The 141,950-nt window shown below is 38.9% G+C and overlaps 2 protein-coding genes across 3 annotated transcripts; both read left to right on the plus strand.

Moving 5' to 3' along the window:
• Nucleotides 1–5,251: 5,251 nt before the first annotated feature.
• Nucleotides 5,252–74,241, plus strand: Dcx (doublecortin). 2 transcript variants are annotated; one of them, XM_051177961.1, is made up of 7 exons: nucleotides 5,252–5,385; nucleotides 7,120–7,505; nucleotides 15,219–15,559; nucleotides 56,372–56,474; nucleotides 57,613–57,750; nucleotides 66,106–66,200; nucleotides 74,105–74,241. In XM_051177961.1, the coding sequence occupies exons 2-7, from the start codon at nucleotides 7,142–7,144 to the stop codon at nucleotides 74,159–74,161; spliced, it is 1,098 nt and encodes a 365-aa protein (XP_051033918.1). In that variant the 5' UTR covers nucleotides 5,252–5,385; nucleotides 7,120–7,141; the 3' UTR covers nucleotides 74,162–74,241. The 2 variants fall into 2 exon arrangements, with proteins under 2 accessions (XP_051033918.1, XP_051033919.1); XM_051177962.1 differs by having other exon boundaries at nucleotides 57,613–57,735.
• Nucleotides 74,242–106,475: 32,234 nt separating this feature from the next.
• On the plus strand, nucleotides 106,476–130,459 carry Capn6 (calpain 6). Its single transcript, XM_051177963.1, has 13 exons — nucleotides 106,476–106,572; nucleotides 112,941–113,114; nucleotides 121,956–122,087; nucleotides 123,360–123,568; nucleotides 124,074–124,266; nucleotides 124,841–125,034; nucleotides 125,270–125,347; nucleotides 125,457–125,643; nucleotides 126,943–127,065; nucleotides 127,234–127,436; nucleotides 127,982–128,103; nucleotides 128,462–128,598; nucleotides 128,895–130,459. Exons 2-13 carry the CDS (start codon nucleotides 112,950–112,952, stop codon nucleotides 129,075–129,077), a joined length of 1,926 nt encoding a protein of 641 aa, XP_051033920.1. The 5' UTR covers nucleotides 106,476–106,572; nucleotides 112,941–112,949; the 3' UTR covers nucleotides 129,078–130,459.
• Nucleotides 130,460–141,950: the final 11,491 nt, after the last annotated feature.

Raw genomic sequence — 141,950 nt, forward strand, 5'->3', positions numbered from 1 at the left:
CCCTCCATCCTCCCTCATTCTCCTTCCTCGCTTTCCCTTTCCTTACCCTCCTGCAATCTCACCCCCTCCTTTCTTTCCTTCCCCTTCCTCTTCTACCAATTTCCTGCCATTCACCCATTCCCTAACCCCTTCCTCTCTCACCCTCCTTTTTATCTTCTATACCCCTCTGCTAGCCATTATCTTCCCTGTTCCCTTCCTCTACTCCCTTCCATTCTTCTCCAATTCTCTCCTCTCCTCTCTTCTTCCCTTTCTCCTTTCCTGCCACCTTTCCCTTCCCTCTTCCCTTCCCTCCATCTCCATTACTCTTTCCCCCTCTTCCTTTACGCTCCCCTCCTTTACTACTCACTTTATCCCCTTCTCACATCCCCTTCTTTTCTTCCATTTCCCTTTTCCTACAGTTTCTTTTCCTCTGCTGCCTTCCCAAGCTTCCTCCTCCTCTCCCTCACGACACCTCCTCCCCTTCCTTTTCCCTCTTCAAATTTCTTTCTCTTCTCCTTCCCTCTTCCTGCCTATACCTCCCCTCCTTTCCTTTCTTCCTTACCCCCTTTTCACCTCTACTACCTTTCTTCTACACTCATCTCTTTGTTTTATCCCTTCCCCTCTTCCATTCCTGATACCCCTTTCTGCCACCTATTGGGACTTGCTGTCAACTGTATCACACCCTGGGTTGCTATGGTTACAGTGGCCACCACTGTTTTGTTGAGTCATAAAGACCTAGTGGCAAAAACAGGCTGGATCAGCCAGATCCTGTCAGTACTGTGTATGCTGTGGAGATGTTCATATAAAGATAGAGACAACACCAACAGATTGTAGCTATATGTAAGGTTCTAAGGATTATGCTTATTTGTTGAAACAACATTTGAAGACTTGCTCATTGAGTAATACTGAGATCTCACCCTTGTTATAGTTCCAGAAGCATTATTAGGCTAGTAAAGGTTGAGATGAAAACAAACTAGTATCTAGGTATACAACACCTAGTTGGACAAACTTATTACCTGATGTCATATCAAGGCAAGAGCAACTTTATTAGATGTGAGAAACATATTCTTATAGAAAGAGGACACAGCTTACACACTAAAGCAAAGTCAGTATCTGGGTAGAAAATGGAAGAGACTGAAATCCAAGTTTTATCATGGATAAGTAAGAATCTGGGAAAATGAATAGGTTGATGGATGTTTATTTGGGGAGAAATCATGTATACTAGAAACAGATGACCGCCAGCACGTTCCTGTCACAAGGGTGCTTCCAGACGCTCTCTGTCTCTGACCAGGAAGCAACAGGGTTCCTTCAGGTCACACCCGCACCTGTCCCCTTACCCCAATGGGTGTGTTCAGTGCAACAGGGGCAGGTGGCGCATATATCTCACTCTTATTCCCCTTTTAGTCTAAAGAAAAGATTTAAGCTAATAGAAAAATGTATACAAAGTTAGTAAATATCAAGTGTGCTCTAAGAAAATGAAAGTTAAAAACATACAAACTTAAGGCCTATGAAGTTAGGCTGTAACTCAGTCACTTTCAGCTCTGAGTCTCACTTTAAGCTACAAATTTTATGACTCAAATCTTATAAGATTATTTTAGACTAATCATAAAACTATGCAGAGAGCTGAGAATTTGAAACCTTGCCCTAAGCATATTAACTCCCTTAGAAACATTATCCTAGCTTAAAACTATGTTGAGACAACCAAATTTCATGTCAAAAGTTCACCTTCAAGCACAAGTAGTCAGATACCACATCCAAGAGATCCATCTTTAGTAATCTGTTGCTAAAGATCATTTCTGTCATAATCACCTTATGAGGTCAGGGTTGGAGTATCAGTTCATGACCAGCCTATTATATATAGTCGTATTAGTGGAGGGGAGAGAGATAGAGGAAGAAGAAGGAGGAGGAGGAGGAGAAGAAGAAGGAAGAGGAAGGAAGAAGAAAAGAAGATGAGGAAGAAGGATTTAATTCAGGAAATCAGATATTTATAAAACTGAGGAAGCATATGCTAAGGATTTGTGACCTTTATTACATTAAGGAAAGAATGAGGTAAGAGGCCACCACTGGAGCAAACAAGAGCAGTGACATACTTCCTGGGATCAGACCTCTACTGCTGTTATAACCATGCCCTTTGATTCTCAGAAAGTTGCTAATTGGACATTGTAAGGCTGTTGTAGCAATGTCCTGGCCATCTATGACTTTCTTTGCTAGGGTGAATAATCAGATCATTAGGAAGGAGAATAGCATCAATTTTTCTTCCCCATTCTACATCTCATGCAAATGTGCATAATGGGAGGAACCTATTGCTTTTCTTTTTTCTGGTTGCTTTATTATAGGGCTTAAAAATTATTTTTTAGTCTATTTTAAAAGAATCTTCTCTTATTTTACATACCAATCCCAGGAACCTAAGTTTCTTAATAGTTTTCATCTTTTAAACGTCTGCAATTTGAGGGTTCAATTTAAAGGAAGTTGAATGGATGCTGAGAAGAAACTTTGTCATTCTACAACTTTGGTGTAGCTCATCTGTAGTCTATTTATTGTCTGTGAAATCTCATATTTGAAAAGGTCATCAGATTAGTGTACTAACAATAGATATTTGGGTTGTTTCAATTACTTCAACATTTTAAAGAATACTTTAATGGATGTAGTTGTAGCTGTTTTCTTTAACTTGTGTATGAGCTTTTCTTGGATAGTTGCTTAGTCTGTCACTACTACAATAACAAACTACAGCAGAATGGGTAAGCTAAAAATCATAGAAATTCATTCAATGGTTCCAATGAGAAGGAAGCCCAAGATCAATGAACCTATGGACTTGGTGGAAGGCTAAAAAAATTTCCTATGTTGCTCTCTTCAATAGATTTTGTAAAAACATTAATTCCAGGTAGGAGTGGTGATTCAGAATAATCACATTTTTTTTTGTGGCCAGCCTACACTATTATAGTGAGTTCCAGGTCTGCCAGGGCCTCAGAATAAAATCCTATTTCCAAAAAGTGGAAAAAAAAAGGATTAATCTCATTCAGGAGGGAGATAGGGAGATACTCAATACCTTACCACGTCACCAAAGGACTCACCTCTTCGTAGTCTCACCCAAAATCACCACCTAAACATTAGAAGAAACAGAATTTGAACCCAGGTAGTCTGGCTCAAAGTTCATACTCTCACCATTATGCTTTCCAATACTAAGATCCTATTGATGCTGATTTCTGTTTTGTCCCAAAGATCTGTCTTCCAAGCCAATGCTATGGCAAGATATGTTCATTTCCACAGCTTTATAACAAATCTTGGCAGATTAAATCTTTATTCATAATCATTCTCTCTCTGTCATCTTCACTATATTTAAAGCTTATATTCTATCATGACAATTTTAACATCTTTTTGGTATTTCAAAAAAATTCTTTTTTCTTCCATGACAGGGTTTCTCTGGATTGATTTGGAGCCTGCCCTGGAACTAGCTCTGTAGACCAGTCTGGCCTCGAACTCACAGAGATCCTCTTGCCTCTGCCTCCTGAGTGCTGGGATTAAAGACATGCACCACCAATGCTCTGCTTTAGAAAAAATTCTTAGTCGACTTTTTCTTGAAATGTATAGATGACTTTGGGGAAGGATCCTATGGGATATCTTTGTGTCTTACTATGAGCATGGTCCGAGTCCTTTTCTCCCAGCAGCCATTAACTGCCCATAATTCCTCGGGGAACAGTAAGTAGATCCTCCTAAGTTCCTGCCCCTTCCATAATGGAATGCTGAGGTCCTGATCTTGTACTGGTCTTCTTCAAGTAACAATAGCTATTGTGAGTTCATAAGTGCCATATCCGGGAGAAACTCCTCAGCTTACCACCTCTTATGCTCTTACAGCCCTCTCTTCAATGATGCTTCCTGAACCCTGGAGGGGTGGTAGAAATGTCACAGTTAGGGCTGAGCATTCAAAAGTTACTTGTTCTCAGCACATGGACCAATTATGAATCTCCACATTAGCTGTTGACAACTGCAAACAGAAATTGCTCTGACCATGACTGACAGCAGCCATATCTTTAATTAATCTTTAATCTTTAGGTGGAGACATAAACACTTAGAAGGTTGTTTGACATGTGTCCACTAAGCAAAATAACAGTAATTGGTTTCTTTATAGGGCTTATGACTGCCACAGACACCGACTTTTGGCCAGTTTTATAGAACCAGATGAATTCCATTCTGTGGAGTAGACCTCAGTCTTAAAAATCATTTCCCTTCTTGTAGGCTCCTTTGTAGTTTCATGGCCTCTATCTATACTCATTCCCTTCCACCCCAAGACGTTATAAGCCTGGAGTTACACAAGCGAAAACAATTGCTTGTGTCTCTCTCATCCTAGGACACCTCACTCAGTATAGTATTTTCAACTCCACTCAATTTGAAAATCACATAATTTCTATTTTTACCTATGAATGGTTAAAATTGTACAAATACCTTGTAGTTTCGTTATCTACTCATCTGTTAATGGACATCTAGGCTGTTTCCATTTTCTGACTTTTATGAATAGAAGAGCAGTAAACACAGATGTGTAAGTGTCTCTGTGGTAGGCTATTGTCTCCTGGGTATATTCCCAGGAGTGGGAAGGTGAACCATTAACCAATATTTTACATCAGCCTAAAATGTTTTTGGAGAGATGCTGGGCATTGTGGCCCAAATACTGACAAATACTAGTGCAGAACAGGGGAAGAAAATTTTCAGCAAGTCAGAGGTCAGCCTGGGATACATGGTGAGTTCCAGGTCAACTAGGACTACAAAGATGGAACCCATCTCAATAAGACAACTGAATGAAAACTTGGAGGAATGTCACTTTTCATAATTTCTGTAAAGATTTCTCCATATATTGCTCATTTGCTATCCCTGATTACTTTGTTTCCCATAGAATCAGTGTTGTATACACTAGCTCAATGTCAAAACATTTACAGGTTTTTATTTTCTCTGAAGAAGGTAAAAGAAAGAAAGCTGGGATTTCTAAGAAACTTGGTTTGGCTTGCTGCATCTAGCCATTAGGCAGATTAGGCCAAGGTTTTAGCCTTGCCAATTTTCTAAAAGAAAGGGCTAGCACATTGCTCATTAGAGCATTCTGAGCTTGCCTGTGCAATCTTTTTTTTTTTTTTTTTTTTTTTTTTTTTTGCTACCCTGCAATTTCCTGTGGGTTATAAATGAAACCTTTCTAGCTGTTAATGCAGGCTGTGAATTGAAGAAAAAAGCATGTAATTAATCATAGGAGGTTGGGGGTGCTCGCTAAGCTTGAGTTACAGGGGAAAAGCTGGACAAGGCACTAGGACCTAGAAGGCAACTATCCACCCTGGCAGGAATTTCTTGCTTGGAGCTCAGACAACAAAGGCATAGAGAGATTGGTTTTCTTTCTCTCAGCATCTCCACCCAACCAGCAGAAAACCGGTGAGTGGGGCTTTCGAGTGATTTTCAAGCAGAATGAAACAGATGTCAAACGGGAAAAGCACAAGGCACACAGCTCTCTTTCTGTGTGTGTCTGTCTCTGTCTTCTTTTCTTTTCTTTGTCTTATTCTATAGGATTTTGGTTCTCTAAGAATTACCTGGGATTTTTTTCCTTTGGAAAAGTGAGTTTGTTGTTCCTTTGTTTTCACTATGATGCTAATTTAGAATAGTAGCACTTCTGATTCTAAAGCATAAGCTTTATTTGCACAGCGCGCCTGGGGGAAATGCTTGATACTTGTCTTGAGGAGGTGGGGTCTTACTACTGCAGGTTGTCTGACAGAGACAATGCTGAGCTCAGCATAGGTCATGGTGACACTGGAAAAAGGAACTGAGTCTGGCAAATACACCAGCTACCAGTCCCCCTTTTCCTCCTGTCTCCCTGGTCCCTTGTAAATCTTGATGTGGCAGTTATGTAGCAGCTGAGCCCTCTTGCTTTGTGAGTCTTCTCTCCATCCATCTGTGAGGTGAATGCTAATAGTTTGATTCCTTGTATGACACATTACCTTTGTGAGCGTTCCGGGCTTTGATTGTATTATTTGGTTGCATGTTTCCATTGTTTTGGTGCTTTTTATCTAGTGGGGAGGGGTTCAGCCATGTGTGTGTCTGTGGGGGGTGGGGAGATCAAAGCATGACAAATGACCATTTTTTTTTGCCTCTATCAATGTACCTAGGCAATAGACAAGTTTGAAACGAATTGCCTGCTGCAGGGGCAAAATGTTCCTCCGGTCGGTAGAAAACCAGAACAATGAGAGGTGCACTTGCTTGTAAAGGTCCCATATGCTAATCTTTCCACAATTAAATTATTCCATTAAAAGGTGCCACTGCATTGGTGGGGAGGGGATGCAACACCTGAAAAGACAAAAAGGGATTCTGTGACCAAATAGAAGCAAGAAGAAGAAAGCAGGGCTAATAGCTTGTTAAATAACTGGTTTTTCGACATCCTCCTCCCCCTTTTCAAACCCCAGCTTATTTCTTATGAATGCTGTATAGCAGCACCAGCTTGATGGGAGAGCGTTTGATGAATAGCACAAAGACACTGGGTTTTCCCTCGAGGCTGTCCCTTTAAAAGAGAATCCTAGTTTATTCTGGGGGAGGGGAATACACATATTAGAGTAGGAAAAAAAGGATTTGGAATAAAATTAAAATATTCCTCTTCCTAGTCATTGTATTGCGCTGCAAAGCCTGCTTCCTAACCTTCCTTGGCTAGTTCCCTATTTCTCTTCAAGGGGAATTTTGTCAGGCTAGGAATTTATTTACAACTGTTAGTCATGTGGCCATGTGTGAAGTAGCAGATGCCAGTTTTAATGTATTTTGCCCCAAGTTACAATTTGATAGGAGTCACTGTCAGTAAGTTCCAGGGTTTTTAAGCCATTTCAACACCTCCTCCCAAATTTGGAACAGTGCCAAAAGTGCCACCCTTTATATCTCTTGCTCCTGTCCCCCTCCCCAGCATTCATTCCAACTGCCCAGCCCCCTCCTTTTTCTCTATTAAGATCAATATTCCTGTAGGTCAGGGACCAGCAGCAGATGGGTCACAGGCTTTTTTCAACCAGTTCTTTTCACAGGCAGCAGATTGCAGCTCTGGATCTGGCTAATATTTGAATTCCTTTTTTTTTCTCTCTTACCCTTCCTTATTCTTTGCCTCTCCTTATCCCCACCCCTTTCTCTAACAATCAGGTTGCCGTGGTTCCATAAAAATATGGAACTTGATTTTGGACATTTTGACGAAAGAGACAAGGCATCTAGGAATATGAGAGGGACACGGATGAATGGCCTTCCAAGTCCCACTCACAGTGCCCACTGTAGCTTCTATAGAACCAGAACCTTGCAGGCACTAAGTAATGAGAAGAAGGCCAAGAAGGTACGTTTCTACCGCAATGGGGATCGATACTTCAAGGGGATTGTGTACGCTGTTTCTTCTGACCGTTTCCGTAGTTTTGACGCATTGCTGGCTGACCTGACTCGATCCTTGTCGGACAACATCAACCTGCCTCAGGGAGTGCGCTATATTTACACCATCGATGGATCCAGGAAAATCGGAAGCATGGATGAATTGGAAGAAGGTAATTTAAGTAGTGGGTGGCAGCCCTTGGAGGAAAAGGATGTTCTTGTTTATGATTACACTTTTAGTCTTCCTTGAAAGAAACTAAGCTATTTGTCTGCCAAAACACTAGGCTGACTGATGGTTCAGGTTTCTGATTTCAAAGTCACCAACAGGACCATTAGCTGTCACTCTTCATGGGGTTCCATCTCTATTGAGGTTGAAATGTACATGGAGTTGCTAATGCTAAATATGCTTGTCTGCCTGAGTAAACAAAGGAAAAATATGAATTGTGGCATTCACTTAGATCTTGTTCATATTTAACTGTGTGGCAGTATCAAAGCATGCCATGAAATCATTAGAGGAAGGAAGAATATTTGGTTGGTTTAACAGATAAAACATTTGTGCCCATATTTCCTATGAACTGCTGAGATATTGTTTGGGGATTGCTGCTCATTAGAAATACACGCCCCAATGCAGGACTTCCTGGATATGTTCACAGAGGATTAGACTTTTAGGTAAGTGGTGGCTGCTCAGCTGTTGCTTCTAAAAAATTCACTTCAGGGTGTGTCTGAGAGGCTGAGATCACTAGGAGAAATACAGAAGGAAAGCTGTAGGTATGTCTGGTATTTTAATGAATGCCATTTCTATTAGAGTAGGAATGAGTCACTCTACCTAAATCCTTTCAGATCTTCTCTATAGTTTGGGATTGCAACTGAAATTTCTGAGTTGGCTGCTGAAAACCTTGACAACTTGTGGACCCCCGTGATAATAGAGATAAAATCCCACCTCTCCACAAAACTTGTTCAACCATATTTTCTTTTTTATAGATATTTAGAAAATTGATCTTGTGTCATATTGTTAATATTTTATATTGTCATATAAATTATTGTGATCAATTTAACTCATAGCTACTTTAAAGGATAGCCTCAAGGAATAGAGACAATGAAAAGGTTCTTCCAATCTCTCCTACATTATTCAGACCCTCCATCCCTCCCCCATTGCTCCCAATCTCTGAGCAGAGGTGAGTCAGTGCAAACAGATCTCTAGGGAATCTAGATTATAAATATCCAACAAGGAAAAAGAAACTGTGCATATGTTGTGCATATGGTGACTTAGTAGGAGTATCCCAGCTCTTCCTCATTGTGTTAAGTTTTCCTATGTTCTTAGACAAAGGGACATGAAGGTTTCCCTTATGCAAGGTCCTATTCATGTAGCTGTTGTTTTCAAAGTAGTAATGTAAAGTGATTTGGGTAAGTAACTTATAAGAGACAATATCCACATAATGGTTCCATCTGACTCTCAGGACTCAAATCTAAGGGTTTTCTACATAGCTGACCTTGAAAATCCACTTGGAGGAGGATGTTTAGATCATACTCAGGGAGGGTAGGCAAACATTGATACTAGACTGTCGTGATCATCAAAGGGTTAATTGTTCTAGGGCATATCTGAAAATAAAAGGAGGCCAGTTGGGGTCTATTCCAAATTTGGATGCTCTGTCGAGGGAGCTGTCCAACAGAGTAATCAATAAGATGTGTGTCTTCAGTTGCTGTGAAATCTATATTTCAGTCCAAGTTGAGGGATTTCGCTGTAATACCTGTTATAAAGCACACCGATTTTCCCAGTTTGTCTTAATATCTACTATCTTATGAACATTTGAAGACCATACTACATGCTAGGCCAGAATCTGAGCTAGACATAGTATTCTGAGTAAGAGTGAAAATGTTATATTTAATATCAATGTTTTGCACAGGTTTCCCTCCATATTATACAAATTTGCCCCCACCCGTGTGTGTGTGTGTGTGTGTGTGTGTGTGTGTGTGTATTGAGAAAAAGTGATGATAAACCATCTCAATTTAATCTGCATAGGTGATCGGTATGAACTTTAAAAACAGATTATAGCTTTATTCCCACCTGTGTTCTCCTGGTCCCTGCTAAATTGGAACCATATACCACTTCTGGATGCAATGGTATTTCCTGATGTATTCCCAATTAGTATAGAATATGTATAGGGATCAATTAAATTTACTCATCTTGTCTTCTTTTTTATTTAATTTAATTTAATTTTTAATTTTATATAACAAAGTCCAATTAAATGAAAACAAATATTTATACACAATATTTGGGAATTTGGGCGTCGTTCTTTCCAAGCTAATTCCTGCTGGTAAGGGGCGCTGTCTTGGGGCTCATCTTGTCTTCTTACAAGCCCAAGCAACAGTGGATGCCAATGCTTCTTCAGTCATATGTTGAGAAAACCAGAGGTATTTATGGGGGAGTGTTGGTAATGTGACAATTTTTCCAAACTAACATATAGCTAAGTGGAAAAGCACTGGGGTGAGGAAGACATGAAAGGGCTTTCTTTGTTCTCATTTTGTCAGAGTCTCTTTTCTAGGATAAAAGATTAGAAATCCCTTAATTTTGTCTACTTTTAGAAGAATGTAAATGGAAGAGCAAAAATTATTAATGCACACTGTTTCCAGTTAAGATTTAAACTGAGGATGTTTGGAAGGATTCCAGGTGAAGAATCAGGAATATCGGGTTCCCATCTTAGAACAGGTTACTATGGAAAGTGAAATACTGGGAATGAGATTTGTTTCGAATTCCGATCTGTTAGCATCTGGCCTGTAGAAACTTGCGGAAATCAGTTTAGGTGTATGAAGTGAAATCAGTTGCTCTGAAAATCAATTAAGAACTATGAGATGCTTTCTATTTTTCTTCAATACGCAGTGATATTCAATAAATGATAGCTCTTACTGCCTGTGTCATCCTAATCTGTACCTGGTTAGCTACATGATTACAGGACTGTCTCTATCATCAATGATACTAACGTTTTCTCTTTAAAAATAATTGCTTTAGTCTGGTCCAGTGGTTCACATCTTTCAAGCCAAGTATTAAGAGTCTGAGGCAGGAGGATAGTGGGTTTGAGGCCAGCCTGGGCTACAGTGGTCCTGGAATACATTGCAAATCAACTGAGACAGAACCTCAAGGTTTAGAGCCTCTGAATTCATGTTGACACTCTTTCTTGAAAAATTCTTTTTAGCATTAAAACTTGGAGTGTTAAATGAAGTGATTTTGATGAGTCCTTTCCATTAACAACTGTGATACAGAGTTCCTAGCTGTACAAATCCTCACTTCTGTTCCTTTTTTGTTTTGTAGATAACACAATATATGTTTCCAAAATGATCAGAATATTAAATGTTTAGCCTAAAATTAGGTAAAATAAAAATCAAATGTGAATCGCTCTGACCTTATGACACCTCTGTTGCTCCTTTTGTTTGGTGACTCTAGTCAACTGTCTGCTGCTAGATGTGGAAAGCATCAAGGGAAACATTTTGAGTCTAAACCCCATTTTTCATGTCAGCCTTTCCACAGCTTCTTGCATACAACAAGGGTCTTGGCAAAACCACAGAGGATGTGGCCCTCATTAACTGTGTCCCCAGCTGGTCAATGAAGGAGATCTGTCAGTGGTATTTCCTTTTGTTTGTCTTTTATTTATATCTCATTAGAGAATCAATGTCTATTTCCATCATATCTAATCTTTTATTCACGTCCATGTTTATATACACTCATTGATTTAAGGCTTATACTTATGACCAGCCCAGTTTTTGTGTATTAAGACAAGTTTGAACACTATTAATTATGCAGAACATTGGAGGAATACTTCAAAGTGTCTGGGATAATTTGAGCTATATAGTGACACTGTGAGACCCAGCTTCTTTACCATAGTGCACTTGTTCCAATGAGATGAAACCGCCTTTTTACTAAGTCTCTTGATACTAAAGCAAGTGCATCACCCAAAGCAGGGATTTTAGGATACTCAGGAGTGATGTGTTAGCATGATAATATAAGAAGCCATCTTTTAATATTTCGATGTAATAATGCAATGAAGTATCATTCAATATTTTCTTTCTTGAGTTAGGAATCCCCAGGAAAGAATAGAAAGCACAGGGAAAAGTGTTTTTGCATTAAGAGATTATAAATGCATATGACTCCTTGGAAAATGGAGCCTTCCTAAAGGTGAAGAAGCGTACTCATTGGATCATTTTGAACCTCACATCTGCCCCCTTTATGTCTTTGTAGCTGTGTTTCCACCATTTCACTTCCCTTACCCTTCATCCTGATGCAGGTGAATTCCAATTTGCTTGGCTGAGAAACAGCTTTCTTCATAGGTTCCCAGAGGGTGGAAACTAGCCACTGGAGGCTGTGGCAGGGTGGAGACTCAGTTGCGGAAAGGTGCAATATGCCTCACCCAGCTCCAAGTGCTAGGTAACCATGTAGGAAATGCCAGGCTCTGAAAAATAGACCTGGGAAAATTTTGCAAGATCAGAACCAGGAAATCTTGTCCTTAACCAAGCAACACATCTAGGCCTTTCCAATAATAGGACTAGAAGGTCCTTGGGGATTGGCATCTGTGTTTTTGCATTTGATTACTGCAATAACTCTTTCGTCAAGCCTGTTTGAGATTGAAAAGAGAAAAGAAATTCCCTCTTATACATCTTTAGGCCCACAAGGGACTGCTATCATGCAGTGAAATGCCTTCAGTTTGTAGACAAAGAAGTCAAGACTTATGGCGATTAAGTGGCATGCCTGAGGTCATATGGCTCCTAAGTGCCTGGTTAGGATTTGAATTAAGGTCTGTCTTCCTTCTCCATACTGCTGAGATTTACAAGCAGGGGCCACCGTGCTCTGCTATAAGGCACTAGTGCTTTTGTTGTTTCTTTCAGTCTCCTGTAGTTCAAGCCTGCTATGTAGCTGAGGGTGACCTTGAACAACTTCCCCTCCTACCTCTTGAAAGTGCTGGGATTATAGATTTGTATGACCTTGCCTGGCTAAATCACTATTCTTAATCATCATAAATGTCTGGCCCTAAGTGGGCATCAGCAATTGCAGCAGGCAGCAATGGTTTTGCTGTGTGTGAGCTATAAAGCCCGTGCATTGATAATTTACAACTCTACGAGGCTTCTTTTCTAGGAACATAATTAATTAATTAATTAGTTAATTGACAAGGTCTCATTAGGTAGGCCTTCTTTGGCCAGGAACTCACTGTGAAGCAGACTGCCTTCAGCTCACAGAGACCCTCACTTTCCTGTTTCCTGAGGTTGGGGATTACAGGAATGTACCTCCATGTCCCGCCTATAGAAGGCAATCTTATCTTTGAGGCACAGGACTCCAGAAATACTCACAGCACACAGTCAGCACAGCTCAAGTCAGAGACAGCTGACCCTGATGCATTTTTGTTCTTCTTTAGCTTTGGTCCCTCCTCACCCTACACCCCCTTCTCTCAGCTCATACTTCTTCCTTTTCCTCTTTCCATTTTCCTCCTTGTTATCTGCCCTTTAGACGAGGGGCTTAATGATAATGAGGAGAGTTTACAAAGTGCTTACTATGCATCAGTCTCTTGTCTCAGCATTTGTCATCTTTCACTGGACTTGTGCCCCACAGCTACCCTATAAGGTAGGGCTTATTATTAGCACCCCCCACCTCGCAGACAAGAGACTGCTGCCAAGGAAGTCAGGTAATTTGCCAAAGGTCATCCAGCTAGAAAGTGTTAGGGATCGCAATCTGACTGACATCATACCAGCTGTTCTTTTTCCACTGCTATGTATTCAGGCCAAAAGTAGTGGAGTGATTAAAATGTACCCTCAGAAGGTGCTCAACATAGATTTGGCTGAGGGCTGAGCCCTGTGGAAAGTTCTCGGGTGCCATATGATACTCTAATTATTTGCCATCATATTCATTTTCATCTGGGGGTAGTTAATCATTCTTGTAGTTCAGAGGCTTAGAGGTTTAATAGGGCGACACAGCTGACTCTTCAGAAGAGCCTGTGGATGAGTGAAATCATAAATATAAAGCCCTGGATGTTTCCACTCCACCAGTTGTCTGACAGAGTTTGAAAGTGTATGGCAAGTAATGGAAAATATCTGACTCAAAGGCAGTGATCCCCTGGAAGATGCCCACGGATATGATGAAGCAGAGAGGCAAGAGGCCATTTCTAGTGTATGTGGTGGGACGGATGTTGGATATGAGTATACAAAAGAAATGAATGGCCTTTATCCTTGTGTCACACTTTATAGGTCCCAGCCTCTGAACACTGGGGTTGCGCTGGATTTGCATGTCACGAGGCTAAGAAAATCAGAGTCTTTTAGCTTGCAATTTCAATTCCTATCCTGACTAAACACCTGTGTACCAAGTAGGGCCAGTACCTATGATGGCCTGTAATCCATGTCTTGGTTTCCCTACTGTAACAGACCATAAGTGAGATTAAGCATCATGCCCTCAAAGTACCCTAGAGATTGCCACTGAATCTTTGAACTGAATCTTTGAACTAACTGAGAAATTTATTAATTCTCATGACTTAAAGGATTTGGTGCAATCACTATTTGCAAAGGGGACAAACTGTCAGCCTGGTATTTCTGAATGTCTTTGTGTAGTTTTCCTATTGAGACCAAAGGAAGTAGAAGAGCCATCTGACTTTAATTGTGTTTAATCTTTTTTTTTTTGTACTGGCTAAGGATTATATATTTGTCTACATATTAATTTTATTACTGATAACTTAAAGCCTGATAAAAATCACTGTTTCTACAGTTCAACCTCTGGATGAACTTCTGTATACCTCAAGGCTAATGTGCTTTACTCAGCAATTTCAGCTTTTTTTTTTTTTTGTCAATATACTTCTCCTTCAGGCTAAGCCTAACTCTTTCCTAATTTTTTTTTTTTAGTTTCTAGTTCCATGTGTCTAATGCCCTCCTCTTGCCTCTGGCCACTGCATTTCTTCCATTGCATTAGTCATTTCCACCAGCCTACGGTGAATGTAAAACTCATACTAGACCTTTTTCAGTTTAGTCAGGCTGCATAATGCACTCTCCCACTCATTACTGTAGCAACCCAAAGCAACTGATGGAGATGGCATCAAATACACAGATGTAATGGGCAATATTTAGAAAGATGGAGAAAGATGCAAAGGAGTAGTGGAAATAGAAAAACATATTTTCTAAGGAAGAGCCAGACTTACAGACACTAAAAATGCTCTCTCTGTCTCTCTCTCTGTGTGTAGTTCATTTAGATACTTTCTTCATTTGGAGAAGGATAAGCAGTAGATAACACACTTATACATACATTTAGACATTAAACTCATGTACAAACACATACACATACACACAAACATACCCTTTACATTTCAACAATTCTGCCATTTAGCCCAATAGTCTGTGCAAAGGATCGTTTTGCTTTGCTTTTGATCAAGTTTGTACTGAATGTCTGGTATATAAGGTAGTTTGGTTTACTTCAATTTGAAATAAAGATAAATTAGCATCAGCAAAAGGATGAGACTATGAGTGCAAAACTAACACAGGGCCATCAGGACATAGAAACAAGTTAGACATGCTCCAGTGCTACATGGGAGTTAATGAACGCCATAGAAGGTGAAAGATATTTACAGCCCAGTAGCATAATGTCGATTGTGGGAATTCCACTTATTAAATCTTACATAGAGGTGCTAGCTGGTTTAATAACCCTTAGATTTACAAGGTTCTTTAGCAATGTCATTCTACTGAAAAAATGATTAGCTGATTACTTTTGAATTTGAGTAAGTCAAGTTTAGGAACTGGACATAAGGTTGGTTATTTTCTCAACATTTCACTAAAAGCCTTATTGCAGTGTGAGCATATAGTAGCTTGATTTGCATCTGCATATATACTGTGGGACTTATCAACTAACCTTTTCTTTCTTCCCTTAGGGGAAAGCTATGTCTGTTCTTCAGACAACTTCTTTAAAAAGGTTGAGTACACCAAGAATGTCAATCCCAATTGGTCCGTCAACGTAAAAACATCTGCCAATATGAAAGCTCCCCAGTCCTTGGCTAGCAGCAACAGTGCTCAAGCCAGAGAGAACAAGGACTTTGTGCGCCCCAAACTTGTGACCATCATCCGCAGCGGCGTGAAACCCCGGAAGGCAGTGCGTGTGCTTCTCAACAAGAAAACAGCCCACTCGTTCGAGCAGGTTCTCACTGATATCACAGAAGCAATCAAGCTTGAAACCGGAGTCGTCAAAAAACTGTACACCCTTGATGGAAAGCAGGTCAGTGCATGTACAAAGTATTTTTTCATTTTCTCAACTCTTTAGATCAGTGTTTCTCAACCTGTGGGGTCATGACCCTTTCACAGGGGTCCTAAGATCATTGGAAAACACAGATATTTACATTACTATTCATAACAGTAGCAAAACACTGTAAAATAAATGAAAATAATTTTATAATTGGGGGTCACCACAACAAGAGGAACTGTATTAAAACATCATTAGGAAAGTTGAGAACCACTGTTTTAGATGCTCATTTTATACCTAAACCATTATTCATGGTTGAGGGTTTTTCTCTCCATAGCTTTTCATCCTTAATTGATACTTTGTCTCATTTGGGAGAAAGATTTTCTCAACAGACAAAGCAGTGAACTGGAAATAGGCATGCCTGCTTTGAAATTCATTTTACTTTTGATTTATCAGGCATAGTAGCCAGTTAGCCTACAGATGTTTATTCACTAAAAAAAGTTTGCAAAACTTGGTTTTCCATGTATGTATGTATGTATGTATGTATGTATGTATGTATGTATGTATGTATATAATCATGGGTCAACCTTGATCATTTTATTATATATGACTAAAAGTATGGTTTGTCCCACTCATTTTAAAAAATACTCCCATGCTGGTGTTTTGCATCCATTTGGATGGAAGGAAATTGAAGTGACCTTTATATTTATATGAGGCAAGCAAGAGGAAAGCACTGAAACTTGTGCTGCATTGTCTTTTCCTTGCACTGAGATATATATTTCTCTCCCCTTCCCATGTGACATAGCTTTTTAAATTTGGTTTCATGGATAGCTTGTGAGAGAAAGGAACTATTTCAGGATTCTAAACTTAGCCCAAGAAAGATGCTACCATCTGTTCCCTTCCAAATCAGGTTCTTCATGTCATTGGTTACACTACTGAAGTGCCACCTATATTAGTATCTGGAAAAGAATGCAGCCAGACGTCTCCTTACAACAGATGCATGGTTCTCTTGAATATAGAAATCTGTAAATATGTAACATAAATGTTCCAAGAGAGTTGTAACAGTGGCTAGTTCTATTAGTTCAAAAGGTCATTTTGCTTACCCATCTAGAAGACAAGTGTGGATTATCAGTCCATATCTCTTAAAATATCTTTCATAACTGAACAATTACAGAGTTTCTAAAATGTAGAGTTAGATTTAGATTTCTGTACATCAAAATGACTGATGGATATTTAAGCACAGAAGTATGCTTTTCCCCATAATTATCGATATGTATTGCATGCTACAGGATTTTAAGTTTCAGGAAAAATCACTTATATGCTCTACATTTTGCAATTTTGATAAATTTGTGTCTTCTTTCTTCTCATCTTTTTGTGCTTCATGATGTCTAGAACCATAGGTTATAGTCCAGGTTCACTGAGATACTGACTCAAGTGAATAGGCAGAGAGTGGTAGAGCATGATTCTTATTGTCTTCTTCTGTCCTTTGCACAAACATGGGTACATGTGCCACACACACACAACACCCCATGAGCATCATCTCTCTCTCTCTCTCACATCACAAGCATATACACACAAACACCACAAGAATTCACATACACCACAGCATTCACACACATGCACACAGCAGAAGCATTTGTACAAACACATACTACAAGAATTCACAATATGCCACGAGGATTCCCACACAACAAATGTTCCCATTTGCATCACAAGCATTCACACACACCATGAGCATTTTCACAGTGTGCACACACACACACTCCCCAAACCATTCACATGAACACAAGTGCACTCACCATAAGCATTCACTCATCAACCAAACATACTATAAGCATACACACACATGCACACACACCAAACATTCATACATATACACATACCCCAACAAGCCTTCACACACACACACACACCACAAGCATACACAAACATTCACACACACACACCACAAATATTCATAGACACACACCCAAACACTATTTTAAAAAAGCTTAGCCCTCTATATTAATATGCAGTTCATTATCAAATAAATTTGTTGGTATTCACATATCACTTAATAAGCATTAGTGCTCTTCGTCTACTTTACCTCTGTGATTTTTAGTATGGGTTTCCAGTATTATGTGAAGATGGATCATTCCTTGGTATTCTTGACTGCTCCTGATAACGTGTAAAAGGTAACGTATAAATCTTAAGTGAGCAAGCCTATGTCCAATGAATAGAAAATACTCTCCAGTGTCTTCAAGCATCAGTTACAATTTCTTAAAGGGAAAATGCTACAAAATATGCTACAATACCATACCAGGATATGATAATGGTGTTTAAGTACAGAAACAAAAGTGATGCTGAATGGACAGCAATAGAAACAGTAATTGACTAATTCAATCAGAAGATTGGGACTGGTATTCTAATCTCCCATAGTGACAGTCATTTTCTGACATTCATCAACTGGAAAGAAACCTAGACTGCAATTCAAGCTTTTCAGTTTTTAGGCACTAGCTAAGTGATGTGCGGCCAATCATGTCAATTTTATGAGCCTCATATTTTCATTTTGGCGTGTGTGTGTGTGTGTGTGTGTGTGTGTGTGTGTGTTTGAGACTGTCTCTCTATGTAGTCCTGGAGGTTGAAATGGCCTTGAACTCTCAGAAAACCTCCTGCCTCTGCTTCCTGATTCTACCACCTTAATCTGCTATTCTACAAGATGGTCTCTAAAAGGTATTTGCATCAATCTTATATTAAGGTCATTCTTGCTACCTAAAGTGCCATAATAAAAGGAGATTTTTCTGACTTGTAAGTTTTGACTTCACGTTCTTTCCAAATGGGGATGGTGTAAGGGATAGAAAGTAGAAGATTCACGAAGGAAAGCAAGAAAATGGGCAGACTATTAGAAGTGTGGCAGCACCACAGTACCACAGGGCTAAATAAGGATGATTGTTTTGTGTGGGTGGTGAGAATCCCATATGCCATCACTATTTGTTACATTTTAAAACATTTACTGGTGTTATTATTTGTTGTGCAAGAAATGTGTTTCATTATGACAATTTTGTGCCTGTATGACTTTGCAATTTGATCACATTCATTCCCCATTACCTCTCCCTCTTCTTTTCATAAATATCTAATTTTTCCAGTATCACTTGTTGAGAAGAAAAAGGAGAATTTTTACAGCTATCTTCACCAAGCAGATTAGCTTACGTTTTTCTTGGTGGTTGTTTCTTTATCTGGTTTTGGTATAAGGGTAACACTGGCTTTATAAAAAGAGCTGCACTAGTCATTCCTTTTCTAATGTATGTAATAGTTTCGGAAGCCTTTGTGTTCTTTTTTAAAGGTCTGGTGTACTAAGATGTGGGTCTGGACTTTTTTTTTTTAACTTTATTGCTCCTTATAGATCTGTTTAAATTGCTTATTTCATCTCGGTTCAATTTTGGAAGTTGATATGCAGATAGAAAACCATCCATTTCTGTTACTTTCCTTAAAAGGTATGACCTAATGGTTTTCTACATTTCATTGTTATCTGTTGTAATGTATTCACATTTTTTTCATGATTTTATTAATCTGGTTCTTCCCTCTTTTTCTTTTTTGTTACTTTGCCTAATGGTTTGTACACTATTTTGTTTCACTGACTTAATATTTATATTTCATTCATTCTTCCCCAATGTTTCCCCTTTGATTAATGCAATGTCAATTAATTAGTAGCCTTAATAACACTGTAAAATGTTTTGCCATGCAACACAAAATGATGACATTTCACTATAATGATAATTGGAAGAAATGAAATTATGCAAAGATAAGCACCATTGAAGTGATCATTCTTAGAATTATATTTATCAAAGGTGCAGAAAGAATCCAAGTGATTCTGAGGTTTATGTATAAGATGTGACTGGATAGTGGGGCCATTCAAGGAGACTGAGGAGATCAGTTGCAATAAACTGAGTTTTGGGGCTTTGCCATGTCAAAGCAAAAACTCCAGAAGAGCTACAAATGGACCTGGGTTGGCTGAAATACCATTTCATATAGCTGTACACCTCACTCTATGTATTCACTTTAACATGCAAAGCTAGCTCTTAGCCTCCACAGTGTTCTTGTTCTATATTATCAATTGATGCCCTACCCCTGGATGGACCACACTCATTTTTTGTCTGACTTTCTCAGGACATTGATTTCAGTACACAGATTTCGTTGATAAAGCTCTAATAATTTAATTTCAGCACAAGATCAGCACTGATCAATTGAGGGCACATGTCCTAAATTATGTCATATGCAACACATAGAATATTCTCTAGCCAAATAAATAGCATTGCACAGTATATTGTTTTATTATATCAAGATTAAAAGAAGGCATCTTCAAAGAAACCTGCTTGATTTTGTTTAAGCCAGTATTCCCCAAACTATTTTTGAACAACAAAGCCTAAAATAATAGGTGACCATATGGTGAAATGCACATGGGGAATCACTGGCCTCTGCTGTAGGTATTTATTTGCATTTTAATTAGAGCATCTTGGAAAAGAAAAACCTTAAAGACACAGAGAAATAATTACAAGGAAAGGACACAGGCACCACTGCATCTTGACAGGGCTTAAAATGTGGAAGAGGAAGGCTGTTTTAGATAGAACATTGCTAGTCACAGGGGGAACACCCACCCTTCCCCAGGACAGACAAAGCTTGAGAGCACCCATCTCTGACTCAGTCTCTAGAATCATAAAGATTGAAAAAAATGGGGTGGGTTTTTTTTTAAGATAATATATTTAAAACCCTCTAAAGTCAAAAGACATTAGGTAAATCCTTTGGTCTTGGGCCTCAAACTTTAGCTTCTCTAAGCACCATGCTAAAGAGATGACAACATCAATTTGCTACTAGATGTAGTCCTGTACAGACCAGCACCCCTTCCATGAGGCCATGCTGTGGAGTCAGTGGGGGAAGTCAAACAGGGTTATTAGTCAGTGCTAACTTCTGTAGGAGGTACTAATTAACTACACTGTACAGTTATACAAGGTTTGGAGCCAGAGATCAGTACTTTCTGAAGTCAATCTGCATCTATGTACACACATGCATGCCCCTGTTTCTTTTGAGTATCGGCTACCTTGTTCCATTGAATGCAAATATAAGCTTTTGTATGTCTGGACAGTTCTGAATAAGCCTTGCTAGAAAGCTAAAATATTTACTTCCACAGTTTATGTACTATGGCAGTTGGTAGGGGAGCTTCCTCTCACTGTTCTCAAATAGGATGTATCCTTGCTTTGCTTCATGTTTTGTATTTGACTTGTTACCTACTGAGAACTGATGTTTGTATTTTCCCAGATTTTTCTCTAGTGGGCAATATACCCTTAAGATTTTGGATCTTCTAGAATAGTTGATATACTTTGCAATGCATTGCAATTTTTCCTGGCTCTAAGCACTTTTGTTTTTTATGAATTCTCTCTGCATTAAAAAAAAAAACTTACCAATGTGTTTGGTATAGAGGGGAATATACAAATATTATGTGTCTCAACATTTTCTCCAATCTAAGTTCACTTATGTTTCTTTTATGTTTTGTTTTTGAAATGCATAGCCCATATCTCATGTAGGCTAGAAAAGCACTGAACTCATTAGATACAGGAGGATGACCTTGAACTTTGAACCTTCTGCCTCTTCTTTCCAAGTGCTAAGATTATTGGCATGTGCCACTGTATTCATGTTTTGTATGGAGCTAGGAACCAAACTCAAGGCTTCATATTTGCTAGATAGGCACTCTATCAACTAAGCTATATCTTCAACCCTCATGTGTTTATGTCCTGAAAAGAAATCAGATACATGTTATTGGCCCATAAAAGTATTGTGCACCCAAGCCAGGCACCATGACTATTGTTCCTAGTAGATAACGAGCTCTGGGCAAGCTGATGTCTAGATTCACATTGTGAGCTCACTTGCACTAAGTAGTGAATGTGACTTCTGGCCTGAAAAATCAATCCAAAATTGCAGTAGCTTCTTGGTTCTACAAGTCGATGATTGAGAATTGCCAAGAAAGAGCTTTCTTTCTCTCTAGTTCTAATATATTTTATGTCATTACCATTAGGGACTTTCTATGGCTTGATAGTCTCAAGGTAGGAAATAGAGATCTGCTTCCTAGCATCTTTCACAAAAGATTCCTAGGACTGATGGATGGTACATATCCATTTCCTGGATGGAATTGCTTCTGTCATTTAGCCTGCCAATCTGGAGAAGACATCTCTGAAGGTGGAATTAAAGTTGATTAGCAATAAGATGGATTATTGCTATTTATCAGAGAGAAGAGGATGTCTTCATCCTGTGTCTGTATTTAGTGGCAACTAATATAAATACTTTTATCTCAACTCCAACCATAAAATTTCATAGCAGCAGCCACCCAGTCTGACATAAGTTTCTGAATGCTACACAAATGTTATATTGGCTGATAGTGTTTGTTGGCTAAAAGATTACCAATAAACCCCATCTGGAAGCTGGTGGAAGTTGAGATTGGGGATGAGCTAATATGGATAAGAAGTTATGGGATTCTCTCATGGGAATTTACTTTACATAGCTATACTTGATTTAAAATTTTCTTAAACAAGACTCTAGAGGCAATTGCTATAACCTAACAGGAAAAAATTCACACACCCGTCGTCAACCAGTTTAACAGCCCTGGCTCTGATTCAGTTCAATAAGGAGTATCGATTTAGGTTAGTCTAAAGGGACCTTGCTGGAGACCTAGAGGTCAGGTAGCAATCATCTTCCTCCCTTCTTGCAGAGTAAAAAAATCTGTTTAAATCAATAGGCTCCTATTTCCCCAGCTGAATGTGGCTTTCAAGAATGACAGCATCTGTTCCATATTGCCCTTGCCCTTGTCAAACCCCAGCATGAAATAGAACAGAATGGTATGGAGTAGCTGGGTTTGTGTATGTAATACATACAGCATAAGTGTAAAGGATATGGGCCCTGGAAGTCTTCATACAAAAGGCAGAGCTAGTGGGAATATGAAATGAGAGTAATCAGACTGAATACAATTACAAAGAATTAAAGTTGATCAGAGTTTGCAGTCTCTAGGAATATATAGAAGAACTTGATTTTCTGTTATTCAAAATAAAGTAGATTGATTAGAGGTCATTAAATGCTAGGTTTTAAAAGAGAGTGATAAAAATCATGTGACAGAGACCATGCACCACCACACATCTGATTTTTTTTGTTGACACATTATTGTCTATATTTACGGTGTAAAACTCAGTTTGATATATGTGTATATTTTTGCAATGATCAACACATTTTTATACATGTGTACATGATATATGTGTGCATTGTACCACAATGAAATTGTGAGTAATTAGTATTCCTATCCCCTGAAACATTTCTTGTTTCTTTGTGCTGATTTACTAAAAGTTTTCTATAGCAGTTTGGGAGCTGTCACAATGCATTATTTTTAGTTATAGAGCCATAGAACTTAATCTTCTTCTCCAATGTGTTTATTATATTAATTATGTGTTATCAGAATTCTATAGAGGAATAGAACTCATAGGGTATAGATCAATACACAGAGATTTTATTTTTTGAAAGTGGATAATGTGATTAGGGAGACCAATAAAGTTGAAACATAGAACAAGCAAGCAGGCTAAAAACCCAGAGAAGAGTCTTCAATTTGGAGTCTAAAGTACTTGGCAGATAACATGAGAAAAGCCTTGAAGTTCAACAAGAAATAGTGCAAAGGGCCTTAAATAAGGAAACCATGGATAGTTGCTCTGCTACTAAAGAGCTGGACTAATGTAGACTAAGCTTCTGCTTAGTCTTCATCTTAGTCTTCCCTTAGTATTCATCTGTTTCTGTCCATAAAATAGACTTTCCCAAACTTCCTTCCACAATGAAACAATTCTGCACATTCAATTCCCTGTACAATTAAAGTTCTGTGGTTCCAAAACTCAGATTTGGAAGAATTGAAATAGTTCAGCTTAATGCACCTTCTGGCAACGTCTAGAAGTAGTTCTAGACTCATAACAGTTCTGACAATCAATCAATTTTAATTATCATTAACGAAAGAATAAGCAAAATGCCTTGTTTTTCCAATTTGCTCACGTCATTTTCAATAGTAGATTTCATTAATGAGAACTATGTCTGGCAGCTCTTTGTGATTGCTAAGTACAGCACTATTCTACTCTATATAGGCAGCAGAAGGAAAAGTAGTAAGCCTTGAAGTGTTCATAATTTGGTAAATGGAGACAATGGAAAGGCTATAAAAAGTATTTAATATTTCAGGTGAACATACAATTGTAGACATAGGTATTGGCCTTGAGCATGAATGTTTCCTCAAAAGCTCGGGCACTGTTTAAAAGCTATGATAGGTTCAATGTGTAGATAGGATGAAGGAATGACCTGAGGAAGAGTTGTGAGTAGTATGGACTGAAGGAATGTCAGGACCATAAAGACCAATTTTAGATCATAACATTTTAGACATACAATGTACCTTCTATATGAAAATACCCATAAAAGTGGTCTGAGTAGCATGGCATTCATTTGTAAGAGATCATCATAGCACCAAAATATTAATTATCAATTAAAGTGTTCCTCAGTCACTAAATGAAATTAAAGTACTATGGGCAAAATCTTATTATTCACCCCACTTTCCTGTTTTCTCTAAGCAATAAATGTTCTATTTTAAATGCCAGAATATGAATCATTGGGAACCATTGGATCGAATTCCTATTAAATAAGGATGATACACATTGTCCTAAAAATTCACATTTTTCCCCCAGGGGGAAAACATATAATGACACAGATACATAGCAGGGGATGTTATTTAGCCAGCTTTAGCAAATTTGTAATAAAATTGTCTGTCTGGGGCATAAACGTTATTGGAAGTAGAATTAGCCTAGTATGAGACATGGTTTTCTGAGTGAGAGGGAACTTCCATTTGCTCCTGGTTCATGTCAGCTTGCTCAAGTTAGCTTTTAGGTACCACATCCCAAATCCTGGAAATCCAAGGTAGTTACTACAGAAGATGCTTCCCAATTTCCACCTATTATGTACTTAATTAAATCCACTCTGTCTCTCATACTTCTGTACCAAAATGAGAAATTCAATGTTAAGTGGATTTTCTGATTTCCTTATTTAGTTTCGTGTTGCTGAGCTATATTTGTCACTGTCTGAGCGATCATTTTTGTTGTATAATTTTCTAAGGGCAAAATGACAGAGTGCAAGATGAGGCTTGATGCATTCTTACTTCATTTAGTGAAATTTCTTGATCTACAAGACTTGTTTTGGTGTCAATTATACTGAGGATATCAGAGAGCTTATCATACCCTTGTTATGTTATTTTTCTGAGTATTTTTGAACTCATCTTCCCAGCATATCTATCACTTTCTCTTGCCTTTGGTTTCCCATCTGTAAAATGCAGAGGAAATAGTACATACCAATTTAACAAACATGTATTCTGCCTGACATTTCACTGTGTGCTAGGAATATATTAAAACATGTGAGCTGCATTTTCATTTTCTGCCTTTGAGGAAGCCACTGCTGCCCTACCAAATGAAGAAGGGTTCTTATATAAGATTATGTATGTAAAAATGCTCTGTGAGGTGAAATGCATGTTGATTATGATGTGAATTAAGCAGCTTGTTCCCTCTTCTGACATCAGCTGTGTACAGTGGTTCCCTGTAGTGCCTGAGTCTTGGCAAACATTCCCTTCATAACAGCTGGAAGAAGGGGGTTGAATAGTGATGCCAGGTTTCTGCTTGTCTTGTACTTCATTTTTTATTTCTTATCAATTGTCACAGCAACACAAATGGGGTTGACTAAACATAATTCTCTCCACTTGCCAGACACAGAATCTGATGATCTTCCATGACATGACCTCACCCAGTATCACAGAACTGATCCATAACAGAGTCAGTTCTAGAATTCAGATCTCTTGACCCCCTAGGTCAGTGTTCTTTTCCCATAGCAAGCTTACTGATCAAGCAAAATCCTTGCCCAAAGTTCACTGCATGCTAATTACGTTCCTGCAAACACAGATGTGAAGCAAGCTGTAATCTTTTTGAAACATCTTAAACCTATGCAGCTTTTCTTCGTCTGCACACAGCGTTTGTCAGAGAGGCACAGCTCAATTTCTCTGTTTTGAATTTCGATGTATCTGAAACCTTATCAACTACTGGCAGGCAGTTGGATTACACGTACATTTCAAGAATCAAAGGTTTGCATTTGATAGCTACATTAGGAAATTGGAATAATATTTTTGTATTGTCCAAAGCTCTTTAGAGTGGATTAGAAATAAGAACCTACATCTTTCAATGCAGGCTGAAACTGGAGGCCTTGTTGGATTTTGTTTTTCAGAGCACGTAGGTGCTGAGGAATTTCAAATTTGGACAAGCACAGTTACTAGGACTTACAGTTTATTATAGACATTTCCTATTTGCAAATAAACACCAGAGAATGAACATACAAAATACATTGTTTTTCAAAAACGAGGACTTCCTTTTTAAAAAATACATTCTGAATGGAGCCATCTTCTTCATAAAATAGATGAAATAACTAGATACCTGCTTGAGTCTTGAGGGCAATGTTCTTTCATTCCATGCCAGTTTCTCCACTCGCTCCTACAAAAACCTTCCATTAATACTGTTACACACAGGGAAAATTCTATGACCCCAAATTCAAAGTTCTTCCTGAAGATACATGTGCCTCTGGGGGTTTCTATGCTACGAACTATTCACCAGTACTGCCATTTGACGTTATACCCTGTCCAAGTCTTTGTATTACATTTTATGTTCTCCATAAACACTTTGACCCGGGAAACAAATGCTACACAAATTTTTGAACCATGACAACTTTAGCCAAAATAAATATAGTGCTAAAAATATCAGGACACCAAATAGGCTCAGTCAATAGGAATATAGGAAAGACGTTAAAAAAAAAAAAGAATTATATTCCAAGCACAAACTGACATCTTTTTCATAAAAATCTTTATTTTAGCAGTGCATTGTGGTGCATTTCTGTAATTTCAACACTGGTTAGCTGAAGGCCATGTAATAATGAGTTTGAGGCCTGCCTGAGCCCTGTAGTAAGCACCTAGCAAGGCCCTGTCTCAAAACTCAAACCTAAATGAAAGCAAGCCAATACACATAACAAAACACCTATTATTCAGGAACAAAGAATGGGTGAGCTGTGGAAAAGACCTTGACTGTGAGTGAGAAAGCAAGGGCTTAAATTGCAGTTCAATTAATATGTTGCTGTTCAACCAATTAGGCAGTCATTTAGTCTCTTATAATGTGAGTTTCCACATCAATGGCAAGAGATAAGCAAGCTAGCTTTAACTAAGCCACAAATAAAAGTCTTTTTCAAAAAGGATAAAATCATAACTCACACACACACACACACACACTAGCTGAAAATCAAGGATAAAAACTAAAGAGGCATTAAAAGAAGCTCCAATGTGAATCTACAATATTGCTAAGATGGTAACGATCTAAGTCAAAATACTAACTGGTTTCTTTGCAGAAACTGGTAAGCTAATCTTAAAACTCAAAATAGAATAACAAAGCAAGACACAGCGTGGGCATGATATGGAATGCGAAATTAGATCTTTTGGAGTTATCTGGTGATGCGAAGAATATTATTTGGCTGTATTAAGAAAATCTGTTAAGAAAAATTATAAGCTAATGTTTTGCTCTGTTGCACACAGGCCATAGATATCAGGATCCATATGGCAATTTTATTGAAAATGTTAGTTAAAAATGAACTCTAGACCTGGTATGGTGGCACATGTTGTCTTTAATCCCAGCACTTGGGAAGCAGAGGAAGTCAGAGCTCTGTGAGCTCAAGGCTAGCCTGGTATATGTAGAACATTCCAGGCCAATCTAGAAAAAAAAAAAAAAAGATTTTATCCCAGACCTGCTAAATAAGATTTGTTTGCGTAGTACTGCATCCTCACATGGCTTGAGTCCTAGAACCCTAACTAGAGGTGACAAGGAAATGAAGAAATGTCAGACCCACATATTGAAAAGCTGGGGTCAGATGATCTGAGTTCTTAGATGGAGAAGCCATAGCAGAGTGAGATTTCAAGTTGTTCAGAGTAAGTCAAGTACTCTTAGGTCTTTTGGTGTTGGTTTCTACAGTTCTTTTCTGCATAAAAGTGGAAGAGTAGGACAGGATAAAGGGGCATGAAGAGGCAAGGAAAAAGAGGCAGAGGCAGAGGAGAGAAGAGAGGAAGGAAGAGGCGAAAGGGAGAGGCGGAGATGGGTTCAATCATCAAATATGGAAGATGTGCATCATTGGTGTAGAATAAAAGCAATGTGCAACACAGTATTTGCTATTACTGGGAAACATCTGCACTTCCACCCACCTTCCCTTAACTCTCTCATTTTCACACCTAGAGGCGATTGCTAGAGCAGGTGGAGGTGACAGAAAGCTTAACCCAAGCAGGCTGCTTTGGCATTGGTTCACAACAGGAGGGGGCTTTAGTTCCTGCTTATCTTCTCCCACTCTAGCATAGTATTAGACCCCCAAGACAAAGCTCAGATTGATGCAGGCCCCACCCCACCCTTCTTCTCCTGGCTTTCTTTCTCGAAGTCATGCTTTCAGTGTTTGCAGTCTGGCAGCTGCGAGGCCTCGTTGCTAGGAAACAATTTCTCAGCACAAAGAACCCTCAGCTGGGAAGGTCAGGGCTGTCAGTATGAAACAGCTGTACAGAATTTTTATTTGTCTTCCTCTTGTTTTGGTTAATCACAGGGCATAAAACCAGAATCAAACTTTTCATAGAAATGAAAACTGCTGGAGAGTATCAGTTCAGCTGCTGCTGCTTTGATTTTTTTTTTCTTTTTCATTTTGCTGATATCCAAATCACAGCCTTTCTACTCTGGTTCTACACAGCCCCAACAAGCTGAGCAGGCTAGAAGTGAAGGCTGGAGGTGGAGGTCAGGTGTTCTTTAGCTTTTGACTGCCTTCCCGAGGCAGCACAAACACTGCTGAATGCTGAACTATGAGCTGAGTTAACCCATTGACCTTTTTTTTTTTTTTTTTTTTTTTTTTTTTTTTTTTTTTTTGGATGTGAGCTGCAAAATTAAATAATATATAATGCCTTTAGATTTTTGGACTCAAGCTGGGTATGCTAGTATTCACCTACAATTCAGGTCTTGTGACTATGAGGCAAAGATGTTACTGAGTTGGAGGGCAGTATCTGCCTGTTAGTGAGATCCTGTCCCAGAAATTAGCTGTATAAAAACGAGGGACATGCAAGATAAATGGCAGCTTGCATTTTTATTTGATAAATATATTAGCCCTAATCAGCATGAAATAAATTTGGTATGAAGTTTGTATGTAATTGATACAAAAATAATATAAGCAAAGAAACGGATGACTATGGGGTCTGGTAGAAATATAAGTCAAGGACTGTAGCTATAGCTCACTGGTAGGTTGTTTGCATAGCATGTGAGAGTCCCTGAGTTTGGTGTCTAGTACTGCTGAACACAGTAGGCTGAAACCAGAGGGATTTTCAGAGAGCCACATAAAGAAAAGGCAAAAATCTTCTTTTAGTACTTTGTTTTCTTTCTAGTTATTCATCATATATTAGTGTGATGATTAAACTTAAATGTGGCACACTGTGAGAAACAAAAGACTGCAAATCAGGGAGTATGAATTATAGAACTGGATGGATGGGCTCAATCAGCTGAGTGACACTGGGAAGATATTGTTCTTTTACGACTGCCAAATCATAAAATACTGGTTTTGCAAATGTGTTTCTTCTTCTATCAACAGCATGAGCAAATCTGGGGTTTTGTTATAAAAGTGGAATATCAGGCTACAAGTTAGATATTTGGAATGAGAAAGTGGGTATTTTGGCACACAACCTATTTTTCCCAACCATTCTGGTGATTTAAAGCAAACACATTTGAAACCCACTGAGTGAGAGGACTGTGGAGACCACTTCACCTTCATTGGTTCTGGTTAGTAATGTCAAGCTCCAGTGTTTGGTGGCTTATTTAAAAGTGCCTTTGTCATTTTATTCTCATTCTCAGGGATTTGCTCTAAATTAGTTTGTGGGTGGGATTTATGTCTAGCATAGAAATTTTCTTTATAACTTCATTTGTCCTTGTAGTTTCTCTTATTTTCTGACATACCCTGTTCTCCTTAGGCAGTTTTGGCCAGGTATTCTAAGATCCATGAAGGTTTCTGTAAGGTTCAGTAAGTTCTCTGACTGCTAGTGCATGTTTCATATTGCCTCTAGACAAAATTTGGCATTTAACGAGGGTGTTGGCATGTAGAAGAAATGACTAAGGACACATCTGCTTCAGTTGATATGATCTATAGCTGACTTTGATTCTGTTTTTCTTTAAAGACTTAATGTTTCCCAAAGTACTTTCCTTTTCTCATTCATGATTCTTCCTACAAGGTTATAAAAATCGCATCCTGCTGTGTTTATAAGTATTTTATTTTTAAAGGAAGGGACGCTGATTCAAGAGGGCAACTCATGGAGCTAATGACCACCCCCAGCCTGCTTACCATGATAGCTGGCACCCAGTGTGTTGTCCATGGTGCTGAATGTGGTTGTTTATGTTAAACAAAGGACTCTGAGAAATACAGATAAGCAAAGGAAGAGATGCTGGATTCTTGTAGTGGTCTGTCCTTTTCCTGCTTCATTTCCCAAAGGAGACAACCTAATGAATTTGACAATCAAATTATTCCACTTAGCCAAGATGACCAGAGTCATTATGCATTTTATAGATTACTGCCTTCCTTTGGAGCTTTTCTGTTGGAGTAGCAGGGAAATAGTACTCATATCTTGAGTAATTGTACTTTATTCTAACAAAGAAGATTTGATGTAGAGTGTGTATTTACACAAGGACAAAGGATTGTACAGTTCACATGTCCTATTCAGATACGATCAAGCTTATATACATTCATTTGTATTTGAATGTGTAAATACAGACTTTTTAAAAGATAAAGTCTTTCTATCTCTCCCAGAATGACATGGAACTTACTATATAATCTTGTATGACCTCATAATCATGGCAATCCGCTTCTTTCTCGGCCTCCCAAGTGCTGGCATTTTAAGCACACACAACCATGGTTGGCTTAAATAAATGTGAAATTAGGAGAAACAAAAAGTGTCACCAGATCTCAGGGCCAAAGTAATTCAATAGAAATAGACTCATTAGCAGCTTTTCTGTAGGAACTGGTCTTCTGTAAGAACTATGGCCACCAGAGGGGATGCTATCTAAAATGGCAGCATAGGAGGTCTCTGGTTAATAGATCCCTTGGTGTCTTCCTCTTGCCATCAATTTTACATCTGTATTTTTCCATTCAGTGAGCACAATTGAAAATGAAGTACCATAGGCACCCAAATATGTAGTCAGCAACAGTTCATTTCTTTAAAAATAGAGCATGTTTTTGATTAATGAGTAAATTTGAGAGTATTTAGGTTCAAAATCTACAAAACAGCATTTTCAAATGTACAATTTTATAAAATGACACATTGTTTACAAGGAAATTGTATTCATATATAACAATATAAGCAATGTAAAAGAATCCATGGGTCCATACATTCTCCAATGCCTGGATTCTCTGTGAATATGTTAACACATCATTTTTAAAAACTACTCTTGGCTTATGTTCAAATGGGCGGCTTATGTTCAAATGGGCAGATGAATTCAGAGTGATGGTAGGGAATAGCCCAACCTTAACATGTTCTCTAGTGCTGACCTGCTTCTTTTCACCTATTTTAAGATTCTCAACATGGCATTGACACTATTTTAATAACACCTGGAGTAAAGTTTTATATGTTTATAGTACACTGTGTTATGACACACATGGGCACATACTCAGATTTTGATATAATTTTACAGTCTTTAAATTTGCTGTGTACTAGGTAAAGGACAAACTGAGGATACCCATACCTAGTCTTCTAAAGGACTTGGCTTGAGTATGACAAAACAAGGTAGAAGGAATCCACCACCAAATCAGCTTCGAGTATTATATGTAAACATGTGTTGTGACCCTAAATAAGTTACTAAGTCTTTCAGAACCCAGTGTTATTTTCTGTAAAATGGGTAGAGTAATAATGAATGGGTACTGTTTATTTAGTAGGTATTATTTGCCAGCAATAATTCCTAATTCACAGGGCTATTGTAATAATTATATAGCATTACTATACGATACCTACTACCCAGCAGTTTTATTGGCAAATTTCACTTCTAAGGAAACCTGAATTCATCTGGGCCTTGCATGGTGAATCAGGATCTTTTTCTTGGCTAGAAGATGATTCTATCTAATGTTAGTTCTTAGCATGTCTAGCAAATATGTTCCAGAAACACGCCATTATTCCAAGAGAAAAGAGTAACACAACTAGTCCAATCCTTGGATCAGCAGGCATGAAGACCAGAGCCATCCTCCAAATACGTGATTGCATAGCTTGAAACACAAAGTATACATACAGGTAAAATGTCATAGAAGTATAGGATGTTCATTTTGATAAATATTTATGTAAATATAATTTACCTCTTCTGTGGAATCATGAACCAGGAGAGGGCTTTATTGTGGCTTAACCTTGATCCCTCTCTTGCCCAACTTTATGTTGGACCAACTCCTATACTAGAAGGATAATGATGGAAAGGGCAGATTTTAAGTCTGTGGGTTCTGTGATAATGAAATATTAACTTTCCTAAGAGAACTACTTTACATTGCATTGGGTGGTAGCTTTCCTCTATTGGAAAGCATCATTTGATTGCTGATTCCATAAAAACTCAGACACTCAGTTTGTTAAACTGTCGTCCATTTACTTTCCTGGATACAAGAATATGCAATAGTCCTTTACAAAAGTAAAAGAAGCCTGAAAATCCAGAGGAGCTGCTGAGCTCAAAGGCTTGGAACTCCTATTTATTCTTGTCCCTCTTTTGTTGCTTGCTTACTGATGTGAATATCCAAAGCTTTGAAATGGATTTAGTAGCCACTGGTAGGTGCCTGATGGTGACAAAAGACATTCTAGCTGTCATCATGCTTCCTTTTTATGGCTCAGCTATAGAGTGTTCTACTAGATACTCACTCACTGCTCTTCCCAGAGCATGTCCTTCTCTTCCCCATGCCAAACCAAGTAACATAATTCAATCCATGAGGGCAGACTGAATGAGCCATTAGGGGACATTGAGTGATAAGATGCTTCCAAGGGAAGCTGCCTTTCTTAGCAAGAAATGGCCCCCAATGTGCATAAACAGCCACCTCAAACAAATATGGATAATTGTCGGACTTAATGGGGTATTCATTAAGTGGACCGGTAGCATAATGTAGCCTGAGTGAATCCAAACCCTGCTCATTCTCTGGCTCTGTGGAGATGTTAATCACGCTGCTCCTGGCACGTCTGCCAGCACTGAAGCTGATGATGTAACCGAGTTTGCAGCAAGCCCTTTGTCTGAGGGAGTGCAGCACAGCTGCGGAACAGAGCATGGGGAGCTGAATGTGTTAATGGGGAGAGGTGCTTTTTCCACTTCTTCCTTCCAGGATGCTGTTGTCACTGAGTGCTTTGTGTGTTGGTCGGCACAACCATATTGGTGAATGTGTCGGTAGATAGTTTGATTGTGTTGTTTCTCAAAGTGGTGATGGGATGGACATCAGTGGGAATACAATAGTTCTAAAAGCTCAGATGGTACACTTAGAATTTTTGCACTTCTCAGTCTGTAAAACTTACCTAGTAAAAGGAATTCCGAACAAATACTGAATTCTCATTAATGATCTACCCTCAGAAGTTTTAAAGATGAAGTGTCCTTTTTAGGGCAATATCAAAAATAAGACAGATTAATAAAGGGGTAGCTAAATCAACTATACCAAATGTTAACTGTAGAAATGAGCTAATCATATTTCACTATGTATTTAAGATTTTTCATAAAGTGTTCAAAGAAGAAATTAAGGATCACCTGGAAAAGGTTTTGGTTTTCCGTTTTGTTTTGTTTTAACATTGGTGCCTGGGGGTCCCTCCAAATTTTAGAGTATGACACAGCTATAAGGTGTCTATTTTTCCTTTGCTTGTTTTTTGTTTTTGTTTTTGAAGCTCCCCAGGTGACTCAATACATATTGAAGGTTGAAAACAATTGTTAAGTTACAGTTTGGTGTGTAGTATAATGAATTTAGGACTTCTTAGTAAATGTCAGGCAAGCCAGCTCCTAATAAGTACCTCTGGGTTCCAAACAGGAAACTGTCAGAAAGGGTCCTGACAGACCCAATAGTTTCATAACTCCAGTGAGTAATATGCATATGGAGGCCCCGTTCTATAATGTAAAGAATTGTCCATCCTAAAATGTTAGTAGCCAGAACTGAGAAACACTATTATAGACCTGTGTCTTTCAAACCGAAAAGTATATGAGAGTCACAGAGAAATTGTTTAAAATGTTAAAAGTGTTAAAACAGGTATTTAATTCAGGAAATGTGAGGTGAGGTCTAAGAGTTTGCCTTTTCCTGACAAGCCACGAAGTGATGCCCAGGTTGTCAGTGTAAAGATCTACACATTGAAGATCCAGGACCTATATCTTATCATCTTTATATTTCTAACAAACTGTGCCTATTTGAAATTCCCATCCTCTCTTGGATATACTGTAGGACTGACTACTTTGAGAAGCAAGGGGGTTAGTAAATGGATGGATACAGATTAATTTGTTTATTGTCATTGGTGGGTCCATTAATGTCTGAAACCAAAAGCTAATGTCAACACAAATTTCAGGAATTGAGCTTATTTAAATAGATATTTTGTTCTAGGGCAGGCTTTTAAAGCAGAGTTTTCCACAAAGGCTAGATGTGTCCAGCAGTCTTATGTAGTTTCATATCCATGGTTCCCAGAACAATGTCTGGCTCATAATAGATGCTTGAACCACTGTTGAACCAGTTATAAAGAGGATGCTACAAGAGTAAACACGGGCATCCAAGAAAGCAAGACACTGTTATGGATGTTGGAAATCAAGAAAAGAATGCACTTCAGTAACTCCCCACTTGAAACAATAGCTATCAAATGGCTGCATCCTTGGGAATTCAGCTCTTTCCTCAATCCTTAGATGGGAGCAATTAAAATAGTTGTGTGTTTTTCTTCTTTCATGTTGTAAGTTAAGAGAAATACACAGCAGGGTGACTTGAGGGTGAGGGGCACTTTGCTTGTTCTCTTTCTTTTGGGAATGGGACAGAAGACCAAGACTTTGGGAGAAGGAACTGAGCTAGTGAAGAAAGGTGTCATGTAGTAGTGCTGGCTTTTTTTCGTGTTGTCAGGGCCTTTTGACGCCATACTTGGAAGTGTATGCTAATAGATATGATTTGCTGTTTCATAACTGGAGGAACATCTTTGCTTCACATTAGCCATGTAAAGGTCTGCCATAGTACCTTAAAGTAGCCCCTTTGGTGCCGTCTTCCTGAATAATGTGGTTTTCTAATGGTTTCTACTAAAATAGATAAGTTCAAGGCTGAAGTTGTGTTGTAAAGACAGAGCAAATACTTACCTGGGAGGCTGTGTTTAATACCCTGAAATAGAATTAGCTCATTACTTAAATATATAAATTACCATGGGAAGAGAAAGTTAATTGATTGTCTTCTATTGGGTTGAGAGGGGAAAAGGACAAAAGGATTTTGTTTTGAGCAATAAGCTCATCCGAAAATTGATTTTTTTGGTTAGTTGCACAAATCTATGAGCATGTCAGAGCCGACTGAGTTGTGCAGGGTAAGTTAACTGTGCAGTAAATAAAACATATTCAATAAAACTATTGTATATGAATGTGTGGGTTAAACTCGAGGATACAGATTAACTGAATGGATACCTGAAGGAAATCTGGAGTTCTACATGGTAGGGGAGAAGAGGTGATTCTACAAACAGGAAGGTAAACATGGACACAGGTGAGGGATACATATTTACCATTTGAACATTCCATTAACCCACTTCTATTACTTCAAATCTAATTGACAATAATCCCAACTGTCATAAAAGTATTCAACATTGTGCTTGGAAACATAGCCAGGAAATGCTTGAATACAGTGAACATAGAAAGCCAGATATCCTACAATAAAAAAAATAACATTGTTACTAGAAATTAGAATTGGACACCATCATAGACTCTGGAAGCTCTTTAAATAAGGTCAGAACACTGAAATCGCTATTGTTTTCTAAAGACCCACAGTATCTGAATTGTCTCCTGTCACTTTAGTTTCATATCCACAGCCATAGTGAGACCCTCTGTCCACATGTAGTTTCCCATGAAGCTGCAACTTAGCATAGTTAGCATGACACAACGGGAGCAGAGACAGCAGGTTCGATTCAATAAGGTATTTAAGATATGGAAATGGCAGAATACAGGACCCAGAACTCCCATTTCTAGTTCTGGCTAATGCTAGTTGGACATAGAAGTAGTATGATTTTTAACCATGGTAGACAGTATTTCTTTACTCCATGTTGTAACTTGTAATGCCTTGAAAAGTAAATAGTAACATATGAAGCTACCATCAGCATTTATATTTTGTTAATGATCATTTGGCTAACCTGAATTAAAAAAAAAAAAAAGGCGTGTAACTAAGGGAAATCAATGTAAAAAAAAAAAAAAAGTAAGACATTAGGAAACTAAGACAATAAACACATTGTAGTTGCTTTTGCTCCAGACTTTCTTTATGTGCATGGCCAGTGATTTCTGGATGGATAAAACACAAACTGAGATAGGGATTTCACGGAGATTCACAATGGTGACATTGACCACCAAAGAACTATTATACAGCACATTGCCCAGAATTTGTCACTTCTTTAGATTTTTCCCTAATGCCAGAGACATGCAGGACAAAGGAAGATTACAGAAGACAAAGGGAATGGGCACATGGCAGAGTTACTACATACTGTGCTTCAAGCAAATCATTATCTCCACTGAATGCCAACTGGAAATAGTGCAGCATTTGGCCAGAGCCTGACCCTAGGTACAATAAAGTCCCCAAATTCAAGATAGCATTGTGGAAGTATTGTTCACTGCCTGAACTGGTCTTGCTTTTCAGAGGAGCTGGCTTATTTACAAGGCATATTGATATCTTGCAAAACTACCTTTTCTCCTAGGAAGAGATTTTATCACATTTCTAGATTGTCACACCAGGGTCATTCTCATTTGGCTCAAGTTCATTATGGCTGTAGACTTCAAATAACCAGGGAACATCTTGTCAGGGAAAAGCCAGATGGGCAGACAGGGAAGTGATCCAGCCCCTGATGAAATTAAGTGTTCAACCTGGCCTTGCTCTCCCACGGTGCTGGCACATTACCCAGACAGAAAGACAGACAGACAGACATTCAACCTACCTCAGAGCTGGAGAATCCAGGGCAGGGGCACACTGGGGGAGTGTGGGGAGCCAGAAATTCAAATTCCCATGTTGTAAGCTCACACAGTGAAATCTGATACCATCCCTGTGCTCTCAAAATGAACTCAGCTCCCTCCTTGAACCCCTGGAAGTCTGAGCCACAGAATCTCACAGAACAATTAGCCCTCTACACTTTCTGGTGGTGAGAGGCAAAATGAAACACTGAGGACAGATTCACAACAGATAAGGGGTGCATGGTCTATTTCAGTGTTCTAAATAAGGGATGTTGTCACTGCTTTTACAGTTTGTTTCTGAATATCTCTGGATATTGTGCCTTAAGTAGATTTTAGACTATAAAATTCCAGAGTCACATTTGCTTCCCCAGCACCTAGGACAGAATTTGATATGTGGTAGCATTGAACATTTCCTTAATGAACGTATCTCACACATGGTTGTATGCTCCCAAGCCCTTATTGGATTTCTTGATTACTAGCCTTACTCTTCGACCCTGGAGCAAATCATTAGCCTACAGCCATCAAGAAAAGATACTTGGGGTTTACTGTTTAATTGTTTTGGTAGTGAGGAGTCACCATGCACTACTAGATGATAAAATCCCAAACCAACTGATTTAGAAAGGATAAGGAAGAATTTGTTAAATTTAGGCTGAATATATTTATTTAGATGAGCATCTGATGGTATTATGTTTGAAAACATGGGCTACATTGTAAAGATTCATACCATGACATTATACTAATTATACTTTGATCAATAATTCTTGATCAGGAATTATTTTGTTCAACTAATGAAATTTAACAATGTCTTCAGACATTATTGATTATATTGACTGTGGCTGTACTACTGGCATGTAGCAGATAGAGGCCTGGGATGCTGGTCAACATCCTACAGTGGTTTGAACAGCTGCACACAGCACAAAATTAGCTGACCCACAATGTTCATAGTGCTATGGTTGAGAAGACTTGCAGTAAGTAAAGAAGCAAGATTCAGATTACAGATAGCAATTATAAAATTTACAGAGATGAAAACAAGACTCGAACAATAATACACCATACCAGCTTCAGTGGATATTTCTAGATGACAGAATTATGAATCTTTTTTACCTTTTCTTTGACAGAGTTTCTAATAAAACTAGGTTGCCTTTAAATTGAAAACAGTCACATAAGTAATATGTGAATGTATATCCTGCTTATTAAGTGTCACACTTGAGATTGAAGGTATTTTTCCACTTGTGTGCCCTTCCCACAGTATGAGAATTGTGGTTTTGGCCTCTAGGAGCTTAATCCACATGTTTACACATATATTATGTGCAGCTATATAGAAAATATGTAGAATTTTTGCCAATCTTTAACAGCTGCATTGTACGTGCCTCATTGAATGTACTTGCAAAGGCATCCTAAAGTGGGCATGGAGATATAAAGTTGCTGGGCCACAGAAACAGCATATTTAAGATTTTTGTCAGCTAATTGCCTTCCAAATCACCCACAGATTTAATTTCTCCACATCTTCAACAACAGTAGATGCATATCTACCTTGTACACAATTTGCCAATCAGTTAGATAAAAATAGTATCTTGTTTTGGAGTTAGTTTGCATTTTTCTTGTCACTGACAGACCTGAGATCCTCCTCTTGCATTTATTGAACCTGTCACATAGTCTCTACTACGAATAGTGGTATTCACACATTTTGCTTGCAGTTCTATTGTAGTCCCTTTCTTAATCTTTACGAAATAAAGAAAGAAGGAGCAGGTTTGCAAAGAAAACACAGAAGTCAGCTTATCCAGTGTCTTTCCTAATCTCGCTAGTTAGATCCTAAGTCTGTCTCATACCAAAGTCACTTTTTCTTGCCATTAATAAGAGCCCCAAACAAAGCAGCTATATTATGAACCAAAACACCCAAGTCTATTCCCGCCAGTTTTTCTTACTTCTCTGGACTGAACCAGTATCTGGACACTGAGCAGCCAGCAGTTACTGCCAGTCAGATTCGCTCCAGCCACATACAAATGTGTTATGTGGTAAAGCATAAAGACCATGAAAAGCAGCGTGTGAACTGGATGGTATCTGTGCCCCGTGCAAATGGCAATTAGGACCATTAAATTTCACTTAATCTTCATTAAGAACATCTGTTGTCTAGCATGCATGAGAAAGCCAAAGATGGGGTTGGGTGACCATGACCTCTACAAATAGTTTTATACACTAGTTTTTCACCATGTTAGACATTAAGCTGAAGGAGATGTGGTACATAAAGTATGTAATATATAACAAATAGCAGACCTTCTTCACGGTGCTAGCATGGGCCAGTTGGGCATTCCTGCAATCCCAGCACTTGAGAGATAAAAGTAGGAGTATCATGAATGCAAATTCATCTTTGGCTACATAATAAGTACTAGGCAAACTGGGCCATATGAGATGCTGACTCTATAGAGAGATAGACAAATAGATATATAGATAGGTAGGTAGGCAGGCAGGCAGGTAGACAGACGTATTATTAGGTAGATAGATATTATGCTACTATCTGTCTTGTAAGGCTTGAAGGTGCTCCTGAATGGGAAAGCTCCAAAGGGTCGACCAAATCTTGTCTTCGAGATTGAGTATGCCTGAATTAGGCTATCAGATCTAGCTTTTCTGTTCACCCCCATCCTTTTGGTTTATCCTGTCCCACACATCCTCCTAGTGAGTACCCTTGGAGCTGTGTTGTCTGCTACAGAACTGTGGATTTTTATGGACTTTAGATCTCTTCAAACTTGCTAGCTATCTGATTCTCCCTTGTTTCTATCTGGCTACACCCCTTATCTTGCTTTTATTCAGTTGTAGACGTCAGAAATGTTCATACTAGGTCCAGAAGTGATGCTGGAGAAGGCCAGTGCTTCCTTACTCTAGCTGGAGCATACACAGGTTAGGCTTTTCCTGACCATCCACACATACACACATGTTGATGCTTGGCTTTTCTAATGTAGCAACGAAGGGTTTTGTTGGGGGTGGACACATGAGTAGGCAAATGATTCTTTTGTTATATGTTGCAAACACCTCACCTTCATAACCGTACTGGTTTTAGCTTTACATTTATTTGAGTGACTATTTGGTCACAATCAGTTTTCACCATCAGTCTGTAAACAACAAAGGATCAGGGACCACATTAGTTTTTGTTTCTCAGTAAATCTTCATCACTTATCCCAAACGTCTGTCACATGTTAATGGCTGACTAGCATTTGGTCAATAAATAATTTAAGTAAATGTCTGTGTCGCTGAAGTTCTGAGGACAAAGGAAAGTAAGAGACACTCAGGCAAGGGAATTGGGGAAATGGATTTGTGAGGGGAAAAGTGGCTCACTAACTCTCTACTCTCACCACAAAGAACACATCTCATTCTGTGGCTTCCCAGTCCAGCTGTGAGTAAGGCTGTCTCCAGGCACAATTGTCCTTCAACTTTGACAACAGCACTATTGCCTAGGATGTTTGGGAATGGATGAAGTGAAGGCTTCCTTCAACAGTTTACTATGTCCCTACTATTTCAAATCCACTGTCTTCCCGAGGACAGGTATCTATTAGCAGGCACAAATCCATCTTGCTCCTTGGAGCCCAAGGAAACTGTACAATCAAGTTGTGAAGCTGGAATAGTAGGGGAACTGAGTGATTTGGGGAATACATTTCTCTTACGTTTGAAACTTAGACATATTGGTACATTTATTGGGTCATAATTTCCCTGAGAATCATCCAAGACACCATTCCCATGATTCTCAGAGAAAATGACATAGAAGGCAGGGAATAGTAAGGGCTCTGTAGAGAAGCTGAAAATAGAGCCGGCTAGTGTTCAGAAGAAACTTGACTGAAACATTGATTTAAGAAAACAGAAGCTGACATGATGATGTTTTCAACTCTTTCAAGCCATCCTTTTTTTGCTTATTTTGCAAACCTCTATTTCTACCCCCACTACAGTTCTTCTAACTATTTGTGTAGCCTTTCACACGTGGCTCATGTTATGATGTACAGGAACAAGGGCTGAAACCTTGAATTATTTAACCATATCAGCTCCACAGTTGCCACTCATCAGAATAGTGCTTGTTCCCAGAGCCAACAATTTCCAGTGAGACCATGCTAATCTCATAAACTCAGAAGCTGGATAAAGCAGTTGGCTTGAGTATCACTAATTTCATTTTCATGCTTATGTTTGCCATCATTCACTGAATGACAAGAACAAGTCAGCTACGATAAGAGCAAACTCTGCCTTAGCATTGTGCATTATGGCAGTAAATTTTACCATAAATGAAATGCATCTATGATTTAAAGCCAGTTATAGAGGAAACAAAAAGCCTGTGATGGAAGATAACTTGATTATTTGCTTAGTTGTGTATTTGGATTGGTTTATTTTTCACAGTTTACAAGGAGATAGGTCCCCACAGGCCTGCATATTGGATTTATTATACCAGTTGAGGAGTTTGATGCAGTTTGATTTCATCAACCTTAAAACGTACTGAAGGAGAGTGGTTTTTTTTTTTCTAGAAGCATGAAATACTTTATGGTGCAAGAGTAAATTTTATGGGCCCATCTAGTCTCATCTACCATGTAAAACAAAAACTTCATAAATTGTGCCCATCTCTAAGAACAGGAAGCTATTATTCATTATTATCTTTAAAACACACACACACACACACACACACACACACACACAAAGTAATATTAAGTTTGGGAAACTCTAATTTACACATAAAGAAATCATAACTATATATCTTCTTAAATAGAGTCATGTACCCCTTTATTATGTGAAGTTAACATGAAATCTGCACTGAAAATTTTCTCTCCAGGGTTCAAACGAGTAATGAGAATCCTCTTTCATGGGATGACCCTTCAGATATTTTGGGTATTCTTATGATGGCTATTTTCTAAGCCCCATCTTATTTTCCAGAACAAGCAATCTTAAATATATGGTATAAATATTCCCACATTATTTTTCACTGTATTCATCTTTCCCTAAACACACTCAATTCTGTGAATGTTTCTCCCAACACATAGTGTTGAGTAGAAGAAAACTCAGGTATTGTCTATCCATTGGGAATTCATAGGAATTGGTTTTATTAATCAGCCCATAGTGTACCTACAAGTCCAAGATTTCAGTGTTAGACTAAAATGCTTCAAATGATTATCGCTTGCAATAGAGTACTTTAGAAATGAGATCTTAGCCAGAATCCCAGTTCTTAAAGTAACTAAGAGTAGGATTTCCCTCATTGAAATGAAAAGAGGATGAACAATTCTAGAATCTTCATTTTAGCTTCCTTCTTGTCTCACAAAGTGGCCTGAAAGGGATCTTAAGGATGTGGAGAACATAGCTTGTAGACCACTAATGAACTTCAACTTCTTCCATGTTTTCCCCCAAGAGGCAAAATAGCATCCCCAGACCATCCTCTTACTTATCAGGATAGATGGAACTAAAGTTTGGGTTCCTTCTTTCCATCTCAGAGTCCCTTTTAATGTGTTACTTACGTATGTCCCCCCATTACTGTTAACCTCTCATTTTGAAGATTCCTATTAACCTGAAGATAGGCTAGCTCCCAAGAGCTTCTATTTTAGTTCATCTTGTGCAACTGAATTTTCAAAACGCAAATGTCAAAATTTGTATCTATTAAATGTATCCAGTATAATGCCTCCAGAATTTAGAGATGGTAAACATCTTTTACTTTGTTCCATCTGTCCTGCCCTTGTAAAACTTCCTAAATTTTGATTTTTCATCTAACATCAGTCATTTGATTTATTTTGTTTCTTTTGACAAGACTGTTAAATTGTAGTTAACTCATTGTACTTAAATTAATTGCTTTGCCAACAAATATATAATCAAGATATGATTATTTTCAGAAATTTCAGTCTCATATTTCTGGCGAATGCTCCCTACACCATTGAAACCTATTTCCAATGTCCCTTAGTTTGTGAAGTATATATAAGCTACTAGTTTCTATTTTTCAAAGAGAGCACACGGGCCCTGTTTCTATACTAGAACAGGAGAATAACACCTAAAAAAATTCCTCTACTATACTAAAAATTCTTTAAGTGTCTCTTATATTCATTATACTTCCAAGCCCAGGGCTGGCGAAGCAAACAGTATTCAGAAAAACTGTGACATAGTGTAGGAACTTATTGGGAAAGGATGAACTTAGGAGGAGATATTTTGCTAGAGCACGATCAGTAATTAAAAATACTGTATTTTTCAATGGACTTTCCCCTCACAACCAGATGTCATTTTATCAAAAGAAGAGTTTGCTAGGTATGCCTTGCTTCAATCATTGTATCCACTGACATAAAAAATCTAAGGAGTGCTAAAAATTTATACTCTAATGATAATTTTCTATTTTTTCTGGGTATTAACATCAAGTTAATAATTTATATTTTCTAAGATATGCTTCTTCTATTTTGCGAAAATTAGGACAATATTTTCTTGTGTTTAGCCTTTTGGCTTCTCTTCCATTTTCCAAGAACTTTCCAGGTGGTGGTGACTCATTTGGAGAAAATGGCCTCTTTCACTTGAACCTTTCAACAGCATTGTTTGTAATGGTCAGGGGCCATGACTAGGAGAGCTGTTTCTTGGAAAAAGTGTATTTGAATTGGGCAAATCAGAGGCTGAAAGTCAGGATGGCCAATAAATGTGTTATTGACAGAGGCCTGGCTTAAAAAGAGAGCCAAGTCTAGGAAGGCAGTTTTCTCTGAACCGTGGTCCAACAAGCATTTCTGATGGGCCTCTCATCTTTCTTCTTTCCCATTATTTTGGCTGTACATTCTCCTCATTGCTGTACTTTGATTCCTCTGAGCTGAACTTGGATGGTTAGAGCATCAACACAAAAGGGACCAGAAAAATGCACATCTGCACTAGCATTTCCAATTAGGTTCTAGGTCAGGATATGTTCATGACATAGATAATAAGCAAAACAGGAAATGATTTCAAGAAATTAATAAAGTATACTAATAATTGACATACTTTATAACACATATACATATGCTCAATATATATTTATATTTTCTATTTTACTACATATATGTAGTTACACTCACACACACACACACATATATATATATATATATACATACATATATATATATATTTTAAAGAAGTGGCATCCACTAAGTGGACAAAAAAACCTCAAAGTACTAAGTCACTGCAATCCTAAATATAACATATTTTGCTGAGAACCTACTATGCATCCTGTTCTGTATTAGATATTGAGTACACAGAGACATAATATTAAATATGTTGCAACACTTTAAACATTTTCTACCTTAGTAAAAGAATGACAGATTATTTTTAAAGCATTTTCTTTTACATTTGAAACTAAAATCCAAGTGAATATTTTAAAAGGTTAGCCTCCAGTGACTGGAAAATAAAATCCATCCAAAGTCTGTTGCAAATATGTGTTAGTTAAATGACCCTTGATCTACTGTAAATGTGAAGAAAATGAACTTGAACAGCCTGCAGTTTGTCTCCTAATCCAATGTAATAGGCCTGATTGTTATAGAGACTTCGAAATCAAATTATACGTATTCAGTCTAGTTAAAGTTCTTGGCCCTTCACCATGGAACTTACCACTTATTTAGGTAAGTCCTGCAGTGAGAAGCAGGCTGTGGTTCTCTAAGGGTTTGATCTGCTGCTCTAAGCCTGAAAGCTGGACTCTTGATCCCAGCAGCCCATTCAAAGGGGCAAATGCAAACAACACTCCTTTGCTCAAAGTGGAAAGGTTTGAGTTGAGTGCTTTCCAGGCGATCACACTGGTGGCCATTTTATGAAGTCTATTTCTGTCTTGTACACATCCCTCAATTTGCATTCCTGCTGGAACTTGCCACTAGGTCTGCTTCTCTGTGTGGGAGGTAGAATGGATTTAGAGGGTGGAAAAGAAAGGGCCCTTTGTGAGGGGGGAGAATACAGAACTTTAACTTAGCATCACTCTGATGTATCTTCAGCCAAACATTTTGTCCCCTTGCATTTTTGAAAATTGGTGGAGAAACTCTTTTACTACAGACGTTAGCCTTAGTTCCTCAAACATTTGATGTTTTTTCTCAGCTTAAATGAATTTGGCTCATTAGATTGAAAAATCATGGAGATCATCTAACAGAAGTGGAACTAGTTCTAAAGATGGTCTACATGCAAAGGGTGTGTTAACGTAAAATCATTGCTCCGTGACGCCTTTTTCCAAATTTTAGGGACATGGGATTCTGCTATTATAATTTTATGACATCAAGTTCAGTTCTGGTCCTCTCTGGGGTCTGTATCCTGTCCAGGGTTGTGAGGGTTTCTAGAGAGAACTAAGAAAGAGTACTCCAGCACGAATGAGCTTAGAATTCTACAGCCAACTGACCCTTTCTCAGCAATCAGTCCTTGGTCATTGCCAAAGCATTGGACCTAGACCCCATGCCACATGAGGATGACTTTAATTCTGTATGCCACAATCTTAAAAGGCTCAAAAAGCAACTGGTGTGAGATGAAAGTTGGAATACCCAAGCAATTTGGATGATTGTATAAACAGTGTCCAAATTTTAAGTTTTGGAAGATTAAATGTAGACTGTACACAAGAAGAGAATTAAATTGTACAAGGAGCAAGTCAAATGAAAACAATGTCCAGAAAATGTGCTCCTTGGGGGACAGGAAGCATGTCTTTATTCTCTCCTAATAGTCACTATAGTGTGAGCACTAAATGAAGCTTGAAAATAAATTTTTGACTAAAGGATTAATTCTGAAGTGTGTTAGTAATCAGCTAGATCATTATCTGCAGATGCTTCAAAGAATAATAATTTTTTAAAAGCACTACTAAGCAAGGAAGTCAGGCACCCCATGGGGACAAGAAGTAAAGTAGATCTCCATTGCTCGTGTCTTCTTCTTTGCATCTTTCATTCCTCACTCCCTGCCTTTCCCCTTCCTCTAAAATAGGATTCACTTCACCTCCTTCAGTTGATGGCTATGATTCCTTGCAAGTTTGCAAGTTTTTTTTTTTTTTTTTTGTGAGGTAGCTCTAATAATTTGTCACGAAGTACTGATGATTTTCAAGGTACAGAAACAAAGAATGTTTATGTTCTAATCTGAAAAAAAATACCTCATAGGTAGTCCCAGTGCATTTACATCACTTATTAGGTAAAGACCTGAGATGTCTCGTTTAAGTAACTTGTCCCTGATCACACTGTTCTGTGGGACCAAACCTCCCATGTTTCACAATTCTGGAAGAAAGGTTTGATAGGGAAATAGCAGCTAGTTCTAGTGTCTTCATAGTAATTCTTCTGGGAATTGTTTGAAATTCCTCCAGTATTCTACGTTTTAGGCACATGAGACTGACACATGAAATGGCCAAACTAGAAATTGTCTCAACATCTACTCCCAGCTTTCTTCAAATGTAATATTGCTGTTAACTGGCCGTATAGTGCCATTGTGTAAAAACATCCTGTCTCTGCTTATGTCAACTGACATGGAAGCCCTTTGAAATGTGATGTTTCAGGATGTCTCCCCCATCCCAGTTCATGTGTCTGTCTTGTACTAGTGATAGGTTATTGACTTTTTTTCCCTAGAATTGTCATTTTCTTCACAGAGATTTCAGATGAACCAGCTTCATTGTAATTGCCAACCCAAAGTCCTACTGGTCTATCAGAATAGAATGAGTAAATCAGGGCTGCAGTGAAATCATGAACTTTAGAAGCATGTCTAAGCTAGAAGAACTTCCAAAAACCAGAGGTCTAGGCAGGCTGAGTGGTTAACCAGTAAAGCAGTTGGAAACTAGGAAATACGCTTTTATTAGAGGTTTAAGTAAGGCCAAGGGTCAAAAAGCACCTAGCAACAGACAATAGGAACAGCTACAAGGAGATGCCCTGTGAAGTGTGGTGCATTTAGTGGCATGCACAGCTTGTACATACTAAATGTCAGATAGCACACCCCCAAGTTATTACAAACGAAATAGTGTCCAAATATTACACAATGTAACTGCTCTACTCTACGATTGGCCTGGAAGCTTTTAGGATTTACCATTTTCTAAATCGTCCTGCAAGCAGCAGGCATAGAATAATTGGTGTAGATAACTTGTTCTTCCTAAATGTTCTCCCACATTTGGCTTATCTCTTTCTTTAGTGGAACTGCCAGAATTTCCTCGTGTGTCACTTAAGTACACTCAAGTCCCTGCTCCTGGTTTCAGTTTTGAACACTATATTGTTTATATTTAGGTTGAAGACAATTGTGAACACCCTTTTACTTTTGATAACTGTGTTCTAAAACATATAAGGACACTCTATATTCTTGAGCTTAGCTGTCGTTTCTTCATTTCCCTTTCTTTCCTTGATTTCATTCAACCACATCCTTTGTGCTACAAAGGTCAGGGAAAGGATTTTGGCTAGGAGAGTTTCGTGACTGCATGAACTGTGCCTGAAAGAAGAAAGGAAGAAACTGTCATAGCCTGAGATATAGAAGAAGCGAGAATAGCATGGGTAAAACACTATTAGTATTGCTTAAGTGGGACTCCCACCCCTTCTCTGTTTCAGGGTACAAAAGTTCTTCCTCTTTTCTACAATTGTACATGCATGCATCCAAGTTTTCCCCTCCAGGCACATTCTATACTCTATCATATTCTTCACTGCTCTATTACCTTGTCAGTGAGCCTAATGAGTAGGCTCCCTTGTCTTTTTTATTACAGTGGTGCTTGGCCAGCTGAGCATAGGCAGGGAGGAAAAAAGCGAGTGAAATTCGGCTGTCTATTCCCTGGCACCCTGCCTGAGAAATCACTGGCTATCTATACTAAAGGTCATGACTCCTCTCAGGGAGTCCTCTTCATATAACTCTCACTCTCTCCTCTCTGGGTTCTGGCAGCTGCTCCTTTTCCTTTAGGCCTAAGGCTGGTAACGGACACCCCTGTTGATGTACCTGTGATACTACAATATCTCCTCTGATTTCTCTGTATTCTTGCTCTACCTCTCCAATCTACCCGCTTTGTTAAACTCTGTGTATCCCCCCTCTGTTTCCTATGTTTTCTACAGAAACCTTGATGGAAAATCCTATCGAACTGCTTGATTGGTTTCTCCCTTGACATTTTAGGGCAGGGACAGTAAAACGCAAAGAAGAAGGTAATGTGTGAGGAAATGTTGAAGTTTTTTGGCCGTCGCTGTGCTGTCTGGTCATGTTGAGACCAAAAGTTCCTAAGAAAAATCTCAGAACAGTTATCACAGTGCTGTCTGCCCTTTACCAATTGAACAGTCATTCTTTTTGTCCTATCCTCAATCAGCCATGAGAAACATTAGAGGCCATGACTCGACTGCCTACTGACTCAAGCAAAGTCAGTATCCTTGTTAAACTCCAGCAAGCTGGGAGGCGATGGCCTGAGGCACATTTGGGTCTTTGCTTTGCTGTAAATCAGTTTGCACTCCTTTGCTTCCCTTGGACTTAGTTTGCAGAGAATGAGTTTATATCCTTTGGCTTCCTTTGGAATAGTCTCAGGAAGCCTGGGAAGGGGGGTACAGTTAAGCCTCTGGGATTCCACAACAGCTGCCAGCATTCTGGCTACAGTGTATCTGCTCATTAACTGTGTCCAACCTGGAATGTTTCATACTGTCAGAGCTTGAAGCATCCTCGGAAATCAACCAGTCCAGAGACTCTTATAGTCTCTAGATGGCCTTCAGGGAAATTCCTAGCAACCCTCCCCCATCTCCACTTCCATTGACACTTAACTGTCTAGGTACACTTCCCCCCCACCCCGGGGAGAAGACATAACTTTTGTCAAATTCTCCAGTCCACTCTTGACATAAAGACAACATAACCCTTGAAGGACCTGCATCATTATTTCACAACAGAGGAAGCTACGCCTGGAGAGAAGGCAGTGAGTGACCCAGTGGCAGATTGTAACTTTCAATGTAGACTGTCGCTTTCTTAATTTAAGTGTAGATTTTTTTTTCTTTTACTCTATTAGAATCTCCAACTATGCTTTTACCCCGATTTGAACTTAGCAGGCACCAGATAACTATTCCATGCAATAGATAACTGTAATAGGTCCTACAAATGCACTCTCACATTTGTAACTCACCTTACTAAACTGAACCTGGGATTGTGTGGGGCCCAGGGCCAATCTTTGAGTTTAATGGTGCCAAGGGATCAGGCAGGATTTTTCCACCCCAGTTCTCTCTGATGAATGGAGTTCTGTCTCTTCCCTGTTTCTCTGAGCCAACTTGTCCCCAGGGCCCCGTGTAAAGGCAGGTGTCAGTCCTGGGCATGGACTCAGCAGCCTAACTCCAGCACCTCCGCAGCTGCTCTCATGCCTGAAAGGTCTACAGTGGGAGCTGATATAGGCTGTTGGGAAAATGGCAAAAAGAAAACGAAGGAAAGAACTCCTCTCAGTATTCAGGGGTTGCAAGGCTTCCAAGGGGCTGGCATCACCTGAGGTCAGGTTATTAAATCATAAACCAGCTCCTGGCAAAATACAGTAGAATGTCTTGTTTCTTCCTGTCTCTTCTTTTGCTTCCTCCTTCTTAAAGCAGTGCTGTCCTGAATCCCCTACTGTATTTCCCTGCCGGCTGTATAAAGAGCCTTTGCTCTATGCCGTAGGTACTGTGCGTCAGAGTGGAATAAATTATATCAAGATCTGGTGTAAGCTGTGTTGCTAACTAGAAATGGGACCTGTAAGAGTCACTTAACCCTGATGGCCCCTTTTGCTTTATTTGTTAAAAAGGAGGCTAATGAGCCAGATGAGGTAATGGAGTGAAAGAACTTGACAAATGTAAATCAGCAAAAGCTACGCAGAGTGGTTGTGGTCTTTCATCATGCAAAGACAACTACTGTAAAGGCTGGGCATAGGAGAAATTCAAGTGTCAATATCTCAACTGAATTCTGACTTGATACATTTCAGTCTTGAGGAAATTCAAGAATGGAGTAAACAGAGTCACCATTGGATTTTGGGCTAAGAAGGCCAAGGGAAAGATCAGTTGATGATAAACACAACATATTTCTCAAGTTTCTTATGGTATTTTACTTCTTATTTACCTACGAAAAGGGTTTGTCTTTTGAGAACTAGTCACTCTTTAACAGTGGAATATTGAGTGAGATCTAATATGTTTAGTGTTGGAGGACCACAGTGAGTTGGCTCAGTATTACTTGCCATAGGAATAAGTAAGTCTATGACAGAAGAGTTGGGAATTCCAAGAGAATGGGAAAGGTTTATCAATTTCTACATCCACAGTCAGCCATCAAGATTGTTTCCTGGGGCCATGCAATGGGTCAAAGTAAAAGCTACCACCACCATGAGGGAAAATAAAGTAAATGAGAGACATGGGCAAGATTCTCAAGACATAGTTGAAAGATGGGGAAACGAAAACAATCCATGGAAGGCGTGAGGTTGAGAAAAGGATCATATTGTTTTTAAGCAAATGGTTGGAAAACTGACCCAGAAGTTGACTTTAAAAATTCAAATCTTTGTGTCATGCAACTTTCTCCAAACTAGCTCTCTTCAGGATTCCAAATGATTTAGTTCAACCAGATGTACACTCACAATAAAATATACTACACACACAAACAAATCACCATTAGAAAAAAGAACAACAAATACTTTCAGCCATTAGCACTGTCAGAGCCATAGCATCAATAACTTTAGGAATTGGCTAAAGAAATCACATAAAATATTCAGGTGGAATAAGAAAAAAAGACTAGCAACTATGCATCATTCCAGAAGCTACAAAAGAAAAATATTGAGCAAAGACTTGCTCACTTGAGGACCATTGTTGCTAGGTGTCAAATGAGGGTAGAAAGTGGAATTGGATTTGACAACATTCAAGTTGCTGTTGATCTTGGCAAGAGCAGCCTTTCTAGAGCTGGATGTAGATGGAATCCTGATTACATTAGGTTGGGATGAGAATTAGAGGTGTTGAAGAGAATATAACAGAATAAGTGCTGGAAGATTTTCAATTTACTTTTATCAACATACAGTCATTGTACAAAATGAAGAATTCCATTATAGTTTCATGTGTGTGTGTTTAATGATTTTTGATCATAATCAAACACAACAACCATTTTTGTTGCCTATCTCAACACTTCTTTACTGAACACTTTCATTTTCCCAAATAATTTCCCTCCTAGAAAGGTTTCAAAAGCAGTAAAAAATATAGTGTAGAAATACAAGTATTATTGTTTTTATTTCCTCAAAGGCTTCAGGGAAATTCAGGCCCAAAAGTGTTTCTTTGAAAAACCCACTAGCAAAACTCCAAGATAACTCCAAGAAAAAGAGTTTGATAAGAAAATCAGGATCACTAAAAACATTGCACAGACTAAGAAGCCAAGTCAGTGTTGGCCTCTTACTGGAGCCCGTCCAGAGCTGGCAGGCATGGAATGTTCCAGAATAAAAGTGGCAGTAACTTCTAGAAAGCCTCACTGGTAATGTTTGCTGAATATTTCATTAACTCACTTTGCAAAGCTTGCCAGCCACTCTCTATGGCCAGGGCACATTGTTGGCAAAACCAAGAAATCAATGTGGTTTGTCTGCTTTGCCAAAGGGGTTCCCTCTTCCTCACCATCAGAGCCAGCTCTCCTCATAGACACACTTTGTCCTTTCCTTCACCCTGAATTCTAGCAGGAGGCAAATAATTGGATGTTGTGTCTGTGCATCAGGTTAGCATATGGATTTGGGTGACTGTACTGTGCAGTGTTTTTGGGTTGGGTAAAACCAGTTACCATAGCTACTAAGACGTAGCTCGGTTTTTCTAACACTGTTAAGAGAATGGCATGCTCCTGCCTCTCACCCTTTGTTCACACAGCTACCTTTGCCCAGATTACACCATTTCTATTAACCTATATCCCATCTCTGTTTCCCAACTCAGTTTGTGAGTTGTCTTTCCTGTGAAGTCTTCCTCAGTTCTCTTTATAAAACATTTTTTATTGACATTAATGGGTTTTATACACACGTTTTATTCAGGATTATCATGCTTTGACTATGTTTGTCTTCACTAGCCCCCTACTAGTCCCACTCTTTCTTCCAGACTGTCTCACTTCTACTTTCATGTCATGTGTGTAAATGACTGTGTGAAGCCAAGATCATCTTTATTTTTTATTGTTTTCTTTGTCTGCCGAGATTCTTCATGCTCTTTGCGCCTCCACACAGTGCTAACAATGGCCTGCATTGTATTCTAATTATTTGTGTAGTTCACACATGCTTATTACACTGTCAGTTGTGAAAGCAGGGGCCTTTTATTGTTCATTTTTTTTTTATTTCTCACATAGTTCCTTTGTAGAAAGTGTTTAATGACCAGTATGGGGGAGTTGAGCTTTCACTAAAAATATTGCACATGTCAGAAGTGACTCTCACAGATTTATAAATATTACTGAAGAGCAATTCTTTCTGAAGAACTAGATAAATGAATCATAGAATATGGTAGCAGCAGACACATGCAAAAACAGCCACTATCTGTAATATGTGAATGGAGAATCTAATCAAGTCATGGTGAATTTTCCATTTGCAGCTAATAGACTCAATGTGCTTGCACACAGTGATCTGTTGCCTCTACTTGTCCTTTGACATTTAAGACACGGAGCCATCCACAAAATATATGGTTCATGCTAATATACAACGAAGCTGATGTTCTTCACCCTACACATGCTTTTTGTTTGTTTGGTTTGGTTTTGGCTTTTTTATGAAGAGCATTGAGGTAATAATTCAGTATTAATGTGAGTTAATTTTTATTGATTTTGTGCTGGTAGTTGATTAATTATAAAGATGGGTGTCATGCCTCTGTATTCTCTAGTCTGCTTTAATGGTTAAGTATGATTCATACTTGAGCTGATGTCAGCAAGACCTTTATTCTTGGGGATGCTCTGATACTGCAGTGAGTAGTCTGTTACCACATTTGTTGTCACTCTATTCTAAAAAGACTGCTTCAAGAAAGCTAATTAGAAAATTATGCATTTGAAGTGTGAGCCAAGGTGGACTTTGTGTCACATTGTCACCATACAAATTTTGAATCCTGTTCTTTTCTTCTTTCCTTCTTTCTCTGCTTCTTAAAATTCTTCATTCTCCTTGTCCCTGTTTTCCATTATGTACCCAGTTTTCACTAAAGAGAAAAGTTTTTCTATTCCATGGATTAAAAATATGGTTAACAACGAAACTTCAGTTTTCAAAATGACAGTAGAATGTATATTGGACTCTCTAGTCTCCTGCCTAGAGGTATAGAGCATCATGTTCTCTCAGGCAATTTAATTATTTTGTTCTGAACTGAAGCAGGACTCCTGAGAATTGGTCCCAACTCTTTCATGAGCCAACTGTGAAACCCTGGGAAGCTTTGATTTTTTGTGCCTTGAGATCCTCATTTTTTAAAGATAGAAAACATTCTATTTTCTCATCCCATAACGAAGATGGGGGCTGCATGTCTCAGCATTGAAAGTATTTGGAAAATCTGGGTATCCACACACACAAGATGTGTTTGTCTACATTTTGAAGCCAGTAAAATAGGGAGCAGGTTCACATAAGAAACATGATGCTGAACAGCTGGATTGCAACATGAATGTGTTTGAAGCCAGAACACCATTGTGAGTTTGTCAAAAGCATAGGGAACATTGGCTTTCTTATAAGATCCCCAAAGGGAGGGCTAGCCAAAATCTTTTTGCTAAGCCTTAGAGGAGGAGGAGCTACTTGGGCTTGGCAGAGGATTAGTTGTAACTGCAAGTACTCTAACAATCTGTACTGTGTTCTTATCCTAGAATAAGTTATCATGGCATTTGACTGAGATAAAAAAGAAAGCATCCATTAAATAATGTTTTTTTTAAAACAATTACAATATCTGTGTGAAAAACAATGTCTGAATCTATAGACGGTTCTCCATTTTTGTTCTTAAATTTTTGCTTTAGTTACTTTTCAAAGTCTCTCAATGGTCATATCTGTTCCCATCAACAGTAGATTTCTTTTCTTTTTATACCCATTAAAAGTCCTCTGAGTATTTCTCCTTCCTCTCTTCTTTGTATACACTCTAAGATGACTGGCCTAGGCCAAATTCTTTCTTCCTTCCTTCCTTCCTTCCTTCCTTCCTTCCTTCCTTCCTTCCTTTCTTTCTTTTATATAACCAAGTCCATTTAAATGAAAACAAACATTTATAGACAATATTTGGGAGTTTGGGCGTCGTTCTTTCCAAACTACTTCCTGCTGGTAAGGGGCGCTGTCATGGGGGATTCTAAGAAGATGCAGAAATTTTTTTATTTAATTTATTATTTTAAATGTCGGTCCCAGTTCCCTCTCCCTCCCTCCCTCCCTCTCTGCCCTCTCACATGCACCCTAACCACCCTCCCCTCCCATCCCCTCACCCCAATTCCATATGTAGGGGAAGTGATCCAGTTGGGGTCATGTAGATCTGACAGGTCATGTGAAGTAGGGACTAGGGCTTCTCTCCCGTCTCTAGGTTAAGGCAGTTATCCTTCCATGGGAGATGTGTTTGCAAGGTCCTTTTGTGCACCAGGGATACATCCTGGCTCCACTGCTAGGCCAAATTCTTATTAGACCATAAACTCTTTATCAGGATTCACAATGAAATTCAGAGGGAGTTTCAAACCTGAACTGTGGTCCAGTGGGGATAAGGTAAATGTCCACAAAACACAGACAGGTCTTGAAATAAATTACTAATTGCTAGAGATAGTCAAGCTAGCCCAAGAGTGAAGACACTCCTCATTCACGAGCAAAAATGAAGGCAGGTAGTGGGGTGAAGTGTAGTCTCAGTAAAACAAAACAAAAACAAAAACAATGCAGACCCAGCCAGTTTCTAAAAGTTAAAAGTTCCAGATTGTATTGACTCAGTGTCCAAGACATTGTTAGGAGATCTGGAGTAGAGCTCAAAGCACGTAGCTAAGCTCTTTTATTGGAAGTTAATTCCAGACCACATGCAGAATGCCCCTTGAACTAACCTTGTCAACCAGAGACTAGGTCACTTGGATATGATTGTTAATCAATAGCTTCCATGAGACATATAGGTTCTCTCATCCTTGAAGCTAAGTTGAAATGTGCTTTGTTTCAATGTGTGTCACTCCATCAGAGTGTGAGTTCTGTGGTGTGATATCTGTGACTCTTGTTCTTGTCAGCTCCCAAGATCTATATAAGTGTTCTTTTTACTGGATGGTAGAGGGAACATTAAATTAGAAGTTTGCTTAGATTTACTGATTTTTTTAAAAGCTGGGTAATTTACTTATTTCTGATGTTCAGACTTCTTATCTCTAAAGTAGTAAATACAATAGCTTTTTTGAGTCTGATTGGAGATAACAGTTTTAGAAGTAGTCAGACAAGTCTAGGTCCTATCTCAGAGTAAGGACACAATCAGTAAAAGCTCAGATTGCCATTACATGACTGTGTAGTAAGTCAATGAAGACTAGACAAGCTGACTGGAAAAAGGGCTTGGGTGCATTTGGTGAGGCTGAGGTTCAGAACTAGGAAGAAGCTTAATAGGAATGACTCTGGCAGTCCTGCAAGTCTCCCTTCCTCCCCTTGGCATTTCATAGATGGTTGGAAGGCTTAGACAATAAGGTGTAATCTTTAAGCATTTCCCTCTTTGTGTAAGGCTTGCAATCATCCTGGCTGGGGAAACAGATTGAAAAGATCTTGAGTGGGGGGATGATGTTATTAATATAAACATTTTTTTCAATTGTAATGTACTGCTTTCTGCACACAGCAAGCTGTTGTTAGTTTGCGAGATCTGTGCCTGTAGAAAGATATTGCTGGCAGCTTGAATGAGATTCTAGAACAATTAGAGGCTTTGAACATTTACAATCCAAGAAGTCAGAAAAGCATGTTTTTGACTCCATGGTTCCTCCTGGGGTTTGCCTGATGTGCTGGACTAATTATCAGATGTAATTAGGAAAGCTGAGAAGTGGGGAGACTAAAGGGATCAGGCTACTTTCCCAGGGATCCTAATTTTGGAAGAGAGCTGGAAGACTGTCTCCACTATAAAGAAGTATCACATTCAAAGGCAAGAAGGGTCCTGGGCACATAGCTTTATTGGACCCATTGCCCATGATGAGATTTAAAGTGGTCAGCGGTAGATCTCCTGTTAGTTTCTCAGTGTGGAACGAAACTCTGAGTAATTTTTTTTAAAACCAAGAGTTCGGTCTTTGTAAGACTGAAGAAATTTAAAAAAATGTCTACCTTTAGAGCACATGAATATGAAGAGAAGAATTCCCAACTTTGGGACAGCTACAAGGTCTATACATAAGAAACTGCAGACAATCTGTCTCAACTGCCTTTATCTAGACCTAAAGTTTGGCTAGACCATGAGTATTTTACTTTTGAGGTCCTAGAAGAGGTACCATTTGTTGGGACCTGTGTTAGGTGACTTTTCTTCAGAAGGAACCATTCCATTTGTGGCATCATCTCAACCTTAGTCTTGATGACATGGAGACAAGGTGAGTATATTTATAACATGGAAAGGCAATGATGCATTTATGTTTACTCACTAGGGATCATAGTGCAGACTATGAACATGGTAGGTATTTTGTGAGAAAGAGTGAAAAATCCCTGATTGTTAGTGATGATGGCCTAGGTGTGAAGTTGTGGACCTTGTTAACACAATGTGAAGTTATTGCTATAAGGACATCAGACACTAACCCAATAGTTCTGCTTTCACCATAGGTAACCTGTCTCCATGATTTCTTTGGTGATGATGATGTGTTCATTGCTTGTGGTCCTGAAAAGTTCCGCTATGCTCAAGACGATTTTTCTTTGGATGAGAACGGTAAACACCATCATTGGACTTGTTTCATTTTTGTTCTGCTTCTTTTCATCCCTTAGGGTTTTCATGAACTTATGTGACCTGGAGAATATTCAAAATCAGTAACTCAAGGCTTGATATTGCTAGTATTTCTCTTTTGTGTTTGAATGCATGACACACTAAGGGAAAGGTCAACTGGATCTCCCAGAAGTGAAGACTTCATACTAGATGAAACTTGTCATCTGCCCCAATAATGACCACATTTCTTGAACTATATACTGTAGAATGTGAACTAACCTGCACCATCAAGAAAGAACTATACATAAACAATTTTTTCTAGTCATTCTGCTCTGGCGTGTTGGTATGTAGTATAGTCCACTGTCTGAGGTCCCTTAGACTGCTCAGGCCTTCTAGCTGAGACCCATATTCAGGGGGTCTGAGTCAGTCCCATGCTGGATTCCCAGCTATCAGTCTGGGGGCCATTAGCTCCTCTTTGTTCAGGTCAGCTATCTCTATGTGTTTCTACAGTGTGGTCTTGTCCTCCCTCTCTGCATCTGGATTCTAGTTTGGCTCAGTGTTTAGTTGTGGGTGTTTGCTTCTGTATCCAATTTCTTATTCTCTATTCATCTGTGGCTCTTGACAATGATCACTGAAGTTCATCAACCCTAATAAAAATTGGAGCAAACAAAATTCAGTATAGCAGTAGTAATGGTGTTTTTGAAATGGAATGGCATGATGTTATGAACATACCTATCACAATGTGTAATAATAATAGACAACGAGTAGGAGTTTACTCAGGGACTCTGCATTTATGCAGCCTTGATAGCTGAGGTATGTTACCTGTATTCTAATAAAATAAATGCAAATATTCCACAGATCCTATTTTCAAGTATGGCTTGGTCAATTTCAGATGATCAAGCTGACACATGATCTAGATGACTCGCTTTACAATATCTGTTCTTACTCTAGAATTGAGGAACTTAAATACTTGGTTTATTCCAAGAGACTTTTGAAAATATCTCCTATGCCTTCCTTACCATAGCCATAATTCCTACAAAAAAATTAGGAATACCTTGTAATTCTGAGCCACTTGAGATGCTGGTAGTGTGCTGAGATTCTCAGTTCTACCTTCCCTTAAGCTGCTTGTATCCTTTGTCTCCAGAATGCAGAGTCATGAAAGGGAATCCGTCTGCCACAGCTGGCCCAAAAGCTTCCCCAACACCTCAAAAGACATCAGCCAAGAGTCCAGGCCCAATGCGTCGCAGCAAGTCTCCAGCTGACTCAGGTAACGACCAAGACGGTGAGTGTTCTTTTTCTATTGTTCATGTTAACTTCATTTGTAGAAGCTGATGCCCTCTGCATGACATAAAAGACTTCCTTAAGATCACCAGTATCCCCATGAAGACCAATTCCATCATTTCAGAGACATAAAAAATCTTGTTTGGAGACAAACATATATGTTCCCCATGAACTGCCTACCTTGGTTTTTGAGACAGATCTCTCACTGGAATTTGGGGCTTTGCTGATTAGGCTAGATGTTCTGCATGTGGCAGGAATTGTCTATCTATGCCTCTTCAGTGCTAATATTATAGGAACATGTACTACCACCATGACTTTTTAACGTGTAACTATCTCCTTAACTCTTGGTCCAAGGGACACAAACAACAAGATTTTGTGAAAGAACTATAATCTGTGAACTGTTCTTAGTTAAACCTAAGCATTCTTCCCTGAGTGTTCTGACCTTCATGAAATAGAACTAATATGGATCATATTGCAAGCTTTGTATGCTACATGTGTTTCAAAGGTTGTATTATTAATTGCACAAAATAATGAGTTTCATATGACATCATCACATGCATATTGTTTAAATATTTAGTGGTTACATTTAAAATTAAGAGCAAACAATTAATATAGATTTTAGTTACTAATCCATTCAAAGGTAATCATTTCAGTTTTAGTATATGTGCTGCCAAAGTAAGCACAGTAACCATTCCAGTGTGTGACCAATATAAGAGACTATTGAGATGCTTACCTTCTTTGAAATTGCTCTGAATTTTATACGTAATACCTACGTCTGAAATCTGATTAGCCACATTTTAATGTGACGAATGACTATTTATTAAGTAATACAATTATGCCTTATTTTGCCAAAACATTTTAATCATCTCTGTTGTCCATCAGAATAGCACTATGAATTAAGTTACAAAAGGATAATTATATAGGTTGTTTTTCTTTAACATTGAGAAACTCAGGAGCAGTTCAGATTCTCAAGGTCTTTCCAATGTTGTACAACTATTTAGTATTCAAGAGCCAGAACCCAGAAATCTTCTCAGCAGGCATTGGAGGCTGGGTATGGGATTTTCAGTGTGGTGATCACAAAGATTTCTTTTCGATGGTCCTTGCTTCTTAGTGTCCTTCTCCCTGGCCCACCTCCAGGTGAAGGGTGTGGGAAGGCCAAGAGGTATTGGGGTGGTTTCTGGGTCATTATCTTGTGCTGAATTGAACACAGTGTTGCAGGTAAGTAGCTGCCTTTGTTTCTAATGGTCTGCTCTGAATAGATTCTACTAATTCCTCTAAAGTCACTCCAAGGTGAACTGATATTCTTGGCAGGGCTGTATGAAGACAAAAACTCTCTCACGTTTTCACCTTCTTGAGGAAAACTCATTTGTATTAAAATATTGCAATATTAACCACAGTTATAAGTCAGTGGTGGGCACTTGCCTAGTATAAGTGAAGCCCTGGGTTCCACCCACAAGGTTGGGTAAATAAAGGTGTTTTCCGACAGAGGAAACTCTTCTCCATTTTGTTTAAAGAATTCACAACACTGCATTTTCCAAAACACAGTAGGAAATAGATTTCAAATCCACATTTCATCTTGTAAATCTACAGTATCTCACATTCTATGATTGAATTTGGCTTGAGAAACTGCCCAATGAACAAATCCCTGAAGAACTGTTTCTGGGCTCTCAGTTCTTGCTTCCTTGATGGATGAGTCTGGGAAGAGGAACAAAAACATTTCTATTTAGCAGAAACAATTAACCAAAGTGATCCAGACACTGCAGCCAAGGGCACTTTGGAATGGATGTGTGACAACCATAGGTCTGTCATTTGGCTTTGCTCTGAAGTGAGTCTGAACTGCCCTGGCTTCACTTGGATAGCCTTCCAGAAAAAGAATCTATGTGAATATGGAGGAAGCAGGCAATATTTATTCCATAATGAAAGAAATGTTAGAGCATCTCAATATGAGAAAATGTGAAACTGACTGAATTGTGGGTTGAGATATCCCTCTGTAAGGCATTAAAGAGATGACAAAAATAAGGTTGAGAATAAATCACACAAGGATCACAGTGGGAGATTGTGAAATGGATTCTGTGATCCAATCCTGAATCCATCATCCATAAAGGAGATGAATTACATACTGTGAACAAGGCAAATCTTCTCATCTGTACCTTTGTTGATTAAAGAGATTTTAGTAATGAGAGGAACCATGTGAGATCACATATTACAAATGTTTTAAAAAATAACCATAGAGCAACAACTATTAATAGGGGAGGAGGCCTCTGGAGTTAATTAGTTTTTTGGTTTCAGAATAAACATCATATAAAAACCAATAGGCTTGATTTTGAATGTGTCTCAGTGTCAGTATTCCAGTATTCCAATCATGGTAGAGTGGATCATCATGAAATGAATGAGCACTAAAGTCAGTTTGGTGTCTACTCATCAAATAAACACATGCCAAGATACCCTTTCTTTTTTGTTCCATCCTGGTCAAGTGAACTTGAACTAAGAAAGTGTATACACCTTGTATTACTCACTACCTAGACAACTCTTTAATTACCTCACTTGGGACCACTTAGATACATCTTATGTGCAGTTACATATGTCTTAGTCTTTAGGGATGTGTGTATCCTCCAGACAGGGGAACATACAACCTAGAACCTAAGCATGAACTCTGCTGTTCACTCTTTTTATGACTACTCATACTTGAAAGCTGACTTTTCTATTGTTCTTTGAAAACTAGCACCCTAACTCCCACTTCACATACACAAACACATTTTATTGTAGTGTTTAAATCCTTGTAAATCCAGGTAGGTCAGCCTATTAACCTAACCAGCCATCCTGTTTGGGCATGCCCTGTTCCATTTAGAAAGGAAATATTGATGGGTCCAAGAAAGTAAAGATGAGTGCAGGGCCAAGGACAGACCTAACCACCCTCAAAATCCTGTGAGACAAGACCATGTGGGGTTGAGCTTGGCGATTGTGCTGCACAGTTGAAGAGTGCCAGCTAAGAGAGTTGGCAGACAGAGCACAGATACAGGAGGGGAGTTATGCCATGCTGGCTCTCCTGTGCGCTATTGTTTTGTGACATTTTGTATGTGCCCAGCTGGTTTGCTTCATTGAAGAAAAGCTCATGCATTATAACTGCTTTCTAACCTGAACCAGATCAGACAGGTTAGATGTTTTCTTGAAGGTGAGCCCCAGCTTTTGTTGCTGCTCCTACTTTCTTCTTGGCCCTTCCTTTTTCTCTGCTATCCCTTTCTCTATTTCCCCTAGTCCCTGTTGGGGGGGGGGAACTGTCAGAAGAAGAAATCCCAGGAGCATTTGTTTAAAAAAGTAAAGGCCTATGTCACAAAAGTTGAAAACAGCCGGGGGTGGTGGGGCACACCTTTAATCTCAGCACTCAAGGAGGTAGATCTCTGTGAATTCAAGGGCAGCCTGGTCTACAAAGAGAGTTGCAGGACAGCTGGGATCATACAGAGAAAGACTATCTCGAAAAACAAAAGAACAAACAAAAATGTTGAAAACAAAGAGAAAAGAGTATACACAGGCTTTGGAATCAGAAATCTGTGCATCCAAATCTTGTTTCTATTTCCTCTACATGGTGCATGTGTATATGAATCAGGGAGAGGGTTGGCAGTGCTGTCACCCAGTAAATGAATAATCATATTTTTTGAAAATAGCGATAAGGTAGCCAGAGAGGTTGAAATGAGTGTGGCATATACCATTGCAAAGAGGAAAAAGGAATTCTACTAAAAGAAGAAATGAGAGGATGAAGTCTACACATAAAGCTGAGAGCAGTGAGACTATTTTGTTATTCTGAGGAGGAACAGAAAAGACAAGAGGCAGATGGGAACTCCCAGGGTGTTCCCCAATTATCAGAGAAGGAAAGGTGATAGTAAGGGAAAAGGAAGGCTATTCGTCAGTGGTACAACCTCCATTCATTCTCAAGATGAAAGACAACATAGTCTTTCTGTGACAGTAGTTCTCAACACGCCATGTTATAAACCAGTGGTTCCCAATCTTCCTAATGCTGGGACCCTTTAATACAATTCCTCATGTTGTGGTGACCCTCAACCATAAAATTATTTCTTTGCTACTTCACAACTGTCATTCTGCCACTGTTATGAATTGCAATGTAAATATCTGATCTGAAGGATATCTAATATGCTATCCTTGTGAATGGGTCACGGCCCAAAGGTTGAGAATCACTATTCTTTAGGATTTGCTAGTCCAAAAACACACAAAAAATTCATCAGACCCCCATCTACATCACATCCTGCTTCTTATTTTAATTTGTATTTGTAAGAATTTGCTCTATATTCCATACCAAATTGTATCATTTCAAAGTTTTTCTCACAGACTAAAGACAAAATGTGTATATAAATACGTTTTGATCTATGATTTAAGTGTAGGGGTTCCCTCCGTTTGCTGATTCACATCTACAAGTTTCTCATTTCTCTATGTCCATCTTCCAATTTTTCCCATCACCAAATTCTGAGAAAGCATGGGAGAATATCTTCAGTTCTTCAACACTGTAGTACATGACAGTTAAATTATGAAAACCTGTTGTTCAAGCTTGTTGAAGGTCAATGATAAAGGCCTTTATTTATGGATGATGTAAGATTGATCCAGTGTGATAGGGATATGGAGACAGTATATAAGTGCTTTATATAAGCATCTAAATGTATGCAGAGGATGTAGAGAAAAGCATATATGGAGTGTATATGTATGTACCACCTCTGAAGTTGTTGGTTGAATAGAGTTTCTGACGACACAGGCAAGAATATCTGGAAGTTAAAGAACATGAATAGTCATAGCTGTAGTCAGTTGATAAATGCTGAGGCATGCTGATCCCTCATGTTCTTCTCCCTGCTCCTCTTCTTCCCTCCTCTATACTTGTGTAACATCTAAAACTCTATCTACACAAAGGTTCCATTTTTTCCTTCCACATTGCCTTAGTTGGAGCTATAAACACTGATTGTCTCTACTCTGAAGCCATCCTATCCATCCTACTCTCATTTCAGAGGCTGGGATAAGTTTTAAATTTAAATTTGCTTGTATACATTTCAGCTTAAAATGCTCCTGAGACTTTCCTTCAATGATCAAGCCTAAACGTTTATGTTATAAACTAGAAAATAAACCTAGGAAGTAACCTGCTGAGTTACTTCCCCAGCCTTTAAACTGTTGGAAAAGTCCTGAGGTGCTGCTAAGGTGCCTGCGTTGGTCTTAAATTTGCAATCTTCCTGCATTAGTCTCTCAAGTGCTGAGATTATAGGCCTATTCCACTGCCCTAGATCCACTCTAAATGTCTTATTGGATCACAGAAAAGACCCACCAAAATCTGGCTCACATCCTTAGTCTTCACTTGTATTTGTTTGAACATTCCTTCTGTTACTCTACCCTTGAGCTATTGTGAGCTACTTTCATTTGGGAAACACACTGTATCCTTTCACATCCCCTTGCCTTCTGGTGTAATTCTAATGCCTAAAATACACGTTGCCCTCTCTTTACTTAGCTACTTTTAATTTATTTTCTTAAACATAGCTTTATTGATATGCCCTAACTTAAACACACTGGATTTTAGTTAGCTGCAGAGTTTGTCACCATTAAAATAGCTGTGACTCCAAAACAAAGCCCCCAATCATTAGCAAAAGCATAGCACTTTCCTGCACTTCTTCCCTCTTCCAGGCTCTGGCAGCAGCCACAAGTCTACTTTCAGGCTCTGGACTTTTATGTAGTCCAGATTCAATTTTCCAAATATTCATGTCTTGTTTCTTGTTTATTTCCAAGTTCCCTTATTTCAAATTCTGTCCTTTGGTCTCAAGAAAATCTTTTGCAGGCCTTTATCCACCTACTTACTTTACTTAACCCTTGCTTTCCTCCCCCCCAGGAAGCAATGTATTTATTTTTCAAAACCTTGTCTCATAGGTGGTGGTCCATGGTTATTGGCTAATGGTATGAATGGCAGGGAGGAAAGCTTCTAAAGGATTAAATGACAGACAACTGAGTAAAGTCAGTCAGTGGGTTCCCAAGTGGTTAATTTTCAGTTCATTTGAACATGGATAATCTGAGCAACTACCACAACGGTGCAGCATTGGTATTTCTACTTCTTCCATTGATGGGGGTGTTTTCTTTTCTTTCTTTCTTTTTTTAAATTTAATTTATTATTTTACATGTCGATCCCAGTTCCCTCTCTCTCCCTCCCTCTCTCCCTCCCTTTTACCCTCTCTGGCCTCTCACATGCAACCTGACCACCCTCCCCTCCCATCCCCCCACCCCAATTCCACATGTAGGGCAATGCCATCCAGTTGGGGTCATGTAGATTAGACAGGTCATTTGAAGTAGGGACTAGGGCTTCTCTCCTGTCTCTAGGTTAAGGCAGTTATCCCTCCATGGGGGATGTGTTAGCAAGGTCCTTTTGTGCACCAGGGATACATCTTGGTTCCACTGTCTGAGGTCCCTTAGATTGCTGAGTCCTTCTGGCTGAGACCCATATTCAGTGGGGCCTGAGTCAGTTCCATGCTGGATTCCCAGCTATGAGTCTGGGGGCCCGTTAGCTCCTCCTTGTTCAGGTCAGCTGTTTCTTGTAAGGAGTAAGGTTTTTTCGCCCGCTGCCTGGTCTTGTCCTGCCACTGTGCCGCCAGCCCCAAATAACACACAGAGACTCTGTATTAGATACAATTCTGTTGGCCAGGTACTAGTTTCTTATCGGCTAGCTCTGCCTTAAGTATTAACCCATTTCTATGTATTTCCACGTGGTTTCACCTACTGGGGAGTGGGGCAGGCATCTGGTCTCCCTGATCTCTCCATGCTGACTCCTTACTTACTACTTCCTCTTTCCTCCTCATCTCCTAGTCCCGCCTATCTTGCTTTCCTATTGGCCAACAGTGCTTTATTCATTAACCAGTATGAGAAACATATACAGAATGACATCTCCCATCAGTCTCTATGTGTTTCTGCAGCCTGGTCTTGTCTTCTCCATCTGCATCTGGGTTCTAGTTCGACTCAGTGTTTATGTATGAGTGTTTGCTTCTGTTTCCAACAGGTATTAGATGAGGGCTCCATAATGGTGGATAAGTTAGTTGTTGATCTCACTATCCGGGAAGGACAGTTATGGTAGCCTTTCCATGGAAGGATGGGCGTGTTTTCAAAACTAGGGAAACATCATAAGTGATGGAGAGGAGGTATATACTCAGGGAATATTCATGATACAGAAGTTCAAAGAGTATCTTTGGGACTAAGTGCAATTTATTAGACTACCTTTACACTCAAGTGTTCTCTCCCTCTGCCCCACTCCCCTCTGTTTTAATAGCATACTTCAGAATATCTTTCTAGCAGATCCTGTGATCAAAAATATTTCAGCATGAGAAAGCAGAACATGTCATGGAAAACCATTTATTCATCACATTTTGATATGACACCTTTGTTTTTTCATATTAAAAGTGCTCATTAGCAGGGGGATTGAAAACAGCTTGAAATTGCAGTGGAACACAGAGATGTAAAAAAAAACTCATCTCATTTCCATCATGTGCTTGACTTGAGACACATTTGGGCTATACCTTGATGTTGTTTGCATTTACCTAGAATTATTCCATGTCTCTATGCATATTGCTCTAGTCTTATGTTTTAATTCTAATCTCCCTTTCTTTTTCGTCTCCATTCCAGATCTTTCACTATTTTTATTCTATCTTCTGCTCCATTTTTGTTCATTTGAGCTCTTCTTTAAAATTTACTTTGTGCTTCTCATTCAATTTATTTCCTTCTTTCTGACTTTCTTTCTTCCTTCCTTTCTTCATTTCTTTCTCTTCCTGTTCTTTCCTTCTTTCTGTTTCTTTCCTTCTGTGTTTTTACCCAGGGAATGGTAGTAAAGGAAGAGGAGGTGAATAAGAAAAGGTGGAGGTTCATAGTGGGTCTGTCATACATCAGTCTCATTCAACTGACTCCAAAAGGGATATATACTAGGCCAAAGTGCTCATATTTCTTTCCCTTAGTGTAAGGCACATGCCTTCTCTGTATCTTATCTTTCTTTGTTTTCCAAAATTAAAGCAAAAGAAAGCTTTTTCAATCTGCCCCGGGAGATGTGAGGATAAAACTTGGTGATTAAAATGAAAAAGGTTTGGAAAGAAATAAATCAGCGTTACTGTGAAGCAACACAGGGTGAGGGTATGGATACCTTGCACTGTGCCAGACAACATTAAGTGAGGATGGCAGTTCTTGGGCCTTTGAAGAATGTGTTTCTTTTCCCTTGGGTTTGATTCTAACAAATCCTTTGGTTGACTTGTTTGAATGTTCTTAGTGTCTTAAAAGGAGAAAGAACTTGCTCTTTTTGATGCTGTTCATTTTCATTCTTTCCCTTTTTCTTGCCTTGGGTTAGCAAATGGAACATCCAGCAGCCAGCTGTCAACACCTAAATCGAAGCAGTCTCCTATCTCTACACCCACTAGTCCAGGAAGCCTGCGGAAGCACAAGGTATTATGTCTCTTATACCTTACTAAACCCCTTTGCACTCAGTTTCTTGAAAGGCTGCATGGAGGTTTGCTCACCCATTGTGCTTCAACAGCACATTTCTTTTTGAAACTAGAACTCACCTTTGTTGACTCCATTAGGTTGATGTCCCAAGAATTCCAGCAGGGAACAAGCCTTGAGTTAGGTTTATTGATTTCTCTAACCTTTGACTTTATCATTTTTTTTTCCATTTTAGCATTTCACCCAAAGTGTAGTACTAAGGTCTCCAATATTTATTCTGAAGTAATGAGAGAAAGAAAACCACAAGCATTTGCCACACCAATTCAAACACATGACAAAGGAAGTACTGAGGGTGCCTTACATCATTAGGCACCCGTCAATGGATGTAATATAAATATAGTAGTTAAAACTTGCATTGAGTTGGAACTGGAGAGATGGCTCAGTAGGTAAGAGTTGTACTCTCCTTCCAGAGGACTAGGTTCTGTTCTGAGCACCCATACCATGTGACTCACATCGAATTCTAATTCTGGAGGATCTGATGCCTTCTTCTAGCCTGAACAAGTACTGCACACATGTGATGCTCAGATACAAATAAACTTTACAATTCTTTTAAAGGTTGTGACTAGTTACTCTCTTCAGATTTGCTGGACATCAATGAACTAATGGACCCTAGTTTTGTTGTGTGCATTCTTCATTACTAAGGAGAGTTTTGTGCAGTGTATGCATAAAGGATACAAAACTCTAGATTCAATAAATAGCACATAAAAAAATCCCTAGCAAATCCATAGCATCTGTTTCCAAGCGTATTCCTTCCCAGAAATCAGCCTTATGTAGAGAATCTGGTGTGTTCACTGCTTTAAATTTCTTATACCTTAGATAGTATGGATGTGTTTTTTCCCTTTAATTATAACACTGGAAAGCAAGTTATGTGTTTTTTCCCTCTAATTATAACACTGGAAAGCAAGTTATGTTGAGATTTTGGCCCTGAAGCTTTTGTGTAAGATGCAAGAAATCAATGTCTTAACCATATATTTGACTCCAACATAGAATGATCTGAATGGGAGATTTTGTAGATGGAAATATTTTATTGAGTTACTTCAATAAGACTATTATAGACAAGGAAATAGAAACTAATCCAGATGCCTTACTAGTGCAACAGAATTAGCAACAGAACTAGTATGCAGGTCACCACTAGTGGTATGCTAGAGTCAGTTTACACTAGCTTTTGAGTTGAATTTTTTAAAGAAAATATGGAAATGAGAGAGCTCATGAGGCCTCAACCCTACGAAAAGAACTACAGGCAAGTAAGGATTGCTGAGAGCAAGAGTATTATTCAGGGAAGAGCACACTAATTGGTTACCCAATACCAAATGGTTATCCCTGAAAACATACAAATCACATAATACCCACTGATCACACACACGCATGCATGCACGCACATGCCTCACTTTTAACTATATGTGTAGTGATATCATGCTCTTAGTCTTAACTTGGTCACAGTAGGATTATTTGGACCGTAGAAACCAGCAAATAAGATTATAATTTTCCCCACAGAAAGTTAATTGTTAAATACTTAACAGCATGACTAGAGAGATGATGCCTCAGGGGTAAAGGCACTTGTTACCAAGCCTGACAACTTCAGCTCAGTCCCCAGAACCCACATGGCAGGAGAAAAATGACTCCTAAAAGTTGACCTCTGGCCTCCCTATGTGTGATGTGGTACAGGAAAATGTACACACACACACACACACACACACACACACACACAATGTAACTTTAAAAATATTCATGGCATACCACTATCCAATAAATCTTGCCATTATCTTTTTTTTTCTCTTTTGTAACAGCACAGTTTTAGTTTCCTAATTAATTTGGCTTTTGCATGCTCTGTTATTAATAATGCCTGTTTCTTTCCTTTAATGAGCCCTTTTATTTTTTGTATTGCTCCTCACAAGAACCTTTGGATTATCCTTCTTGACCTATTGGATTTCAGAATACACTCAACTGTCTCTGTAGTCTGTGTTCCTGGGAGGCTGTGAGTTGGATGAAAATCACATTACAGTCAAGTTTTTTTTTGTTATTTTCTAAGTAGCAAAAGTTGATAATCTAGATGTGACAAGATGGTAACAACCTGTCTCTGATATTTCAGTGTCAGGAACATCTGCCTAGACTACATTGCTTCTTAGTGCACCTTCACTTTATGTCCTTCTGCAACTCCTTTCCTTTCTGGGAAATGTGCTCTATGCCAGCACTTTCCATCAAGCTTTCCCAAAGTGTCGAAAGCAGCTTGAGCATTTCCTCTACACACTTGTATCATTCAGCCTTTAGACTGACATGTATATCCAGTTCATTTAGGTTGAGGACCCATTCTTTGTAAATCATTCAGGTGAGTTTTGGCATTGTCAAATTTGTTTCTCCTGATTGAATTAGTAGACATGTGTGACTTGTTTATTTTTCCACTCAATTCTGTAAACAATTTTAGACACTGAAGAACTAGATAAAACTCCTAAATGGCAGCATTGTCAGAGCTGGGCTGTTATCTTCTTTGCACAGTTCTCAGTGTATTCTATTCTTAAGATGAATTTTTCTTAAGATAGAAAAACAAACAAAGGCAACAAATTATACCACACCTTCCTAGTCAAACCTTCAAATTAAATATACATTTAGATTTTGGTATAATGTTATTATAAAAACATTTTTATCTCTTCAGACTTACAGAAGAATTGTAATAATAAAGATCCTGTATTATTTTTATGCACATTCATCAGTCATTTTTATTTTGCTCCATTTACCTTGAGTCATTTGAGAGGAAGTTGAACGTAGCATGCCCTATACACTGAAACACCCAAATGCATATTTCCTAAGGACAAAAATGGTTTACAACCAGGGCACAATTTTCAACATCATGAGATTTACTCCACAAAGACAAAAACATTATAGTGTGTATTCAAAATTTATCAATTGCCTCAGTGACATTTTTTTGGTCCAGAATCTAATCTAGGATCAAGTATTACATTTATCTGGCAGTGTTCATTTAGTATTTTTTTGATCTGGAAGGGTTCCTGAGTGTTTTATCTTTCAGGACGGTACATTCTAGAAATGAAATGTACATCCCTTTCTGTGCATCTTATCAGGAAGCAATGGCCTCACATTTACATGGCCGAAAATGGAGACTGAGCTAAAAGCTGGTTGTGATCTTGGTTCAACCCTTCCAAATCTCAGCACCAAGCTTTGCATCTGTCCTTTCACCCTGCCTGCTACCTGAGCCTTAGCACCAGCAATCTCTGGGCGGTGGCCAGAGCAGATCTCATCGGAACTTCTGTCCAAGTGAATCTGAAAGGTGTGAGTCATGGTGGAGACAGGAAGCAGGTGGCCAAGGCAATCTCTTGCCTCCTATGCAATGGGAAACAATCTTGAAGTCCTAGCATCCCCTTGGTAACTTTTGATTGCTGTTCTGGGGCTCTAAGCTGTAATCAGATGCTTGGCTTCTCTTAGGCAGCTCATGGAGAATCCTCTTTAATGCAGCTGCAAAGAGGTTAGCCAAAGTCCTCATACTCAAGTGCTGCAATATGGACACACAGCACATTTTAAGGTAGTTAATGAGAACAACATTTCAGTTTGCATTTCTATACTGCTTTAACCTTTCACAAGCCATGTTCTCACTTATCCTTGAAATATCCCTGTGAAAGAGAAAAAGGGCAGATAGATAGCCTTCCCTTGTACAGATGAGGGCAAAAGTTAAGAGATTAATGGCAGCCTCAACATGATTTAGCAAATATTTAAGACTGCTTTTGGAGCTAATACCCAATTTTAAATGTTTAAAAATATAGAAACATAGAAAAACTCTTTGATTTCATTAAGATGATTGTCAGATTAGTGATTTCACTCACAGTTCTCAACTTGAAGAATTTTATGCGATGTGGCAATGAAAGGAAAATGTTTCAGACATAGTGCCTGAACATATAGCTAACATCATTTACATATACACTTACTTCTATTTGCACATATCTTCTGCCATCCTAGCAGTGATCAGAAAGATAGTTTGAAGAATAGAGTAACAGGCACAATCAACTGGAACATATGTAGTTTTGGCTAATATAAGGAAGAGCACAAAACAGTGTGGAAAGGGCATTTGATTGGGTCCCAAGGAAGGTGGAAATTAACAAAGAATTCACAGAGGTGATGTCTAACTTGGATCCTGAAGGCTGAATAAGCTTTGTAAAGGCTGGTGAGATAAACAGACACACAGGCTTTAAAACATCAGTAACAGCAATGCTATACCACAAACAAAGCACAGGATAAGTTGGGAAAACAGCAAACCTAACAAAAGCTAGGTCTCCTCAATGTCCTTCCTGACTTGGCCTATAAGCTCCTTGGACTGAAGACCAACTTTTTGTTTTCTCTAATGCAACAGTATTGCCAGCACAGCTGTATTTGTTACAAACATTTTGTTCTGTAGGGCTCCAAGGAACTAAGCAAATGAATTTCAGGTGCAAATTATTTGTATTGTTAAGCAATAAGTGTGTTTCTGTATTTCTACATGTCAATCAACAAAAACAGAATGATGAGGTAATTACATTGTTCTTATTTTACAACCCTCAGGCTTTAAATATGAAGTGAATTGATAGAGATACAAAAGCAGTTCATACCTAGGTTTATTCCTATGGGTCCTGTCCATGGCCTGAATCTTTACTCTAAGTCACAGCAATTGCAAATAGAGTTTTAACAATTCTACCCTTAGCCTCTCCTTGTTTCTTTTGAGGTAAAGTCTGCAACAATAATCTAGTATATTTATTTACACCAAGTGAGCAAATAATAATAAGAATAGATAACATTTTAAAAATAAAAGATAGTTTAAAAAACAATCAACAATGCCCAGCAAAATGCATTTAACACAAAACCAAGAATTGAATACTGAGCAAGAGACAAGACAGAAAAGAGTGAGACTGGTAGCTGATATAATGCCTATTTACCAGTAATTACTTTAAATATTAGATTAAATATTAGTAGATTAGTCACGGGCTCAAATTAAAAGCTTGTGATTGCCAGAATAGTTTTTTTTTAAGGCAAAACCCATCTTTAGGCTGTCTAAAACAGAAGCAATATAGAATAAAGATGTAATTATGCTGAGAGAAGAATCACGGGGAAAAAAGCTATGAAGGAAATAGGAAGATATAGATAAAAAGATACAAAGCAGTAGATAAGTTGGATTAATATATATACAGCTCTAACACACAAAGAATACGTAACTAAAAGCTATGATGGCAATATAAATGTTAGAAAAATATTGATCTAAAAGCAAAATTGTTATTACGGAAAATAAAATTATTGATGGCAAAGGGAAGGGTCAATGGTTTCAGAAAATGTAAGTATAAGTAAAGGTAGACCCCTTAAGAACATTGTGTCAGTATTTGTGAAACAGAAACTGATGGAATTAAGGTAGGCAACCCAAATGTAACCTAACTGCATTAACTGAAAAATTCAATACCTCAAATTGAATAATGAATAGAATCATGAAATAGAAGTCCAACAAGTAAGTCCTTTATGATATTGAGGGTAAACTTACAAACTATGAGCCAAATAACTGCACTTTGTTTTCAAAAGACTAGAATGCAATGGGTATTGCAAGTTAGTGAACTCCTTGAGTTTCTCAGGAAATACATAAAGCCTGTGAATACTATAAAGGCCACTTGGAGACTTTTACCCTAGTGAAGCACTGGGCTTCATTCAATTGTTTAATTTCCATCTTAATACACTCTTTATTTAAATTCCATCTAAAAGTTTTGCTACAGGGTAGCACCAATTCCTTTCCCTTTCTCTGGCCTCTTATAAACATACAAATTATGTCTTTATACACAAAATGTCCATCAACACATTTTTGTAATTATCAGATCATACAGTTGTAGTTTGAAATAAACCAGACACAGAAAGAAAACTATTGCATGATCTCACTTATGTGTGGATTTTTTTTTAAAGAAAAAAATCAAATATCCAGAGATGGAGAACAGAGCATATGTTACCAGAGGGACTAGGAGAGTGGAGAAACTGGGACATGTATATCAACAGATATAACATAACAGACAAGTTATATGAACAGAACAGACCGAAATATACAAATCTAGTCTACAAAGTCACTGAATTTAATAAAACCTATGAAGGAAGTATATTTAGTTGTCCTTCTCATACAAGAAAAGAACTATGTGACTTCCATAGATATTTGTTTCTCTATATATCTATGGAAGTCACATAGTTCTTTTCTGTTTATCAATCAACATTAAAAGAAAAGAATTACAACATCTAGTGTATAGAGTTCCTGGAATGTATTTGCAAATTTGCCTTATTGGTTTTTTTTTTTTTCTAATGAGGGTCTGAATTATCATAGCTCCTTGAAAGTCTATCTTTAATATTTGTTGTACGTCAAGTAGGCTAGCAGTGAACTCTGATTGGGGATACCCACACTTATTACTTATAGTAAAAATTTGGATTCAAAAGGATTTTCTTGAGTTCATTACCTATTTTGATCCAGTAAGACTTTGTTGTTGATGGTGTCTGTGAATGTTGGGTCATGATTTCAACAATTTATCAGGTGGTTGACATCTCTACATTAGCATCTACTTGCTGTTTGTGCAGTGCCCCAAAGTCATCTGGGGCTTACAGATTAGGACAATCTTGTGTGTTATTACTGAGAGTGCACTCAGTCACCAACTCATATATAACACATAAAACATATTCCCAGGAATATATGTTAAAGAGTTTTGAAGTTTCCCATGGACTGCTAATTTTTACTGCTTTTCCCTATATGGTTTTAAGACTAACTTTTACCCCTTGATAAATTCATACTTTACAGAAATCTGGAAATATAGTATTTTTGAGAGAGGGTATCAAAATTTAGCCCTGGATACACTGCATCTGCTGTAAAGTCCAGGCTGCCCTCAAAGTCACAAATATCTGCCTACCTCTGCCTCCCTGGTGAAGGGGTTAAAATCATGAAGCATGACAATGAGCCTGGCTATGAAGTTATGATTTTTAAACAATTGTATTGGTTAATGTTTCCTGAAAATGCTGATTGTGGCAAGTGTTTTCTGAATCAAATCAAATAAAGGGGAACTCTGTGAGAAGGAGTTTCCAGAAGGCTTCTACATAGGTCAACTTTGGAATTAAGGCATCGCGGGTTCTCCCAACACAACTGCATTGCCCAGTGGCTCTTAGGCTGTAGTTTTGATTAATATTGGAGGTCTCTGGTTTTCAAAGACTCTGTGGGGTTTGGCAGAGGGAAAATGAAAACAGGGCAAGCCAGGACACCAAAAATCTTAGTAGTCTTACTTAACTCAGCCATTTTTGCCCTGAAACAAACAAACAAGCAAACAAAAAAGCTATTGTTGTAGTATAAGCCTTTGATTCATTTGCAGAGCTCTGGAAAAGTTGATTTTGAGAGTGTTATAATACTTCTGGAGAACTAAAATTTCAGAGCTCCACTACACAATTCTTCTGTGAGTCTGCAGTCCAAAGATGCTTTTGGCCATAAGCAGTTTTCACTGTGAAGTAAATCCAGTTACAGATTCATTGTACTGTCTGTTGCTTTGCTTTAGTTCAATTTCATACATGTTGTTTGCACTTCTTTTATTTCTTCCTTATCATTGTCATTCTTAGGCACACACATGTACACTCACAATCAAATGAGAACATACCAATCTGCAAGATACTTACTTCTAGGGGAAACTGAGTAAGGAACATATTTGTATAATACAGGACTACTTCTCCATACATACACCTTTAAAGCTCCTTGTGAATATATTAATTTTTAAAAAATAAAAATCAGAAACATGCTATTTCAAATAATTAAAATGACCTCCAAACTCAAGGTACTAAGTACAGGAGAGTTAACTTGGTGTCTTATCTTCTTACAGGACTTGTATCTGCCGCTGTCCCTGGATGACTCTGATTCACTTGGCGATTCCATGTGAAAGATGGGAGGCTACCTAAAAACCTATCATTATAGCAGAATTCGTTCGCTCAAGTGACCAACAAGGCTATTGGTGCTTAACCGCTGTTGTTGTTGTTATTTTTCAAAACACTTTGTAGTATGTAGGGTTTATTTTCTTGTGACTTCTCCTCTGGGCCACTAATTCACAATTACCAATAATGAGAGATAGATTGATAACCATCATTTTGAGTGACTTTTGAGAACTACAAAATGTGCTAGCCTATGAATGACCTTTCTACTGAATGCTTAGGGGCCTTTGTATTTTCCCCACTAAATTTGTTCTGATACTAGTCTTTCTTATGTGGAAGGCTGTTTACATACATATCACTTCAAATGTTTGTGTGTGGGGGAAACATTCATATGCAGATCTAAAAGTGAAAAACCTAAGTGTCCCTTGCCTCTGTACCTTCAAAATGCTGGAGGATCTCAGGAGGGTGGCAAGTCTGATCCTTGGCCTCACTCTATGCTCTTAATTGAGCCCCCAGTATTCTGTGTAGCACTAATCCTTTCTGTCAAGGAGGAGAAACACCAGCTACTTAAATTGTGACACCATGTGCTTAGGAGTATAGTATAGTACAGGGCTAGCTGAAAGAGATGAGGCAGAATTGGGTGAAAAATGCCCAAATTTCAGTAGGATTTATAAAGCACAGTAGATTCCTGGTCAACCCCTCTATTGGGGAAATTTGGAATAAAAAATGATGAGTTTGGGTAAGTGATGTCACATATATGATTCCTCCGGGAGGCTTTCTAACATACAAAGTTAGTACATGAATAGTATGGTATCCATCTAGCTCTGTTCTATTGAATGCCTTGTAAACAACCAACACTACAAACACTGTGAGAATTTCTTTTCAGGTCTGACACCTTTGGTAGCTTTTTATAGCAAGAAACCATATCCTTTTTTATAAAAACTTGTCTGTATTTCAGGAGCAAAACTCTGCAGGCTCCTTTTTTATAAACTGGTGATTTTTTTCATTTGTCTAAAAAACACAAGCAGAAAATTTACCAAAAAAAAATTGCAGCAGAATACTGTAGTTTAGAAATCATGCTCTCACTGCCAAACAGAAAGCTCCGGGAGAAAACACAATGACTAGAGGCCAATTCAATAGAATCAGTCTTTTGATACCTTTTTAACAGTTACACTTACAGTAATAATTTCAACGTGGACCAGACATTCTAATTATATTTTAAATGAAATGTTATGGCATATTTTATGTAACCCTTTTTTATCTATAATCCTAATATTTCATACTGAAGATGCAGAGACCTTTCACTTGTCTTTAGCATTAGAAAGGATTTCTCTTTATTAAGGATTGATCACTTGGAATAACTCTCAGTCTTTGAAACACTGATTTTTGTCTGTAATCATAGCCCATAATAGCCAAGACAACTAAATTTAGGTGAAAGCCATGCATGCCAAGCCTGTGTTTGATTTTAATAGATAGGAATATGTCTTTTATTTCTTTGCAATTGTTCAGTTAGTTTGAAAGATGCAGCATTCAAAGCCAAGATGTTTGGCTGCTGAATGATATGTAGTTGTCCCACCATTCTAAGTAGAATGAGTGTGGGGTTCGTGTGTGTGTGTGTGTGTGTGTGTGTGTGTGTGTGTGTGTGTGTGTGTGTGCGTGCGTGTGTGTGTGTCTAGGCTGCTTCATAATTAGGAAATACTGCAGGACAACTCAACGTGCATTGATGGCAACTTGATAGCATTGTTGATGTTCAGGGGGAAGTAGGTTGGGAAGGGTAGTTAGAGGCCCCTTGATAATTTTACGATGTCCTTAATTGCAAGATTACAAGAAACATTTTTGTTTTGATCAGGAGAAGTGAGATGATGGGAGTTGTGATTTCTGGTGAAACTGGTCATTGAAGAACCTGAAATGATGAGGTTCTGCTCTTGCCCTTCCTTTTTGTGTATACTCACATGAAATGATTAAGAAGCCCATTTTATTTACCCCTTATTTCTTTCTGGAAGCTCAGTGTTTTCTTAGTGCCCTCCCAGAATATCTGAGTTAATTGGGGCAAATTGGTTATTCTGGATGGATAGAAATTATACAGATAGAAATTATGGTAGGAGGTCTATTTTTGAAACCTCTGGGCTAGATGCTCCAACACACTGCATGCCAATCTTTCAGAAATCATTTGTAGTATCATCTTCATTGAAGATGAGAACATAGAGATCCAGACAGCTTAATGATGTACTGAAAGAGTAGGGGCAGAGAAAATTCAAAGTCCCTCATGCCTAGGCTTCTCAGTAGTCCCCATTTTCTTTAGCGTGTTCTTGGAACATTCTTCTATGACAGCAGTGCCCTTTCTGTTCTTCCTTGAACTAATTACAAGGAAACCTTTTACAAATAGTGTTCATTTAGACAGGCAGGTATACATGTAAGAAAACATTTAGTTTTTTGTTACTTCATGTAGCAAGGCTTGGTGTCACTCAAAACTCAAGTCTCCAATAATATCATTTCAAATTGGCTCATATTCAAGTAATTTTTTTTTTTTTGCAAAACTGAGTTCATGCATTCCTCTTATTCTTTCCCTGTTTTACCTAATCCAGTTTTACCACTTTAGAACCACTGTGTTGAGTATACAAGGTCAGCAATTATTTGCCACTGCTTCCCATGTCTCACTCTCTATTATACATACACACACACGCACGCACACACACACACACACACACACACACACACACTCACGCACGCACACGCACCACGCACACACTTCATGTTGTTTGTTCCTACCTCCTGACTTTTCTTCCCCACAGAAATAGAAATAGGGGCAAAAAGGGAAATGTATATATGGGGGCCGGGTGAACAGCTAACTTCGTAAGTAGTGGTAATTAGAATTAAAGTGAGAGAAAAGATTTTTTTTTTCTCCTAACTGTTTTGGAAAGGATAGCCATTAGCATGACTGCTTTGTGTCCTTATGGACTTGGTGTTAGCCTAGATTGAATCATAGCATTTTCTAGCTGGAAAGAAGCTTAAGATCACATCATCTGCTCCAAATTCTTCACTTTCTTAAGGCCAGGAAACAGACAAAGAAGTAAAGTAATTTCCCCCCCGAGGTCACACAGCTGCCTGCTGGCAGTGCTGGGATTAGAACCTACACCTCTTGGCTCTTATTCCAGAGTCTTTTCCAACTAGCTTGTATTGTCTTTTGTGAGGCTCCTGAAAATTCTTTCCCAGGGTCATATTGCATCCTGGATCCATATGCTACTTTGTTGATCTCAGCAACAAATCCCCTCTGAAAAGTACTCTGGTCCTCCCTCCTCACATTCTCATGGTTTCATCCACATGGGTTGCAGATAGCCCCAAAGAGAGGGAGGCACTGAAGCCCAGAGGGTTGACGCCCCACCTTGAATCTTCCAAATAGCCCCCCTCCCTGAGCTCCTGCTCTGTTCAAGTGGAATGGAAAATGACTACTTCAATGTCATTATCACACTTGCTCCTTCTCCCAGGACAAGGGAGTGGTTCCTTGTTTCCAGAGCAGAGAAAAATAAAAAGTAAAGAACACAGCAATAGCTTTGTTAATCCTGAATTTCTGAGATGACTTTTTCTTTTTAGCATTTTAAAAACTAGTCTGGCTCCATGTGGATTTCTTTGAAACAAGGCTCTCTAGGACCTAATTAATATTAATTGAGCTCTAGAAGACCTCTTACTAAGTTTACCCATGTTCAGGAACTTCTCATTTCTCCTCCTCTCCAGTTGGGTGTGCCCAGTGAATCCTAAAGTGGGTGTGTAGCTTCTATATCCCAGATACTTCTTAGAATCACCCAGCCCAAGTTTAAGGCGAGTAACACAACACTTGATCTGTATACAACTGTGTCTCCATCCCCAGTCTCTTCCCTGTTCTAGGCAGTGATTCCACATTCCCTCTCACATCTGATTCCAAATGGGTTTCCCTTTTAGAAAACAAAGAAGTAATACAAACTCCATCCCTATGGCATGGGAGAAGTAGCATGTCCATGTGTCCCAAATGAGATTCTGCAGTGATGAGAATGTTTCAAGAGACTAGGCTGCCTCAGGATCAACTGTGTCAAAAGAATTCTCTAGCAGAAGCCCCATAGCAACATAGCTTAGCTGAGTTCTTCACGTAGTCTAGCTTCCTTCCTTCCTTCCTTCCTTCCTTCCTTTCTTTCTTTTCCTTTTTTCTTTCTTCTTTTTTTCTTTGTTTTTTGAATGGTGATTGGAGTTTGTCCTTGGGCACATGAGGTCACTTGGACCCATATCAAGGCCTCATTTATATATTGCCTTCACTACATTAAGAGGTTTAGCTTCTAGGCTCAAACTAGTTTCCTAAGAAGGTCAAAGTCTTGGATTTGAGAAATGGCTTAGCATTTTAGAGTACTGGCTACTCTTCCAGAGGACCAAGATTTAATTTCCAATACCCACATGGCATCTCACAACTGTAACTCAAGTTCCAGGGCCTCTGACACCCTCACATAGCCATGCATGCACAAAAACATCAATGTACATACATTAAATTATTTTTTAAAAAGAAGGCCATGGGTGTCTTGGAGCTCACATAGGAGCACAGGAGTGTCTATAGTCCTATGGTTTAGACTTTGAACCCTTAGAGAATAAAGGCTGAGAACTGATCTGGCCATTAAAAACATGTCAGAGGTGATCTAGGACCTCTTTTGTAGCAACAGAACCCTGAAAATGCTAGGACTTCTCCCTACTCTGGAATTTAGAAGCTGCCATGCTTCTGCCTCTACCCCACTAAAACCACACATGTAGTACCACTCACTGTTCTTGGAGTCATGTACAATTTTTTCTTCTTTAAAAGCATGGCCACCAGGAACAAGGAATGCTCACGGCGTTTCATGCTTTCTTTTTGATTAGAGGGGCATCTTCCTTGGGTACAAAATGGAGTTTTCTTAGCTATCACACGGAAAGCCTCATTTATTCTTTGCATCTAGCCTTGGTGTTGTTTCGCATATCTCCTTTTTAAGGAGCAATGCAGAGCTTGGGGTTTGACCAAGTTGCTGTGAGATTGGCTATCATTTGGGAATTGAAGTGTTTCTCAGTTTATGGATGTCAAAATCTTCTGGAATTAGAAGTGATTTTTCCACCTATTAGGGGTACTTGGAGCTAGAAAATTCTCATTGGAAAGTAAGGTACTTTGCTGCTTGGGTTAGAAGGGCAGGTGAGTTGGAAAAGGTCAAATAGAAAAAGTCAGAAAAGAAAATCTTGTAAGCTAAAGCAAAGACCTGAAGGCATCGGAATTTCTCATTTCTGGGCAATAACTCAAGGAAATAAGTGGCTTTTTGTCATTCTACTTGCCATCTCCTTTCTCCATCTAGATGCCTATTTTTGTTCTCAGTTTAAACTCTGTTATCAATCTCTCATACCATAGTAAAAATAAACAAACAAACAAACAAAAAACCCACCCATTCTTTGACCTGTATAGTCCCTCCCCCTCTTTTGGAATCCTTTTCTTCTTCCCTGCCTCACCATTGGGTATATGCTTCTTCTTAGCTCGTAAGTTTGACCTTGGGATTGAAGAGAATTTATTTTCAGTCTCAAAAATTCCAGGTCCCACCACTATTTAGCCACAATTAGGTTGGTGGAAATCAACATGAATCTTGCCCTTCCTGCTTTTCTGTTTTAGTCTCAGCAGATCTTTTCGAGCATCATTGTTACAGCTCATGGATATTCCAGTCTTTATATTCTAAGCAAACGTTATACAGAATACTTTGAGCTTTTTTCAGTCTGCCATTTTTGTGCAACAATGTTGTGTGCTCAGATAAATAATCAGCTGAACAGGAAAGAAATCCTCCCATCCATTCAAATTGGCTAGATAATCTGTTGATTTCATTTAATTTGCTCATAGTTTAAGAAAGCTGCAATATAATATCAAAGGAGACCACAGGTAATTGTTTTTGTCATTTGGTTAGGCTGAGTTGGGAGGAGAAGCAGGAACAATTTGTTTAAACTTTTACCACTACTCATTAAGCTCTCTGTTATAACATTATGATGTGTTTTCTGCCTGTTGAATTGTTTAAGCCAAGCTAGTAGGCAATTGAGTTTAATTTAAGCCAAAAGAGTATTTAACAAATTTAGGCTATAGAAGAAACTACTAAGTTGAAAGGCATTTGTCCTTCTGATACTAGATTTGCCTAAACATTTTCCTTATAACACCAACTGTTCATGATCTAGCACAGGCAGACCATGTATGAGTAATTAGTGGGCTTAAGGAGCCTGCTGATTAATTCAACAGAGTGCACAACCGCTGGGAATGTCACTGCTCAGCAATACCATATGCATTGCCTGATTTTCCAGTGACTTTTCTTTCTAAAGTAAGGTTATGCTAAAATATACCCAATGTTTGGTAGTGTATTATATTGCAGCATTAAGCCAACAACCCCTTGTGACTTGTACACAGCTAATGCATGGTTTGAGACTGGATTTTGCATTTTTCATGTGCAGTAAAATTATTTTTAATGTTTTTGGTCACCTTTTTGTGCCATTAAACTTGTACAGAAAATGCTTTTATGGCCATTTTCAAAGGGAAAACGTTTAAAATGGAAACAGCCCACCCTTTCTGCCCTATAGCTGTAGTTAGAATTGAGTAACTGTAGCAAAACAGCTGTAATTGGTGGTTGTAGTGTTAGAGGTGTTAGCTTGCTAGTGACTACCTTTGGAGAGTAAATGCATGGTCTTGTACATCACATTTCTTAAATAACTCATTTTATCCTCTGAAAAGAATATATTATCCCATGTGGCCCTCTTCCCTCTCCCCATTCCCTGCTCCCAGGTTTCTTACAATTAACTGTAAATAACTTTTCTAGGGGCCAAGAATTCCTGCCAAGTAAACTCAGCAAAGAGTAAATAAACCAAAAAGAATTTTACGACAATTTCTCAGAAATTATTGACCATTTCTCAAGGAATGGTATGCTGATTAAAGACTAACCTCTCTTTTATGTTAAAGTAAGAGGAAAACTGGGGGTGTCTTTTGTTGTCAAATTGCATTATAGAACAGACCATTTCTTGGAATCACACAACCCAAAGATGTGCCTGATCCTTGCATTAATTTTGAGGTATCTGGAGACATCAGAAGGTGGTGACCAATAATTATTGGGGGAAAAGAAACGTAAGACAGAAACATTTGACAGATATTCAGGGGTCTCAGCTACCCCTCAGTCAAGCAAAGGCAAGGACATGATGTGTTTAGATGCGATGCTGTCTTTTCCCTTGGCAACACAGTACACTCTTAAGACTGTGAGTGATGCAAAGGCAGTGTTTCAAGAAGACACTCTTCTTTTTGGTTTACTGGTGTATGGTATGTTAGGCAAGGCCCATGTAAGCTGGTTAGAGCAGACCCTTTATATCTCCTGTGACTGTTAATCTCCCCCACCATAATTTGATGAGGGCTCTTTGGTTTGAGGACTTCAAGGTTGCCTAGGGAAGTTCCCCCATGTGTGTGAGGTATTGTGAACTGTGAACACTGTTCATCTGCAGTGTTCAATATTGGGCAGCCAAAGAGCTGCTCTTGCAATCTTTTTTGGCTCTCAAGATCTGTTCTCCATTGCATTCTCATTTATGTGTACATTTACAAGATGTGTGTAATGTCATTTTCCAAAAATAAAATTTGATTTCAATATTTCTGGCTGACATTTTCCTTTTTCAATCATTGAACCAATGATCATATAACCACAAAATGTCCAAGCTGGAAGGAAAGTTATACATTATATTGTTCAACCCCTTAATTTTATAGAGGAGGAAGCTGAGAATTAATGTATGATGGAAATAACCATAATTAACAGCACAGCATGTCTGCAGCATATAAGATCTTGGATCTCTATAGCTGGGAAGGAATCAAATCTCTCTTGTTATATAAAATGTTTTGGCTGAGGTAAGTCTGTGTCACCAAATAAGAGGCAATTTCTTTTACTGTGCTTTCAGACAGTGAAGAAAGACTTCACAGTTCTTGAAAATACCTTTGCTATACAACAGGCGGTTACTGGCACAGCCATTTTGGGAGAAAGAACACATACATGTTGAATTAATAAATATCAGATTCATCCTTGGACGTTAATTACTAACTTCTTACATCAGATCTTAACTAGGCTTGGGAAGAGGTTAATGAAAAGTGTGGGAGAAAAAAAATAGCACAGAGAGAAGAAGCTGAGATCTCAGGACCACTGTGATCAGCACAATTCTGTAAGGGCTAAACACACAGTCCCTGCCTCACCTTTGTTGAAGAAACATCCTTAGGTGTTCTCCAGGACCGAGAGAATTAGGAATTCCTTCTCTGGGTGGTGAGCATCAATCTGGTGGAGACAAAGTTGAGCAAGATGGAGCTTCTTGGTGTTCCTAATTCAAATAAAATTTATATGTTGGCCTCTTAGATAAAAATTTCTTTAAAATTTCATTGGTCTCTGGTGGAAAGAGAACAATCAGGTAAGCACCGTGTGTATGCCTCAGTTTCATAGAAGCAATGTACTCAATTTAAAGGACAACATTTCGTTTTGAAACCACATCCTTTTCATATTTTAAGTATTGAAAATGTTCTTTTTGCAAAAATTGGGCAAGGAAATAAATAGGTATTTGTTTTTAATATTCCAATCAAACAAAAAGATGACCAATCCTACAAGGGATTGAAGTCAAATCTCTCTCTTTTCTTTTAAATTCTAGTCTACGGAAAACACTAGTTTACCCTAAAAGAATGAAGAAATGTAGAAAGGGTATAGATTGTGGTGTAAGAAAATGGGTCTCTTGCAGTGGAACCAGTATTTATCCCCAGTGCTTGAATGGACTTTGGGAGCCCATTCCACATAGAGGGATATTCTCTCAGCCTAGATACACAGGGGTGGGCCTAGGCCCTGCTCCAAACGATATGAAGACTTTGATGATTCCCCCCATGGAAGGCCTCATCCTCCCTGGGGAGCAAATGAGGTGTAGGATGGGGGGGATTGTTGGGGAGCATGGGAGGATGGGAGGGAGAGGAAACTGTGAATGATATATAAAATAAGATTGTTTCCGATTTAAATTTAAATATTGGGTATTTTGTATTTAAAGGGAATTTTTCCTAAAACCACTCAATCTCATTCCCTCTCTCTGATTATTTTTTATCCACTTCTCAGCCTCATACTGAGGGACTGTTCATCAGCATGGCCTAAGAAGCATGTGGGTGATACTCAGCCTTAGTCCCCTCTCTACAGAGACTGAATGAGGACCTCTGAGAATAGGACCCAGCGATACTGGGTGAACCAGAGGGTTCTGAAGATCTCATTTGGAATCTCCCTGCTCTGATGATAATGAATTCCATTTCCTCTTCCCCAAGACTTAGCTAGAATGCATGATCCCATGAGCCATTTGGGTTTAGTGTTTGCATCTCTGCCTAAAAATCAGATGAAAGAGACTTTTTTTCTCAGAAAATTTTTATAGTCATAGTTTACTTTTTAGAGAAATATTATATGTAAAAGTCAATACAAAACTTACATAAATAAAGAAGTTCTTCCCAGCTATTGCAAGGAGTCAAGATGGGGTTCTGAGATGAAGTCCAGAGATGCAGTGGGGTAAGGGTGATTATAGTACTGTAGATGTAGAAGTGAGCCAACTGGAATATTGAAGAACTGGGGAAGAGAGAAAACCTAGATTGAATTCAGCCTGAATGCCCCCTGACACCCTGTTTCTTGAATCTCTTCTGTTCTGGACAGTTCAGTAGCTTCTCACATATCTCCTCCCCTGACTTCAGTCCTGGCGCTACAATGCCCATTCACATTTCACTCTAGCTGACACAGTCTATCCTTCTTCTCCTTGCCTAGAAAAATACCCTCTGAATGCCCTTCCACATTTCTCCACCTGTCTAAATGTCACATGTAGCCAAAACCTACCAGCAACGGAACTCAAGGCATATTTATAAGAAAAACAAACCCAAACATAGAGAAAAACTGGCAAATTTCTATCCTGAACTTTCCAGGGCAGGCCTGATCTTATGTAATTTTCCCCCTTTTCCAAATAAAGGTGATTTGTTAAACATATAACTAAATGTGATTTTTGTTTTTATACATTTCTAAAAAAGAATTTCCATAAATACACTCACAAATTGGAAAACATCCCTTGTCAGGCCACACATCTGTACTGAGGGGTATGGAAAGTAGGATTCTTTTAGGGGAGAGGCTTTCCCCAGGTTTCCTTGTCAGCCTGTCTGTACTCCCCCATGTCTGTGACAGAATGGGAGAAGTATAGTGCTCCCTTCATTTCTAATCCCTCCTTTTCAGTAAAGACAACATTGAGTAAGAAAGTAGTTTTTCCTTGATGGCTTCTGGTTTTCTCCGATCAAGAAGAGTCAGTGCAAACGACTGTAATCCTTTCTTTTCCCTGCCTATGTACCCCTGAATAGTTCTGAGAATGCCCTCATGGGCCGACAGAGGGGTGAGTCCTACATTTCTGAATTAAGGACCATGATCTTTCCTTCCTGAAATGCACCAATGCATATAGAATTGCAGACTGTCAAAGGCAGACAGGGCTTTATAAACCATTCAGCCAATGTTTTCTTCAGTTTCTTGGGGGAAAATTACATGGAGGGCTTATTATAAAGTCCAGGTCCAGGATCCCATCCCAGGCTGACTTCATTAGACTGTCCGGCAGGCTGGGAGGATTTTACAGTAAAAAAAGAGTTCTAAGGGCTATTTCCCCTGTGGATTTTATCATACTTCCACAGCTTTGCTGTGGATAGTATCACCTGGGCATCTTATGGAAAGGGAAAGTCTGATTTAGGTGTTGTGGGGAAATCAGGTTCTGCAGTTCTCATGAGCTACTCATTAACTTTTTATGCTTCTTGTCCATGGGCTGCACTTTCAGTAGCCAAATACCAAGATCAAGGCACACTTCTTAGAAAAATAAAAAGAAAGGAAGAAATGGAGACATAAGGAATCAAAACAGCGCATTCAAGTTTAAACACAGTTAGAGGTAGAGATGCCTAGCAATGAGGACTGCTGACTCCGGAACCAGTGCTCTTTCCATATGACCAGGCTGCCCATCATCAACAGACCCTAAAAGAACCCTGGCTGAAACGGCACTGTTTCCAATCAAAGGCTAATTGGGAAAATGATGTTTCCTGAAAGAGAAGCAGCCCTGGCTTGTCTCAGTAATGAGTGGGTACACTGGCAGGAAAAACACAAAGGGTGGGGGAAGGGACAAAATTTATGTCTCACTTTAATTGAAGAAATGAGCCAAAGCCTCCTTACAAAGAGCCGGGAAAGGGGGGAGGAATTATGGCTATACAATATCCTCCTACATCTTCTAGGGGAGGGAGACACATAAACTTGTACACACACACACACACTTGCAAACACACATGGACTTGCACACACACACACACACACACACACACACACACACACACACACACACACACACACACACACACACACACACTAAAGCCCCGTGGAGGTGCTGTGATGCAGGTGCTACAAGGGGCTGTGAGAACCCAGAAGAGTTTTGGAGTAGTGTGATGAAGGCTGGGAGATATAAGCTTCAGTCTAACAAAGCATTAATGATGAAAAGTGAGCTAAGAATTACTCTGACTAGAATAAATCTTTACTTTAATGGTTCCCTTCAAGCACAGGCTTCACTCGGGAGGTGAAACTTGAGCTGAGGCTTAAATAAATTGAAGTTTGTTAGGCAAAGGGCGAGGTGGGACATTTCTGACAGAAACACTCGCAGGAGTAAAGACGGAGAAGTGGGATCTATTTCTAACATGTTTAGAAACCAGAAAGGCCTTCAGCGGGACAGAGCAGCCTGAGACATGTAGTGCAGGAGGGTATGAGTAGTTGGAAACCATGTTGGAAAGATCAAATGGGAATTATTCTTTCGAAAAATATGCAAAAAAAATTGCCAGGCCCAAATGCTAGGCTCTAGAGGGTAAACAAACATGATGCTAGGCTCTAGAGGGTAAACAAACATGGTCATGCACAGCGTAGAAATCCAAACATTTCTAAGCAGACATTGATTTGTGGCACATTGTGTCAAGTGCTGTGACACAATTAAGCACAGCATGGCAGATGACTCACATAGGATACCCAAATCACATAGGATACCTGATCTACCTGATTAGGGCTAGGAGAACCTTTTCAGAAGAAAATAACAATTTAGCTGAAACCCACACGGGTGAATAGGTTAGCTGCAGGGAAGAAAATATCCTAAGAGAGGAGAAAGGAATATGTGAAGTCCCCGAGGAAAAAAAAGAGCTCCAGATTGGAGCAACTGAAAGAAGTCTACCATGGCTCAAATGTGCAGCAAGATAGAGGAAAGGTGGTGAGAGATGACACCAAGGAGGCCCACGGAGGCCGGACTATACCGGACCTGGCAGCCAATTGAAAGAGTTTGGATTTCCCCCTGACAAGCCCTCGGGGAGTCATTAAAGAGTTCTGAGTAGGAGAGTGAGATGAACAGATAAAAGTGTAGTTAGAAATCTCTCCTCCTGCAGCCATTTGGAGGCTGGGCCTGGGGCGGGGGGGGGGAGATGGGAACATGAGGCAAGACGTTCATTGGGGGCTGATGGCATGATCTAAAAGATATGTTATGGCAGCTGAGACAAGAGTAGTGGTGGTACAGACAAAAAGGAGGTGAAGCAGAAATTTTGAAGAGGAAGCATCAACAAAATCTGAGAGAGGTCTAGGGAGGAAAACTTTCCATTCTGGATGGAGAAAGTGAACCCTGAGTCAGGCAAAGCTAAAGGACACTGGGACAGTTGGGAGCTTCCTGCTGAGCCGAGGCAGGCTCTCACAGAACCCAGGCTGCGGGCACTCAAGGAAAATAGATGGGGGCTGATACAGAAGTCCTCTTCCCACCTAAGTGTCTGCCTCTTTCAAAGTGGAACCCAGTCTCAGCTGCTCAGGCTGTATTACAGCTAGACTGGACAAGTGGGAGGTGCTGCCAACTGGAGGGAGCATGTCTTCCTTGCTGAGCTAGGTACAGTGACTCACATCTCCCATGCCCTATCCAGAATAAGCATCATGAAACTCAGCAACATAGGTGAGATTGTTCTCATGCTTACATAGGGGAAACAGGCTCAGAAAGGTAGTGTGGCCTGTTAATAGGCACACAGCTGGGAACTGACAATTGAATGACCTTTCTCTTAGACTGTGATCACTCTGGATAATTTTAATGATAAACCACATCTGCAATAAATCATAGCCTAAGATTGCCATTAAGTCAAAATTCTGGATCTGCTCTACCTGGAATGACAAAGAAGTCACAAGTTGATATGAGGTTGGCATCTCCATTATGTTTTGTCACCTAACAAGGTAGACAGTATAGGGATGAAAAACAGCAACAACAAAGAAGTTACAGGAAGATAATACTAAACACTAAACATAAGGTCTCTTCTCTTGAGAAACCTAAAACTAATATTAGAAGACAAAGAAATTCTCCCAAAGGCTTACTACAAGGCTAATCTCTAAGATGGCTGGAACACAAATGTGTTGAGCTCAAAGGAGTTTGAAGAAATCATTTAATTAGAACTTTGGCTTGTGGGCCCCATACTTGCTGGGTTCATTTTCCATTTTGATACATTTTCTTTGTCTAAAAAAATGTCAGCAGCAGGTGGGGGTGGGACTTGCTGAAGAGATAGCATTGTGGTTAGGAGCACTTGCTGTTCTCAGAAGACCTGTGTCCCATTCCTAGCCACCATGATGGCTCACAACTGCCTGTAACTCTAGCTTCAGGGGATATGATACCCATTTCTGACATCTTCCAGGATCCATACAAATGTGTACACAGTACAGACACACAGGTACATACATAAATAAATTAGATAGAATCTTTGATAAAATTTAAAATGTCAGCTGGTGTTCTTGGCACAAAAAGTAATAATTATATGAGGAAATGAATATTTAGGTTGAGTTTGCCATTCCATATCACATGTGCACACACACACACACACACACCATTTTGTGCATCACACACCCACACACCCCACACAAAAAATTCATGTTGTGTGGATTTTATCATACTTGCATTTTTTTTTCAAAATTGTTTAAAACTGTAGGCTATGTCAATGTTCCCTTGGGAGTACTTTCCCTCTCCAGAAACCTCAGCTCCTCCCTATCTGAAATGTTCTTCAGTGTTTCTGCTAAGTCTCCTTCAAAATCTTCAGGCCATGGAAAGAATGGAGAAGACTCTCCAATCAGCCTCCATCATATCATCCTGTCTTTTCAGTCTGCAGAGTCTCTCTTGCTTATCCCCAGTGGTTATTCATAGTCTGTTTTGCATCTGTTCATGGAACGAGTGTGTTCAGATGTACTAGCTGAATGCTGTCAATGAGAAGGGGAAGGTGTGGACAGCTTGTTCCAGCTCTGTAAGTTATAAGGAGCCCTGTGCTTGTCCAGCAATAGCATAGCTTTGAGGCAAGCCTGTGCCTTCCTCTGAAATGTTCTTTCACTGCAGGCACAAAAACACAGTAAACCGCGATCCAAAAAAAACCTGTCCACCCGTGAATGGAGCTTTGTAAGCAGGTTAATGTATAACACTTTAGAAAGCTAGGGAGAGAGTATGTTTACTTTTCCAACAGGAACCACATCAGGGGTGTCAGATGCCAATAATCCCAGGCTTCTGTGGTCATATGCTTTGAATCTGCAGCCAAACTCTGGCATCCAGAGGACAAGGCTAGTGATTTGCAGCCTCTTCACCACCAAGGATATTTTTCTTTATTATTTTTCCCCTGTGAGCCCCACATTTGGAAAGATTTGTATCTGGTAAAGCTACACTTATTATGGAATAATTCATTTTCCCAACGTTTTACTCACTCAGCTTCTAATCCATCTGAGATAACCACACAGAGCTAATACAATTTCAGTCAAAAGCAAAGAAACATGAGAGCTTACTTAGCCCTTCGTGGCTTTGTCTTGGCTGAGTATATGATTCCTATTAGATTTCCTGAACAGTGAGAAACAGCTCAAGGGTACTACTTACTACATTCAGAGATCCCAGATTGAGGGCTGCCAACACAAGGTGACAGCAAATTGAAAGGATGACTATCAGTTTACAAAACTCTGAAGTTACTAACCCACATGTACAACTGACTCAGTTCATGTCTCCCTGCTTCATTTCACTAACATTTCAGTATCTTGAGTTCTTTTTCCCTCTGTGAATGGCATGATGTTAAGAAGAACTCGAGGAAAAATACCTCATGTTTAGCAGACACATATGAAACTGCTTCCTACTTGCTACAGGGAGAGCCTCATATGTGAGGGACTACCTCGCCCCCAGGCCTGACCCTGCTCAAATCTGAGACATCTGCCCTCTAGATCTGGGAAGTCAGAAGTTGTCTAGAAGCTCAACTAAGCCTAGTATCCTTTACCATGTCAAATGCAAAAGGACATTCATCTGTTTCTGTCTATGCGACTATACTAGCAGCTTCTTGAGGCAAGGGACCTTGTCTGAGTTTTCTCTGTTTCTGTATACAATCAACTAGTACAGGGCAGCGTCTGGCACCAACAAAATCTAGTGGAACGAATCACAGTAACTTCTAGGCAAGATGAATAATTCAGTTACCTGGAATAGAAACTAGATTATGAACTTAAGAGTGTCTTACCCACGTCTGTTTTTCCAGTGTGTGACACACAGTGGCCACTCAATAAATGTTTGAATTAATGAATGGTTCAGGGCATTATTGAAGAGTGGGAGAACAGTTATTTCAGGACCACAGGTTAAGAAAGACTGGTAGAAGAACTTTCTCACTATTTCTTTTTTTTTTTTCAGTTGTTACCCAGTCTGCTCTGTCCATGGCTACTAACTGGTCACCACATCCTCTTCTGGGAGACTGAACAGAACTCCTGTTTTTGTCCTTGACTTCATCATTCTCCCACATTACCATTGTTTAAGTGTGTAAGCCCACGTGCGCTGGTCTGATAAAAAAGAACATAGGTCAGAACCTTGGCGCAACATCGTGCAAAGTTTGCTGATCCTTGCTCTAAAAGCAGCTTGGACAGGACTGGAAATGAATGCAGCCTAGACATGTCTCTCTCCCTGTGGTGTCACTGGGTGTAATTTAAGCAGAGACATTCTTGCAGTTGTTACACCCAGGCAAGTGTGGGGAATGAAACAGTTGTCTGTGACTGATTTAAACTGTGGTTTTTGACAACTGTGCCCCTGATTGAAGTGTCCCATCTGTTAATTTTAGTGTCCGAGGGAGCTGTGAAGTGATCTTCAACAGCAGCAGGATCAGCTCTCTGGAGTCCCTGACAGCACAGGAAAGATTTTCTTTTACCAAATCAAATTGAGAATTTTCTCCACATTAGAAGTGCCATTTAATCAAGATAGTTCTTTCTGGCAGGATCCTTGAATGAGGGGAGAAGGTGGGCAAAACATGGAGCGGTGGTAAAGGGGGTAGAGTGGGGGAGAAACCGCTCCAAATTGTTCACGAATAAGCCAGGCTATCCTTATGTGAAGGTCACTAAAAGGTCCCCCTTCTCAGATTTCCATTCCTACCCTCATGCTCACCCTACCCCCACCACCCCCACCTCTAAACCTCAAGTCTCCTGTCAGCTCCTGCTTCTAGCAACAGCTTTACGCTCCCATTTCAGATTTCAGTGTTATTAGGGCGTGAGCAACCACTGCCATTTACTGAGTCTTTGCCTCTTGTTTGTGATTGGGAACGTGAGGGGAATTCTTGGTGTTGTTTGGGTAGAAGAAAGAAAGGGACAAGTGCTGAGAGAAAAAGATGCTTCCTATGGAAGGTTATCTTATTATCTGGCCAGTGACAAGAGGTAAGGGCTCTGTGTATAGAAGGGCAGAATGGAGCTAGAGGATGAAGAAGAAGTAAGGGAAATAAATAGGCAGGAAGGGTCCCAAGGTACACAATTTTGGCTAGCTCTTGTTTATGAGTCTATTCCAGAGGAACGTAACAGAAATATTTAAATTCTACTCCTACCCCCACCCAGTGGCAGGATTTCCAGATTCCCAGCCAACGAATCTATGGCTGTCTCTACAGCTATATTTGGCCAAACAGGCTCCTGCCTCCACATACCAACTTAAAGATATCATACAAACGCGCTCCACATTTAGTTCTCCTGTTGGATCTCCAATTGTTTTCCAGCATGGACTGTGAAACCCATCCCAAACAACACCACATTTCCTCATGAATTCAGGCCTTGGGTGCCTTCTTCACTCAAAGACCCTAATTTTCTTCCAGTTCTAGCTTGACTCACCTATTACACAAAATGAGATCCCTGGCAAGCCAGGAAGCTTTAGGTAAATGACTACACTAATCTCAGAAGCATTTGTGGGTGTTGATGCTCTTATTGATGGGATATTCCAGGAATTAGAGCTTTTAGAGAGACACAGATGGAATGGATGAAGAAGGAGAAAGGATGCTTTAAAGGCCTAGCTATCCCAAAGTCATAGCAGCATAACACAAGTAGCTAGGCCCTGCTATGAGAAAAAAATGAGTTTGAAGTTTAGTTTTGCCTCAAAGAAGATCTGGCTTATGGAGGTGACAATGAAGGTAGACAACGTTGAAGAAACACATTGCCTGTGAGAGATGTGCAATTTCAGTAAGCTTAATCAAAAGTGCTAAGGCAGTTGCTCAGGGAAAGGTAGTCAGGGTACAGAAAGAGCAAATGGGAAACTCATGGGAAAAGAAAAGGCATGCTAAATGCTGACATAATTCAGTACAATATCGTATTAGCTTCAGCCAGACAGCATAACTAAAGGCTGAAAGTTAAGTAAAGCTGGCTCTGCAGGCTTTCTGGAAGTAATGAGAAGTCCAAAGAGTTTTCAATAACACAGCAATTTTCACCAATTTTCAATGTATTCTAAAATAGTGATTCTCAACTGAGCAAAGTCCTACTCACATGACAACTTAGAGAAACAGACTTCCTCATAAGTGAATCTTACTGATAAGACATATTTTATAATGCATGTAATTAGCCTGTCCAAAGAAATAGAATTCCATCCTTTATGCTAGTAATGATGAGATGAAAAATTATTTCTTTAAAGATGACTGCTGGGTTGGTGAGATGGCTCAGTAGTTAAGAAACTTTCCATTAAGCCTAAAGACCTGTGTGTAGTCCCTGGGACCCACATAGTAAAAGAAGAGAACTGACCCCCACATACAAGTTATCCTTTGTTCCTGTGTGTCTTATCATGACACAATGCCTCACCCAATAAATAAATACATTAAAAAAAATTAAGCCTAGAAGTGTTTAAGGATGCTCACTACTCTTGCAACAGATCTGAGTGGTTGCCAGCAACATTGTAAGCTGATTCACAACCACCTGTAACTTTAACTCCAGAGGATTCAATGTCTTCTTCTGCACTCTTCAGACAATGAACTCACATACATATGTCCACCCCACACAGACACATACATATTGATGTAATTAAAAATAACACAAAGAAGCCATTAAAATAAAAAGGAATTGTTTTAATTTTTAATCATTGGAGACAGGAACTGTGCCTGTATCTTCAAAATCCAGAAGATTCTTAACCATGAATTTGAAAGGTTGACTAATATACTACCATAGGAAACATGTATGTATGATCAGATTTTCTTTTGGATCATGACTTCTATGACTCCTAGTTTTTAGAAGATTAATTTTCTTTTATCTTGGCATGGATTTCTTTTCTTTTTTTCTTTTCTTATCATTATATTTTTTGATTATAGTGATTGAACATCACTGTATGTGGTAGTTGGTCCCTACATTTGAATATTCCTTTCCATTTTGTGGCTTTGGTGGAGAATTGGAAGACTTGACCTTGGTGGAGGAAGTGTACCATTTCAAAGGAAATTTGAACACAGTTTTCTGCTTTCCATTTGTGCTTAAAATGTGAGCTCTTAGCTGCTCCTTCAGCCACCTATCACGCACTACATCCACATAGCACCATTATGAATGCTAACCTGCATCCAGATTTTTTCTTTCATATGTTGCCTTGGTCATTGTGTTTAGTCAATACAATAGAAAATTAACTAATACACAAACCTAGGTCCTTGTCTATGTGAGGCTGACAATGTAGTGCTGAGATACTGCTCCACTTTCTTCTTAGGTTCACTGTGTTTGAGGTTCAGTTAGCTCCTTGAACTAATAAATTTATGTATTGGATTTTTAAAAAAATGTATAGTTATATAACCTCTTATATATTTTGAGCCCAATTCTTTCTACTTTTTCCCTTCTGAAATCCCTGTGGTTCAAATTATAGACTCTTTATTATCTATTATTCATATATGTCCAAGTCCATGTTCCAATCATGTATTGTTCTAAGCATACCTGGAACACCACATGTAGCCAAGGCTGGTATTAAATGCGTGTGTGTAATACCACATGTGGTAGTTTGAATAGGTATGGCCCCCACAGACTCATGTGTTTGAATGCTTGGCCTACAAAGAGTGGCACTATTAGGAAGTGTGGCCTTATTGGAGGAAGTTTGTAACTGCAGGTACAAGTTTTAAGGTCTCATATACTCAAGCTGTGCCCAGTGTTGGACTTAGTTCACTTCCTATTGCCTGCAGATCAAGGTATAGAATTCTCAGCTCCTCTCCAGCACCATGTCTGCTTGCATGCCACCATGACAATAATGAACTACATCTCTGAAACAGTAATCCATACCCAGTTAAATGTTTTCCTCTGTAAGAGCTGTGCTCATGTTGTCTCTTCACAGAAATAGAAACACTAAGACACCACTTATGGTTATTTTTCCTTACATTGAATAAATTTTATTGATCAATTTTCAACTCACTGGTTGTATAATCTATTTTCTGAGTTCTACTATCATAATATATTTATATATGTATAATACACACACACACATATATATATTAGTCTTCTTTTTGTTCACTTGCATTTTCTGTTTATTTCCTAAGATTTCTATTTTTAAAATATTTTCTTTTTCTGTGGAAATGTATAGTTTTTCTTACATAATATATCTTGATTATGGTTTCTCCAACTTCTACTCCTCCAAGGCCCTCCTTATCTCCCTGCCATCAGGATCCATCTCCTTTCCATCTCTCTTTAGGAAACAAAGAGTCTTTTAAAGGATAATAATAAAATAATATAACAGGATATGATTTGATAAACCAAAGACAAACAGAATGAACAGCGCCTGAGAGAGGGCACAAGAGTCAGAGAACCACCCAGAAATCCCATAAAAACACTAACCTGGAAACCATAATATATACACAAATGATCTGTAGTATATACAGAGGGAGAAGAAAAATAAAAATAAAAAAATGATAAGATTTTAAAAATTAAAAAACAAGAGACCTGACATGAAATTGAGACATGGGGATCTCCAAGGATGAAATTGACTCATTTTCTGTTGGCCATCTAGTGCTGGACATGCATGCTGCCATTAAGAGTAGTTTGTTTCCCCCATGAGACCCTCTCAAAGAAACCTAAATTTTCATTTGCATGTAATTATCAGTTGGAGACAAGGTTAGGAATAGAGAGGTACGAGGTACCTGTCCACTTTTCCTTTCAGCACTGAGACCCCATGTGGCGCAGACCCATGCAGGCCCTGTGCATGCTGCCTCAGTCTCTGTAAGCTCATATGTGCATCAGTCCTGTTGATTTAGAGGGACTGAATTGGTTATTGCACATTAAAAACTATTAGCTTCATCCAACATCATGCTGTTTTCCATCTTTGCAGCTGCATAGAGGTGGAAGCTCAGCTCACTGCTATACTAACTGGCACTATTCTCCTGGGGCACTGAAATACTGAGTGTTTGCACAGGTAGAGCGTACATACTCCAACTTAGCTCCATGGAAACCCACAGGAGTGGCATGCACTTATTCTACTGATAGTCAGCTGCAATAGGGTGGGTATTGCCATGAAATTTTTCTATGATTAGTTTATGCCTTTCCTAGTTGTGTGGCTAGAGGGAAAAATCTTTCTCTATAGCATTTTTATTCTATCTGCTACATATTCCTGGTTGGGGGCTTCTACATCTTGTCGGAGATATATGGATCTTTAAAAACAAACCCAGGTAATTTAAAACTGCATAGTTCCTCTCCTTGGGGGCTTAGGTTGCTTGCTTTTCTTCCTGTATTTGTTTGTTGTGCCATGTTTAGAGCTTTTTAGTTTTAAGAGAATTGATCTGACCTAGAAGAGTGGCAGCAGTCTCATTTATCCATCACCAGGGATTCTTTTTTGAAAAAAAAAATCATATAATATATTCTGGACAAGCTTTTCCCTTCCTTACCTCTTCCAGATTCCACCCCCACAACTCCATGCCTGCCGTTTCTCTCTCTTTAGGAGACATAGAGCAAAAATCAAACAGAATCAGAACAAAACAAAAAATAGAAACCACAAGGCAAGCACACGTGCTCGCGCATGCGTAGCCATGTGCGCGCGCACACACACACACACACACACACACACACACACACAGAGTGCATTAAATCAGAAAGCATGATATACAAGCAAAGACCAATAAAACAAAAAAGCAATAGAAGACAAACAGTTTACAAAAATACCATTGAGTTCATTTTATGTTAGCCATCTACTGTTGGTCATAGGGCCTATCCTGAAGAGTGGTTAATACATCCACTGAGACTCCAGTGAAGAAAACTAGTTTTGTCTTTGCAAGTGGATGTCAACTGAAGATATCTTTTTGGTTAAGGGTTATTACCAGGGATTTAAAATGTACATTTTTTTCATATTTTTATTTTTATGTTTTGTCTTCATATACATTTGTGTACCACATGTTTGCACTGCCACTGGGGGATAAAAGGGGGTATCGGATCCGTTGATTCTGTAGTTACCGACAGTTGTTAGCCACCATAAAGGTGCTGGGAACCAAACTCAGGTCCTCTGAAGCAACAGACAACTCTATTTAAACTAAACCAAACTAAACTAAACTAAGCAGTCAGTACTCAAATGTTTGCAGGGATTGCCAGCACTGTGATTTAAGTCTTAATTATCTCTGTCAGTCAAGACAAACCCAGAGAGGCCAAGAAAGACCTGCATAGGCCTATAGGACTCTGAGCTTCTGGGGGCTGTGTCTGGTTTCATGTTTTGTGTTTGCTGTCTTGAATTCTCACTTATTTGGTAAAAGCGTCCCCACCATTTCATTTTGCACAGAGCCCACCAAATTGTACATTGTCATTTCTGGCTGGAACCGATTGGAGCCTGTAGCCACATCCCTTGGGGCAGAGTTTATTCTCCTAGCACAAACTGTAAGGACCTGTGAAGTTACAGCCTGGAGGGAAAGGCTCCCAGCTGTGAAATCTGCTCCTTCAACTTTCACACCACACTCTCATTTTGCTGCATTCAGCCAGGATCAGATACCTTTGCCACTCCTTCGGGGAATGGACTTGAGCTGAAAGTCTTAATAAGGTGCCTCTAAATCATAGATGTACTGCTCAATAAAGATCAGTGCATTATAACTATATCTTTTTTTAAAAGATGCTCATTAGATTAGAGAGAAGACAAGGGAGGTATGGGCCAACCTTTTCAAACCATATTGTCTATTTTATAAAAAAAAAAAAAAGTAGGATAATTGCATTTTTCTTTTCAGTTTTAAGAAACTGCACCAAGATCCAGTTTACTCTTTTCTTGGCTTTCCCCACTCGTAACATTTTGTAAAGCTCCTCTGTGATATCATGGGTATTCTACTGTGATATCATCTAATTTGATATCTGTAAAACCATATTATGATAGCAGTGTGACCTTGACAGAACTCACTCACTCATTGTATTTATACTTAACTTCATATATGCATTTCGATCTAGACATTGTCATCATATTAAGTTCCCAAGTGTCACCACTTACAGACATGTTACAGATCAATGTTATTATCTGAAGGACATTTGTGGTTACACCCACCATCCCCTGAAGTACTCATCTTCAGTCCTAGGCAAACATTAATCTATTCTATATTTTCAAAGCTAGTGTTGTTTCCAGTTGAGTCTATTACAAATATCATTTCAGTTATATTTAAAAATCATTCTTATTAATTCACAAGCACTTAAATGATTCATAAAAATTACTTTTGAAAGACTTTGAATCACCTATCAGCTGATGGTTATTTTCAATTTGGAGGCAACATGTCCCAAGGAAAAGAGGGAGACTTTGGAGTTTGAAGAATCTTTTTTAAGGAATTAAATAATTTTAAAGCAACACTCACTATTTCCTTCCTGTATGACTTGAGGCTGCTTATTTCACACACACACACACACACACACACACACACACACACACACACACACACCAGAAAAACAATACTTCTGCCACAGGGTTCTTTTATGAAGATGAAATGAAATTCCACATGTAGGTTCTCAGTATTTTGGGGTTTTTGAAACCATAGCCTTTTCTTTCTGGCTTCAACTGAGGAGTAGAAAGGAATCTAAGAAGCCTAAAAGTCAGAATTCTAGATTTTTAAATGAAGTCTTAATACTCTCAAATATTTGCAAAAGGAAAGGGAGTACAAGAACGGCTTATAATTAGTTTAATAATCCTTCCAAAGAAGTCTAGGAGGGAACTGGAAAAACGTCTTTTAGCTAAGACAAACAAGTCTTTCCCCATCCCCTACTCCCTCCACTAGCATGGAAGGAGCTTAATTAGTTTAGTCACTAGTCTCTTTCAAATTCTTCTCATAACAAGCTATAGTATTCCTTTGTTCAATTTTTTAAAAAATCTCAAATCAGTGGAAGCCAGATGAATGACATTTTACTATGATGAAAATATGTTTTTTTCCTCTATGTTGGAAAGTTTTCATAATTCTTTGTTTCCAACTGTCCCCATCTTTATTGCACCCCCGGGATTAATGGAAACTCAAAGCTTCTTCCTTCTATTTGTTCTTGATTCTATAAGCTTTCAAAGATCTGAGCATGGTTGTACAATTCTGATAAATTCCCATCATTTTTTCCTAGACCAGAAAATAACTTTATTCTCTCTCCTCCCTCCATCCCCAACTCTCACCCCTCTGTGAGGGTGAACATAGACACACGTGTGGGTGGGTGTGATGAACCAATGTTAAGTCTCCTTCTAAGTTGCTACTCATTCCCATTATGAATGGTTTTAGAAGCCTTTACCCAGTATTTGCTAACATACTCACTTGGTGCCTCTCCAAACCTTTTACAGTTTAAGAAGTACAGAAGTGCATAGTCCTAAGCTTTGGTCATCAAGGGTTTTTTCAGTCTGATAGAATCTAAGTGAATGTATACAGGAAACATTGGATAATACTACTTTATACTTTTGAACCCAAGGCATCCAAAACACATATTCTGCCACTGAACCATCCATTACCCTTCAAGGATTTCTTCTTACATTTAATTTTTTTTTGGTTTTTATTTTATTTTAGTGGTATGAATGTGTGCACATGTGTTGGTGGGGGTGTACATATATATGTGGAAGCTTGAGGCCAATGATGGTCAGTATCTTCCTTTATGACTCTCCACCCTATTTTTTGAAATAGGGTCTCACTCAACCAGGAGTCACTGATTCAGCTGGGTTGGCCAGCCAATGAGCTCTCAGGATTTGCCTGTTTCTGTTCCTACAATGCTGCAATTACATATATCCATCACAATACTTGACTTTTTATGTGTTTGCTGGGAACACAAAGTCAAGTTGTCACGCTTTAATGGCAGGCAATTTATTAACATAGTAATTTCTCTATCCCCCCTCCCCCTTTCTTTTACAAGACCTCAGTATGCAGCTGAGGTTGAAACTGATTTCTTAATGTTCCTGCATCCACCTCCAAAGTGTTGGGATCACAGTATGTGCCATTATGCCCAGATCCATTGGCGAATAGCTAAGCATGACCCTGTATGACACGACAGTAAGTAAAACCAAGTTGGTTATTCTGAGAGCTTGGATGGGTAACAAAGGAAAGGGGCTTTATGGAGAAAGTATGACTATATAACTAAAGAGAGAGTTTACAGAAAAGTGAGACAGACTAATCAAAGAAGGGGGTCTCTTTAAAATAAATATAGGGGGGAGGGTTTAACAAAACCATGCATCCAGCCCTGAAAAGTTAGAAACTGATCTTTGGATTTGCTCTTAGCTTTGCACAGTGTTTACTGACTTGTGAGTTTGGGGTTATGTCAGTTCTTGATTTCTTGCTTTGTCTTATGTTTATAACTTTGCCCACTCTTATCTGGTACTCAGAACTTAATTCACTGGAGCTGACCTTACCTTGGCTATGTTTTATGTTAGTATGTGCATGATAACATGCAACTGTTGAACAATTTGACTTTGAGATACAATGTTGTCATCTACAAATTTTATGCTCAAGGTCCAAGCAACTGTTACAAAATAGATAGATTAGATAGATAATAGATAGATAGATAGATAGATAGATAGATAGATAGATAGATAGATAGGCAGGCAGGCAGGCAGGCAGGCAGACAGACAGACAGACAGACAGATAGATACTCACAATGATAGGCAGGCAGGCAGACAGACAGACAGACAGATAGATAGATACTCACAATGATAGGCAGGCAGGCAGACAGACAGATAGATAGATAGATAGATAGATAGATAGATAGATAGATAGATAGATAGATACTCACAATGATAGGCAGGCAGGCAGGCAGACAGACAGATAGATAGATAGATAGATACTCACAATGATAGGCAGGCAGGCAGGCAGGTAGGCAGGCAGGCAGATAGATACTCACAAGGGCCAAGAATATGGCTCAGGGAGTAAGTTTATGCCATGCAAGCCTGACAACCTGAGTTGCCATCCCCAGATCTCATATTAAAAACTGCATCTACTGAAACCTTTCTCAGCATTACCTCTCCTATTTCTAATAATCTAATACTTGTATTTCTGGAAATTTTGTCTAGCCTTGAGAAACAGAGCACAAAAGCCAAGGTGGGCTGAAGAGAAGTAGTGGAGAAACAAATCTTTTGATTGAGGAAAGGCCTCGGTGACGCAGAACTGCTATACGTAGTTTGTTATGGTCGGAGATTATCAATCATTAAAATTCTTCATTTCAATTAGCAGAGACAGAGATTTCTGTTGACTCACACTGAGAAACTACAACTTACAGATGACAAGGCAAACGAATTGCTTCCCCCAATTAAATGAAGTTCTGTTGATTTAATTGGTGAAGCATATTTTTATGTTAACCAGGCCAAACAGGGGAGAAATGAATTTACCCTCTCTCAAAGTCTTGGTTGAACTCCACCCCACATTGGCACAAAGCTATTTATTTTGGAAGCTGAGGACCCATCCTCTTCGTGGCTTCTGTTCACACTTTTACTGGCCCTGGGGGGGTTGGTTATAAACTCAAAAGATTTCGGGAATGCAGCTAGTTAGTCAAAAGGGAATGGCACTTCCCTGCACTGCTGAGCCATGGTACACTAGTGGGCACCGAACCACCACCATTGGCACACAGTGAGAAGCTCAGATTTATATGCTAGAGTTAGAAAGTGCCCAGGATAGAGGAAATGATTCAGCTAGGCAGAAAGCTGGAGGAATCAAAAGACTTGAGAAAAGACTGAAGTAGAATTCATCAGACTATGCGGCACTAGGCAGAGTGGCCACTTATTTGTTCCACAAATATTGGACTATTATATTATCTACAGTTTCCCTGATGGTAACCCCAGAGACTTCTGTAAAAGGTCAGGTTAAGATAAGGGAAGTAAAAATGGAACATGGTGTGTGTGAGGGAGAGTAGGAGCACTATAGAGGGGATAGTAAGACACAGATTCTATGAAAAGGAAGTGGGGGTTGGGGGACTTTAACTGACCAGGAGTGAGGGAAGATAATACAGAGGGAAAGAGAGGGAGGGTGGATAAATAAATAAAACTAAGGGTGTTTGGAAAAGCCACAAGAAAACATTATTTTATGTTTGCTGTGTGTGTGTGTGTGTGTGTGTGTGTGTGTGTGTGTGTGTGTGTGTGTGTGTATAATTTAAATGAATATTGCGTCCAAGAACCACAGACTATCTAACAAAATCTCCAGTACCAGGAATGGGAAACTTCCTTTAAAGTTGTTAGTTAAGAGAGTACAAGACATCCCAAAACAATATAAACTATTCCTGTTGTCTTTGTTTTCCTTTTGGAATTTGAAAACAGACACCACTTGGAGGCATTGAGCTAAAAGTGACCTAGAATCTTCCTGCCTGAGGACGAGCTCTCACAGTATATGAATGTGCTACGTAAGCAACCACAAGGTGCAGTAGTGGCACTTGTATCTTGGAAGTAACCAACAGTCTTCCAACTGAGCATAAGTCCCATTCAATAGGAGGTAAATCTAACCACTTTTCTATGGCTGATGAGGTCAAGAACCCTAGAGGAGAAACTACTACAGTCATTTTTTCCTAAAATAATATACTTTGCAGCTGAATTCTAAATACCCATCTTTATACCCACACATGAATGTAGCTCTCACCCCCACATTAAAGTAACTTCCTTTGGCAGCAGATGAAAACCATTAAAGAAGTCTACAACAGTGGCATGTCTAGCCCTACTTGATACATCTGTAACACATTGACTACATCTAATGGTCAGGAATTGTTGCAGAAGAGAGTAGAATGCTTAGAAGAGACAGAGGAGAAGGATATCTCCACTGAGGCAGTGTTTTCTGTGTAAGACACAGAGTTGCTCCCAGGAAATCTTAACAGTATAGTCACCCAAATAAGAAAGGCACAATGATAATATCAGTTAACATTACACATGGGTGTAAATGACATCACAATGTTTTATCCCTAATTGAAAATAAAACTACATGGAATTAATGGCTGCTAGAAGAGGGATATTCAGTTTTTTTCTGGGGATAAGCTCATTGACAGTTTATCCTTTAGAGCTTAACACTTGTACACATGAACAACACAAAGTGAACTTATCAAGTTTTATTTATACATACATACCTACACACACACACACACACACACACACACACACGTTTAAGATGCAGAAGATTTGAGACTGAGGGGAGAAAATTTGGATGGCTAAAAGTGGCATAAATGATTTAAATACAGTACTCATGAATGAAATTCTCAAAAACAAATAAAGATAAGGAAAGTCAGAATTTAATTTTTATTATTATTTAATTTATGAGATTATATAACTACATTTCTCCCTTTCCTCCTCCAAATCTCAGATAGCCCTCCCTGTTCTCCTTTAATGCATGGCCTTTTTTCACTGTTATTACATGCATATGTGTATTAGTATATGCATATATATTTCTAAATATATTGTGTTCAGTTCACATAATATTGCTTTTATGTATGTTTTCAGTGCTGGCCATTCAACACTGGACAGCTGATTGGTGTGCTCTTCCCTGGGGAAGACCATATCACCCACTCCTAGCTTTCCTTAGCTGCATATAATTATTGGTGTAGGATTAAGGTCTCCTGGGGTGGGGAAAGGGGAAATGATATGTGTTACTAGAAAACTACTAAGTTAACTACTCGATGCTAGTGAAGTCATGGTTATTGGAGGAGAGCCTAGAACCATCAATTTACTAAACTATCCAGATTCCTAACAACAATCTGCCAATGCTTTTCCTTATACCTACAGGTCTTCACTCCTCATCAAGGAATTTTTTTTTTTTTTTGCATCAGAGACCACTAGAGAAATGCACAGCCAATCAAAATGCAGAGTTGTGGATCACAGTCCTAATGGATACATCTAGTAAACACTCCTGTACCTAAGGCTCAGAGAACATTGGAAGGTCAGAGAGCTTGCTGCGAGATTGCGATTTCTAGTAATTACAGAAGCTACCTATGTATAGTCTCACTGACAGAACTACCCAAATGTGAGCTGAAAGAGAATGACACAAATGAACATGCCAAAAAGAAAATCAGTTTGAGACAATCAAAATGGGACCACTTTATCTAAAAAGTAGAACAGAAATACAGATGAAAAATAATTAACCTTTGTTCACTGACGGTTGAAATCATGTTTCTTGATGATTAACATTACATCCGTGTACCTAGCATGGCATCTGACAAATTATAGTATCAGTAAATGTTTATTGAATGAATGAATGAATCACAATAGTAATGACAGCAAGCCTTTTTTTTGAGCCTCAGTTACAGTTCTCAGTATGATATGTGAATTAGATAGCCATTTAATCCCAACCCTGATGATCGAAAATAGGACCGTTATTATTCCCATTTTGTAGGACACGAAACCATGTATCTGAGAAACTGTGCCTCACCTTAAGGTGTATAAATAGCAAGCATCAGGGCTTGAATGAATAGTTTGTAAGGAATAGCAGAAACATCCTGACTGTCTCTTGACTATTTGTGGTATCAGTGTTCCTAAAGATAAGACAAGTAGTCTATGAAGCAGATCTAAAGTTCTTTATTTTTTGTTATTATGTCCTCTTCCCAGAGATCCATTCTCAATCCCCTCCATTATCTATACTGACACATACAAATATCACTTCTCCCTTCCTACTGGAATTGTAATCATTATCTAAGATTCAGTTCAAATTCTACCTGTTTGACAAAACCTGCTGGAAGAGCTTTCTCCCACTTTGAAACTTACAATCCTCATAGAACTCACTAATTATTTGGTATTTGAAAACTACATAGCATTGTAGTGAAGATCCAGATTGCAGAGTCAAATAGGAGAGGGTTGATTTAAATCTCAGCTCTGTCAATTTACTAGGTGCATGACTGTGGGCAAGTTACTTAACCTCTCCACTAAGGAGCATGATCTTTGAACTGGAAAAACAATTAAAGCACAAGATAGACGAGGAGATAATAAAAGAGTCTGTAAGTGCCTACAAGAGTTCAAGTTTCCAGACCCAGACAAATTACACCCGAAGCTACTGAGAATGTACAGATGTGATCACATTGACAGTTCTGATAGACTTTGGGAAACTATGGTCAAGGGAAGAAGTGAGAGGTGCAAAGAAGAACATAGCTTAATTTTTATGAAGGGGGCAGTGATATTTGATGGAGTGAATATAAATTTTGGAAACACAAAAACAGGGATCATGGCATTGGTCCTTGGTAAATGTATAGAACGCACTAATAAGCAGTCTTTTGTGAGGTTTTAGAGAGAGCGGAAATAACTAGAGGCAAGCATGAGCTCACAAAAGCAAGTCATGCCTAACTAAGCCCATTTCCTTTCTGAAATCGTGTCTACAATGGGGAGATGACAGGAACATCATATCTTAGGGTATCTGCATTTCACCAGGATAATTTGAAAAGTCTTCTACACACTCATAAAGAAGTTAAAAAAAATAATAAGAGCCGGGATGATAGCAAAAACTTGCATGTATTGTTTCAAATTTGAACAAGCTTGTTAAAAGTGATTGTTAATGAAGAAGGGACTCTAATGTGGCACTGCAGTAGTTAACCCTATACCTTATTTCATTTGATATATTTATTAGATGTGTAAATAAAATCTTACCAGTATATGCTCTCTTTTATAGGCATACAATACAGAGACACACATCTATAGAGTACATCTCTCATAGTAAATGTCCAGGGAATATGGCAACAACTTCCTCAAAAACTCATTTAAGGGTGTAATAATCAAAGAAATTTTGAGAAAAGGGATAGATTGAAATACACAAGGAGATGGATAATCTCACCATGGAAGTTAAATATAAAGTCAATTGTACAAACACACAATGAAGCACACAATAAGAATTCATGCAAGAAACCACAGAGGGTTTTAATTAAGCTGTAACCTCCATACAGATCATGTTTATGGTCAAAAGACAGCAATCAAAGAAAAAGGATCTGGAGACTATATTCTATGAGGCAAACTGTAGAAGACCTTAGGATACTTATCTGAGAAGAATGGCTTGCTAGATCTTCTAAATGTCTGCTGTGTAAAAGAGGAATTAGAAATAGTTTGTGTGAAGCTAATATTTGCTCAATCTACAGACAACAATTTAACAATTAGGGAATGACTAAATATAGAATAAGCAGCTTTACATAGGGCTCCAGACATACAGAATGTCTGGAGGCTATTTCTTTACTGAGCAAGAGGATAGATATTCTTTAATGCTAATATCAGATATTATGATTTCCTAGTTATTTGATAATTATGGAGATTGAAACTATGGCTGAAGATGAGCCCAGACAAAACATCCTCCCTTGATTTCAGTGCCAAAATCCTATATAAGTCAGAGTTGCTTAAGAAATAGCTCACTCTTGAGCTAAATTAGGTGACAATATTTAAATGCCTATTTCTCCTGGTCTCTGGCATTTTGTATTGCTCCTAACTCTAGATTGATTTCCATCTTGCATTAAAAACCCAGAGAAAAATGTCAAAGGAGAAGTCTTAGATATTATTTTAGAAATGTTCAGATTTGTTTCATGAAAATATATTGGTATGGAGCCAGTGAGTAGGGAAAGCAAACTCCCTCTCCCTCTCTCCCACCCTCGACCTCTCATCTCTTCATTTCTTAGATCCTCAACTAACCACAATAAGGACTGTCACAGGGGTGGAGACAGAGGGTATCAATTTTTGGTGCAATGACAAACAGCGCACAGAGCATGAAACCTGTTGAATGAGATGATGGTAGAATTCAAATTTTGTGAACATGAAATCAACAACAAAAATTATAAGAATCATATCCTTCAAACTGTGTCTCAATGAAAATCTCAGGAAAGGGGGATCAGGGCCTCGAGTTGGATTCAGCATAGTTATTTTACAGGGGGCTGAGCATGCCACGAACACTTCTTGGTTAGCCTTTCACAGCAAACAGCTATTTGCTCTGCTTTTCATCCGACACTGCTTGGCAGACTGTCGACACTGCACTGTTGCTAGAAATCAGGTTTCTAGCAGCTGCCATGGAATCAAACTCCGTTCACCTCCCTTCTCTCTGCTCTTGGCCAAATGTTCCTTGCTCTGTCACAAAGTGACCATTATGTCCCTGCATCCTATTAGGTGCCGTTTCATCCCCGCTTGCTGCGTAAGTCCACTTTGCTACCATAGAAGTGCCTATTAGGAATATGTCTGCAGACTAGTTCACTACAACTTTGCCAGCATTTGAACATTTTTGTTTTCCATGTCCTCTCTCCAGTAATGTCCATGTCTGCACCCCCCAACCCCCACCCCCAACCACCCGGGACAGAGGAGTTAGAAACCTATCGGACCCATTTCCTGAAAGTTCTATTTCTCCTTGAAACAGAAAGACCTTTCAAATGTGGCTTTCTGGGTTTTCCAATTTGCTGGTGGGTGGATCTGGAGTGGGCATCCCATCTGCACATCTGGCAGGGACGCCTTCCAGATTTTCCTCGTGACTCAGGATCAGTTTCGGAGTGCTGGGCGGGGCAAAGTCTCCTGAAGTTGCTGTGAGGGACCTCCCCCATGTGAGCAGAGCTTGGTACAGCCCAAATAGTTTTCAGGTTAAGAAAGCCAGAATCTTTGTTCAGCTGCACTGGCTGAACAGACTTAGTGGGGTTACCTGGCTAAGAGCAGCAGCAGCAGCAGCAGCAGCAGCAGCAGCAGCAGCAGCAGCAGCAGCAGCAGCAGCTACAGCAGCACCCGCAGCAACAGGGCTCCTGAGATAACTCAGGTGAGCAGAGTGGGTGTCCACAAATTTAGTTTGAAATTTTATTTTCTGAGATGTAGCATCTAAGAGACTCAAAGGAATTTCAGATTTATAGTTAATCAAACTTTGCATCTCTTAATGTCAGGGTTTGTCTGGATTGAACTTGTGCACATACGTGCATGTGTACATTAATAGCAGTTATGAAACTTCTAAAGAGAAAAGGAATTTGGGGAGGCTGGGTGCAGTGATTTTGGTCGTGTAGCAGTAGGATGATGTTTCTGGGAGCCAGCAGACCAATTTTCTGTATATGTGCTGTCGGCAAACACTTGTAAACAAGGACAAACCTGTGCAAGGAGAGAAGCTAACCCAGAATTGTAGGTGAAGCATTGAAATTCAGTCACAGTCTTGGAGCCACACTGTGCTCACCCTCTGTAATCTTTTGATATGGGGTGCATAGGCCATGGGCTGCTACACAATGAAGGAGTGGAAGCCGAGGTTATCTTACCTCTCTGTCTGCACAGTTGGGAGACTTTCCTGCCCTGGTGACAGGTTGATCCTGGCTATTCTATTATCAGCCTCTGGGCCTGGTTTGGTTTCTGTGATTCTATCTTTGGTTTGAATTTTGAATTGCAGTCAAGGTTCCATCCCCCACCCGACCCCACTACACTGTTGTTGGGGCTTAACTGGTCTACTTGACCAGAGCTGGATTTAGGCATGTTCAGTAAAAAGGAGTTGCCACACATTGCAATGGAAACAAGTCGGTGTGAAGATTCAGAATTCGAAGTTTGGCGAAAAGCACATCGGCAAATTCGGCAAATTCTACTGTTCTGCTTGTCACAGCAAAATGCGTCCTGGTTTGTATTAAGGTTTTAATTCAATGTCAACTAATGCTTCATTTGTTAATCTTTGTTGTGAAATTATGTGCTCTTTATGGTCAGAATGAATAAACAAAAATATGGGGGGGTTGCTAATTAACTCTCTCCTCCCCTGCGTGTTTCTGTGTGCGTGTGTGATTGTGCATGTGTGTCTTCATGCATGCTCACGCCTGTGTGCATGAACACAAGCACATACACTTATGTGTATGCATATGCACTCATGTGCATGGGTGTGCACAAGTGTGTGTGAATACTTTGAATTTGAACAGCATTCTTTATTCATCATTAGAGTTTCCAGTGGTCCGGGGAACAGCTTAAATATTTACTTGGTCAGGAATAGGTTAAAAAACAGGCTTTTTATATCCTTGCAAGTTTTTGTTCCTAAATTAAAAGCAGAAAACAGCCCCTTTGTGACCCCAAAATAGTGACTTTGCTTAGCCTTGATTTGAAATCATATCACCTTCTGACAGCTTGCAATTCAAAAACAAGACTCCTGCGTGCATTCTTGCGAAAAGAGGACAATGAGAAATATCTTGCTTATAGTTTTGCATCCTCATGCTGCCTTCCTATCACAGTTCTTTATTGTTTCAAAATAAAATCTTGGTGAAAGAGTCGGTGGGTTTTAGTGCCAACTCTGTTACTATGTAACCCTGGTAAAGTCAGTTCACTTTATAGTCAAAGAAAGAAGTTGTATTAACCGATTTCTACGAGTCCTTCCAGAAAAACATTCTATAAAAATCAGAATTAAATTCTCAAAGGACTGTAAAATTAGACTTTGAAGATACGCTTAGTAAGCCAAGAGAACAAGTCAGTCAAAAATGGGAGGAGGAATAAGGAGTCAAGAATGGCAGAGGGGCCATTTTATATAGGTCTTTCAAATGTCAATGTGTGTCTTATTTTAAGCATGTGATCATATTTCCTGTTTCTAAGAAATGAGATTTAATTTGCTAAAATTAAACATTCCCTAATACAACTGCTATATGTTCACTTATTTTTAGCAATCTAAAAGTACACTCACATACTTTATTTCATTAGCTCTTTCCAGTACCGCCCTGAGGTGTGCAGGACAGCCATCATACTCCTGTGTGCCTAAGGGGAACCTGAGGGTGAAAGAAGTTGTCTACCATAAAGTGGGGGCATTGGGGATTTGATCATGAATCTCCTGACTATGCACAATCTTTTTATGATTTGGATTTTCTTTTTGGAACCCAGTTTTCTATCTGGACAGAGTAAATACGTACTATGGAAAGCAGTAGAGTTGATCAGGAGACTTTTAAGGCTCCTTTCAGATCCCAGCATGGCTGGCCAAAACCTCGAATCTCAACAGCCACATTTAAGTTGCCTGGCAGATATGTGAGAACAGACTTATGCAGACGTGGAAAACACTGTTCTCTGTGTAGCGTGTGGATGCGGGATTTTTATCCTTCCCATCAAAGCCCAATGAATATCCCCCATCATATCCAGTAGTGGGGAGAAGATTGTGTGCAGAGTAGGGCAGAAACAGGTTTCCTCTACTCAGTTGCACCCCGTTTTGCTTTCCCTTTATTTTTTGCAAGCAAAAGGGGAGAAGGTAGTCAGAGACAGTATCATGAGAATGATACTTTCTCGCCCTATTCCCCTTAAGTGTACTGCCTACCTCACCTACTAACTTGAATTGAAGGTAATGTGTGATCCCAGATCTGAGCTCTTTCTACCAATTTTGTTTTAAAATTAATTCCGTGTGTGTTCAAAGACTGGTCCACAGTTAGAAAAGCAAATGAATTCCCACTAATAATCCACCCGCCTCCTCAAAGCATCTAGTCCAATGAGTAGCAAAAGACCTTTCTCTTAACTGCAGCCTTCAGTTCCACGTGGCAGGCTCCCTCCATTTTCCCCAGGCCATTCCCAACTTCCCACATGCAGAGCCTACCCTTATCCATTGTCTTGGTAGGCACAATGCCCCTCACATTCTTTCTTCATGCAGAGGGTCTGAATTCTAATAATTCTGCCTAAGGCTATTACCTCAATAATAAGCCTGCAGTTTGTTCTCCCTAGCCACAGTTGCCACTTGCCCTCAGGCCATAGTTTCTCTTCAGAATTGTTCATATTCCAGAGGGTACCTAGAGATTTTGGGCTTATATTAAAAGCCCTAGCTTTTATCTTTGTCTATCACCTTTAGTAATGTGTGATCTTTAATTTAATGACCATATCCTGCATACCACCACCCGGTGCAGTGTAAGAGTAAGAAGCAAATATTCCTGGCTCCGCACATCTCTGCTCTGACAGAGAAAATTGTTCATAATTATACCAGCCTATATATTTTTGCATTTCCGCATCTTCTGAGAGCTAGCTAATGAGCCCTTACATATAAAGTGTTTGAATTCTCACATGTTCATTAAACCATGAAAATAAAAAACCTTTTCAATATCCACTATGACAAAAAAAAATAATAATCTAGGCCGAATGCTTCAAATTTGAGCATCATGTTTGCTTTGGAGGATTTCCTCATTTGAGCTAAACAATCCTTTCTCTAAAAAAAATGCAGAGACTAAAAGATAAAGTATGGTATAACAGAAAACTACACAACAGGTCTGGCATTTCCCAGACTGGCATTTGAATCAGCCTTGCTAGTTTCTAGCTGCTGTTTCTCTGAGTTGCCATTTCTGAGAGTACAAAATAAAGGGCACAGGTTGTCTTACAAATCATGGTCACTGCAAAGAAAGAGTATGGTAGCTAAATCGGACAATGCACATTTCAAATAATTTGTCACACAAACATTGACTTTCTATTTAAGACAGTTATCCATTCGAAAAATATGTCCTATACAATGCTGAGATGCAGAACAAGGTGCCCAGCAACAAGAGGATTTTAATGTATATTATACAACCACGGGGCTCTTTCTATTTATTCAAAATTGGTTAACACTAATGGTCTCAGTAGTTACAGCTATAGCTTAAGAGAGAAGAATACATGTCTCTAGTCTCATGCTGAAAATATTGACACACAAAGAGAACAAGGTCATAGAGCAGAGGGAACACAGTTGTCTTGTTATTTAGTCAACAATGGGGGTCAATTCTACTGTGTAAGTCCAGCAGGATTTAGGACTACAATTGTGTCATAATGAGAGTTCAAATACATATTTCTCCATGAGTTCCTAAAATGCAAGCATATTCATTCAAAATGCATACATTACACAAAGGTTTAACTCATTAATACCACCTCTACTTTCCACACTATGATTCATCACCTGGATCATAGTGTGATTTATTGTTGGGTTGGTTTCAGTTTAGGTGTGTGTGTGTGTGTGTGTGTGTGTGTGTGTGTGTGTGTAAAAGAGAGCAGGGAGTAAAAACAGTTTATTGGAGCCAGTTCTCCCCTTCTACCCTATAGTTTTTGGGGATTGAGCTCAGGTCACCAGGCTTGGCAGTAAGTGGCTTTCCCTGAAGAGCCATCTCGCCAGCCCTATTTTGTTGTCTTCAAATCAAACCTAATTTTGTTGAACTGGTGCTGCTTCTGTGTTTAGACAGGCTCTCTTTGTAACAAATTCTTCTTGCAAGCTTTTGTGAGACTTACTATTTGACTGATTAGCAAAGGAGACTTTGCGAGAGCACGTGGCTTTCCCAGGCAGGAAATACCCATTTATCCAGAATGTTCAGACACTAGGAGGTTCTGGCAAACTAGATGTCCTAATTGCCTCAGACTGTCCCATATTTACAGCCCCCAGCCTCTGGCAATCCACCAAACCTTCTAGGGAAAGCAAAAGGATCAGGGATAGTTGCTGTAACTTTGAACACACATGAAAATTAGAGTCTGTTTGTAACAGGCTCTGAAAAAGAGCCTGGGCAAACACTCAGGTTGGCTCTGATGCTTAACTGAGAATTATTACTGATGCCACCCATGCTTTCAAATACAATGAAACACACTCAAATCTAAAACAAGAGAACAGGCTTCAATCTGTTTAGCAGAAAGCATGCTGGTGTTTTGTGGCATTTTCACAATCCTTAATTTGAAAAAACAAGTGACAATAAATAAGGCTATGGAAAAATCATGGTTACATTCAGTACCTTAATATTTGGATTAAGAAGAAAGGCACGTTCCTTACACATATCTTACAAATAGAGTTGCCATAAAATAACACTGAGAAGTTAGATTTAGAGATTTATGGTTTTCTATCGGGGGGAAATCAGGAGGCAGGCCACTACAATACTAAAGGGTGTGCAAAGACCTGATAGACAAGTATAGTTGATACCATTACTTTTAAGAAATAAAAAATGCCACAGTAAGGCCCGGAAAATGGCTTGGTGAGAAATGTGCTTGCTGTGACAGCACAGGGAGTGGCATTTGAATCCCCTAGGCACAAAACAAGTTGCCTGTCATAGTATACATGTGGAACCCCAGTGTACTAATGCAAACGATAGGGAAGGGTTGCTTTTGTTTTTGTTTTTGTTTTTTTTTTTTTTTTTGAAATTTTCATCCTTTTTTTTTTTTTTTTTTTTTTTTTTTTAGAACTCTGAACCCTAGGTTTTGGTTTTAATTGTCCTGGGCTCATGAAATCATTGGAATAAAGGTTTAATGCAGCTGACATAAAAATTTCACAACATTTTTTTCATTTACTACTAAATGTCAGAGGAAAATTGTTCAGCTCATTACAGCTCTATCCTTGAGAATAAAATAACAACAATAAAAGATCTATTATCACTACAAAGCTATTTAAAATCAAATTTGCCTTTTAAATTATCTTCGTACTATTGTTAAGGATATTTCATTGCAGTGTGCCAGACTTTGTGTAAAAAACCACCATATTAATTTTTAGTTAGGTGGAGTTTTCTTTTATTTTTTCAAAGTAAAGAAAGCAATAATGGGATAAAAACCTATAGTCTGTCAAATTAGTGTAATTTAATTGCAGAGTTTGCCTTTTGATTTTGGAGTCGGCAAATGATTGTATACTTTGAAGGGAATAAAAGACTGTATAATCTTTCTATCTTTTTATGTGTGTTTGAAGGCCATCTGCTGAGCTCTATTTCTTACATTAGCCTTCTTGGCCAATAGTAAAAGAGACAAGCTCTTTAAATGATAAACTGAAAGTAGCTGTATAAAAGGAGTTGTTAGAATTGAAAGAGCCTGTTTCTCCCCTATGCACGGGCTTTATCATCAAATTACAACTGAACTTTTTTGAGCTGTTCCATGTCAGTATAAATGGAAAATTACCTTTTACATTATAATGATTTATGCTTAGTTGGCAATCTTGACATCTGTTACTTATTTTCCCAGTAAGACTGTTAAAGTACATGTTGTCCCATTTAGCAGATAAACAAACTGCGGTCTTCAAATGGTTAGGTGTTTGCCCAGGGCCCAATATTTACCTGAACTTTGACTCTTCTTTTCTTGAACATAGTGCCTTTGCTTCAGTCTGAAGGTCTAAGGTCTGGAAGGAAGTCGCCGCAACAACTGCCCTTAGTGGAATTTCAGGTAATCCCGAAAGACCTGCAAAGTTCTTCCAGAGTAATTTTTTCTTTTATTTTGTCATTCTACACATAGTTGGATAACATGGGTCCTCCTCTGAAAATCTTCAAAAACCAGAAGTACCAAGAACTGAAGCAGGAATGTATCAAAGATGGCAGGCTTTTCTGTGACCCCACCTTCCTGCCAGAGAATGATTCTCTGTTTTTCAACCGGCTGCTTCCTGGAAAGGTTGTGTGGAAACGTCCTCAGGTAATTTGTTTTTCTGTCTCCTTGCTCTTCTTCTATTCTAAACTCCACCTAGCCCACTATTTCACTTACAGTGATCTACTTTTTAGAAAAAAAATCCAATCTTCTTTCTTCCTGCCTTTCACTGTTGTGCTCTTTTTTCTCTCTGTTGAGTTGAGTTATGGCTAACAAATAAAAACTATATACATATGGCTTATATGATGTTTTCATATGCCTACACAATTTAAAACAACTAACATATATGGATTGACAGATCCATCACCTCACACAGAAACAGCTTTAAAGTAGGCTTTAGCTTGAAGAGACTAAAATTTTAGTATATTAGTCATCTAAAACGTGCAACAACAGAAAGGAAAAAATACACTGTGCTTATATATTTAGAACTTCATTGAGTAAACGTTGCAATATAGGAAGAAATTATATTCTTGTCTCTTTAGTTTGCTGCTTGTCATACCAGCTTAAGGATAATCTCTATTCATTGAGGCCAATATCTTCTTAGACAGTGAGCATCAATTAAATTGTTTCTACAATGAAAAGACAGAGCTTGCATTGGGGGAGGGAGATTTTGAACTGTTTTTAGATATTATCCACTGTCTCATTCCAGTAGTAGACAATGGGATTTACATATAACTGCAGTCTTTCGATACTCAATAATATTAACTACTAACAGTTGCTATGGTTCTCAATGGAACATCTATGTGTTGTGTCTCACAGCAGGGTTCAACAACTCTTCATGAGCTGTATATGAACGAAGGCTCAATATATGCTAAGATACAGTCATGGAGTCTGGAAAGTAATTAGGAACTTTGCTTTATCAAGAGGCTGTAACTAGACAGAAGGAGATCCTTCTGAATGATCAGGTGTACAGTCCATAAAGAGATAGCACAAAGTACAAGATCTTGGAAATGAAGACTCCTTTTGTAAACAGATGTCTTTTTATGCATGGTTCTGAACCACCCTAGTAACAAATTTATTGTTTTTCCTTTTTAAGGAATCAACAATCATTTTGTTGTTGTTGTAATTTCTACCAATTACACTCTTAAAAGGAATTCTAAGAGTTACTTTAGTTCATGCACATTGCCACCAGGTGGTGCTAAGACACACTGGTTTCTATAAGTCTTGTTTCTGTTATACTTGAAGAAAGAGATGGGTTAGCAAATGTCTTGAAGTCCCTTCTTCAATATTGTGCTTTTATGAAGAATCAAAGGCTTTAGACCTATTTGTCCTTATGTGTGGACTCATAAAGTATGATACTTATTACAAGTATGAGACTGGAGCTTGGAAGTTTAACTCAGCAATAAAGCAGAGGCTCAACACCTTGTATCAAAAATTAAAAAAGAAAGAAATTATAAGGCTGGGAGAAATCTACATTTATAAGCCACTAAGTTGTTGGCATCTTTGCAGGTAACTTTGCTTGCCTCCAAAAAATCTGGGAAATAAGATTAGAATGCATTAGGGGGCATTTAGGAATCCAATGATGTAAGATTTGTACTCCTTAAAAATATTTGGAGAGAGAGACAGGCAGAGAGAGAGAGAGAGAGAGAGAGAGAGAGAGAGAGAGAGAGAGAGAGAGAGAGAGAGAGAGGGAGGGAGGGAGAGAGGGAGAGAGAGGGAAAGGAAGAGATCTTGTTATGGAAACAAACTTATGAATGGATGGGGATAACAAGGGACAGAAGTTGCTGAAAAAGAAGCAGGGGATAGAGGAAAGTATATTGGATGTATTGTAGGCAATAAAGTGTAATTTGAAGATTCAGGCAAGATGATGATTAACGGGGGTGAGGTCTTACAGAAGGTGGAAAGAGATCTGGTGGGTGGCAAAATTGGAAGCCAGAGCAAAGCCATTTCCCACATGTGAATCAAGCAGACAGCATTTCCTGTGTTGGCGTGTCTTTAGATGTATCTTTTCCCCTTAGTTTTGTCTCAGTTCTTTGTAATTTACCTAAATTTTGTAGACCCAATCCTAGATTAATTTGCTGGAAAGGGAAAAAAAAACGTAATAATTATGTCAACTTCTATTTTTTTCTCTAAGGCAAGTGATACTTCTTCTCAAGTAAGTTTCAATGGTAATTGTGTGTGTGTGTGTGTGTGTGTGTGTGTGTGTGTGTGTGTGTGTTGAATGAACACAAGAAAAGGGGCAAAAGGAATTTGCATTTATGACATACCTAGTGCAGACTGGGTTCTGTGTTCCCTTCATCCTTATTGACCATGGCTTAGCAAGGTAGGTATGCTACAATTTCTTTTATGTAATTCATTTCTCTTGTATAAAAAATAAAAGGGAGCTAGCCATTGTGACACGACTTTAATCCCAACATTCATAAGGCAGGGTCAGGTAGATCTCTGAGTTCGAGGCCAGCCTAGTCTGTAGAGCAAGTTCTAGGACAGCTATGGCTACACAGAGAAACCCTGTTTTGAAAACCCACAATTAAATAAAATAATAGGGGCCTGCAACCTGTCTCATTGGGTAAAAATACTTTCTGGTAAGATTGTAGACCTGAGATTTGGCCCTGGAACCTAGATATTGGAGGGAGAGAACCAACTCCCACAAGTTATCATCTGACCTTCACAAGCAAGACATACATGTGTCCACATCACATACCCACACACACAAAATAAATAAACGTAGGGGGATGGAGATATGGCATACTGGTCAAAAGCTCTTCCAGAGGACCTGAGTTCAATTCTCAGCATCCACGTGGCAGCTCACAGCTGTTTGGTCCAGGAGACCAGACACCTATGGCAAAACACCAATAAAAATAAAAGTAATCAATAAATGTAAAAGTAAAGCAGGACCAAAAGCCATAGATATGATATTGCCTTTCATATTAATGAAGAAACTAGGTCTCCAACAAGAATGTAAAAATTCACTAAGGGCCCAACCATTGGCAAGCTAAGATTTGACACAGGAATTGAATTCAAAGTCCATATAAGTTCTCTTTCCTATCATAATACTGTTTGTCCTCTTTTGACAAACACACACTTACGCACCTTCTTTTCTGACAGTGCTCACATTCATCCTCTATGTTGATGTTAATTGTCCATGAATTGATCCATGTTCTCTGAACATGATAAGAGAACAGTGTAAATAAGCCCAAAGGCAGAGACCCTTGGGAGCCTTCTCTAGCACCTGCTCAATACCTTGTGCATCATAACACCATGGCTTGGGTCATGGCATCCACATGCAGGTCAAGACAGTGGACATTGAGCTACTAAAGAGTTAAATACTATCTTCATTCTGGGAACATGAAAGGTTATTTTATAGTATATAATTAAGAAGATACAGAGTTTTGAATAAGGGTAGACCCACCCTTACAAATATCCAGTGTCCCCAGCTTTTCTCCTTGCTTTCTGGTATTTTCCATGTGCTCTTTAACTTTCCTTTTCTCCTGAGAACACAATTTATGACCACCAAGTTTCAGTGTAATAGTAAGTCTGCAGGTAGAAATTTTAATCTGAATTTGCTTGCCAAATTCTCACAGAAATCTTTTCTCCAGTTCTCTCCAGCCACTCTGGCTTTTTTCCTGACTGACTCACATCCACCTACGATAGTGTCCAGAGTCAGACACATCTAATCCCTGACTTACATGGAGCAAAGCCTCATGGGAATTTGTACAGCCAACAGTGGAAGAAGAAAGGGCTCCTGCACAAGATCTGTCAGCTCTCATGATCAATTACTAAGTTCAGCCTCTACTTCCAATGACCTTTGTTCAGTATTCCTTCATGGAGTACTCAAGCCAGTGGCCATTTTGCTACCTTGTTTGGGTAGTACCGGAAGGCAAAGAAGTTCTAGGTGAAAATTATGGCCAGAAGAATGACAGGGAAAAATATATGAAGGAAAACATACCAAGAAGAATATAAATGGTTGGGTAAAAAGAAAGTGAGGAAATAACAATATTTCTCTGTTCTAATACAATTCCCATCTGCTGGTGGACGGTGACACTTTGGTACAGTGAGTAGTTTGGACTTAGATGGCTCATGAACGTCTTCTAGTCCCCAGAGATCATGTATTTCTACAGAATGATTTTTTTTTCCTCTGTGAAACAGTCCTGTCTACCCTGGAACTCACTCTGTAGACCAGGTTCGCTTTGAACTCCCAGAGATCCACCTGTTTCTGCCTCCCAACTGCTGTGATTAAAGGCATACGCCACAGCCACCCTGCTCAGAAAGTGGTTTTAAGGTGTTTTCTATTGTTCACACAATCAAATAAAGTAGAATAGATTTATGTCCTTTCTCCAAATACTATATTAATTTTAGATTTTGTATTTCAAATAGTTTTCATTTTTTATTGAAATTTATATCACATGAAATTTCCATGTTTGAAGTGCACAATGTCACCATTTTTGGCAGATTTCTAGAGTTGTGCAACTATTACCACAACCCAGTAGTAAAACAGCTGTATCAATAGGTTCAGATCCTTATGTTCTACTAAACTGAACAGAAGAAAGCTCATGAGGCCTTGAGCCTACACAAATGACTATAGGAAAGAGGGGCAAACAAGGAATAGAAGTAGCTTTCCCCCAAGGAACCCTAAAAACATACATGGAAGTAACATTATACAGACTGAAAATGTTATAATTAGGAATATATATGTATGTACATATACATATTGACATGCAATAACAATTAATGAAAAAAAAACTGATGCCAGACATTGGGAAGAGAGTGGAGGCAGGTATATGGGAAGGTTTGAAGGAAGGAAAGGGAAGGGTTAGATGATATGGTTACACCTATAATCTCAAAAATGAGAAAAACAAAAATAAAAGATCTCCACATTCATTGCCAGTGAGTTACCCCTTGCTCACCAGCTACCAGCATTCTACTTTCATTTTATCCAGATTTGCCTATTGTAGACTTTCCCACTAAAATGTAGTCTTAAAGTTATATAGATCCTTTCACTTAGCATTTTTACAAATGCTATCCATGTTACAACATGTATCATGTTGGTTCTTCTTATTGCCTAATAGTATCCCTATTAAACAGACATAAATTCTTTCAAATAAAGAAGTTTTATGTCTGTAGCTAGAGTCTTATGTCAGAGTTTGAAGGTTCAAATATAATATCATTGTGTAATGTTTTGGTTGTTTAGACTGGATATTGAAGTTGAGCTTTTATTCGTAGGTTCCACACTGAGTTCTCCTTGGAAGGAAGAGAATGCTGTACTGTTGATAAAATGTTCATACAGAAATAAAAATATCCAGCAAGTGATGTTAGATCCTTGAGAGAGCATGCAACACTGGTCTGTGGGCCCAGATCTACCTATAAACTCCCCATCTGGAGATGGTTCAATTTTCTTAGGATAAGATAATGGCTACTCAGGATAGCTCACACAGCCCCCAGGCCATAAATGGACATGCCAGTTAGCCTCCAAGCCTTCTGGGAATGATTAATCATGAAGTACCTATTGTAGGGGTAGCCATATCCTTATCTGCTCGTCCAGCTAGACTGTACACAGTGCTCTTGAAATTGCTTTCCACTCTTCTGGAAACAAACACACTTTGTTTCCTTGTGTTTTACTCTGAATCTCAATGCTTGTTGCCATCAAATGTTGCTTGCATAAATAACTGCTAAAGGTCTGCATGAAATTACTTCAAATAGAGTGATCTATGCAGCAGGGCTACATATCTCACAATTGTAATTCCCATCCCACCAGAGGTTTCTGGGAATAGAGATGAGGCGAGAAAAAATGAGACACCCATCAATGCTCAGCCAAGAGAATATATTTCCTAGAAAAGATGGACTTCTTCACAGAATATTTATCTTGGGGTGATAGCATTTGGGGAATACTCCAGATTTTCTTATGTTCAATTTCTGGGTATTATGTATTCTCTACCTAAGAAATTATTTTGCTTTGCCAAACAGCTCAGTTCAAGAATCATTTCAAGTGTGCCAGCACATCTGGAGCCATTAGGAACACAGTATCCCCTGCATCTCCTCACTATTCTCAAGGCACCCAGAAATTATGGATATCTGAGCTATGGCCTCTCCCCCCAAACCACTCCCTACTTTTGCCACGCCAACATATCTCAGACTGAAATGTCCTATCTATGCTCTGTCTCTCAACTTGGAGTTACAGAAAATTATCTATAACATACCTTCTTTAACCTCAACAGGAAGATATCCAGTGTTTCCCAAGCTACAGTAAAAGTCACTTAAGAGCCATTCCATTATTTTTCAGTTATTGCTGTTCTTAAAGCTATTAGATTTGGCTTGGATCTTTCTTCTTATCCGTTCTTACTCCTTGGCTGTATTTTAGTCTTTTAATATTTCACATAAGCGGTACAAGATACAGTTTTAAAAAGACTTGTCCCCTGTCTTCCACATCATGGTACTTGCGTGTAGTACAAGACTGATTTATACTTTGTCACTTAAGTTCTGGAAATCAATGCCTATTGGCAATATTTTTCTATAACCTGGGGCTGAGACAATCTTGCAGAAAAAAGGAGTGTTGAGCAAAGTGTATACATGGATATCTATGTGGCTGCACAGTATTATTCCCTTACACAGAATCGTTGATGAGCTTAAAGATAAAGGGATGGGTCAGCTAAAGTCATGACGTTCCTTTGTTAATATTATGCTTTTATGAAGACTCAAAGACTTTAAACCTAGATAACCAGAGACTTGAGTACTGCCCCTATTTCAGAGTATAACCCTGTTTCTTTATCTGTAATATAAGAAGTTGACTAGATAGACCCTAATATTTCTCGTGTTTTTTTTTAATATTCCATGACTGTTATTGTGTTTTTAAAACCCACTGTTAGGAATTCTATATTAAATTATGAAATAAAAATGGTTGTAAGAATACTATTAATAATAGCTATATCCAATTCATACAAAGTGGATACTAATCACCCAGTTCCTCATTTTGAATCTGTTTATGTGACTTTTTGCTCCTTTATGTGACTAGAAATTCACACATTAAAATTATTGACTTCAGTGTGGACTCCTGCTTATCTAAATTAAACATATTGCAAAATAACTCCAATCCCTAGTAACATTACATAAAACCAGCAACCACTTTGCCTTGAGATATAGAAAAACACATATAGCCAATACTCACTAGGCTACTTTCTTCCTTCCTTTCTTTTTGCTACTTTCTACTCCACAAAACAAACCTGCTCTTCATTTGTATCAAAGAAATTATTGCAAAACTTCACACATTGCTCCAAATAAATTGCCAATATCTGACCGAGGAAGGAATGGTGGTGCTTCTTAATTTCATCTGAGAAAAGCAGAGAATACAAAGAGGAGCATACTTATGGGGCTTACCTCGCCCAACACACCTGATTTGTGCTCAGTAAATAGAAAAAAAAAATAGCAGCTGACAACCCATAAGCTATTTAGCACAATAGAAGTAGTTTCCTATGATAAAATGTGGTGATAAGACACCAGACAGGCATCTTAAATAAAAGATGGCCAGAAAATGCAAAGCTGACAATGCTCCTAACCCTCTCCTTTTGGTGGGTCGATCCCCAATTAATCTTCAGTTTGCATGTGTCCCTGCCCAAAAATGTGTTTCTGTCCAGAACTATTTTGGATTTTAACAGATATTTGCCTCATTCTGTAGACCAGACTCTTCATCAAGGAGAACTATACTCATTTAAAAATTGGTATTATACACCAGAAGAAATAGTTGTTAATAATTTCAAAGGATATGGGTTGAGATTTTCCTTTCATTTGCAACTGGGATTTATTTCAGCAGGGTATGGCAAAATGTAAAGTTATGGTTCAAAAGCCCTGGCCATGAAACTGTTTCCATTTCTCAAGATTTAATTGGGATTTGATGTCTTCGAACTCTGAAAGTACTCATGCTCTGAGCCATATCGTGCCTATAATTCTATGACATCACATACAGTGTTCTGACTTTGCTTATGCCCATCACTCTATCTGCTGTGCATCAATGTTTCTCTTTTATCCCTTGACCTTTCAGTATTTAACTAAAGTATTCAATCACTTACTACAGTATCTATTCCATCACTAGATGAACTGTAGGGATTCTTTCTTGCTAGGCACTGATTATACTTTGAAATTAGCTCCATTTTGCTCTCGTCACATTTTGCTGTAGTTGCATTATTCGGCTTTCATTTTTCTTACCCGTGGAGGGAATGATCCAGCCATTGATACACTGAAGTAAAAACATAAGTGTATTCCCCTAGCAGATACTGCCCCCAACTTCTGGCCAGATACTTTTGGAATGAATATACAACATAGGGACATTGTCTGTTGAAGTGGTCCTGTGAATGACTTATTAACACTTGCTGTTAATGCCATTGTCATTTATATTCATACAAACGTGGGGGTTGGGAAAGCTGGTTGTCATGGAAACTGCTGTTGGCTTTGCTTTGTTTTAGAAAAAGGCTTCCTATATGCTCTCGTCACTCATTTTTCCTAGACAGGGAGATGCATTAATGTTCACCTCTGTCAGACCTTGTCTCTTAAAGGTAATTGTCTTTCCAAGCGTGGATACTTCAGAGAAAATCACAACCTGACAAAAATGAGATCAGAATGCAATGTGCTAATTCTTAGTTCTATTCTTCCGGTGTTCATTGCTGTGATAAAAAATGCCTCCAAAGCCTAATGACAAAGGCCTTCCAGCAGCACAGACCATCTTATCTCATTCCATTCTCTCTTCCATTTCTTCAGTTATTCACCACATGATCCTTTTCTGTGCATAGGCTATCCACTGCTTTATATTTTACTACAAATCTCCCTAACCTTTTTATCCCATCTATAAAACCCTAGTCACAATTAACCCTATCTCTTCTATAGGCTGTTCTGCTTAATCAAGCTTCTAGTGATCCTTAAAAACCTCCTCCTAGAATCCTGTATAACAAATTACTGTATCCCCAGGACATTTCTGATGACCCCCATTTGATTGTGGGCAACATCAGTAACCACCAGCTGATCCAGGGAAGACTGGGGAACAAGTCAATGATCCCTGCATTTTCCTGTTTGGCTGTTCAGGAGTCACACTGGACAAAGGTATTGTCTGTTCTTTGAGCTCTTAGTCTAGTTCCACTTCTTGAATAATTGACAGAAAGTCAGCTCCTAACTTTTTGTGACCACTCTACTTTCTGAAGGCAGAAGTATTAGAGTGCCTGATTTTTGTTAATAGGAATTTTCACAAATACAGACAATCTGAACCTTACAATGAAAACCTATATGTACTAGAGTCTAACATTGACATTTTTCTGGACTTAATTTGTCACATGTAGTAGTTGCTCTTTGTTGCCATTTATGGTGTTTTTTGACTCAATATTCCTTCATATTGCATTCCTATTACCAATTTTTTTCTGAAGTGAGTAGGAAGTCATTAACATACACATGGATAACAAAAAAGGTGAGAAAGACAGAAATGGATCCTTGAATGGTTTCTAGTAAATTATTAATAGTATAAACATTTCTTTAATAGTCAGATAAAATTCAAAACAAAAAGAATATTTGATTTGGAACAATAAACATTTTCCTAAACAATTTTGAAATGTTTATGTGCAATTGTTATAATGGAATTTCAAAAATGTGATTTTAGTATTAACATGACTAAATCTTTATTATGTAGAGTTAAGTCTGCTTGAAACTCTAGACATGGCAAACAACAGTAAACACTGTATTTTTTATTACTTTTAATTTTTAAGATTTTAAGTTTATTGCTTATTTGCAATAAAGGGTGAATTCTCGTGTGTACTCACAGAGGTTAGAAGAGGATATTCAGTATCTTCCTCTTGCACTCTCAATATATTCTCTTTGAGGCAGGGACTATTCCTGAAGCCAGAATTCATATTTCCTCAACTAATCTAGGAGCTATAACATCCCCCAAATTCTCCTGGCTCTCCTCTCTGAGAAGCTGGAATCACAAGGACACCTGACTTGTTACTTGGGTGCTGGGATCTGAACTCCAGCACTAGTGATTATGGAATAAATGCTCTCTGATTCTGACATTACTTTTAAATGCCTTGTTCATGTTTTTAAACATTTGATTATGAATCTGTCTATCATCTAGTTTATTGATTATCTGTGGGGACACTTCCAACTGTCTCTCCCCATACCTTATGCATTCAGAGCAAGAAGGGCAGGTATGGTAATAACACACACAATAAAACTGAAGTGTGGAAACAGAAGTTGTAGACAAAATGCTGTACCCTAGGCTCTGGAAGCTTCCATTTGCTAAATGGTTTTCCTAGGACTTCGTTATAACATCGATAACTGTATATAGCCATGTGAATAATTCTTGACTAAATGTTCTTACCTTTTCAGACAATTCCCAACCATAAGGAGCAGGAATGGGATCTTCAAAAGCCAGAAAAATATGCTGGAATATTTCGCTTCCGTTTTTGGCATTTTGGAGAATGGACTGAGGTGGTTATTGATGACTTGCTGCCCACTATCAATGGAGATCTGGTTTTCTCATTCTCCACCTCCATGAATGAGTTTTGGAATGCTCTCATGGAAAAAGCTTATGCAAAGTAAGGAGGAGTTTGATTTGTCTGTGGTCATGATACACGAAGAAAGAAAGATCATATTTATCTTTGAGAATGCATTCTCTCCCAGTCAACCACAGAGTTAAAATTGGGATGCATCTAAGCAAGATTTCAGATATTTCTTCAGCCTTGGTTCTGCCTCTCAGAACTCATAGATATCAGATGAATCAACTGTTGTTGTTTCTGTTAAATCCTAGGTCTCCTAGGTAACAGTTCAGGTGGTTAACCTGAAGTTCACAAAGAATTCTCATCTTCTTTTAACCTTGCCTGTCATCTGCCTGTAGAAAGAAGTTTCTTCGTGGACTAGCATTTATCAACATAGACTAAGCCAGCAAAATTTTAATTGTAATCTCAAAGTATTTCCCACTTCATATTCAGAGAAAAACCAGCTGGTAAAGCCTGGGCAGTGATTGTTTTCATTCTTAGGAACATGATGTCCTTGACCTGGATAAATAATGTTACCAAGATAACTCTGTATACTTGCTTCCAGGCTGCTAGGCTGTTATGAGGCCTTGGATGGTTTGACCATCACTGATATCATCATGGACTTCACGGGCACTTTGGCTGAAATTGTTGACATGCAGAAAGGAAGATACACTGATCTTGTTGAGGAGAAGTACAAGCTGTTCGGAGAACTGTACAAAACATTCACCAAAGGAGGTCTAATTTGCTGCTCCATTGAGGTTTGTGTTCACCCAAAACAACCACTTCATGCTCACTCCTGGCAAAAGATAAAATTTAACAGGGAACATTGTACTTAAGCCAGAGATTCACAAAAAAGAGCCATTAGTGGAACCCAGAAAGCTAGCATAGCCATGGAATACTGGCTTAGAGACTGAGGTACATTAATTTTCTTTTAACCCTTTGAAAGTCAGTTATTCCGCTGAGGACCAAGGCACCATCTAAGTTGATGTAAATAGCTTCTGGTAAATTATTACTCTTATCTTGGCCCCTGGATGTTGAAGTTATAGCTGTTGCTTCAAAAAATGAATCTGCTCTACAGTATTTTAAATCAGAATTCACATTAATGTAGGGCAGTGATTATTTGGAATTTGAACTTTTAAAGTAAGTTGTTATATTACAATCTTTTCTCTCTTTCACTAACTTTTGTAACGGATTAGATATCAGGGTTAGATTTCTATCTGTTTAGGGAGAACTGGATTCAATCATACGGTGATGAACTAACCAAGGGAGAAGGGGTTCCAGGATTTGGATCTCCCAATTCCCATGCCCTTATATATCTTTCTTTGCTACCAGTCTCCTAGCCAGGAGGAACAAGAAGTTGAAACAGACTGGGGTCTACTGAAGGGTCATACCTACACCATGACTGATATTCGCAAGCTCCGCCTTGGGGAAAGACTTGTGGAAGTCTTCAGTGCTGAGAAGCTGTACATGGTTCGGCTGAGAAACCCATTGGGAAGACAAGAATGGAGTGGTCCCTGGAGTGAAATGTGAGTAACATTTCACTGTCATCGTTACACTTGCAAATATCTGATTCTCCCAAACCTATCCCTTTAGACTGCTAGTAGATTGTAAAGTAACAGAGACATCTCTGAGATCTAGTCAAGTATGTGGTCTACAGCCTAGCCAGAGACAAAATAAATCAGGCCTATTCCTCATGCATTATCTTATTTTGACATCCTGGCAAGCATAATGACTTCTCCATTATTCTTTATTTGTTTTTAGTTCTGAAGAGTGGCAGCAACTGACTGTAACAGATCGCAAGAACCTGGGGCTTGTCATGTCTGATGATGGAGAGTTTTGGTGAGATGTCTTTCTGCAACAGGAGGTCCCTTACTAGAATTTGGGTCTCTTACTATAAATACATGCTAAGTTTAATTTTCATTTTTCTTTCCATGCTCCTTCCATTTAGGATGAGTCTGGAAGATTTTTGCCAGAACTTTCAGAAACTGAATGTCTGCCGCAATGTGAACAACCCTGTTTTTGGCCGCAAGGAGCTGGAATCAGTGGTGGGATGTTGGACTGTGGATGATGACCCTCTGATGAACCGATCAGGAGGTTGCTACAACAACCGTGATACCTTCCTGCAGAATCCTCAGGTTAGAGTCAGTTATTGTCCATTGCCTCTAAGCTATCCAGCCAAAAAGAATCCAGGTCTCACTTTGGTCCTCTCTGGAGTATTCATTTAGCATTCAGGTCTTCAAATCTCTTGTGTAATAATCATCAACCACAATCCCCAGGGATTGATTCAGATACTCATAAGACCTAGAAGACAAGGTCTCTTTGTAGAGACTTACCTTGACAACATTTTCAAATCCAGGTGCCTCTGTTTGTTCTGAATGTTACAGTTCATAACTTGTGCTTTCTGGTGATGGTCTCACACAGCAGAGAGATCTTCTTCCAGATGCTATCACAGTTCTTCTTCCTTTGTCTTTACTGTCCACTTGTTACACACAACACACAACACACACACACACACACACACACACACACACACACCCCATACTTTTAGTCCTTTTAATATAGGTTACATTTCTGAAACCCATCATTATAACTTGCTTTCCCCTTTTGAGAATGAGGTATTTTTCCCTCAGGATTGAAATCATTGCCCTGTCAGTTTCTCCTTCCATCTATCTACCACCACAATCTTATTGCTGGTGACATTATAGGTGGTCAGGCTAGGTACATCCCAAGAAAATAACAACAAAACTCTCACAAGCATTCCAAGCCTGAATTTATAATGGCCCATATGAAGATGTGGTAAAGCTAGCTAGCTGGGTCCCCTTCATTAATTAAAGAAGTCTTTTGCACATTCTTTCTTATATACCTTCTTTCTGATACAAGTTAATTAAAGAACTCTTCAAAACCCTCACTTAACATGGAAGTAATTCCCTGGAGAAGTAGAGCTGAAACAAACACAGTTCAGGGGTTCATCTCTTATACTCAGACAATAAGGAATTGTTTCCATGTTAAAAAATAAATAAATCTATCCCAGACCATGTGGCAAAGTCTGATTGAGTGGGATATGAATACCTTCTGTCTTTATAAATTCTGGAATGTTTCTGTATGTAGCTTGAACACAAGGGTATATTAATGGGAAGAAATTAATAACTTATCAGGAACATACATTTTAAATCTTACTCTCTTTGGCACGAAAAACCTAACAATGGAGTTGCCTCTCAGTACTTGTTGGATGACACAGATAAAAGCAAGTATAATGACTTTTACTTAATAGTGAATTAATTTTTCATGATATCATTATCTGGTCAATAGTAAAGGCCAGAAGTGAACTAGATACTCTGCTTCCCATTATAGAAATTTTTTTATTCCATGAAATTTGGTTAGATTATCTTAAATTGGAGTGCTAATTCATCTATTTGATGACCCCTTTTCCTCAGTACATCTTCACCGTGCCTGAGGATGGCCATAAGGTCATAATGTCACTGCAGCAGAAGGACCTACGCACTTACCGCCGAATGGGAAGACCTGACAATTACATCATTGGTTTTGAGCTCTTCAAGGTAAGAACAGCATTTAGAGCAGAAAGAGTAAGAACACTCAGAGTCTATGTCAGTTAGGTTTAGAGTTTGGAAAGTTAGGTAGGGATAAGAAAGCAGTAGAAGCAGGAACTTCTAATATAGAAGCTCTGATGTTAACAGAATAGAAACCTTTAACTTCTTTGCTTCTAGGTGGAGATGAACCGCAGGTTCCGCCTTCACCACCTGTATATCCAGGAGCGTGCTGGAACTTCCACTTATATTGACACCCGTACTGTGTTTCTGAGCAAGTATCTGAAGAAGGGCAACTATGTGCTTGTTCCAACCATGTTCCAGCATGGCCGCACCAGTGAATTTCTACTGAGAATCTTCTCTGAAGTGCCTGTCCAGCTCAGGTTCAGTTTCATTGTGATGTTCTTCAAACCTTTGTTCTCTCGTTTTCTGTGCCTAACCTTTTCACCCATTTCTCTCTATGCATACAGTCGATGAGATAATATTCTCAATTCTGGCCTCACTAACTTAAATGAAAGTGATCAAAATATTTCCCAGAGTAGAGTTACAGAAAATTCTCCTATGCAGATATGAGATTTGGAGTTCTGATCTGGCATTTAAGGGGAAGGGACCTGTCACTTAAGCTCTGCCATATGTAATTTATCTTCAGCTCTCTGATTGGTTCTATCTTTTTTTTTTGAGCCACTGGGCTCCTCTATCTTGTTCTCAATACTAGGTAGCTTAAGCTACACTTTACTCCAGCTGCATGCACTTGCATCTTTAAGAGTCAGTCATACAAACCAGAGAAAAGAGAACCGCCCTCATAAAAATATAAGCCATGCCTCGGGAGAAATGAAATATGTCACTTAGCTTCTTACATGATTCAACAATGAAGTCTATTTAGGCAGGTCCATTCATCATGAGGTGACACTTTTTTCTAATGTTCTAGGGAGCTGACCTTGGACATGCCCAAGATGTCTTGCTGGAACCTGGCACGTGGCTACCCAAAGGTGGTTACCCAGATTACTGTTCACAGTGCTGAGGGACTGGAGAAGAAGTACGCCAATGAACGTAAGAACTGCAGGGATGTCCAAGAAAGCAAACTGCTATTTCAGTTTCTGCACATATAATTAGAAAACACTATCAACAATGATTTTCTACACTGGTATTGTCAGTCCAGAGATTTCAACCCTGGGTGAGAATGGGATATGAACATTGTAGGAAAATATCTACTTAGCAGTCACATTTCAGTCCTATATGATATATGGAAAGGAAGGGGAAGAGAGAATATGCCCTGAGTTCTACATCATTGTGGTGCTCCTGTTATGTGGAAATTTCCATATTTGACTTTGTGAGATCATGGCTTCTTGCCTCTCCAGGAAGGAATCTTAAATGATTGTGTTAAAAAACAAATGCCATTTTGTTCCAGCTGTAAATCCATATCTGATCATCAAGTGCGGAAAGGAAGAAGTCCGTTCCCCTGTCCAGAAGAATACTGTGCATGCCATTTTTGACACCCAGGCCATTTTCTACAGAAGGACCACTGACATTCCTATTATCATCCAGGTAAGACTGAACAAGAGATCTTGAAGTGTTGATGTTTCCTACCACATATTATATTCTCCCAAGTATCTCATACTTCTACGATGCAGAACAAAGGCTCTGTGTTATGTACTTAGTTTGTTCTCAGGTCGCTTCTCATTAAACAAAACAACTATATTGATTGGGATATTATCTTCTCCATCAAGGGACTATCAGGAAAAGATAAGATGTTTCTTGATATACTTGCTAAACAGATGTCACTAGATGCATCAGTCTCTTGATTGGTTGTAGATCCTCACTTCCGTGATTTCTCTCTTCAGGTCTGGAACAGCAGAAAATTCTGCGATCAGTTCCTGGGGCAGGTTACTCTGGATGCTGACCCCAGTGACTGCCGTGATCTGAAATCTCTGTACCTGCGCCATAAGGGTGGCCCCACTGCCAAAGTCAAGCAAGGCCACATCAGCTTCAAAGTCATCTCAAGCGATGATCTCACTGAGCTCTAAATACCCAATATTAGAGAATCCTGACAATTTCCCATCTTCTTATGTCAGGCACCAGATCGTATCTAAGATTCACAATTACTGAAACTCCACATTTATTAACATTTCCTCTTTTCTGATATTTCCCATACCTCCCAATCCAAGTAGCATCAGTAGCTACAGAACCTATATACCTCCAGCAGCTGGACAGGGGGAGGTGACAGTTCCATCTGGACATCACATGTTTGCTGAGAAAAGATCCTTAGGGCTTCCGGGGGGTGAGATTCAAATGGGATATCCTACATGTGTCTTTGCTGTTTCCACTTGCCCAACATATCTTCCTGTAGGGCATGTTGAGGAAGGAGGAGAGGCGATCAAGGCCAAGCTGGTCTAGCCTGACATCCCATCTCCTGATTGACACTATAGATTTACCAGCAACACTTTTCTATTAGCAAGAACAGACTTTAGGGGTCTCAGCCCTTACCACCACTACCACCGGAAAGAGTAGTTCTGCCCTAACTCAAGTCACTCCCCCACAGTGTTTTACCTTCATGTTGAGGAAGCTTCCTAGGTGCTTAATCAAGAGCTGGAGTTCAATGAGGCTGAGACAATGAGAAGGGCTTGAGCTTCGGCAAGGTGGAAGCCAGCTGTGTGGCACAAGTGGGGAAAGTAGAAGAAGCTGCAGTGGGAGACAAATCCTCAGTCCCCCATCCATCCACACACACCTACACTCACACATGCGCATGTAGGTGCGCTCAAACTACCATTCAATCAGTCAGTGGGCAAAAGTAAGGACTAATGACATATTGTGAAAACCAAAAAGATGAACGAATCCATTCAGTAATAGGACAGCTAGTTTGGGGTCCCTGACTACAATGTGAAACCTCTTGCTGCTGCTAGATTTACAAACAAGCCCATTGCCCTGTGCTTCCTAATATCATTGGTACTGAACACTCTATATGGGAACTTGAGAGTTCTGGGTCCTACCCAGACCCCCTCAGGCTTTTGCTCCATGCTCCAGGGGTTTGTTTTTCAATATGCCTACAAAATTTCCTTGTGGATCAGTCATTATATGTACTTCCCTTCATCCTCATCTGTCAGTATTCTGCCCTTACTCAAGGCCCAGCCTAAAGTCCACCTCCTCCATGAAGTTCTTTCAAATTCTACTCCCAAACCCCACCTCCAACAATATTTCAGTGCTTCTGCAATGATGAAAAATAAACATAGTTGTAGTACTTAGTCTAGTTCAGCATGCATTCATTTAAAATACATTTTGTAGCTCTTTTTTTTTAACTTACTCATTTTCTATCACATTTCGCAGTCTTTGTAACTTTTACGGTGCCTTTGCCAACTGCCTTACAAAATCAAATAAAAACAAAATCACAATAAAGTTCATATTCAATAAATTGACTAGTCTTGACTAATTAATGGTGCTGTGGGGTGACAATGGTGGTGATCTATGGAGACATGTTTCTGGGATATTGGAAGCACAGATGGCAGTTGCTCTGTGAAGCTGTAGCATAGGGGGTGAGTCTGATGATTCAGTCCTAACCAAAATCACCCCTTCATGATGAGGAAGCTTCCTAAATTAAGGCCCAGAGTTCAGTGAGGCAATACCATAAGAGCCTGAGATTAGCTGCACTCTGGTGGTGCAGTTGTTTCAGTGGGTGGTTGGTAGAATTGTTTTCAAAGTCAAATGGATGCGGAGCCTTTAACTTATTTGCTTGTACACTCATTCTACCATGTGCTCATCCTAGACCAGGCTAGGGAGGAAATTCCTCTCTTTTCCCATAAGCTTCACCTCTTGATTAGAAAGGATGTCTCACCAGAGGATGAATCCCTCTTAGCAAAACAACTCTGAAACACAGCCCTCCTTTTCACTCATTACCATATTACCCCAGAACACATTACAGATTTAAATATTGCATAATTTTATTAGAAATGGAGATAATGTAATCATTCTATACGGTCACCAGATGGCACTCTGGTATTACAATTAAGCTCAAAGATAACACGTTTTTTAGGTATAAACATTTTCCTAAAATTAAAAAAGAGAGAGACAGAAACCAATCCTTGTTGAGTACTATGTTTCACCATCCCATGATCGTCCCATGATCAAATTTTATTTGATTGTAGAAAGCACCTGCATTCTTTCTTCTTTAAGATGAAGAAGGTAAAGAAAAGGGACATGAAAGAACTTGCCCACTGTTGCTCATCCAGAAAGCAACAGGTTAAAGAACATAACCCTTCATCCCTCTAACCTGGGCCCTTTTTTAAATGAAAATAGGTTGCATGTCAGGAACTGATGATATCACACAAAGCCAGCAATGTATCATCACATATTCACCAAGAATGATACAAAAGACAGGTTAAATAGGTTAAATGTTTTCCCTTGGAATATTTATCCACAGTTGATACTTCATGTATATTTATAAGGAGTAGGGAGACTTGTGTATATGTTGTATAAAAGACATATTGGGATGAATTTATGTATCACAGAATAATTATGCTGAGTGAATTATGCTGAGTGAAAGAAGCTGGCTTGCTTGATTTCATTTATTCAAAATCTAGGAAAAGCAAGCTACTATGATGGTAGATTAGCACATTATTAGTTTCATGGAAGCAAAGGAAGGGAAGGAAAAAGTGGAGGCAGGCAATCTGAACAGACAAATTAAAGGCAGCTCGCTATAGAAATACCTTCTTGTGTCTATTGCAGCGCTATTCACAATAGCATACCACGTTATGCAATTAGCATCTTGATTTCTTTGCTGATTGCCTGAGTATATTTAATTTTCTGGGTTCAACTGAATTTTATTGAAAATAGATGTTAATAAAGTGAAGCTTCATAACCATTTCACACTCAATAATCTTTTGAAATTTAGAGATGTATATTTAAGTACATTACAAACTCAAATGGGGTGGGAGAGATGGCTCAGCCAATAAGAATGCTTCCTGCTGTTCCAAAGGACCCTTGTTTGTATCCCAGAGCCACATTGGATCGCTCACAACTGCCTGTAACTCTCTTGTTCTATAAGATCTGGTATCATCTGGATTCTACTAGAATTGCATGCATGTGGTGCACATATATACATGCAAGCAAAATACACATACACATAAAAATAGTAAGTAATTTAAAAATAATTTAAATCTCATTACTGGAGGTGTGTGTGTGTGTGTGCACGCGTGTGTATTTCTTGATTTTTTTCTTTTTATATTATTTTTCATTTGTTTTTCAGAGAAAAAGAAAGATATGGAGTTGGGTGGGGAAAGAAGTGGGGATTATCTGGGAGGAGTTGGGTGAGGGGAAATCATGATCAAAATATATGGCATCATTTTTTTTCAATGAAATAAAAGGGCACTCCCTTCTCTTCCAGAGAACATGATAGGGTTCCCAGAACCAAACCAAGAGGTTCACAACTATCTTTAACTACAGTTCCACTAAACCGGATGCTCTTTTATGGCTTCCACAGCCACCTTACCCCCCCCCCCCCCACACACACACACAACACACGGAGAAAGACACTCCCAGTGGTGGTTTGAATGAACATTCATATATTTGAATGCTTGTAATTGGTAGAACTCTTTGGCAAATGTTAGGGGGCATGGCCTTGTTGGAAAAGATGTGTCAGTTGTGGTGGACCTGGGCAGTAGACTAGAGCTGGCCCTGTCTATGAGTGAGGGGCACTGGGATCTGAGATTAGTAGAACTGTCCCCTCATCCTTGTTATAGATCTCATTGGGTGAGCTAGCTGAGGCAGTGTTGGGTAACTCATTCAGAGAGTGACGATGAGGGAAAGCTAGTGAGCCGCTGAACCCAGCTAACACCCAAGTCCGGAACATGGACAATGAGTTGGCTCACCCGAACATCCAACATATCTGTAAACTGTTGGAGCTTGTGAAGGGGACAAAGCTACAGATGCAAAACAGCAGGATCTCCATGACACGGGACAACAAGATAATAGAGGGAAACCCTAGTGAGAGCCTATTATTGGTGGTGTAGCAGAAACCAGAGGGCTCCAGCCATATCAATGACTCTTGGCAATGGACACGTGCAAGTAAAGATGAACAGACTGAAGGATAAACTGTGTGACTCAACGGTACACACTGCAGCTTCCATATCAAGATTCTAGATTCTTCTTCTTTCTTCTCTTTTTTTGTTTTTAGTTTGGTTTGGTTTTGTCTCTTTGTTTATTTGATATTTTTTGGTTTTGGTTTTTCTTTTAATATTTTTTGATGGGGGAGGTTGCAAGGGCAGAGGGCAGATGTGAGAAGACAGGAGGATGACTGGGATCAGAATGCATGATGGGAAATCCACAAAGAATCAATAAAAGCAAAAGGAAAATAATTGTAGGAATACTATTCTACCGTAGTTCTTTCTATCTGAAGCTATAGAAGTACCATTATTTTATTTGAGTGATTTAAGATACCTTAATCCCATCAGTTATGACCATTTAAATTGGAAAGAGGCTTTAAGTTCATTTGTTAATATTTGTCCAAGAGAATTTAGAGAGAAAAACCTTACTTATACCTACTGTAGCAATTAGTTGTTAAAAGATCATATTCTATAGCCTAATATTGTTAGAACTTGACTTTGTCTTCTGTCTTTTCAAATAAAGCAATTTGATTTTACAGGTTGTAAAACTAAAAGCTGTTTCTTGATGTATGTTTTATTCATGTGTGGCACTGTAGTCCAAGGAGGTCAGTCAATACATGCTCACAGGGAAGCATTCAAGGTATTTGAATACTGTATCCACTCAGGGAGACCCCAGAAGCACAAAAAGACAAGCTGGGAAATCTTAACATGAAAAAGTTGGTGACATATAGGATTTGAGGAAGTCTCTGACAGCAAGATGACCAGAAGTAGTAGGTCTGGGGCTGAGGATGGGCCTAACAGCCAGCCTGTGTCTGGTTATCATGACCTCTGAAATGTCAAAAGGGAGGTACCCCATAGTTTATTGCTTTTATTGGTATACTTCCTGTTGAGATATTTGTAGATCTGCATGAAATGAGATCTCTTTCATCTTTCTCTCTCATTTCTCTTTAATGCTAATGTAGCCTTGCTTCTTATGTTTTGTGGGAATGTATATTTCTAAAAATTAAGATGTGGTTGTTTGAATAAGAATGTTGTTCACAGGCTCGTGTTTTGGCTACATATGCTGGAATTATTTGGGCCAAATTAGAAGGTCGTCATTTTTTAGAGGAGGTGTGTCACCAGAAGCAGGCTTTGAGGTTTCCCAGGCCCATATCATTCCCAGTTAGCTCTCTCTGCCTCAGGATTGTAGATCAAGATGTAAACTCTTAGCTACTGTTCTAGCACCATGCCTGCCTGCCCGTTGCCCTGCTCCCCACCATAAAGGCCATGTATTCTAGTCCTCTGAAACTCTAAGTCAAACAATCTTTTATAACTTGTCTTTAAGTAATTTAAGAAAAGCAGCACACTAGAGAAAGATGCCATGTGACAGGGTTCAAGCAGAGGGATATTTTATTAGGGAAAATGATCATGGAAAAGGGAAAGGGAAGACTGGCCTTCGGGGACAGAAGCAGTAGGAGAGAGGAAAGCGGGGAGAAAGAGGGAGGGAGAGAGGGAGGAAAGAGGGGAAGGAGGGAGAAAGAGACAAACAGATAGAGATAGGGAGAGAGAAAGAATGGGAGTTTGGTAGGGCCCTTTTAAAAGGGAACATAGTGAATATGCACAGGTGGTGCTCTTAGTGACTGCAACTGAGGGCATATCCTGTCAGAACCCCAAGGACAGGCCAGTACAGATGCCTAAATACTAACAATTGTGTCTTATCACAGCAATAGAAAAATAACCAAGACAGAAGCTTGTACTATGAGTTGAGTATCACTTTGATAGTCCTTATCACGTGGTGTTTTTTTTTTTTTTTGGTAGAAATATTGAAGACTTTGGACTAGAAAATTTGTTGAATACTGTAAGCAGAGCTTAATAAACCATCATAGTAGAAGCTTGGAAGACAGTAATCTCCAGAGCCTCAAGAGGGCTCAGAGGGAAGCAAAGACTTTAACATCAACTAGAACTGAAGACATTTCTATGATATTTTGAAAAAAGTCTGGCTGCTTCTGCCCTTGGTCTAAGAATATGCATAAGGCTAAGTTGAAAAGCAATGAATTAATTTCTTTGGTGGAGTATATTTCAACACATTCCAATATTGTATCCATGGCATGGTTGCAAGTAATCACTCTTATATATGTCTATAGTAAGAACAAATTGGGTTAAAGAAATACAAATGTACAGTTTGAAGGAAAAAGGGGCAGAAAATTCAGTATTTGTGTCAAAGCTTGTACTGAAAGAGAATAAGGTCTGATTCAAAATGGAATAAAGAGTATCCTCAAGCAAGAACCTACCCAGCTAACCTTCCAATTTGTGAAAGAGAAAAAGCTTAAGGAACTTTCTCCTTCTGAAAAACAACAATAAAGCAAATCTGCTGAGAATGTGATTAAAGGAGGCCAGGATCCACCCTAAGGGGGCAGTCAAACTTGGTAGTATCCTACACATTGTTCCTGAAAGATACTTAAGTAAAGGGATAGTGGAATCTTCTTCCGTGGTTAAGGAGAGTCACTGAGGTCAGGCAATGGGGCAGGATGGGTACTGCATGAAGGGCCTGAGATGGCAAGAGGCCCTGAGAGGCCATTGGGTGAAGCTGTGAAGACTTCAAGATGTTGGATGCCAGATGCATGGGATATCCTCTAAGTAGAACTGCAATATGGAGATAAACCAGCACAAATGATAGAAGTATGTTGTAGTAAGCAAGGCTGGTGGGCGGAGCAGAGTCATCAAAACCCTCTGACATCAGACATGGAATGATAAGATTTAGAGTTTTCCCTGCTAGATTTTAGTCTTTCTTTGGTCTAGTATTTCCTCACTGTGCAACCATTGCTCCCTTTTGGAATAGTAATTCATATTCTGTACCATCATTTGTTGAAAATAGGTCATTGGATGCAAGAAACAGAGAAATTAACCCCAAACCTACCAAGATACTCTCTCCAAGTTGGCTAGCTTGCACAGTATCAAAGTTTGATTTCTGTGTGCAGGCTGTTGAGGCAGGAAAGGCATCAGTAGTTTTACTCAGTACTGGACACTGCATCATACAATACTGATCTGATGGCAAAGTGGTCCCACTGATGGGGTAGTCCTATGAAAGTCATGGGAGTGATGGGCTGCTTTCAGATTGGGTATGAGGTCTTACCCATGGAGGGATTTCATGCCTTCAACTGTAATTCTGGTCAAAAGACTATGACTAAGGAAATCATAGACTCTATAAGGAAACTACTGTTTTTGATTTGCTAAATGGCCATGGTGTCTGTCTGCAATTTTAATCACTTATGTGTATAGCCATAGATTTGTGATCCTCTCAACTATGGATGAGAAACTTCTTTTGCAGAGGGTAGTGGTTAAAGCAGATACTCATAACCTAGTCAAACTGTTAAGCACAAGTAATTATGAGTTCCCAGTTGTTGATAGGTCATTTATATCAACCTCCCTTCAACCAAGGCCCATTGAACTTCATGGAAGCAGAGGCTGAAAGAATGTAGGAACTGGCAGATGGAGAACAGAGCTGTGAAATGCTGACTTCTGTATGACATGGCTATTGCACATAAACTCACAGAGTATTATCAAATACAGAGTCTCGGTGTATTAATTGGGCCTGGCGCCTGCATAAGACCTGAATAAAACCAAGCCAATCAAAATTCCATCATGGATCAGGAAGGGGCCCTCCCCATACTGGAAGAGCTACTGGCAGTTGATGGTTGCTAAGGAAAGGAGAGTCATTCTCCTTTGCTCATGCTTCAGTAGACAGCCACACACCCACGTGTTTATGGGTCAGCACTAATTGGATGTGGGTATAACAATGAAAAACTAAAAAAGGATCTTGATAAAATATACAAGGAACTGAAGAGATGGCTCGGCAGTTAATGGTGCTTTCTGCTCTTGCCGAGGACTAGAGTTCAGTTCCCAGCACCTACATCAGGAGTCTCACAGCTGCCTGGAACTCTGCTGCCACAAGATCTTATGCCCTTACCTGGTCCTCATAGGCACCTACAACATCTGTACATAAAGTAGACACATACACATATGAATAAAAGTAAATATTTGAAAAAGATAGATAAGACAAATCAGAACATCATGAATGTGGCATTCTATGTTCAGAAATTTACAAAAAAGAAAGATCAAAATTCAAGCATTTGTAATGCGTAAATTCTCATGGTGATTTTTTTCCTTCATCTACCTTTGGGATCTACCAGGGTTTTTGCCCTATACTGAACATACACATTTACTTCTCTGAACTAGTCTATGTAAAGGCCAAAGAGAGAACCTGAGTTAGTTAGTGGAAGATTCCTTGGGGGCATCATCTCCTGTATTGGTAAAATCCTGGCCATTTTATCACTTATATTCCTGTGAGAGAGTGATAGCCTCCAAACTGTGAAAAAAAGGCAAAATGACTGATAAAATCAGGGTGTGATAGCAGACTAACAGAAGAAAGAAACAACATATCATTGATGTTTGTCATTTTATTTGCAATACTTTAGGTCCAAGTTTCAAACTGCAATATTTTTACACTCAAGACACAGTCATGCACAATCCATATTTCAAATTTCTATTGCTTCAACCACAATTTAAAATAAAAATATCAGAAATTAAAATCCTCAAAAGGATCAGCTGCTGAGGGCAGAGGGATGGAATCATGCCATCAGCAAGTCTACAAAAGAAATAACTTACTGAAAAATCAAACAAACAAAAGACCGTAAATACCATTAATCCAAAATTACAGAAGAATTTCACTACACATGGGGTTTACAAATAACACATTTTGACAAAAGTAATGCACAGCCAAATGAGATACAACTCTGATAAATGGTGAAAATGAAGATCCTCCTCAATTTAATTTATTTGGATGTTGTGATTTCAACCCCAGGAGACATCAGTATCCATGTGATCTGGCTCCTTCTGTCAGATGTACTGAGATTTTTAAACTTAAACTATTAATGGTGAAAGATTTTACCATCACTAATGAATATAGTATATGCGGGTCCAAAAAGCACACCACACACAAGCACACACATTGAACTTGAATTTCACACTCAGGGCTGGTTGGCACTCTGCTGTAGGCAGACAGTAGGGACCATCCACCAAACTAACTTCTAGTTTATCTTCTTTTTAATAGCATGCTCATATAACTAGCCGATTGCTATGGGAGTTTCCATGAGAAATGTTTTTATTTAATCCCAACAGTTAATTTGTTAGCTAAAAGCATGCAATTCCTTTCTGTTGATCTTTTTGCAACTTGCAAGTACATAGGTCCACTCTGTGGTCTCAGCCATTAAAATGTTTGGATTCTGCCATCCTGTGCCATTTCTACTTTAATGTTCTAAGGCCCATAACTGCTTTATAGGAAGAGAGACCCAAGTACAGTTAAATTCTATGAAATGTGACAGTGAATTTCTGTTCTAGTAGCAAATGCTAGCCACAGCTTAATGGAAACCAGACTTTACATACAGTGTATAGAAAATGAAAACTGGGAACATTCAGTTGAAAAAAGACATTGAGATAAAAACAAAACCATTGTGAAGAAGTTGGAAGGTTTCCATGAGTTTGATCAACATTCTCTGGTGCTGTTAACTTCATTTATTTGCGGTTTCCCATCTTATATAGTTCTATGTAACTGCAACATAAAAGATCCAGGCTTAAGTTTGTGATATTTGCCATCACTTTGGCAGGTTAAATTTGCAAGGCAAACAGTTACCCCACAAAATATTAGAGCTTTTGGAAAGACCCTGAAGAGCAGTTAATTCAATACCCTTATTTTATAGTTGAATAAACAGAAAATGTTAAGTGATTTACTTAAGGTCACACAGCACATCAGGCAAAATGCCCATGTTAATATCTATAGCTCTTTCCTGGGCATGATTACTTCTACTACATCTGACTCATTCTTTAACATCATTGTCAGGATTTCCTAGGTCATGAATCAGGTGAACACAGCAGTTGCCTTACTGTTGGTATTACAGGACAACATTCACCCTATGGCAGCTTCTGTGGAGACTCTGATGGCAGTAATTAGATTTTGTAGGTTCACCTTTCAAGTTCAATGATTAAGTGGCAGTAAATGCTACAAGTTGATAATGTATTTATAGTCAGAGGTGTGCACATGATGATATCTCGATTCCCACATTTGCAGATTCAGTTAGATACTGTTTAATGATAAACAGACATTCCCATGCATGAGAAGTTGGGTTAGATATATTTGATCACTAAAGGAGTGTGAAGCAGAAAAGGAGTGATAAAATTGAAAGCTAAACAACCAAAATTATAATAGAAATGTCTTTTATGCAAAACACTCTTTCATAAGAGAAACATTTCCCTTATTTCCAAGCCCTATTTATTCCCTTTCCAATCCACATGCAAATATATGTTCAGTATTGTGTGTTAAGGATATTACAAATCCCAGGCCCATTAGACTGTCGGTTTACAAATGCTGAATTTCAGGCTTCTTCTTCCAAGACTGGGAGATGTTTATACCACACGCCGTTCATTTGTTTAAGTGAATATTAACTGCAATAAGCTCAGAAAATGACAAGATCTGATCGGGATGTCAAGGTTAAGACTTCTATATGTATTGTGAATAGCTAAGTAAAAGAGAGAAATCTTGGGGTAGGGTCTGCTTTTGAATGACACTGTATAACGTACATTATTGAAGTTCTCACCTAAAATGTCTTTGGTGATTTAGAAGGAATTTCTTCTCTTTTGCTAGTCGGTCTCTCTTTCTCTTAAAAAACCACAATTGCTGACTACAAGCTATAATTGTGCAGCCCAAGAGTACAAGGAGACCATTCCAAGCCAAAACTAATAAGACTGGAACTGAATGCTGACAGGCTATCCTAAATATTTCTCTGAAGAATTTTGGAGTTAGGTTTAATTGTCTATGGTAATTTCTATTGAAACCAATGGGATTTGCCTTTGGCCATTTAAAGAAGAATTTTTCCAGAACGATAGATCTTGTTTTGCAAGGAAATGGTGGGAACTAGCTAGTTTGTCTTTCTGTTCTTCCAAATTTGACACTGAAAGTCTTTTAAGACAATCTAGAAAGGTGGCACCTCAAACAAATAGTATCAAAGGGGCTAATCAAGTTGTCAGCTCTCTGATCTAAGGCACACAAAATAGACACTTGTATGCCGTACCAAAGCTGAGGACAGATTGTTTGATAGCAGAATACATTTGGAGTTCTAGCAGTGACATCTCCTTAGTTTTGACTTAGATAATAATCTCATAAGAAAGCATGTGCCATACCTGAGCATGTGCCAACCTCAGTACCTAGGCAAGTATAAAGCCTACAGAATAATTGTAACTAGGAAATATCTGTGCCCTGCATGCTCTGGGCTATGGCCAGAAAGCATCTGCTCCTGGCATCTCTTCTATGTTTCTATAGTTTTCTTTCTGTTGTTTATTTATTTAAATTAATAATATAATAATATCAAAGAAAGAATATTTCTGAAAGAAAAAAAATTCACATAATCCCACCACCCTAACACAACCAATTTCAATGATCTGTGTTCCCAGTCTTTATCCATATGCACACTTCTTTTTACATATATGTAGTCCCTGTTTGTGTTATTTAAAAGTGACTTCATAGACTCTCTCTCTGAGAACTGGCAGCCTCATTCGAAATAAATGACCCATTGAGGAAGTGAATATAATTATTTACATGATCTTTGAGGTGAGAAATATCCATTATAGACAAACATCTCAAACTATCAAAAACAGTTATACAGAAAACAAGAAGCAATTTATATTTCTTTTTTTTTCTTTTTTTCTTTTAGCAATGGAATGTGCTTCACAGGAGAGATAGATGTGAGGACTAGGTGGTTAAACTGAAACACTGTAGGTGCAATTCACAAGCCTGAAAGAAAGCTGAATAACACAATTAAAGAATAAATACTTGAGTTAAATCTTTTCATGTGACTTGGCCATCCAGTAGCCAAAATGGAACATGGACACACAAATATTTACAATGACACATAGACAAGATCATCAAGAACGAAGTCATTTCCCAAAATGGTAACTGATTCAGTGGGATTATGTCATCCCCTAATCCTCATAGGATTATGACAACGAACTGGATCATTGCTATAATAGTTATGTTCTATTCTTTCTTAAATAAATAATCTTTACTGTGCTTCTCACCCTTCCCTGACTTTTCCCACTGCCCTATTCCTTTCTCAGGCTTTTGAATCAACATTCAAATATGTGCCCACAAATGTCTCAGGGCACACTAGCAACATTAAAGATCTGGATAGACTCACCTGGATTGAGATGAGCTCAAAAAAAAATCAAGGAAAGGGAATAAACTATTAACCACTCTGGAGGACAAGTTGTTTAAGTATCCCAAATATGGATCCTTCAGCATCATTTTGGCATGAGAAACAGTTCCTTTCTAATACTTATTAGAAATATATGTAAGTCTTAAACACAGAAAAAGACTTTAGAATCTCTTCTCATTTGAACATGTACATAGATATAAATTTGTACAAGTAATGCCTATTGGAACAGATTCTTAAAACTTACTACAAAGTGATGATAAATAGGTACCTGGCCCCTCACTGTTAATATGCTGAATAGAGAGCATAAAGAGCAGCCATTTCTCTGCCAACAGTGATCTGAAGGATCACTGCTCCAGGGTCTTTAAATAACAACAACAACAATAAACAATAACAACAACAAAGGATTTTACAACATGCATAGGATGTTAATTGATGTCTTGAACTTCCCAACCAGGGTTTGAACTCTCTGAATTAGCAAAGCGTAACTATCAATTGAATTCTATTTGCATCCCAGGTATTTTGTGGAATTCCCTGGCACTACAGGGAAAATCCTTAATTTCAA

This window comes from Phodopus roborovskii, unplaced genomic scaffold, assembly GCF_943737965.1.
Source record: "Phodopus roborovskii unplaced genomic scaffold, PHOROB, whole genome shotgun sequence".
Classification (NCBI taxonomy): Eukaryota; Metazoa; Chordata; class Mammalia; order Rodentia; family Cricetidae; genus Phodopus; species Phodopus roborovskii.

Excerpts from the sequence above, each read along its gene's own strand:
- Dcx (XM_051177961.1), top strand. The coding sequence starts at position 7,142 with ATGGAACTTGATTTTGGACATTTTGACGAAAGAGACAAGGCATCTAGG. Across the intron at positions 7,506-15,218 it reads CATGGATGAATTGGAAGAAG|GGGAAAGCTATGTCTGTTCT; the intron begins GTAATTTAAGTA and ends TTCTTCCCTTAG. Across the intron at positions 57,751-66,105 it reads CTCAGGTAACGACCAAGACG|CAAATGGAACATCCAGCAGC; the intron begins GTGAGTGTTCTT and ends GCCTTGGGTTAG.
- Capn6 (XM_051177963.1), top strand. The coding sequence starts at position 112,950 with ATGGGTCCTCCTCTGAAAATCTTCAAAAACCAGAAGTACCAAGAACTG. Across the intron at positions 123,569-124,073 it reads ATGGAAAAAGCTTATGCAAA|GCTGCTAGGCTGTTATGAGG; the intron begins GTAAGGAGGAGT and ends ACTTGCTTCCAG. Across the intron at positions 125,644-126,942 it reads CCTTCCTGCAGAATCCTCAG|TACATCTTCACCGTGCCTGA; the intron begins GTTAGAGTCAGT and ends CCTTTTCCTCAG.